At 49.5% G+C, this 121,896-nt stretch overlaps 3 protein-coding genes across 3 annotated transcripts; all 3 read right to left on the bottom strand.

Annotated features, from left to right (window-relative positions):
* Positions 1 to 2,432: 2,432 nt before the first annotated feature.
* Positions 2,433 to 70,739, bottom strand: ARRDC1 (arrestin domain containing 1). Its single transcript, XM_074973330.1, has 8 exons — positions 70,552 to 70,739; positions 43,426 to 43,536; positions 14,725 to 14,775; positions 13,201 to 13,355; positions 11,623 to 11,805; positions 10,788 to 10,964; positions 9,668 to 10,079; positions 2,433 to 4,331 (listed from the first exon to the last, which is right to left on the bottom strand). Exons 1-8 carry the CDS (start codon positions 70,667 to 70,669, stop codon positions 4,267 to 4,269), a joined length of 1,272 nt encoding a protein of 423 aa, XP_074829431.1. The 5' UTR covers positions 70,670 to 70,739; the 3' UTR covers positions 2,433 to 4,266.
* An 8,667-nt stretch (positions 70,740 to 79,406) lies between these two features.
* Positions 79,407 to 79,973, bottom strand: LOC141999769 (histone H2B 5-like). Its single transcript, XM_074973512.1, has 2 exons — positions 79,785 to 79,973; positions 79,407 to 79,595 (listed from the first exon to the last, which is right to left on the bottom strand). Exons 1-2 carry the CDS (start codon positions 79,971 to 79,973, stop codon positions 79,407 to 79,409), a joined length of 378 nt encoding a protein of 125 aa, XP_074829613.1.
* A 19,893-nt stretch (positions 79,974 to 99,866) lies between these two features.
* LOC142000043 (glutamine synthetase) lies at positions 99,867 to 110,818 on the bottom strand. The gene is made up of 7 exons (XM_074974061.1): positions 110,726 to 110,818; positions 109,623 to 109,798; positions 108,547 to 108,708; positions 105,251 to 105,397; positions 103,320 to 103,447; positions 101,143 to 101,342; positions 99,867 to 100,536 (listed from the first exon to the last, which is right to left on the bottom strand). The coding sequence occupies exons 2-7, from the start codon at positions 109,786 to 109,788 to the stop codon at positions 100,215 to 100,217; spliced, it is 1,125 nt and encodes a 374-aa protein (XP_074830162.1). The 5' UTR covers positions 109,789 to 109,798; positions 110,726 to 110,818; the 3' UTR covers positions 99,867 to 100,214.
* Positions 110,819 to 121,896: the final 11,078 nt, after the last annotated feature.

The following is a 121,896-nucleotide window of genomic DNA, read 5'->3' as shown; positions in this document are numbered from 1 at the left end:
GAGAAGCCAAGTGAGACGAAGGCCCAAGCAAGACATGCTGTCTAGGGCAAAGCAGGCCTCTGGCACCTGCACGGGCTGGAAGCCTATGCCAGATGCTCACAGGCTGGAGGCGCGTGCATTATTTAAAAGGGAAAACTAGGAGGACAAGTGCTGGCTGAGTAAGCAGGAGGGCCCACCTGGTGCTCAATTCTGCAGGGGCTCTGGCACCACAGTTCAATCTCACGGCTCAGCTAGAAGCAGGAGGCAGGAAGAGCCCACTGAGCACCAGCAAAGGAGCTTCATAGGCAGAGAACACCTCCCTTTCCCTCTGTGGCCAGAGAGGAAGGCACAGTGGGAAAGCCCTTAACCTCCACCCCTCTGTGTAGGGAAATGGCTATCCTCCCTCAGCCCCAGCCCACTTTTCCTCTCCCAAGGCGCCCCGTCAGACTCTGGTCAGCCCCGTGACATTTCAACACCACTGAGCGCAAAGGGGCTGCATGGAAGTTCCACAGCATGGCATGTAGCTCACCCGCCGCAAACAGCTCTGCCAACTTAGACGCTAGCCTGGTGAGCGAAGCAGCGCCCCCACATCTATGCAGCACGCTGTTTGCTACTATCTTGGGTCACAGCAGCCCTTTAGCTTCGCATATTCCCCCCTCCTCTGACTAAGGAAAGTCCCCTGGGACTCACACTGGGTTCTTCTGTTCAGAAAACACAGTCCTGCTACACAGGGATTTGGGCTCAGAAGCAAAGCCCTGGGTGGAGGCAGCTCATACCACCTTCTTCCAAACCCACAGCTAGGTAGAGACCTGGGGCATGCCCAAAACACAGGTTAATCCAAAACCCATTCAAGCCTATAGGTTTCTTTCCAGGGTCTTTTTGTGGTTTGTACAGCACCTAGCACAAAACCTGCTCCACAGCAGGGACTCCAAGATGCTATCATGATCTAGATAATTGATTCCAATGGGATTTGGATTAGGCTTTAAAGGAGGAACATGAGCAACAGCAAAGTGGGTGCAGGAAAGCGGTAGCAGCTTAGGTGGATGAAATGTGAGGCTCCTGGCAGCTGCCAATATTCACTGAATAAACAGAGCTAGAACTGTGGCATGTTTCAGGAGAAAACTGCTTTTAGGGAGGAGGTAGCATCTCATTGCAGGGAGCAGGTGGGGCCAGGCCCTGGGCAGCAGTCAGATTCAGGTGAGAACATACAAGACTGACAAGAAAGTGGGGTGGGAGAGAGATGAACTTTCCTCTCTTTATAAGTGAGCTTGGTCCTGGGGCATCCCATGAATATTTACAGGGAGCAGCACCAGCCCCTTCAGCATGGAAGCAGACAGGCATGACTGGAGAGCTTGTATCTGGTTCATGAGTCTGAGCCATCCTTCAAAACTGGGAAAGCAGCAGTAAGTGGCTTTTAATTTCCCTCCCGCGCCTTGGTGATATTACTAGTGTCATCAAAACCTTCTTAAAAGGGCCATGCCACTTACGTGCTCACGTCCACAGCCCAGGCATCACTGCCTTGTGTGTGTGGATAATAAAGAATTTCCTGGCTCTAGCTTTTCTTTAAAGTTCTGCTTTTCTCAGAGATGATGCAGGTGGAGGGCTGCAGCATGTCTACAACCAATGGTTCGTGGGTTTGTTTATTTTTAAAATGTACTTTCTAGGAGTGTTGTGCCAAGAAGTGGGCACAAACTGATTAGGCGCCAACCTTTTCTCCCAAGTCTTGGCTATTCCATTTCCATCCTCCTGTTTCCTGGAGATGATTTTCCTCCTCTAATTCCCTAGCTTGCATCAAGCCTGCATACTAAATTGCAGAGAGCTCGGACCACACCAGTGATCAGACAGCACCTGCTGGCCATTTTGATGAACTGTACGTTCTCAGCACAGCAAGGCACATAATAGAGGTAGTGAACTAATCTAGCAGCTACCCCCGGCTGATCCAAGCCAATGGGAGTTGAGGGAACTCAGCACCTGAGGATCAGACTCTACCCCATTATAGGGTAGCTTTAACAGCAGGCAATTCACTAGTGATTATGTGTCTTAATGGCTGAATCGCATTTCCTAGCTACTCCCCCATCCCAAAATCATTAGGCTACTGAATGAATAGATGTGTCTGCAAACATCAGACCCTTGCTGGAAACGCAGAACCACCCCTGTGAAAGAACCTCCCTCTCATAGCAGTTAAAGGGCCATACACATCCCCTGTGATCCCAAATCACAGGTGCAGAGTTCTGGGCCATGTGTACATATAGAAACGATCATTTTGCAAGAATCACTCCATTTTTCTCAGAATAATTTATTAAATACAGCATTAAAATTTTATTTGTTATGAGTTCAGTCATTAAAAACAAGTTTCTATTTCATATATTTATGGACCTGGACAATCATTTTATAACTATGGGTGGAGGGAGAGAGAGAGAGAGCACGCGCGCCAGTGCTGCTAGGGAATGGTTTTCCCCCCCCCATCCTCCCTTCCCCCAAAGCAGTTCCACACAATTAATGACATTTGCACAGAAAAGGGAGAGCTGTCCCCCAGCAGCCAGCCCTGGCTTAGGTAGAGGCAGGTGGAAGCGGGGATGAGAGAAAGGCTTCGGCTCTCAGGTGTGCAGCTTGAGACCCCTTATCTTGGGTTCAGCCTCACAGCTGAAAAGTGTCTGCAGGACCCAGCAATGTCAAATGCAGCTGAAGGTGATCAGCATTTCTGATCATCACACTGGTATGAGGTCAAGATGGGCACCCTCAAAAAACAAAGCAAACAAAAACAAAACACACACCCTGTCAGAGGCCCACTGTTGGAGGAGATGTTGCCCCTAAATGCCCCTAACCTCTGCCCCTGGAGCATGCTCGTTTGGTTTGGTTTTGCACTGCAGCTTGCAAAGCTAGTTTTCCTTACGAGCCAGGGAACCCTACTCTAATGGCAAATCAGCCTTTTCCCCAGGACCGCACAAGCTTGGGGGTGGAGCTGCACATAGCTTTGATGTGGGGAGAAGTAGGAGTAGGTCACAGTCCAAGGGCCTTTCTGGCACTTCCATCCAACGGACAGCAAGGCTCTTTGCGGGGAGAGCATTTCCTGCTTTAGGGTCATTTCAAAGGGTGGGGTTCCCCATGAAGCCCCTTGGGAGAACTCAGAGGTAGTGTTAGATGGAAGTTTGAAGCTTGATTGTCAGTTTCCAGCTGGCTGAGAGTAGTGGAGAGTGGGAACGAAGAAGTTACGCCCTCCAGAGCAGGAGCTATCAGCCACTTGCAGACCGAGTGCCTGGGAGGGTTCTGGCAGCTGATTTGGCTGGCATGGCAGAGCTTATCCCCTTTAAACCAAAGTCCTACGAATTTAAAAGGGATGAAGCCAATAGGGTGCTGCAGGTGTTGCTCAGAAAATCCTATAAGATTTTTATAGACAATTCTATTCCTGCAGGAGACCTCTAAAGACTGGCTTCAAAAAGTGCCATGGAAAGGTATTAAATTGTATATCACTCTCTCCTTCCCCTCCTCATCACCCGGGACTATCCCCAATAGGAATCCTGCTAGGGTTCCTGATCAGTGCCTAGATCAAGGTCATGGCTACAGGAGCCCCCTTGTCTCATCATGTACTGGCAATGTTTTCGCTTGCAACTGTTGGAAGCTAGCCAGTCACTTTGCAGCATGGCAATGCAGAGAGCCTGCCCTATAGGCCCTTTTTACCCCTTTGTGCTATGGCTGTGCCTTCTGGAGATCTATGGTGGCAGACATTGCCCCATTGATTTGGTGTAAAGTAGGGGTGCAGAGCAGGTAGGAAGGGCTTTGAGGAAGTCAGCTACACCAAAGGCCCACATGGAAGGATGACCGAGGCTGCTGAGCCCAGTCCTGATTAGAAAAAGCACTCAAACCCACCACAAAAAATATATCAAATGAATCCACACAAGCCTGCTATCGCAGACAGTAGAGACACAACAATTCAGTAGCATTTTCAATAAGGCATCACAGGTGCTAAATAAAGTGTTGATTACAGTACGGGAACACAGATCATTGTGCAAGGCATCCCGAGGGCAGGCAACGTCTCTGCCCCGGTGCGTCAGGAGAGCGGGTGTGAAGAGGCTGTACAATTCCCCTCCCCACCCCACATACACCACGCCCCACACTGCTTCTCACCGCTCTATTCCTTTAAAATAAAAAAGAAAGACTTAAAAATCTCAGCCCAGGAGTAGCTGGTGGCCCCAAGTATAAGAGATGCTTTGCGCAGTACCGGACTTGGCAGCAGATGGGGAGCCATGGTGACTCGGGGACAGCACTGTCAAGGTTCCAAGCACAGGGCTAGTTGCCATTGCTGAGGCTGGAGTTGGCACTGCTGCAGCTTTGTTCATAGGAAGGGGGTGCCTCTACCGGGGAGAGGGAAAAAAAAAGAAAAAAAAAAAAAAAGAAGTTTAGGAGTCAGTTTGTACAGCTTACTTTGAAGGTTTCCCTCCCACCACTCTGCTCCTCCAGGTAGGGCCAGATACAAATCCCACTGAAGCCAATGGCCAAAAAAACCCCCACCATCTCAGACTTTACGGGACTAGAGCCCATAAAGAGAGACGCACAATTGAGTGAGTGACTTTTTGTGGACAATTTGCCATTCTGCTCCTTTCAGGGCATGAACCAGAGGGCAGAGGAGCTAGGAATGACTTTGTGGACCACAGAACACCAGAGAAGCAACCCCCAGCCCTGCTGTCTGACCTGGAAGTACACGAACTGATCACTTGCGAGGTGGTAAAGGACAGTCTGTAGCTACTGAAAGACACTCATACCCCTATAATGTGTCTGTTCTTGCAAGAAAAAGTACTTTCAATTAGGTGGACGGCCACCAACACAGGCACTTACATAGTCCTTCAGAGCTCTTTAAAATGTTAAGCTTCACAACTCCCTGGTCTGGTAGGGATTAACACTCAGTTTTACAAGTGGGAAAATACTCAGTTTTACAGGTGGTCCCTTTCTGCGTTCAACACGTGTGTACACAAGCATACCATGTGCCTGAGATTGGAGAATTTGAGCAAGAGCGTCCATTAGTCTGTGCTTGCAGTTGTCCTCCTCCTGCTCTGAACCCAGGGGATAAGAGAAGGTGCAGATCAACACCTCCCCAGTTCCTTTATTTCTACCAATCAGATACAATCCACAGCAGAGGGGAGGCAGGGTGGGTAGTGGAATACAGATAAGGACCACATATCTTGAAGAACCTCCAGTCACAGGTAAGTAGCCTCCATTTCTTCTTAAAGTGTACGTTCCTATGTGTATTCCACGCATTGGTGATTGGTAAACTGTATTCAAGTCAGGTAGAGGTAGAGGTGGGTGTGGGGGAGGTGCAAGGATCCAGTTGGTATAGAGGTCTAATACTGCTGCCCCCTCTGCCTTTAGCTGCATCTGCAGACAAGGCCTAATGTTATGAATGGCGCTCCAGGTTAATGTCCACGTGAATGTGAGAGAGAGTCTTTCATGCTGAGAGCTGCAAACCACATTCCCTCCACCAGGAAGGGGATTATTTATGCCAGTTTAACCATTTGGCATTTTGGATTTGCCAATAAAAACATTTAATTGCTGAAGGTCGAGAACAGGTCTCCATCCTCCCTTTTTCTTGGGAACGATGAAATATGGGGAGTAGAAACCTTTCCCTTGGTGGTGAGGTGGCACTTGTTTTATGGCCCCTTGTTGGATGGAGAATCTCCTCATGGAGTGGTCCCTGAAGAGGAACCAGGAAGGGGAGAGGAATTCTACAGAGTAGCTGCAGTGGGTGATTTCTAATATCCACTGGTCTGTTGTGATAACCACCCAATTGTGGGCAAAGAGGACGGGGTGGCCACCCAAGGTCCAGAGGGCAGAAGTAGGGGTAGGAGGTTCTTGATCATCCCGTCAAAAAGTAATCCCTGAGTGGTGGATGTGGCTGGAGGATTTGCAGTTGTGGCACAGGGAGATAAATACCTACGTCTTTGTATCCTCAGACGTTTGCATGGTGGTTTGAAAGGGCGCTGGTGGTGGAATGGTGGAGGAGGCAGTTTCGGCTCATACATTTGTGCTTTCTCTTTGGGGCAGGGTGTAAATGCCTGGGGAGCAGAGGATTGTCCTAGAGACTCAGACTTCACACTAGATAGATTAGACTCGATGGGCAAGTTCTCTAGGACATTCTGAACCTCCCAGAGAAACTTGGGAGGAGTGTAGCCAAGACTCCTGCCTCATGAGTATTCCTGTCTCCAACCCATTAGATGCCATGTTAGCAGCATCCACGGCAACTTGTCTGGTGTTTTCACCACCAATTTGCCATCCTCAATGAAGTCTTGAAATTCTTGAGGAAAACTTTGGACTACAGGGACAAACTCCCAGTAACTGTTGAAATCATTTTGCCAACAGAGCCTGGTAGTTAGCAATATGAAACTGAAGGGTGTTAGAAGATAATACCTTCCTTCCTAGAAGATCAAGCCATTTTGAGCCCTTGTCCACAGGTGCTGCTTTGGGACACTGCAGGCTAGATCTCGGAGGAGTCTTGTATTGCCAGCGAGTTGAGTGCTGTGTGTGTGAAAAACTCCACTCCTTGGCTGGTACAAAAATATCACCTCTTGCCCCTTTTTGGGGTGGCACACAGGAGACTGGAGAATGCCACACTACCCTGTCTGGTTCCAGGATGCCCTCATTTACTGGGAGGCTACTTGGTTGGGAGCAGAAGGCTACAAGATGTAAAAGACTGTGTGCTGAGTATCTTGGATATCCTCAAGTGAAACCTGAAGTTCATTCACCACTCTCTGCAGGAGCTCCTGATATTGCCTGTGGCCATTACGCAGGGATAGGGAAGAAGGGACAAATTACCTCATTTGGTAAAGGCGAGGAAACACCCATTGGTCGCTCCAGATCTGGCTTGAAATTCTTCTCCCTCTTACTACAATGGAGCTGGTTGGTGTAGTGTAGAAGAGGGTCAATGGGACTCATGGATGGATCAAAGGTGTCTAAAGTAGGGATCCCATAGACCCTAACAGGTCCAATATGAAGGGCTGACCAGTTGCGGGGGATCCCAAGGAATCACAGACCATCAGTCCCTCGGATAATTGTATCTGGGTGGAGGATGGACTCCAGATCTTTGAGTCTGTCTGAACTCAACTCCCTACGTGGGGATGATGGTTCATCTGGAGCTTCCAACCCATCGGGAGAGAAAGCTGGCTCCTGTTCAGCCAGCAGAGCCGTCTGCACTGGTGGGTAAAGCTCCTGCCTACAGATGGGAGCGGGGAGCATTTCCATTTCCTCAAGGTTTCCTCCTCCAGAGTCAAAATGTCTCAAGCCCTGAAAGAAGGGGAGGGTGAAGATATCCTACAGCAGTGATCACGAACCAGTCGATCCTAGAGGATCTCTGGTGGTGCAATGGGGCTGCTGCTAAGGCAGGCTCCCTGCCTGCCCCAGCCCCATGCTGGTAACAGAGGCATGTTGGCCCCTTCCGGGAGCCTGCCTTAGCCTCACTGCGCTGCCAACTGGGAGCCGCCCGAGGTAAGTGCTGCCCAGCAGAAGGCTGCACCCCAATCCCCAGACCTGAGCCCGCTCCTGCACCCCAACCCTCTGCCCCAGCCTGGAGCCCCCTCCTGCACTCAAACTCCCTCCCAGAGCTTGCACACCTCACCCGCTCCTGCACCCAAACCCCCTGCCCCAGGCTCAGCCAGAGCCCCCTCACACATTGTGAAGCTCTCAGCCCCAGATCAGAGCCCACCCCCCACCCCAGTGAAAGTGACTGCGGCGGGGGGAAGGGGGAGGGAGAGCAAGCAGGGCGGGGTAGATCCTGAGTTGCCCTTAAATTCAAAAAGTAATCTTAGGTGTAAAATGTTTGGAGAACACTGTCCTAGAGGGAGGTGTCAGTTTTGGTTTGTCTTGAAGTAGGAGGTGTTTCTACAGTTGGGACTAGCAGATCTGGTATGTCTCTAGTCCAGGAATGGGTCGGTACCATCAAAGAGTCTAACTGGGAACTGAGATGGTCTTGGTGTGCCGATCCTTAGGCTTATCAACTGGAGATGTCAGAAATGGCAGATCCCTTCATCTTCATGCCTTACCCTCATAGTCAGAGGGTTTAAGCTGGCTAAAGCCTTGGGATCTGGGCATGAGGATTCACTTGACTTGGACCGAGTCAGGGAGGGAGCAGACCTGGAAAGACATCGGTCCTTGTACTCATGAGAGTGCCCCTTACTCTCATGAGCAGCCCTCGCTGATGACTATTTGGGTTTTGCAACTCTGGAGCTCGTGCTTGGAGGGTTGTTTCTCATTGGTAGAAGTCGATGTACGGCGTGTGTGAGGGAGCAGGGAGTCTCCCTGGCCTGTATCTGACTGAGGTCTCAACCGTCTCCGTAAGGTGTTTTCTCAGATGATGATCTCCCTCCTCACAAGTTTCGGAAGGTGGGGACGGGAAGGAGCGGAGTGACAGGTGCTGCACTTAAATCGATCCTTTTCCTGGCAACAAAGGCAGCACCGTTGTTTGATGCTCACGGGGAAGGAACGGGGATAGAGACAGTTCTCAAGCTAAGCTTACTACTACAAGACAAACTAACACCAAGACCACGTACAGCACATTTACAGGTTCTGAAGACGAAACATGGAGGTATCCATGGACACAGAAGATTCCAACTCGGGCTATGCAGTGGTAGGAAGAAACTTGAGAGGTCTCCGTTTGCACCAACTCTTATTCCCTCAGTTCGGAGCATGAGGAGGGCATCTCCGCAGCCGCGGCCCAACTGACAGACACTACTGGTTAGAAATCTCCAGTCTCAGGTGCATGGCATGCGTGCGTACCCGCGTGTGCAATATACATAGGGACTAGAACTCTAAGTAGTAGTGATGGTTTTGCTTACCTATGCAGCAGTTAGGTTACTAACCCTAGATCTCACCCCCTCCCTCTCCCCGTCCATCAGCATCCTCTCACTCCCCTTGCAATTCATCCATCCCTTGTTTGCTGATGTTTGGCCTCAAAGAAACAGTTTGGGCCAGTTACAGAGCCAAGACAACACCTAGTGCCTCAGTTTTTACTCTGAGTGCTAAGGGTGTTCTTATTGCATTAGGATATTGGTTTGGTCTAAGCCTGTTCTCTCACAGACCCTAGAGGGGCAGTTCTGGGATAGGCAGGGTTCCATGGATTTTCTCCTCATGTATAAAGGAGTTCCCAAATTCTTACATGCTGGACCATCTCTTCACACATGTAGAGCTTCCCCTCTTTGAGCCAGACCAAATGCCCATTCACAAAGGAAAGACTCCTGTTAAAAGTTGCTTTTCCAGTTCTGTTGCCAACAGCATCAGCACGGGCCCAGACATTTACACCATCCTGTTGGACCAATACCATCTTTTGCAAAGATCTTCTCCACTTCCACAGCTAACCCCAAGATAATGTTGGCTGTGGGTAGGTCACTTCCCTCATAGTAGACATGTGACATCACTGTCATGGCTATAAAGGGGGAATCCTTTACGGAGGCTACTGGACACAGAGACCCTGTGGCTTTTCTGACTAACAGACCATGTGGCCTGGTCTCCTCCTACATGGCTCTCCCCATGTCCTGGCCTGGCCCAGCAGCCATGGAAAGAACCCACTACCACACGACAGGGGTTCAACCACTGCTCTGGCAGCAGCGGGGTAAGGGACAAGTCTACACTCCCAACAGCCACTGGATTGATTTCCCCTCACAACCTAGACAGCAGCTCTTTTAGAGCTCCGGGAGGGAGCGCTCACCATTGGGGTAACCCCACGTGCTGTACTCCGGAGGCAAGATGAGAGAGCTGGCGGTGGGAACCGGAACCACTGTCCCCTCAGCATAGTACGGGACCGTCGCTCCTGTTGCCAAGCAAAGCGTGGGGTGGTTTGGGGAGGCAGTCTGGTCTGAGTCCAGCCTTAGGTCCTGGAGGCTCAGTCCTGGAGCGTAGCTGAACGTCTGAAGTTGGGAATGGCTCTTGGTGGGGATTGAAACATTGTCCATTGGGTGATAGCCACTGGCAGCTTCCTCCTCTTCTGGTGGGGCGGACGGGACCACAATGGATGGAATGTGCTGGACCGACCTAGCCGGGGTCAGAGGAACCCTGTTCACAGCGATGTTGCCGATGTAAATAGGAAGAGTGACTGAAACCTCTGGCGACTTCAGGGAAACCTGGGGAGAGGAGAAAACGAGAGGCATCCAAGTCAGTCAATCCAGGTTCTGCCAAAGGCCCAGTTGCTCCAAACACAGGCAGTTCCAGCCGCTGAGCAGAGATTAACAGGACAGCTACAGTTCTAGGCCCAAATGTGCCAGAGGTAGCAAGTTACTGGGAGGTCCCCAGTCTCATGCTGCAGCACCCACATGGTCTTGTTTGGTGTCTTAACCAGGTTTTTGAGAGAGCTCAGGGCCAAATTTCCAAGTACTCAGGACCCAGTGGGTAGAGCTCTGCTGAAAGCTTGGCCAGAAGCATCACTTTTATTCCAATCTCTAGCTGGCTAACCCCAGACTTGCAGAGGTTGGGACTGCTCTGTTAGCATTTTTCAGCAACAAGCCTATGTAAAACCGTGCATCTGTGGGTAGGGATTGTAGTATTGCCCTGCACCAAAACCGGGAAGCAGACTGGAGCTCTGTAACCCAGGGAGCTGCAGACACCCAGGGAGCTGAGCAGCCTGACAGGCAAGTCCTACCACATGGGTGTCTCCTCCAGACCAGGTGGTGTTTACTCCCTGGAGCGCAGTATTGTTTGGAGAGCTTCTTCCCCCAGGCAGAAAGTCCTCTGGCTCCACCCTCCCCAAGGACTCTGGCAGCCCTGGCCCAGCCCATTGGCAGCCCTCACAGATGTTCTGCTGTAAGGAAGGGACAGGGCAGGGCAGGACCTACCTGGATATAGTAGTCGACATGTATGAGGCTGCAGCCTTGCAGCATGGACTGCGGCAGTGCAGGGACAAGGATCTGCTCCTTCCATTCCGCGTGCTTCCAGGCCTTCACCCCCGAGCCCTCCACCTCAGCAATGGTCCTCAAGTCATAAATCCAGCGCTTGGATTTATAAGCGACCTTCTATAGAGAAGAGTGAAGATGGGATTAAGCAGAACAATTTCTACAGGGTCCGTTTCACTGGGCTTCCAGCATTGCTCAGAGCTGCCAAGAACTAGAAACCCTTTAACCGTTGCTGAGTGAGAGTAAGCAGAGGTCTGGCATGACAGACAGCAACATGGAGTTTCTGCCCTGTATCAATTATGTGACAGTTGCCATCTTGGCAGACACACTGGAGATTAAATCAAGGACTCCAGAGCTGAAAGCATGGACTGCTACAGCTTGAGCTGAAGCAGCAAGGCTCTCTAGCTGGTGCTGCAAGAGACTCAGTGGAGTAGGCATGGAGTGGGGCGAGGATCTGCAACCTGCCCTCTGCCCGCTCACTGAGTTACACCTGGATTGCATTCATGGGGGCGTCTCTCCTCCCACCCCATGCCCAAGTTAGTTAATTCTGCATCCCCTCTAAGGGTTTGATTTCCACCTAACCTCCTCCCATCACCACCTACTACGCACCTGGGAAGGGAGATGCACAAGGATTTCAAATTTAGCAGACCCCCATTTATATTATCATTGCGCCTAGGAGGGAAAGCAGGTCTTGAGACACTGCTCTCAGCATCTGTCTGGATGTGGCTCCATCCAAGCCAGCCCAGCATCAGTCCCAGTCCCTGCTGATGTCTCTTACCTGGAGGAGGCTGGCCACCACGGTGCCAGTGTCCCGGCCAGACTTGTTCTCGATGTCGGTGCGCAGCTGGATCGCCTGCCCCACGATATAACCTTTGAGGTCCGAGGTGGCGGTTAAGACGATATTTCCACTCTTCACCAGCTTGTAGTTGAACTTCTTGGTGATGGACGTGGTGTTGGGTTGCTGTGGGAGGACAGCAGAAGGTCAGACGTGGGGGCTCAAGAGGGAGTTTGCAGAAAAAATGGTCAAAGGGAATGAGGGTTTGGGTTCCCCCTGCCAAATCCGAAACACCTGGTCGTCCAACAAGCTTGGTATTCTATGCAGTTTGAATAAGGCTGAGCGCGCCTCCAGGTGGCGGCCACATCTCCCACATGTGGACAAATACAACGCTATGAGCTACTGTACCCCACAGATCATCTTCCAGAGTAGGGCAGACTTCACTGGTCCCCAGAGGGCTGCTGCAAACCACAGGTAAACATGCACAAAGCAGCTGCTTTTCCCATACGTGCTTACAGTGATCTCATCAAGGGCCAATGCCCAATTCCCTTCACAGCAGCAGTCACAGCCACCCCAGAACAAGGGTCTATTCATCAGAAAAGATTCCAGGCTGGCAAAAGCCAGATGATGGTGTCATTAGACCCAAAGGGTCATTACAACAACCCCTAGACTGGGGCTGGTTACACACTCCCCCAGGCCTGCACCCAGTGGGATCACCTAGAAAAAGGCGAGTTCTCATGCAGATCTCTGTAGCCCACGCATGAAGGGGACTGCGCTAGTCAGTGGGGCAGGTAGGGTGGTCTGGTCTGGTCTGCTGTAAGCTATTTATAGTCAGTATGGCGTACTGGAAAGACACAGGAGGAGCAGAATGTGGGGCCACCCGGTTCTTCTAGGATTCCATGCAGCTGCGTGCCCGTGTCTCCTGTCCAGGGTCTGTACAGCAGCCCTGCCGGAGCGTGGCTAGGGCATACAGCCGTGCCGGAGGAGCTGCCGGCGTGGACTCAGTTGCCAGCATGTCTGAAATATATTCTCTGCGGTCAGAGGGAGCTGGTTTGAAGCTCTTCTGCTGGCGATTCCCAAAGCAGGTGCGACTGGACCGGCTATTGTTCCTCTTCTCTTGGCATCCCACACAGCAGCTGTGCTGGGTCCACCCACTGGGAGCACTCCCCCCAGGTAATGTGGGATGGATCATGGGGAGGGGGGGGGGACACCAGGGGGTCCCAGGCTAGGGGAGGTCACATTCCCTCCTGACCCCCCGGCCTTTAACTGGTGCGGCATACCGGTAAGAAATGAATCCTACTTGCACCCCTGGCGCTAGTGGAAACGACAGTGGAACAGGCCCATGGATTTACAGCCCAGACCAACGAGGCCCTGCAGTGCTTCGGGTGGCAACGTGCTAACCCCTATTGCATCTCATTCCATGCAGTGCGTGCCATGAGCGACCCTCTCCTCCGAGCTACTGCCCTGACTTCGCAGGGTGACACTGGATGAGGGAGAGGGACGCTTGGCTTCTCCTTTATTCCAGTGGGAGACGCTCAAGGGTGCAAGAGCTTCTTGCCCTCCCCATTGCGGCTCTCTTACCTCAATGTCAGGGATGTCATTCAGGTTGAGTGGGCAGAGAATGTAGAAGACCTTGTTGCACTTGTGGTCCTTGGCAAATCGGGGTGTATCAATCACAGCTTTGACCTGATGGACCACCTTCCCAAAAGGGCCTTCAAACGACGTGGGGGCTGATGCTAGATTCATAAGGGAGAAGGCAGTCAAAAAGAGAATGCCTCAAGCCATTGAAAGGGGAGCTCGGCCTTACCCACAGAGCCTGAAACACTTTCCTGTGGCTCAAAGCAAGAGGAGAGGCAGAACCTTGCAACTATTTGGGAGTTAGGGTCTCCCAAGTGCATTTGAGCCTGTGCATGAAGAATCAGGGACCAAATTTGGTCCATCAGGACTACTGTAGCTTCCTTTTTACTGAAGGGGCAACCTGGGCCATGCAGCCATGGTGTATGGAGAAGCAGGGAGAGAACTAACTCCTCTTATTTGTGCTATGGTAGTGCCAGGAGCTCCAGTCACAGACCCGGCCTCACTGTGCTAGGTGCTGTACAAAACAGTGAACAGAGACAGTCCCTGCCCCCAGGAGCTGACAATCATCCTCCCACTCTGCTCTGGAGAAGTTTACAATACAGAGTTCCCACCGGTCTTCCCACCAGCGCTGGTGAGGAGGTGGGGTTGCTAATGCAGGCAGACTCCAGCAGCTTCCAGCTAGTTTTACTACTGTGTGGTTTAGTTAATATGGCTGTAGAGGTACCAGAGGTTCCCAGAGCCTCATCTGCACTAGGCAAAGAAGAACTGCCTAGGTCCTTTTCAGGTTAGCCAGCCGTGTGGTCAAGAGGCATGACTACGGTGCAGCTTCCATCATCGCTCTCACCAGCAGGGGTGTAGGGGTCTGAATTTGGCCCGTGGAGACACAAGTTAGGGCTCCCATCAGCACAACAGCTCCCAGTGAGATGTGTTTCCAGTGAGATTCTCTAATGAAGACAACCCTCCAGAGGGATAATTCCTTGAAGGGCCAGATTTATGCAGCAAAAGTTGCTCTTCTAAAAAGCCAGGCTCAATTTAAGACCAACTCCAGCTGTGCATTGAGAGGCAGCCCTGAGGGCCTCTCTTGAATAAAGGTTTGTGCTCTTACTGCCAGCGCTCTCCAATGCTTAATATGCTCTTAGGCCTGGACTAGACCAGGAGAACAGCTCTGGTTTGAAAACATACCAGTGGATACGACCTTAAAATGTGACTTTGCACCTGGCACGGACATGCTTTACTACTGTCAAGAGTCACTAGCTGTTTGTGGTTGACTCTGGGCTCCCACCAGTGTCTCCAGTAGGTACTAAAGTCATGTTTAAAAATCCCATGAGCCAGCCAGCTCTGAATCACCCCCCCTTCTCCTAGCTGAGCCAAGGTCTTAGAGGCTTGACAACAAAGGTCCTTTCCCCACTTGGCCAGCATGCGCTTTTTACCGTATAAGGCAGAGGAGAGACGAGTCTCCCGGAAACACTAGCGTCACTACGTTTTCACAACCCTGAGCCTCCCAAGCAGTCAGTATCTCCACCATACCTGGCACCAGGAACTGGAAGGGAAAGGTGTGCTCGCCAGCTGTCAGAACCCCTGCAAAAAAGACAGAGCAAAAGGCAAATGAGAATCTGGAGGCATCCCGGGCACTGAGCCTGAAACGGGATATCAGTGCATTAGCACCAGGCTTCCCTGAGAAGACAGACTGCCAGCTGAGAGCACGTGTCCAGGACTCATCCCCACAAAGCATTCTTCTCACCACAGCTGAAGCACTCACACTCAGTGCATGGAATAGGCCAAGATCCATTTACCTGTCTAAACACTAGCAACAGGGGAGATATGGGGCAGGGTCCTGGGGGCAGCTGGTGCAGTGGTCAGAGGAGCAAGGTCTATAGCTACTGGTTGGCCACAGGTGACTGGGTGTGGGACCCAGGAAGGAGATGCATGTGAACAAGGCCAGGATGGTGCTGGCTGTCCTGGGCTTGGGGGAAGTTTTGGTGGTATCAAGCCAGTATAATCGTAATCTTCTCCACATGCTGCTCACCCTCACGGAGCCCATTTACCTAGATAAGACCAAACTCCCCCTCCTTCAGGCATGCTGCTTTGCTGTCTCTGGCTCTCATCAGTGATGGGCCAAAGCTGGAACTCCTAAGCCCCATTAGGGTTAAAGGCAGAGTACAGTTTCAGTCTTCTAGACCCTACAGTTTTGGTCCTGGTTTTTAGAGGACATGGCTGAGATCTCACAAATATCAGCTTGAAAAGACTTCAGTGCAGTTGATTGGATTTGTTCCACAACCAAGTGCAAGGATCATACAGTGAACAAGGCCTGTAATGCAATCGTCAGGCCTAGATAGATTGCAGATCCTAGACATGATCCTTGTGCTTTTAGCACAGCAGGCAGTCTCCCCTCCCTCCGTTCTGCCTGGCACTTACACCGCAGGCCCTCACCTAAAGAGCTGGATGGGCTCCTGGTAAGGGTGCCGAGAGCCATTAAATCACCCCATATATAGAATGGAAACCACTTCAAGCCAGGGGGTGTGGCAGCACCCTCAGTTCCAGCACCTCTGGTTTCTGGGTCCCACGTCCATCTTTTGTGATGGGAACAGACTTTATGAGACTGTGACATGAGAGATAATTGCCGGTCTGGTGGTTTGCCTTAGCAGTTATGGGTATTGAAGACACTCGGATTTGATCACGCATTGGGAGAAGGGTTTAGATTTTGTACCAGAGACTTCATTTTATTTGGCATCAAGTTCTCCACTTCAGCACGTGCTGCCCCTTTTCCAAGCCCACTGTTACTTTAACTCCAGTGACCATGCAGCAACTCGCGGTAACGTCTTTGGACCACATTAATGGCATTGTAACCAACTGTAGGAGCACTTCTGAAAGAGCAATCTGGAGAAACAAGCAGCAAAGAGCCAAGATTAGCTTGGCATGGCTAAAGCCAGCCGCCAATCCTGCCTTTTAAAATTTACAAGCCAACTGCAATGCTCTGTGCACAGTTCTCATTTCTAGATTCCAACCTAGTTCATCAGCAATTGATAAATTGCAGTTAAGGGCAGATAAGCAATACTGTTATACTTACTACCTATTTACTCTCCAGCAATAGACAACAATTTTGTAAAACCCTCTTCATTCTTGCTGTTTACAGGTACACGCGATTGGCAGCACAGCAAGAGGAACCTGCTACCAACTCACTGAAGCTGTATGTTCTGCAGGTAACTTATACTAGGAAGCCAGAGCCAAAACCCAGAACTGAGCTAGCTAATTTGTTGATACAAGAAATGGGCTACAAGACAGCTGCCAGTCAGTTTAGCAGTAGAACCCCATTTGTCAGCAGACTAAGTAGATTACTGGACGCAGACGGGGAAAGAGACGTGGACAACAATGGAGTTTCTCTTCCCCCTTTGCGGGAGACATTTTTGCTACATGGAATCCTGTAATGGGTGGGCCACTTCCTGAAGGCCTGTTTGCAGTCGGGATGCCTCTGCTGACACCTGCTTCTGTTCCCACCCTGCCTTTCAGGGCTGCCCCAGAACTGTGACCAACTTCTCTCCGGGTCAGCACCACCCCTGCCTGGAGCCAGTTTAACAACAGAGACTTCTTAACGTCCTCAGGGCCCCAAAAGAAAGTCCACTGCTGCACAAGATTCCAGACTTCACCACCAGAGCTCTTCTTCTGTCCCTGTCTGGTCTCCCAAGCCATCTTCCCAGCTAGAGCTCAGCCCTCCGGCACTGGCCTCTCAGCCCCCAAACCGCCAAGATCAGCTCCCATCTAGGAGCCTCCTTTCTGTCACAGCTCCCTTGGTCTCTCTGCAGGAGCCCTTCACCAGTTTCCTGATCTTACTGCCCTCAGGTGGGGCTCACTCGGTGATCAGGGACAGCTAGGCCCCAGGCTCTCCGGCCCAAGGGCATGCCACCCTGTTACAAGTCCAAACAGAGATTTCATTCACTCTCCAGAGCTGGAGGAGTTTGGATCAAGGTCTGCCTGGTTGCAAGCTTTGCTAGCAATTCTCACAATGTTTTATTCACACAGCCAAGCTGTGGGGGCTGCGCACGCCGGGGGTGGGGGGGGGGGGGGGGAAATCAGCTGCACGACTCAGTACATACAGAAAAATCAACAAGCCTCTCTGACCTTCAATGGAAAGACACACAGACTGTGACAAGCATTAAGATCTTAATTCCTCCCAAACTCCTCGTGACTGAACAATGTATAAGCACCTTGTCCCTTAGAACAGGAAAGCGAATCATCCATTAGACATGCTGTTATAGGACTGGTTTTCAATCCTCTCCCTCCCCTCCCCCCCCCAAAAAAACCAAAAACACCACCCCCACCCACAAAGGTGTAGGCTAAAGTCTAATAACTAGTCTAGTCACTAGGTGGTGTTCTGTAGCAACTCTTCAATTGCAGGCCTACAAGCCTTTGCTGGGAATTACATTAGGATTTCCAGGGTATAAGGGGTTACACTTGTGTTCTTAGGAGGGGTTGGAGGTGTCTGTGTGGAGTAGATTTTTCGTTTCCTTTATTTGCCCAGCACCGAGACACAACGACAGGAAGTGCAGACCAATTCATGATAAAGATCACGCTATAAAGTTGCTGCACTGAAGCTACTTAAAAAACAAACCCAACCCCCCCCCCCCCCCCCCACTGCTCTACCAATGTAATTCCTACATAGGATGGCTGAAGCACAGGCCTGGGTGCAAGAGACCTGATTTCCAATCCCCAGTTCTGCCATCAACTCACACCACGGCCTCAGGCAAATGAGTTCAGCTGTGTGCCTCTGTTTCCCCACATGTAAACAGGGTAATATATTCACCTACCACACTGGAGTTATTTGCAAAGCACTTTGGAGATGCAAAGCTCTGTATCAAGCGTTGATTGCTACAGTCACAACCCCCGACTGCTGTGTCTTGGCTTCTCAGCCCGAGCCGTGCGCGGTTGAAGTGTGGTTGCAGCATCAGACAGTTGGCTTTGCTTTTCTGGAAGCTTTCCAAAGAGGATACACAAGAGACAACATGCGGCCTTCTTCCTTGGAGAGGCACCTGTGCCCAGAAGGGTTTCCAGTGGCTGCACACAAAGACTATTTATGAGAACAATTAAAGTGTGTGGGGGGGAGGGAAGGGCGGGAGAAAGAGGGAGAAATAAAAGTCTGGCATTTTGCGCCCTCCTGTAAGATGGAGGCTGGCTCGCTAGCGCCTGGCCCGGCTGGATGCAGACCAGGCCACCCTCGAGACAGCTGCACTTCCAAGGGCCGGGCTGACTCTCGAAGTCAGTTATGCCCATTGCTGCTGCTGGGCCACCTTTTGTTCTAGTTATTGCCAGTGATCAGTGCAGCAGAGACAAGGAGCTCCGCTGGGTGGATCTCAGCCTTCCTCAGGAAACAGACCAGGGCGGCCTTAAGGTACCAGTGCCATTTGTGATGCTCCATTACCAAGAGTTCACTGAATACGAACTCTACTCTGGACCATCCTGCAGTTCAGTTTGTGCAGTTGCCGGAAATTACTTTTCCGGCCCCTCCTCACAGAGCAGTAATGGGTCATTCTCTGTAGTCTTCGTTATTGCTCGAGGGTGGGTTTGCACCATGCTTGACAAAGTCACGGGCGTAGGCTCAGTGAAGTAAGCGAGACCAGCCTGCCCCAAAGCCCCAGTACCCCCAGAATGCCACCTTGGGCTCTGCCAACCACAGCATCCCATCAAGTGAGCCTTTGGAGACAGAAGCTGCCTAGAGGCTGATGTCTTCATGGCCAGTAGCCAGGCCTTAATTTTAGGGCCTGGCCATTATGCTGGACCAGAAATGGAATGAGAAGCCAGTGGAACCCGACATGCTCTCAAATCTCTGCTTTGTCAGGCAGAGAGAGGCTCCAGTTCAGGTCTGCTCTATGGTGACCCAGGTCAGAGTTGCTCCACCCTGTCCCCGCTCAGTCCTGAGCATGGATGGCCCCCTCCTTCTGCCAAGGGTAGGGCAGCTTTACGCCAGGAGACCCCCTGCACATGAGGAGTTCTCCAGAGGTCTTGGTGGACGGCAGACTGAGCCCAGCTCAACAGGCAGGCTCCTGGGTGTCTATGTACGTGGGGGTGCAAACTGGAGTGTCTGAAGGGTTTCAGCCTACATCCCCAGGCAGAGCAACACAGCCTAGTCTGAAGGCATGGGTAACAGCAGCTAAGCCACCACAGGGGAATGAGCCCAGGCTCCTGGCTGAATGGAGATGGAGCCCACAGTTCTCACCGCTGTTGAGTGCACGTCAAGAACAGTAAGAGGCTGCAGGTCACTGTGATGATTGGAAGGATGCGCCCTCGCTAGAGGCGGGTAGATGTTCCTGGCTCACTGCACCGGCAGCTTTCCTTGGTGCCAGCCAAAGCTCAGGGCTGCAATAGCAGCAGGTGTTACAAGGCAGAACCGGGGGGCGTGTTAGAGCGGGTAGAGCCTCAGCTGGGTCTGGCATTTTCAGGAGCCCTCAACCGAAATGTCAGTTTGGGGAGAAAGCAGGAGGGGTTCATGCTCCAAAGCAAGGAGTTAAAGGTGCATCTTCACTGCAAAAACCCCCGTGTCGGTGAGTCTCCAAGCTGGCTCTGGCTCACGCTATGGGGCTAAGAACAGCAGTGCAGACATTCCCACTTGGGCTAGAGCCTGGGCTCTGAAACCCAGCAAGGGGAGCGGGTCATAGAGCCCAAGCTCCAGCCTGAGCCACATCTACCTTGCTATTAGCCCTGCAGCACAAGCCCAAGTTGGCTGAGCTGGGCTACGACACTTGTTGCCGCAGGGTGTGGGTGGTTTTTTTTTTTTTTTTTTTTGGGCGCGCAGTGTAGACGTACCCAAAGCCACAGATTCGGTAGGCAGCTTCAAGGAGTTGTGAACATTCCAGAGGACGCTGCTTGGCAGATTACGCAGCTTTCACAGCGCAGGGATTCCCTGTCACTGGCTTGCTGCCTCTCACCCCAGCGAGAGCTGGGTGTTTAGTAATCACATTGTTCCTCCCAGCTTCCTTGTTCGCTATCCCTTGGAGGAAGGGACACCTCCCTCCCCCAAAGCACACAAAGCAGGGAGACTCATTCTAGTTAGCTGCCATGTCTGACCCATTCAGGGCACAAGCTCCATCCTGCATTACTGCCACAAATCCCCCACACCCTAAGTGGGTGCAACTCCAGAGACCTCAGTGGAGGAACACCCCCCTACCCCCCAATACCAGGGAGGGAGAAGAGTTGGGAGGCAGGTGTGGGGGAGAGGCAACAGGCTATTGCAGAGAAACGTACAAGGGTAATCTCCACTAACTCCGTATAGCCCGGATGGCTGGAGTCCCACGACTCACCATCCCACGACTCACCATCCCACCTCATGCCAGTGTGGCTTAGCTTCTGTGGTCCCTTCCCTGAAGCCCCCGGGAGATGGGAAGGGGAAGAAGCAGCCTTCTTCACCCTGGTGGAGGATGTGCATTAGATACCCCGCCTGAAGGGGATAAAGCTTTGCTCAGGCACTAGTAGACCGGGCTAATGTGATCCAAACACTGGCCACTCTTCTGGTTTATTCCTGTTGAAGGCAAGTCCACAGTGCAAGATAGATTTGGGCAGATGCACCCTAGTGGGATTCCAAAGAGGAGAGGGAACAGCCCTGTTCCTGGAAGCAAGCGGATTGCTCTCCTCTTGTTGATGCCACACTGGTGACAGGACAGGACGGCTCCATCCACCCTCTCTGCACACAGCACACTTTGCCAGGAGCAGAGTCCAGAGTCAGTGGTGACAAGTTTTGTCCTGTGCGTCACTGCTGCTTCTACATCTCACATCCACCAGCAGCTGTCACTCACTGACTGCCGGGCAGTCAGTCTGGGGGGACCTGCTGGTAGGAGGAAGGCCTAGATGACAAGCACCGCATGGATCATGAGAAGTGGGAGAGAGACAGACACTCCCATTCTCCCCATAGCTCCCCCAATTCCCTAACTGGGGCCTTTGGGCACCACCATAAGAAAATTGTTCTTGATCTTACTTGTATTAATTGTGCTCCCTGAGCAAGATTTAAGAGCCAATTTTAACTAAAAAGGTTTTCCCTTAGATACAAAAAAGGGGAGGTTTCCTCTTTAGTCCGCAGCCTGATGTTAAAAGTCTTGTTACATGGAACCAGCAGGGCCGAGAGATGTGTTTGGAGAGCAACATGAGAAGTGCCCACCTGCGGTCTGGAACAAGAGTGTTTTAAGGGAACCTATGTGTGGATTGCCGCCCCCCGTCAGAGGCTGTGTGAAGCAGGTCTTGAAAGCAAGGCCCACAAATTCAACCCCATTTCTTCCCCCTCCCACCCATTCCATCTTGGATACCCAGAGTCTCCTCTGGAGAGACTGTCTAGTCTGCACGAAGGGGTTGAGAGAGTTACCATCCTCAGCAAGTGATTAACTTAGGATTTCCAGAAGCCTGAACAAAGGGTGTAGTTTGTGCAGACACAAAAGCTTTTCCTGACATTTACATGCAGCTAAAAATACCTCCGAGAAAGTCATTATGCAGCAGAGGCAGCTGGATCAGCAGGGCTCAGTGATGAGGATTCCACCTGCGGCAGCTTTTCCTCCAGGTTGAAGAACTTGTGGCCTTTGAAACGTCTCCCCTACAGACTCCTGAGGGGAAGAATGGCTTGTCTACACTACAAAATTAGTGTGGAAATCAAAAGCCACCACAGTAATTAAATTGGCTGTTGATGTCCACGCTACCCTGCTTCTGGCAGTGATGCATGTCCTCACCAGGAGCATGTGCACCGACTGACAGCCTGAGTGTGGGGCACTGACAGCTGACAGCTCCATTTCACATCAGGGAGCTGGTTATGTCACATTTGGTCTCTGGCTGGGCTGACAGCTGGTGACCACAGGCTCTGGGGCTGACAGCTGGAGACCCAGACCAAATGCAAAAAAGTTTCAGCCATGAAACTGACAAGAATGTCAATTTCATTGCTGGTTGGTTCCCTGCTGTGAAATTGAGCCCACTGGGAGCTCATAGGGGAGAGCCCGGCTGCCACCTCCCAGTGAGAGCTCTCCCCCTCCCCATCCCACACCAGGAGGCAGTGTCGGGGCTCCAGGCTGTCAGCCAACAGGCGATGTAAGTAGCCCAGTGTCTACAGAGACACTGCGTTGCCCTAACTACATCGACCTAAGTGCTACGCCTCTCGCAGAGGTGGAGTTATTAGGTCGGTGTAGTGGGTGACTCACGTCAGCGGGAACACCATTCTAGTGTAGACACTTACAGAGTTAGGTTGAACTTGCGTCGACCTAACTCTGTAGCGTAGACCTGCCATAGACTGGAAGGAGCTTGATCTTTATTACTAAGGTTGTTCTGCTAAACACCAGTTGCGACTGTCTTACTGTGCACAGCAGAGAACAATGTCCCAGGGTCTCACATACAGTTTTCCTTATTGCATTCGCTGCCAACTAAGGATTTGTCTGGGAACAAGGGACTCTCTGCTTTGCACCCCAGCCGTTCTGTTTGATCCTACAGTGGAGGTAACGATGGGACAGGTTTTAGTTTGTTTTAAGCCACGGGTCAGCAACCTTTGAGAAGCGGCGTGCCAAGTCTTCATTAATTTAAGGTTTTGTGCGCCAGTAATAAAATATTACATTTACAGGGCCCCCCCCCGACGGAACCCCAGGCAGGCAGCAGGCTCCATCCAGGCCGGCAGCGGGCTGAGCGGGGCCTGCAGCCGGGTCCCTGGCTGGCAGCAGAGTGCCACTGAAAATCAGCTCACCTGCCACCTTTGGCACGCATGCCACAGGTTGCCAACCCCTGTTTTAAGCCATTGTTACCTCGTGGCAACACTGTCTCAAAGAAGGATTTGGACTTTGCTAGGGTATCCAGTAAGAGATGGTGGGCTGGAAAGGTCGGTTGCTGTCATGGTTAACTCAGATCTGGGAAACAGGAAACCTGGGCTCTATTCCCGGAAACAGGGCAATTTGGTGCAGCCAGGCCCCTGTTCCAGTTCTCCAGCACGAACCACAAGAGGCCATCAGCATCAAGAGCAACAGATGGTCAGACTCCAATGCCCTGTCCCACACGGGCTACTCAGACAAACCTATCACAATCTTTAGCGTATGTATCCTCACCATCCCTGGGAGCTAATACAGTGCTATTATCCCCACTGTACAGATGGGAAACCCATGGCACAAACAGTGAATTTTTCACACCCGAGCAATGCCGATCTAAACTTTAAGGGTAGACCAGGCCTAATGGAACAAGACATTGGTTCAAGTGGCTCTCCCCTCAGGGCACAAGGACCCATGTGGCACCAGCAACCCTCCCGCAAGCCGGGTGAAAACTACAAACTTCCTTGTCTTAACTTTAAGACTTCTTTTTAACCTTAGTGAAGACAGCGCCAGTCTTCACCTCAGCCTCACTCCAATTGCTCTGTCCACTTTACTCCCTTGTCTCTCCTTTGAGAGACCTCCCTCCTACCCAGACCACACCCAACGCATTAAGATTGCAGCACTAGCCTGCTGTTCACAAGCCATCATTCTGCTCCTGTGATCTAGTCCTGTCCAACCCTTTGCCTTTCTTATCTATGTAGGCCTTGTCTACATGGGGAAGTGTTACCAGTTACACAGGTATAGACAGACCAGGGAAACTCCCAGTGTGAACACGTCTCCAGGTAGAAGAGGGCTTTTTTTGGTTTTGTTTAACCCCCTTCCCAAGCAGCGTAAGAAAGCAAATCCCCGATCACCCCAGCCAACCAACCCCAAAAACCACTCTTGTGCCAGAGTAAGACTCCACATCTGAGACACACCAGCATAAGTGTAGGAGTTTAGATTAAAATTCATACCTTTGCTTTACTAATAAAAAGAAATGCATAGCCTATAGACAAGGCCTTAGATTGAGGGCTCTTTGGGCAGGACTGCCTCATGTGTTTGTGATTTGTACTGCAGTATGTGAGACCCGTCACAGACCAGGACCCCACTGTGCCCATGAGCGAGCAAACAGAACAGAGATGATCCCTGCCCCAAAGAGTTTATACTTAGATCGTAAGACAAGAGACCAGGGGAACACAGAAGAAAACAGAAGGAAACAAGGAGACACTGCTGCTCAGTAGGACAGGTGGAGGTCTACTCCTCTGCACAGTGCCTAGTAGAGCAACGGGATCTCAATTCTGGTCTCTATCATAACCACCAACACAAGTCTCTAATGCAGGGATACTCCGAGCTCAGCAGTTCAGGAGTCCAATTAGCAATCAACATTACCCAGAAGATCCACAGTAGTAGCTGGCTATTGTACTATAAACAGTGTGATGGGGCAAATATTTAATTGATATATAAATTTCTTACAGCAAATAAGTTAATAACTTAATGCACATTGATAACATAGTAAACGCATCCTGATTTAATTATTAACCAATCACTTAGTGTTTTATCATCATCATGTGCTGCAAACAGCTGCAGGAGACACATTAAAGAGCCACTTACAGCTCCTGAGCCTCAGTCCGAGTATCACTGCACTAAAAAGGGTCTTCTCATCCCAAAACATCTTTGGGGACACGGGGACCAGTACAGCGCCTGCATTTGTTTCCATCCATTGCCTGTTCCTCTAGTCAGCCCCGCCTGATCACGTCTGAGTATGATGGACACTGCTCATTTTAGTGAAGGCTTCTAGGAGGAGCAAGCCTACCTGCTCTAGGACTGACGCCACCAGATATTATACATACTAGCTTTTGTGAAGGGCTTGGCGATTCGACAAAGAGCACTATACAAGTGAGGTGGATATCATTACCCCACTTACCGATGGGGAACCTACGGCACAGGGAGGTGAAGTGGCCATCTAGTCAGTGGTCGGCCTCTCGGTCTGACTGACCTGGATTATAGCTGCATCATTTTCTTTGGCATCCTATCATCTGTCTTCTGCAGTGGCCCCACCCCTAATCTCTTCAAATGCAGCCAACCCCATACCTTGATTTTGAATCCTATTCTCCTCTTAGCCCTGATCTACACTCCCAGGAGCTGTTACACCAACCTAACGCCTAGTGTAGATGTGGCTAGGTCAATGGAAGAATTCTTCTGTGGACCTAGCTACTGCTGCTCAGGGAAGTGGCTTGCTACAAAAATTGACAGAAATACTCCTTCCGTCACTGCAGCACTGCACCTGCATAGTGCTGTAGTGTGGATGGGCCAGTCTTCATTTCTCTGAAAGTCACTCCACTTTACACTTGCCATCTTTTGAGAAACTCATCTCTACTGCTTCCAGCCTTCTATGGTCTGAAGCAGACATCAGAGTAAGACTGTTAGCACACTGCTTTGATACCTTTTCCACTTTGGTACCAAAACATACCGTTTAGCCATCCACACTTGTGTCTGATTCTGTGCAGGACTTGTGGCTAAGGCACACGGGCTTTGCACCTGATCTGGACAGAACCATTGGTACTGACCAAGCTTCCTACTTGTTCTACGACTTCACCGCAGCTGCCTTTCAAACACTTCCTCTAGCACCCCCTTTCCAAGGCGCAGCCACTTTGTCTTCTTAAGTCCAAGGCAATGACACCAAATCCAAGTTAGTGAGGAGTATTAAATGCCACAGAAACAAGGGCTGAAGGGGTGCTGGAACTATGGAAGGGACCGTTTGAGGAAGTGCTGACCCCTGCTGCTTGTCCAGGTGCAAACATACATTCTGGACATGCCAGATGAACAGGAATGCTTGCATGGCAGAATAGATAAACACCGAGCCACTGTCAGAAGAAAACTGCCTCTAATGTCAATGCACTTACTGGGTAATAATGCAGGATCTAACACAGTTTATTTTAATTCAGCAAGTTAACAGTTAAGCAGTTTTAAGAGCATCTACATTAGAAGTTTGCTTTGATGATAAACTGATTCAGTTTAGCTATGCCGGTGAAAACAAAATCACATGTGCACCCCTCCTGTGAGTAGACCAGCTCTTAATCCACTAGCCTTTGCAAAGCACTAGACCCTTGAATGAACGCGGTTAGGGAAGAATCGCAAAAGGAGACCACCCCAGGTACAAAGCGCACAGGGACTACAAGAGGCGTATGGAAATAGAATTCCAGTAGGATCATGCTCTCTCTTAAATGGATTCCTGCAACAGCCATCTGCCCTCTTCCCCATGGGGCAGGCCTGACTGCCCAATGCAGTTCTCTCAGGGTACATCTATACAGGGATAAAAAGACCTGCGGCACAGCCGTGGATGGCCTGGGGCAGGAAAAAGAAAGTCTGTGTAGATGCTCAGCCCCAGAGCCTGAGTCAGCTGACCGGGGCCAGTCACAGGTTCTCTCTCTGTGTAGACATACTAACAAATAGTGACTTGGGGTTTCTGTCCAATGTGATGAGGCTGGGTGTGCTCAACACCCTTGCTGTACCAGCCACTTGCAGTGGGATGCACAGACTCTAAAGGCTAACGACCCAGGCTGACCCCCATTGTCCACTGGCTGCCAGAGCAATTAAGATCTAATGGCCCGTAAGTACCCCACATTCCCAGAAGAATAAAAACTGTTTGGTCTATAGACATACAGGCACCAGAGAAGAAACGGGGCAGGGAAAGAAACTTTGCATCACCCCTTAAACAGCATGACTCGCAGTACTGATGCGGCTAAGTGGGGCTGATCTAGAGGGGAAACAAGGGGAGGATCAATGACAACCCTACTTACATGGGCCCCCTCCCTTCCAGGGAGGGGGAGGTTACACAGCGTTTTGTCTGGGCAGACAGTTCAGACTGGTTTATAATTACATGAAGCTCCTGTGTTGTTGTGGTTTCCTGGTTACAAACCACTGCTCCTGGACACAGATTAGTCTTGCAGTGCAGGTGGGACAGGACCAAATCATGGTTTAAAGTTTAGGCCAGTGGTTCTCAACCATGGGTCTGTTGCCCCCTGGGGGCTGCAAGCAGGTTTCAAGGGGTCCTGCCAAAATAAACCAGAAAGCAGGGCTACAACTGAAGCATTTAGCTCTGCAGGGGGCCCCCCGTGGTATGGGGCCCCAGGGAACTGCCCTGCTTGCTACCCCCTAAAGTCAGCCCCGTACAGGTGGGCCATGGAGTTTTTATAGCATGTTCAGGGAAGGGGGCACCTCAGAAAGCTAAAGGTTGAGAACCTCTGGTTTAGACTACGATCCCAAGCCATCCTATATACCTGCAAAGCCCCAGGCTTGAGCAATGTCTGAGGACAGGACTTTGTTCCGTCTGCCAGACGGAACCACATTAGAGGCTAGAGCACCACAATGGGGACTCAGGAGTCCTGGATTTGTCTCCCAGCTTTGCCGCTGGCCTGGTGGGTGACCTTGGGCAAGTCACTTCACTTGTGCCTCACTTTCCCCACTCATTTGAGAGCAGATGCAAAGTGCTATTCACAGGTAGATACAGTATTGTTATTCCTAATGTCAGGCATGACTAGAGCATAGCTGTGACTTTTTTCCCCCCTCTCATAGTGTAGATGGGACCCAATATGGTAAGAGGAGCTTTTATTAGTGGGCAAAACGGGCTAACCAAGTTTAACTTGAGAGTCACTGTTAATTAAAAGCAACTCCCCCCTCCCCAAGGTACAGAAAACGTCTCCTTGGTTCTGAATTTCTGCAACCAATGCTGCTTATCTCGGGTCTAGACAAGAACCTGGCCCCACCAGCACACAGCCAGCTTTACTGCAAAAACATTGGGGGATGTGTGGTGAGCGGAGAGAAGTACGTGGCCATGCAGCAGGACTGGCTTCAGTCTCCAGCTCTCCATGCACATTGTCAGAACAACCTCCACTACCTGTCCTCACAGCCACCTCAATGACCTGGTGGCTGCTTTTCACAAAGCTTCTGCTGGGCGTAGAGCAAGAGCACATTCATGCCAGCCTTCAGAATCCTAGAATATCAGGGTTGGAAGGGACCTCAGGGCGCCATCTAGTCCAACCCCCTGCTCAAAGCAGGACCAATCCCCAACTAAATCATCCCAGCCAGGGCTTTGTCAAGCCTGACCTTAAAAACTTCTAGGGAAGGAGATTCCACCACCTCCCTAGGTAACGCATTCCAGTGTTTCACCACCCTCATAGTGAAAAAGTTTTTCCTAATATCCAACCTAAACCTCCCCCACTGCAACTTGAGACCATTACTCCTCATTCTGTCATCTGCTACCACTGAGAAAACAGTCTAGATCCATCCTCTTTGGAACCCCCTTTCAGGTAGTTGAAAGCAGCTATCAAATCTCCCCTCATTCTTCTCTTCTGCAGACTAAACAATCCCAGTTCCCTCAGCCTCTCCTCATAAATCATGTGTTCCAGGCCCCTAATCATTTTTGTTGCCCTCCGCTGGACGTTTTCCAATTTTTCCCACACCCTTCTTGTAGTGTGGGGCCCAAAACTGGACACAGTACTCCAGATGAGGCCTCAACAATGCTAAATAGAGGGGAACGATCCCATCCCTCGATCTGCTGGCAATGCTCCTACTTATACAGCCCAAAATGCCGTTAGCCTTCTTGGCAACAAGGGCACACTGTTGACTCATATCCAGTTTCTCCTCCACTGTAACCCCTAGGTCCTTTTCTGCAGAACTGCTGCCTAGCCACTCGGTCCCTAGTCTGTAGCAGTAAAAGAGATTCTTCTGTCCTAAGTGCAGGACTCTGCACTTGTCCTTGTTGAAACTCAGCAGATTTCTTTTGGCCCAATCCTCTAATTTGTGTAGGTCCCTCTGTATCCTATCCCTACCCTCCAGCGTATCTACCTCTCCTCTCAGTTTAGTATCATCTGCAAACTTGCTGAGGGTGCAATTCATCCCATCATCCAGATCATTAGTGAGCAATCATTCAGCTCAGTGGAAGTGGTGAGAAGTTGGATTTCTTCTGCAGCTGTACCTTTGGTCTCCAAGAAAGCTTTCTGAAACCTCGCCCACAGGCCTGTGCCAGCTCAGAGGGAAGTGGGGCCAGGGATAAGTGGTTTTGGGTGCAGGGCTACAGTGGGGAAGAGAGGACTCCCCCAAGCTCTCTCCTGCCACAGCAGCACTGGGGCTGGGCAGAAGAGGCACCCCTCCCCTGGCTGCAGCAGGTCCAGCCCGGGGGAGGAGAGCCCCTCCCCCAGCCGCAGCAGGTTTCAGCTGGGGCTGGGTCCAGGCCAGGGGAGGGGTGCCCCAGCTGCGGCAGGTCCAGGCCTGAGTTGAGGTGCCCCTTTCCTGGCCGGTCCCCGGAGCAACTGCATGGCGCTTAATAGGCTGCTGCACTGCCACGCAGATTACAAGGAATTTAGCTTAGAAGTCATGTTAGCGTGTGTATTGCACCACCAGAAACACTTCAGCCTTGCCTAGCGTAGGTCATCCTTGTATGTAGACACAGCCCAAATGGAACAGAGCCAGGTCATGACCTTTAAATTCAGGCCTCTCTTTGTTGGAGAGACTGGGGCACCAGCCTTGCCCTCCCCTGCCCCTGCCCCCACCACGCGAGAGGAGGCGGTTGGATACACACAGAGCGGTTAGCATGGCAGTCTCACCAAAACGCATAAAAATGCCGCATTTTTGTTTAAAGCAGCAGCGAGAGAGACTTTCAAGACTATTTGACAAACAACAGGCCTGGCAATATGGTAATTCCTCTCAGGCTACTTATTAGAGAATGATGCATTAAACACGCTCAGCCGAATCCTCCAGAGAGGAAGAAATTACACAGTGCCTTTTGTTGGTCCCCCTGCCGCCCATCACAATAGCACAACCCTCCTGTATGCTGTAATTAGCCCTCCATCTCCAAAGATTTCATTAGAGGAGAGAGGGGCTCCTGCAGACTCCTGGTATTTACAGTGTTGTTAGCACGACTCTGCCCCAGCAAGAATTCTCTTCCAGGGCTAGTGGATTCCACTCAAAGCTTCTTGCTTCTCGGTAGGCATCAGAACTTCAAGCTTTTGGCAGGGCCCCAAAAGATAGTGGGAAGGAGCCAAAGTTCTGCTATGTTGCAAGACACTAGGGTTTTTGTTCTGTGTTTGCAGGGTGCCTGGCACCATGGGGTCCGAACCTAGGACTAGAGCCCCTAGGCACTATGGTAATACAAATAATAAATAATAAATCACAGGGCATCTCAGCAAGAGTAGCCGCTCTCCTCTAGGTTAATATAATCGGGAGAGTCAGCCAGTGGGCTTCCCACCTCGCAGGCTTTCAGATTAAATGTGGTCTTCAGTTCATCCACCTTCCCTTACCAGGAGCAGCAGCAGCTCCTTGTAAATTGCTTGCTGTAAGTTACCACAAGGTCAGGGCTTGCCCCCACCCTTGTGCTACAGCTGCCTGGGGCCAAGCCCAAGGGCCTCAGATTCTTGCTCCCCTGGATCACAGCATATGGGGCGACTTAGTGGCTCAGCGGATCAACGGGAAGGAAGACAGTGTATGAACGGCTGCTCCCTCTACACTTTCTTTCCAGGCCAGAGCTGGAGGGACTGTCTCTAGAGGTGCCACTCTGTTCCCGGTGAAGCTGCTCACTGCAGTGAGTGTATGTATGATGGGAGCACCTATCTGCTCTTATCCAAGCTTATGCTCAAATACATTTGTTAGTCTAAGGTGCCACAAGTCCTCCTTTTCCTAGCTACTCTGGGACTGCAGCCATCAGATAGCATAAAACCACTAGCCTTTGTGCAGTGCTTTGGGATCTGATGGAGAGCGATACTTAATCCCCCCCCCCTTTTTTTTTTTTTTAAATAAAAACAGATTGGGAAACCTGAGGCAGGAGGAGATGAAGTGACTTGCCCAAGGTCATCCAGTAGAATCTGTAGCAGAGCTGGGAATAGGTCTCCTAAGCCCCAGTCTGGTGCTTTAACCACTCATGCTGTTGCTCAGAGGCCTTGGGCACATGTTAGATGGAAGTTATTTCTGAGCCCGGCACAGAGACCCCATGGCATTTCAGTAGCCAGTCAGCCCGCCCTTTAAAACCTATTGAAAACTAACTATACTGAGCTTGGACACACTGCTCTAGCCCCCCATACATTGCTTGGGTGGCATACCCAGGCCACGAGAACAGCAGCACTGAGCATGTGTAGGGGGCTCTATGCTGCTCCCCCTTGCAGCTGCTGGTGGACGGCGCACAGCAGGAGGGAAAGAAGCCGTAGCGCTGCAAGGGACAATTGAGAACGGTGCCAACCAGCAGTTTCGACAGAATCCAGGCAACAAAAGATGATTTAAGTCCACCTGTGCCTTCACACCCTCCCCTCTGGGCTGGGCTGTCTGTGCTCAGTCTCTCAGGAGATGCAGCAGCAAATATGTCCAATGATGCAGGTGCCAGTTATGATTTCTTCAACCCTGCACTGCCATAGAACATCCTCTTGGTCAAGGCATTATATAGACCGAGACCAGGTTTGAGAGGAGAAAACTCTGCTGACTCATGCCATCACCACCTCCCCTGGAAGTGTCCCTGCTCTTGGAGAGGGAATGGTTTTTACACCTGCCACTCAGAACAGGCATGTGCAGGTGCATCTGCTCCTCCCCAGCAAGAGCGAGCCCAGAATCGCACATGGAAGGAAAGTGGGAGCTGCAGTCCTCTTGTAGGCAGCTCTACACAGGCTGCCCAGCTTAATGGGACCAGCTGACATGATGGATTCTACCGACCACTGTTCCCTCTAAGCTGTGCGCGCGCACACAGATCCTAAACCCCACGCACACAGTAAAACACTGTGCACACAAAAATTTGCAGGGAAGCATAACAATTTGCACAGAAGAAATTTTTTGCGTGCACGGCCTGTCAAAAATTAGAGGGAACATTGTGACCAACATGATGGATTCACTTAATGCCTCAGATATTGCTGGTTTATAAATACTAGTGCGCTCCCCACCAGTGCTCAGGGAGTCATACAAGAGCAACGCCACCTATTTAATGCACAAAACAGGAAATAAGCAAGAGTCCAAGTTGAATAGAAACCACAAAAGCCAAACCAAGAGCGTCTGCAAATGCTCCTTTACCTCACTATTGAAAGCAGACATTTAACTAAGCTCCATTAAAGGGCAACACTGTAGTCAGAGGGAGATGACCTAACTCAGTGTGTGCTCAAGCAAAGAGCAGAAGCCAGAGAGATCTTGGAAAGCCTCCTGCCCGATTCCATTTCAAGTCACCTGGGTCACTCACCAGTTTCCAGTGGCTTTTTATGTGAAAAAAAATCAGAGCCCATTAAGTCACATGTTCGTGCAAACAGACGCAGGCTACAGAGCGAAGCATGCGATCCCACACCGAGTGCATGGCTCTTCAAACCACAGCGAGCCACAAGCCTGTTTCTGACTCTGACATAACTACAGAAGGAGCGAGTTCAAACCTACTTTCAGTTCCGGTGAGATTTTAAGTAAATGCCAGTGATTCCCTCTCACGCACCCTGCCCAGAGCAACATCATCTTGCTGTGAAAGACAGAACTAGCTTTTTAAAAATAAAACTAACAAACTTTACACATTGTATTTAACAACAAGGGTCATCTTCCCTGTCACCGTTCAAGAGCGTCTTTCTTTACTGCTTTAACTGCATTTGAGACAAGTATGGTTTAAGGCAGCAGTTCTCAACAGGGGATCCGCAAATCCTTTCAAGCAGGCCAGCCCCACAGCTAAAACCCAAGCACCTCCCGGGGGACTGAAGCCAGGAGCCCACTCCCCAATCCCTAGCACACACTGCCCCCCCATGGGGTTGAAGCTGGGAGTTGATGGGCACAGGGGGTGTAGCTCCCCCAAAAAACTACAGTGAAAGAGCAGGACAGTCCTGGGGCAGCTCCACACCTCCTCCCTTCTCTCCCTGCCCAGGTCGGAGACAGGAAACCAGAGGCCGGGCAGTGCAGGCAGCTGCTGCTCTGGCTGGTGCCATGGAGTAGGCAGCCACGGCTTTCCTTCTCTCTTGCTGCTGCAGGGGGCTGAAGCTACTCCTCAGCTCCCAGCCCCCTTTGCTCACGAGCTGTCTGAGTGGGGGACCTGACTCCAAGTCTGGCAGAGCCCTTTGGGAACAGGGACCACAGGGGAGCCCTCCTGGCACACCCCTTCCCTGAACCCTAAGCTTCCCCCCCCCCGCACCACTACCCAGGCCCTAGCTACCTCTCCCTGCACCTTGAGCACTTTTAAAACTTTTTGAACTGAGCCCCCCCACCTTTTGAGTTATAATTTTTGGTTACGCCCCCCTCCACACAGCCCAGACAGGCTGGGTGGCCTGCTGAGGTGAGTCAGGGGTGGAGGTGGTGCTCTCTCACCAGACCCCACTGTGCAGAAGTGGCCCAAGCCCTGCTGGCCCCTGCCCCCCAAAGAGAAGTCAAACTACACCTATGCCTCCCGCCCAGAGCCCCGAGTGTCCCCCTGGGCCTGGAGTTTTTAATAGCATGTTGTGGGGGGCCTCAGAAAGAAAGTTTGAGCACCCCTGTTTTAAGGTGCACCACACTGTAGAATGGATGCAGTTGCACGAGTGTAAAAGGTTCTGCATTTCAACATATTATTAAACTAAAATAGCATGAAGCTAAGTAAGTTACCCCAAACCAAAATAGTTATGGTCAGTACAAACCGCCCCCACACACGCACTCTCCCCTCCACCCCCAGTGTGTTTAAATGAGGCCTAAAGCTTATGGAAACAAGATTTTCAGCCCCCCACTGCTTTCCAGGAGCGGTGTGTGGGTGGAGGTTGGGGAAACAAAGATGATGGCAGGCTACTTACAATGGCATCTTAGAGACTGCTGGCCAGTTTCAAAGGTTGTTTTTGCAGAGCTGTTGCAGTTTCCCTAACAAGGTGCAGACAGAGGGGCCTTCCAGGCTGACAGCACTAGTGTTCCAAAATATTTGTCCAGTCTAAAATCCACAAGCTTGGGGCTTTTTTGAGGGGGGAGAGGGAGGAGAGAGACTGATTGGCTTCCTCTGCACTTCCCAGGGATTTTATTTACCCTGGGGAGCATCTCCCTGAATTCATGTTTCCCCCGCTCCCGATTACAAGGGGGGTGGGGGGAGGAGCATGAGGCTGAACTGTTAGAGAGAAAACTGTTCCCTCTGAAAGAGGCGAGATCTGTTTGCAACCTGGCCTTGCAGCCCACCTGCTGGGTTTCCCCTGAATTGGAACAAATCTGCTGTCAGGCTTGATAAACTGGATTCTTGCAAGAGTGAGAAGTACGAATGCTGGAGAAGAGCCAGATTTTTTCCATTGCTTTGAATGCAAGCATCTCATCTGCCACCCCACCTCCATGCAGGGGGTGGCAGCCTGACCTCCTGGCCCCACTCAGGAATCTGGAATAAAATCACAACAGACTGAGTGACCAGATTGTTTAGAACAAAGCGGGGGGAGGGGGGAGGGGGGGGGAAAAGGTGTGGAAGAGAGGGAAGACAGGTTAGATGCCTTGATCAGATCACTTTTCAGCCACATTCTTGCTGGTTACTCAACTCCCAGGGGCTGTTCTTCCTGCCCATCCCAGTTCCAGAAACACTCCAAATTAGTACCTATGGGTCTTAGGAGGGAGTCTGGATTGGGCAGGAGGGAGGGAGGACAAATGTGCAGATGGGAGACTTTGGAAAGTCTTGTCTCTTGGCTGCTTTCCACCGCCTGCTGCTTCACCACATTCTCCCCAAGCTGCTCCCCAGTGTGGGGGTTTGGGAGGGCTGGGAGTTAAGATACAACTAGTTAAAGGTCAAGGAGCTTTTACACAGCTCAGCAGCCTGCCCAGATTGTGCCTTTCCCAATGGAAACAATGCAGCTGTTGTCGAGGGATCCCCAAAGATTGGGGGTTATTCCATAGGGAGGGTAGCGCTGAGCAGCAGGGATACAGAAAGAGCGGTGACAGAGACCTCAGATGGAGAGCTGAAGATGGTTTAAAGAGACGATCCAGTGTCCAGGAGCAGTTAGAGCCATAGGACTAGCTTTCCTCTGCTTGGTCGTCTTTCATTGGACCCACAGGGAACTTCATTCAGTTTTGGAGAGGCCTGAACAGTGATTTATGGGAAACCCAAACCTGGGCATCAGCTTTCCCAGCAACCCGGACCCCTAATAGTGTGGGGCAGGGGGAGAGGGAGCAGAAGGGATGCACAGTTTAGGGTGTAGTTGCAACTCTAGTCCTTGGTTCCAGAAATGTATGTAAATATACGCCAAACAAAAAACCCCACCCAGGACACACACACCCCCCCCCATAAGGCATGGCAATAAAGTCAATAGCCACAAGAACTCCAGCTCTCATTGTGCCCTGGTTTTTAGCCTGCATTTTTGCCGAATTCTGTCAAGGGGAGGGGAAGTTGCACATGGGCTGACTTTGCATAGGCAACCCACAGAAAGAGGGGAAACATTCCAGAGCCAAGAAAGCCTTCAGAGGAAGGCTCTCCCCTCTTGCCTGCCAACTGGAAGGCCTCAGTAGTAGTAAGCGTTACTCGCTTGGCTGAAACTCAACTCCAGGCCAACCCACCCTCATTAAACTTTACATTCCCTCCCTCTCCCCCTACAGCAGAGGCTCTCAACCGGTGGTGGCCCCAGGCCACTTGCGGCCCAGTCAGCACATAGCTACGGCCCATGTGACATCCTCAGGGCCATCCAGGTAGTATAGATATTGTGTGGATGCGGCTCACGTAACAGAGTTGCATATGCAGCCCACAGTGGTACATAAGCAGTGGTTCTCAGCTTGATAGGGAAGCTGACGCCCAGGCTTCAGCCTCACATGAAGCCACCACGATGGTCTTCCAGAGCTCCAGCTGAAGTCCTCCCACCAGAAGATGGAAATTCAGGCTCAAGGGTTCTCCTGAGCCAAGAGATGGGAACAAGAACTCCAGGGGCACCTTTGTACATCACAGGGGAGCAGAGAGCACAGGCTGTTTGTCTGCAGTTTCCTTTTAAGTACTAGGCTGTCAACTGACTTCTAAACACACAAGGACAGGACCATCCTAGTCTACTCAGCCGTCCCTTCTAGGGGTTCTTTTTTGCTCATCAGAATAGCTTCTTGTTTGCTTCAGCATCCAGGGAGGTGGGGGGCATTTCCCCCAGACAATGCACAAAACATGAGCATAGGCCAGGAAGAGGAACTTAACCCACTTCCTGATTATGGTATGGGTATGCTTCCTGGCATGTCCCGAGGCACTGTACTCTGAATAACCCAGACAGTATTTCAAAGTCACACACCTTCCTCCGGCACATGCAGAGGCAGGGATACAGAACGGAAAAGCCGCCAAATGAATGGAAAATTGGAGATTCCTTCCTGTTTAGCTGTTTATAATATAGGCATTAAGAAAAGGAGGACTAGTGGCACCTTAGCAACTAACCAATTTATTTGAGCATAAGCTTTCGTGAGCTACAGCTCACTGCATCCGATGAAGTGAGCTGTGGGTCACGAAAGCTTATGCTCAAATAAATTGGTTAGTCGCTAAGGTGCCACTAGTCCTCCTTTTCTTTTTGCGAATACAGACTAACACGGCTGCTACTCTGAAACCTGTCAATATAGGCATGGTCATCAGATAAAGAAGGGGACAGTTTGTCATGCTGGATCTGCCTAGGTATCAAAATAAAAAGCTGTATGGCTCGCACTGTGCACCCATAGGACAGAGGGGTGAGATAACCGGAGACACAGACACGTTACTTAAAGGGGAAGAGAAGACGTCAGCTTGCCCAAGCTTGAGAACTTGGACTGCAGAGCTCACCAAGCGAGTTTGTTGCACTCTCTGAACACAGAGCCAAGATGCAAACGGAAGCACAAACACACAATGCCAATCTAGTTTCATCCTCTACCACCTTGAGGTACCAGCTTTTCCCTTACAGCCTGCTTCTGCTGCAATCTATCCTCCACAGTCCTCCAGGTGGGATGAGTAACAGTGAGTCTGCAGTTCTAGCACATACCATTCATTTAACAGTGAACACCCAGCAAATGCTGCCCTTAGCAAAGATCCTACACAAAGAGCTGTTTGTCCTTCCTCCCCACTCCTACTTCCTTATAGCCAGAAGATGGTTAACCATTTCAAAAGGGCCTGAAACTCATTATTTTGCCTTTGGCAGACAGTTGGGAATGTCGCACTACATAGCAGGCTCGCACAATGAGAAGAAGTTATGCATATTCAAATCTACGGTTTGTTTCCACAGGACTGTACCTCAACTCCAAGCCAATGGCAAAGGGGACAGCAGCTGAGCAGGAGGTAACTAGGTCTAGGAGTTGGAAAGCAGAGCCTGCCTCATCAGAAGGTCTGCTTGGGAAGGCAGGGCAGAACGGGAACAGATGGTCAGTGGAGTAATGCACCAATGGTGCGCATGCAACACCAACAGACCCCGGTCATCGGCAGGTGGGATCAAACCTGGGACCTCTGGAGCAAAATGCATGAGCCTCTCTTGCAGGGGTCCCCAATGCAGTGCCTGCGGGCACAATGGCGCCCGTCGGGGCAGTTGTGTGCGCCCGGAGGACACCGTGCCGCCAAGCACGGCCACCAGACAACCACCCTCTGAAATGCTGCCGAGAAGCCTTGCACTTGCTCGGCAGCATTTTGGTGGTGCCGCTTCTTGGCGGCGGGGTGTCTGGCACCCGCCACAGTCTTCTGGGAATAGGAATACGCTATTCCCACAAAGGGTGGGGACCATTGCTCTGTTGCATGAGCTAAAAGCCACATGGCCCTTTGAGTCTGCTCTACAGCCCTAGCGTGCTCTCTCTAAGTGGTCTCGGTCTAGATGGGACAGAGCACTACACCCATGAGGTTGTGGGTTTTACACACACACACACACACACACACACACACACACACACACGTGAAAAATTCATACCCCTTGAATGCCGTAGCTATGCCGACCTAACTCCTGGTGTAGACCTGGCTGGGTCAATGGAGGAAAAAAAAAACAAACACACCTTCTCCTGTGGATTAAACGACAGGGATGGAAAAACTCCCCGTCTCTGTAGGAAGCACGTACATGACGGCACAGCCAGGGCCTCAATGTCTGACACTTCCTGGGTGACAGCAACTGATGGTGCCGCTGTGGTTTTGAGATGTCAATAATACAGCTGGATGTCATGGAGATGACTAGTTGGTACTCAGCTGTGAATTTCTATTCGAAATAGTACTAAACCTCTTTCCATAACTGTACTACAAATTTGCAAGACAGCCGAATAAGTGACAGGTGTGTGGGGAGAGAGGTGAAGTGACTAATGACTACTTTAGAAGGCAGTTGAATAGCAATAAATAGCTAAACCATCTTTCAGAGTAACAGCCGTGTTAGTCTGTATTCGTAAAAAGAAAAAAGAAAAGGAGTACTTGTGGCACCTTAGAGACTAACCAGTTTATTTGAGCATGAGCTTTCGTGAGCTACAGCTCACTTCATCGGATGCATAGCATATTGTGGAAACTGCAGAAGACATTATATACACACAGAGACCATGAAACAAAACTTCCTCCCACCCCACTGTCCTGCTCATAACAGCTTATCTAAAGTGATCATCAAGGAGGGCCATTTCCAGCACAAATCCAGGTTTTCTCACCCTTCCCCCCCACAGACACACACAGGGGGTGTGTGTGTTTGGGGGGGGGGGGGGTGGTGAGAAAACCTGGATTAGTGCTGGAAATGACCCACCTTGATTATCATGCGCATTATAAAGAGAGGTTTCAAAGAGGGATGGGCTATTACCAGCAGGAGAGTGAGTTTGTATGTGTGTCTGTGGGGGGGGGGGGGGAAAGGAAGGGTGAGAAAACCTGGATTTGTGCTGGAAATGGCCCTCCTTGATGATCACTTTAGATAAGCTGTTACGAGCAGGACAGTGGGGTGGGAGGAAGTTTTGTTTCATGGTCTCTGTGTGTATATAATGTCTTCTGCAGTTTCCACAATATGCTATGCATCCGATGAAGTGAGCTGTAGCTCACGAAAGCTCATGCTCAAATAAACTGGTTAGTCTCTAAGGTGCCACAAGTCCTCCTTTTCTTTTTTCTTTTTACTAAACCATCTTATTACTCAACAGATCTGCTCCCGGTGCATTTTTGAGATGCATCTGCTGACTTTATGACAAAACCATTTGCTTTTGCTTTTTACGCCAGCTAGCCCTGCAGAACCAACAGCTACTGGCGAATAAGCTGCATTCTGTTCATCATGCATCAAACCAACCACCACAGACCACTATTCCTGGCAATGGCAGGCAAGCCTCAAAGTGCCCAGCTTGACCCTCAGATCTCAAGGGGAGTCTACAGGGCTGGCAGTTGACACACAAACATCCACCTTGTGTGATCTGAACAGGTGTGCAACATTTAACTCTGGACCACTAAGATGACAGCTCTACAAGTTCAGTCATTTTTCAGTTTATGAAAGCGTGAACTCAGATCAATAATATTTTTGGAGTTATGAATAATGGTACCTACGCTAAGACTTTTTCCTCTATGAGGTTTGCCTGTAAGAGACGCCATTTTAAAATGGCTGCTTTTTTTCCCCCCCCCTAAAGAAATGATAGACTTTTTGCTGAAATGTTTGTTCCTGTTCCAGTGTGGAAAATAGACCGGCACTTTCAAAATCCTCCAGCACAAAGACTGGCAAGAAAGACAGATGCTGGCAGGTGAGACTAGTGTCCTAGCACAAGTAACATGCTCTGGGCAGGGGCAGGCAAATTTTTTGGCCTGAGGGCCGCATCAGGTTTCTGAAATTGTATGGAGGGCCAGTTAGGGGAGGCTGTGCTTCCTCCAACAGCCAGGCATGGCCCAGCCCCCACCCCCTATCCAGCCCCCCAACTTCTCACCCCCTGACAGTGCCCTGGGGACCCCTGCCCCATCCAAACCCCCCTGTTTCCTGACAGCCCCCCTGGGACTCCTGCCCCATCTGCCCCCCCTTCTCTTGGTCCCCCAACCACCCCCCGCCACCCCATCCAACCCCCACTTCCTGACAGCCCCCCTGGGACTCCTGCCCCATCCAACCACCTCTTCTCCCTGACCACCCCGGACCCCTCACCCCTAACTGTCCCACCCCAGCCCATTCAACCCCCCCCTCCTGACTACCACCCTCCCCCCCCCCGGACCCTCGCCCCATCCACCGACACACTGCTCCCTGTCCCCCGCCCCATCCAACCCCTCCTCCCCTTCCCGACTACCCCCCCCCCCGGATCCCTGCCCCCATTTGCTGCCCTCTGACCGCCCCGACCCCTATCCACGCCCCTGACTACTCCCCGAACTCCCCTGCCCTCTATCCAACCCCCGAGTCCCTGCTCCCTTACTGCACTGCCTGGAGCGCCGGTGGCGCGGCTGCACCAGGATAGGCAGCCGCGCAGCACAGAGCACCGGGTCAGGCCGGGCTCTGCAGCCCCGCTGCCCAGAGCATTGCGCTCGCGGTGGCATGGCTGCGGGGGACAGCCTCCCGGGCCAGGAGCTCAGGGGCTGGGCAGGACAGTCCCGCAGGCTGTAATCTGCCCACCTCTGCTCTAGGGAAATGAGCAAAAGGGATGGGAGGCAGGAGGTCACGAGTGCTACATTCACCTAAAATGACTGCCCAGGCCTCAGTACTAAGTCGTATTTAAAAAGCACTGTACAGCATTATTTATGCCTGAGGAATAGGCAAAGATCACTGACCGATCTTTGTCTATTCCAATGTCCAATAAAAGACATTACTTCACCCACCGTGGGACCAACACGGCCACTACAATGCTGCAAACATAGTGACACACCCATGGTTACACAGCAGAGTCCATATGTGATCTGGTTCTTATACCCAAGTCCCTGTAATGCTGAATCTGCCAATCCATGCCACCAGTTCTAAGCAAGTGACTTGACCTTTCACCTCAGTTTCCAAATCTATAAAAATAGGGAGAATATTCAACTCCTCCATAGGTAGCTGAGCACATCTTCCAATACCTTTGACAGATATTCATGCAACTGGCTGTTTTTTAGCTGCCTTGCTCAGACAGTCCTGTCTACTTTGCAGATTAAACAATGAACAAATTGTAGGAAAGTCACCAAAACTAGGATTTGACTTTACCTTTCTCTAGCACTTTTTGGCTCATCCCAAAGCCCCTTACAAAAATCTAATTCAACACAGACACCCCTGCGAGCTCTGTGTTAAGTGCACAGAAAAGAAGGATGACGTGAAAGACAGGCCATAAGGTCTGTTTTCACAGGTGTTGAGCACTTCCAGCTCCCCATGGTCCTGAACTGGAGTTGTAAGCACTCAACACCTCGAAGATAAATCAGGTCTTAAGTGAATCCGTGTCCACAGCTTGTCTGTGGCCACAGCTTGGGACAGACTCCAGGGAGTTCTGACTCCCAGGTGCCTCCTATCCTCAGTCAATGTTAGCCGAGACATAGTTACCCGACTTTAGAGATTTTAAGGACACTGGCTGGGCTTTTCAACTGAGCCCAAGAAGCAGGGCACCCACCCCTCAGTGAAACTCAGTGGGAACTGGGCAGCTAACCCTTCAGCTGCTTTGGAAATCCAGGCTTAAGTCTCTTTGCTCATTCTGGAGACATTAAAAAATCTGAGCTTTGTCATGACTTCAACAGTCCATTCCCCATCTGTGCCAGGGATTTGCATTCCTTCCTCCACCCCACACGTTAGCAGGGGAGCCCTAATTTAGAGGCTCCAAGGATCCCAAGGGCCACACCGTTTTCCTCTACTTTGAGTGAATCAGGACAGAAGTGCAGGTATGACGGTTCCTCCCTAGACAACGATTCAAAGATTCCACAGAGGGCAAGTTTCACAGGCAATACAGACCCCAACAGGCAGTTCTGCCTTCCCTTGGTATTTGTGGGCTTCAGTCTCCCCCGTCTTTATTCCAACAAAACGGGAGGATGCCTGATGGCAACAGCACTGCTAGGACAGAATGCATTTGCTTATTTTGCCTGAATCCCTCAATTGAACTTCTGGGGTTGGGACACTTCAAAGTCACACAATCCATGCAGCTCACTTTCCCCTATCTGCTGCTACATGGTTAAGCTTTTCCAGAGCAGCAGACAGGCATTCAGATGCAGGATCCTCACAGAAATCATTGGCATGAAAAGAAAAGAAAAAAAAACCACCACGCTCCAATGCTCAGACTTTAACCTGTAACCACTTTAAAGTGACTTAAATGGAGTCTTAAGCCAGCCAAAAGCCCTACAGTCCACGTGCAGAAAGCATCCAGCTCTCAACTCACTTAGGGCTGTTTTACCTGGAGTGCTTTGTAAAGCCCTTTGGGATTTGGCAGCCCAGATATTCACCAGCCTGCTGTATGCACTGTCTGGCTTTGTTCTGGGCCATTTCCAAGGGAGACAGGGGGGCTTTTCCTACTCCCCCCCACCCCATGCTGCATGTGGAAAACAAAAGCTGTGATTCAACCCACTCCTCCAGCCTATTGATCTGTGTGCCAAGCCAACAGGAAAGTAACCCTGATGGTTCCTCTTCACCCCTGGGGTCTGGGCTGGAGAGAAGTTTATCCCCAGAAACACTGCAGGATATAGCCGACCTTTCTCCAGCATGTGCTAAAAGCTCTGCTTGCAAACTGCCGACTTAGCAAAAGCTGTCAGTCCTATTTTACTGCCTCTTGTCCATTTCCTACTAGGAGATGAGGCCTCTGAAGGCCCATTAGTTTGTTTCCTTGCCACACACAACACACTTCAGTATATAAGTTACAACTTGATACGCTGCTGTGGCAGGTGAATGCTGGTACCGATCGGTTTCAATGGAAGCCTAGATACAGCGTGAATTATTTGTGGTGTACTGACCTATTTAGTGGCTGAAAGGCAGCATTCATTCAAACGCAGAGCCCCTGGAGCACACCCAAGTCATTCTGACTTGTGGCAGGAATATATGCCAGGAGCTAAACACACACACACAGGGTGTGCATCTGCTAAGCAAGGGAAGCATTGCAGGGACTTCGTTCTTACAACAATTCTAGCACTGCTACAGGGACTCCCCACACCTCATCCCTATGGTTAGGGCCAGTGCATTCTGTGGTTCCTGAAGCAACCTTCCTATAAGATCCAGCACTGAAGTGGCAGGCAGGGCCTTTGAAGTTTCTAAAGACATTGTGCAAAACAGGTGTAGCTGCAACACCTGTCGACTCTGACTGCACCAGAGAGAAACCACTGTACACTGCATTGGTCCTAACCAGGCATGAGCTAGAGACGTTGGCCCAGATGTTGCAAGCAATGTCCGAAAGCCACTTGAGGCAGGTGCTGTGTTGTACTGGGGTTCCAAGGCCTTTCTGCATAGCGTAGACAAGGCCTAGCCGTCTTGCATATAGCCCAGCTAACGAAGTCACCTGTACTTTGCATGCAGCTGAGCCAGTTTCAATCTCGGGGTATTTCAGGAGATGGAGGCATTAGGTATCTTGTTGGCGCACACATGCGGAACCTACATCATAATAAAAAACCTGTCCAAAAAGGTATCCAAAGGGAAGGACCCTTCCAACTAATCAGACAGTTCTCCATTCACCCATATCCCCTTCCCGATCTTACCTTTATCCGCCAGCGAGAGTGTGCTGTTAAAGTACTGCTCCTCCACAGTCCACGCGGTGTCATTGACCTTGTTGGACACGCCGCAAGATCCAACGCAGCTCACTTTGATAGCTGGGGGAAACAAAACAAAAAAAAAAACCACATCTACATCAATACTGGAGTAGAGTTTTCAGTGGTCTTCCCAGGCTAGCAAAAGAAGCATACAGGTCCCATCTCTGGTCTCATCCTGCTGCCTCCTGTGGGCTTCCTTCTCCACAGAGACATAGCCAATTTACTTACAAGTAGTGCATTGTGCACTAGTTGCTGTTGACAGTGCCTCTTTTAAACACAAACACACACACAGAGGGTGGGGAGTGGAGAAGAGACCGAGGTCAGTGGCTCTCAGTTCAAAGGGTATTTGTCTCCCTTTACTCAAAAGGGATTGCTCAAAATGCAGCATCTCTCTCCAGCAAGCCAGGGCATTTTCTAAGATATTCTCATCACACTTGCTAGGCAAGTTAAAAGCTTCTGGGTAAGATTTTAAGAGCAACTAGGACCTCAAACCTCCTAGAGAAAAAAAAAAGTCAGTGGGACTTAGAGTAAAATTTTCAAAGACCCCTGTCTTCCTTTTTCTCTAGTTCCCCTCCCCTTCAGTTCAACTAATCCTCCTCAAACACTCCCAGACACCAGGTAACTTGTGGTTTCAGCCCCAATTCCTGTGCACAAGCAGAGCAACCACTGATCCAAAGGTGGGTCCTTCTCAGTGCCAGAAGGGCCTGTTAATGCAGCGAAGGGAGGAGAGAGCTGCAAGAACTCCACAATCCTCAAACACCTCAGGGAAAAGGGTTTTGTCTCCTTTCACTTAGAGAGCCAGATGCACCAAGCCCACCAATAGCTCCCTTGGCCCCTGCACAGCAAGGTCAGTTCACACACTAACCTAGCAGTCATATGAACAAAGGAGAACCTATGACACCATCTGGCCTACCTGCTCTCAAAGGGGGGCAGCACCACCACTCGCTCAGCAGGACATAAGACAAAACTGTTTAGGGGACAGGAGCCGAGATGGTCTGTATAGGGACTTCCAGAACTCACTGTCCTGTCGGAGCATCTCACAAACATTAATGGATTTTACCCTCACCACAGGCCTGTGGGAGAAGGGGAAGGGTTCTCTCCGTTGCAGAGATGGGGAATTGAAGCACAGGTAGATGAAGAAGCTTCCTCAAGCTCTGCCGTAGAATCCCTGCGTGATCAAGGAACTGAACCTGGGTCTAATCCCACTCCAACATCCTAGCTGCTAGAGCAGAGGTTCCCAAACTTTACTTCAGCGACCCACCAACCACACAGCCTATTTTGTGATCTACACTGGGTCCAAATTCATGGGGGCTCCCCCAAAGCCACAGGCCAGTGTCCTTCTCCTTGCCCCACTGAGGGGGAACCAACCACCCTCAGCAGCACTCTCTGCCCCTGCACTGTGGGCCTAATCCCAGCCCAGAAGGGAGGCTGAGGTGGGTGGGGTTGAGCAAGTAGCATTGTGAGCCTGGTGCCCAGTTTGAACCACTTGGTGAGGGGGAGGACGACGAGAATCAGGGCCAGCCCCATGGCACAGGAGTTTCCACTGGAGGATGTGTGCAGGACAGGCTTGCTCTCCACCCCCCCACCTCCCTGAGGCCACCTGTCTGCACCTGGCCTATGACCCACCGAAAACCTTCCCCACAACCCACCATCTTGGAAATGCTGCACTAGACCATCCTTCCCACCCTGGTGGTGCTGCCCAGTACCAGTAGGGCTCTGAAAGCACATCAAGCCTTTCCTTTCTATTAGGGAAAGGGAGTAGGGGTGGAAAAGTCTCATGCAGGCAAGTTAACATCCAGCACAGCACCAGACATGATGCCTGGCCAGACTAACCAGTGAAGCCACACAGGAAGTCACTAGCCGAGTTGGGAAGGAGCCCGGGTCCAATTCGTAGTGGCTCCCCATGGTGGAGCTTTTCATGACCTTTTCACCCAAGGCAGAAATCCTTTTTTGCTAGGCTGCGGAAAGGAAACATGGAGCATTCTTGGGGGCAGTAAAAATCATGACTGAACACTCTGCAATTCTGGTTTTTTGAAAAGCACTCTGGAGGGGGAGGGAGTTTTCCTCACTGCTGATCCCTTACAGCTCACTCACACCCCAACAGTGAGACAGCCGGAAGACAGTTCCCTAGCAAGTGAAGTAAGCGGCTGTGTTTACCTTGGCCTCTCTTGAAACAAAGGCTGGTGCTTTGTGCCTTCTGTAAAAGGTTTTGTCAAGTCAAGAGCCCTTGTGAGGAGTTGCAGGAAGGGTTGATCAGAGGCTAGGGCAGATCACTGAACAAGCCTAAGGGCGTGGCTACAGAGCATTAAAGCGGCCCCGGGCGCCCTAGCTCACTTCCTGTCCACACTGGCAAGGCATGTAGAGCACTCCTGGTACTCCACCTCAGCAAGAAGATTAACATTTGCTGCGTCTTGGCTGGAACGTCTGGGCTTCAGTGTGAATGAGGTGTTGCATTACTGCGCTCTGATCAGCCTCCGGAAACATCCCATAATCCCCTTAAGTCAAGTGGCCACTCTTGTCATTGTTTTTTAATCGCTGCAGGAATGCGGAAATGCCCTTTGAAAGTTCCTGTTTCTGACAGCCGGCTGCTTATCTGCTCTGAGACAAAGCACCCATTAGCATGGAATGGTGTGTGCGAGAGAGACAGACAGACACACACCCTGGGGGGGGGGGGGAAGGGTCTGCTGCTGTCTGAACTTACAAGACAGCATGCTGACATGCTCTCAGCCCCCCAAAAACCCACTCTCTCTCCCCCCCACATACACACACGCTCCCTGTCACACTCCACCCCCCCATTTGAAAAGCAGGTTGCAGTCACTAGCACGCTGGGATAGCTGCCCATGATGCACCGCTCCCAATGCTGCTGCAAATGCGGCTCCGCCAGTGCGCTTGAAGCAGTCAGTGTGGACAGACTGCAGCGCTTTCCCTACTGCGCTCTCCGAAGGCGGGTTTAACTCAAAGCGCTCTACATCTGCAAGTGCAGCCATGTCCTAACACCGACAAGTCCTCTCACCACTGGGTTTATTGATCTGCCTATGTAGGGAGTAGACCCTGGGCTTTACAACACAGCTATGGCTGGCCCAATTTGGTGTTTAGTATGCACCAATTGAGCACCACCCCAGTCCTTGATGAAAGTAACCATGCTGGAGGCCTTCTCTACAGGATTCTAGCAGAATAGCTTCACTTGTTCACAGCTACGCTCAGAAGTCCCCAGCTGCACTATGGACATAACCTGATCTTTCCCGGGTTATAGTATAATTAGATCCATGTTTCTAGGCCAAGCTTCTGGGCATCATCTCTGAGATCAGAGACTCTTTACACCAAAACATTTTCACTTTGGGCTTTTGGCAGTTATTCCTTCTGGGCGGCTCTGACAGAAGTCAGAGCAGTTAGTCCTGCAAAGTCATAGCAGAGCTGGAATCAAAGTATGGCTTTATATCCTGAACCATGCAGAGAGACAGACATGTAAAACGAGCCTGTTATACAGCGATGGTCCTCCTACAGCGGGAGCGGTACCTCTCTCTGCTGGGTGGAAGGGTGTGCATGTAGACCCTGATACAAGTTGATGGGACCAGAACTACATCCAGTGTCTTCATACAGTCCTCTCCTGGTTTTCCCCTTGTTCCCTGGCAGAAACTTTAGCTCTTTTTTGGGGTCCTCATCCTCCCCCACTCTGAGGCTTCCACAGAGTTCCTCCTTTGGCAGCCTCTCTGGATGACCCACTGATTGGAAGTAACAGAAGCCACTAAGTAGCTGACTCAGATCTACCCGGCCCTACCTGAAGGGTCTCCCTTCATCCAATCTTGCATCTAAGCCTGCCTCTGACATCTCCTGCCAGGGGGAGTCTTGTCATAGTCACTCATCTTGGCCTAAACTTACTTCCCTTCCACTGTTGTGACCTCACTATCCTCCCTGCCACACAGGCCCATAACCTGGGAGTTCTCCTCAGCTCCTTCTCCTCACACAGCTAAGCAAGCAGTGTCCAGATCTTGCTATAACACATTCCAGGTCCATGCAGCTAGATTTCTCAGCCAGGTTCTTCAACATTCACCTTATTGCTGTAGCCTCCTGCCCAGTGTCCCTCACACCTGTGTCATACCCTCCAGTCTACAGCTCTGGAGATCATCTCCCTGGGCAGTCCTCTGACCACACCATTCACTTGGAATCATTGCCTTCCCCTTCCCCATTGCACTGAGTTCAGTTTTCTCCCCCATTCAGACTCAAGGTGCCAATTTACTCCATAAGGTTCCTTGTGCCTGCAGTGCTGTAGTCATCATAGAATGAAGCAAAGAGCAACCACCAGAAGACCCACTGGTTACCATTTTTTCCTGCATTGACCAGTAGCTAGACAGAATATGTTCTACCCCCCCACCCCCACCCCAATACTGCATGGAGATTGGCATGTGTACGTAACATGACTGGCTTAATCTGGAAGGAGTTCTTTACAGAACACCACAAGGGGCAATTCTTGTTAAGAGTCAATACAATATAGAGTCCAATGCATTATACTTCCCTTCTTAGCTCAGAGGCAAGGCCTTCTGTAAAAGGCTACCAGACTGGTTTGGGGAATGCCTTCACACTACAATACTTCCTAAGCAGGTGGCCAAATGAGAGACTAAGTTCTCCGGCCATCAGTTGTGATTTTGCTCAGTGGTGCAAACACCCAGACAGCCCCCAGCCTCTCAGCCGGTATGTGTCACCTGACAGACCCACATTAGAAATTAATGGGAAGTGTGTTTCCAAAGCTGCCATGCAGCTTTGGAAGAAATCCAACCCTTCAGCCCTAGCAGGAGGGGGTGCCCACAACAGGGAAGGGAATTCAAGGCTCAGCTACAACCAATCACTGTTGACCAGGGCAGATACTAGAAAGAACAACAGAGGGAAGCCCAGGTTTACTGCAGTCAGGACTCCAAAGCACACCAACCAGATGTCGAGTCACTCAGCCTTTGCTCATCATTAGTGGAATTCTTCCACTCTAAACATAGCTGCCACTGTCTCTGGGTTTAGTCCTTCCCACAGGGGGAAGCTCACACCAATTGCTTAGCCAGCCCATCTGTCACAGATGAACTGTTCCGAAACTCAGCCAGCTCCTCTCCCAGCGCAGTTACATTTCCCCCTCCACAATGAAGATAGTAATTTTCCTATCAAATTCTTAATCTTTACAGTCCCAAAGGACACCTCAGGCTCTCAACAGGAAACCTCCATGGGCCACTTCGGATGTTCTGAAGCAATCAGCATCTGTTGCAATGCCCAGTTGCAGAGGATCACTGCCTGGTAGTTAGGGCCTGCCTGCTCTGAGGGCACTCTGCAAAGTTTTTATCTAGGCACAGAGGCATGCATGCGGAACACAGGGGACACAGCCAAGCTTGCAGTGTTTGCTTTAGTCTAGCGCATAGCTGTGGATGCTTGATCTCCCTTATCACAGGCCAGAACCAGGTTGTCTTTGGCACCTGAGGACTCCTTGGCTTTCCGTCAAGGAAATGGGAGCAAGTCTGTGGCCCAGCTAGGCCACTGTACTCAACTGTCTGCCATTCATTCAGTTTTCTGTCGTTCCAGTGGAATCCTGTCACAGTCTCCATTACAGCCACTTTCCTTGAGTGCGCTAGCCCCACACGTGCTACAGGAAGAGCTATTAGACAGCAGGGTTTCCAGATCACACATGGGCACGGGCATTTCAGTGCCAGCTTGCTCAGGTTAGGATTGGCTCACCAAGGCCTAAAATCCCTTGCCTCGAGCTGAGCAGCAGTTACACAGGTGGGAAAACCCTCCTGCCTTTGAAAGAGTAAAAAGGAAAGCTACAGCTGTCCTCTTCCTTTAAAACCAAATTCCCTAATGAGCAGTAGGGGCTGGGGGAGGACAGAAACAGGCTTTGGAAAGGTAACTGTGCACCCCCTATATTGTCAGCTCTCATGATTTTATTGGGACTCTAGCGATTTGGGATGTTTTAACCGGTCTTGTGAAAACCGGGTGCCCACTCTAGAATTTTCCCTTACTCAAAATGGCTACTGTGTCCCATTTCTCTCAGTGGGACTGAAGCCAGCAACATAACCACCATGTCCCTACGTGCCTGCTTGTGGAAGTGATGCTGCCCTTAATAAAGTTTACGGTGGGAGGTGGCAGTGTGGATGAAATTGGACAGCTGCCACTCTATGGCTCGGGCGGGCTGGACACCAGAGACACTGACTGATGGATGGGAGTGGGAAGGAGAGGGGCCTAAAATAGGGGAGGTAGGGCGGGGGGAGAAAGAGTCCTGCTTAGCTCAGGCAGAGAAGAATGTGAGGGGGCAGGAGGTGTTCAGGGAAGCGCTGCTTCTTGCTAAAGGTTAAGCCAGTTTCATGGTTTTTAGGAGATACCCCCATGCATAGCAATGAGCGAACTTTGAACACCTATCAATCATGTGTATCTCTAACTCATCAACCCCGTACCAGCATGATGCATTACTCAGCTCTGTGGTTCTCGTGTTATTTGCTATCCAGCCCTTCTTTTATCAAAAAAATATGCCAGGAGTACTCAAGGCAGAACCAGGAAACCTGTGGCAGTCTCCCTATCTCAGAGGGGAGCGGGAGGGGAAGTGGAGTCTCCATCTGAGCAGCCAGGGAGAGGCATGCATTCAAATTTGACTTTTCAACCTGAAATCACTTGCAGGCAGAGGAGTAGAGGGGAGTTCGAGTCAGACAGACTCAGCGCTATTGGATCGTTTTGGGGGTGAGCTGACTCATGATTTTTAATCTTGAGAGGACGATACTGGATCTGTAGCACCCCAGTAGAAGTTCCACTGGATCACTGCCTGGGGACGGAAAGGAAGGTGGGCAGTCATGTGCTGGGCACAGAAGTTGCTATTTCTCACTGCTATACCACTGGGATTAGCATCCCCCCTTCGGCAGTGCTGTACTGGAGGGGCATTCATGGGTGCAGAGGCTCCAAACGTTTGGCCTGTGTACACTTCCTGGGGAGAGGAAGGATGTGGGTAGTTTCCCCATCATACTATCCAATTTCAGCTACATTTACAACAAGCAAACAGAAGGGGTTGTCAGTAAGTTGGTCACTCTAAAGTGACACCAGCAGCCCCATATTTCTGCACTTCCCTGTTCCACTGGGTGGACTTGATATTCAAATAGTAAGAGCTCCAGGGTTCAACAGAAACGAAAGACATCCAAGCCCCCCCCCCCCCCCCCAATGTACATAGAGCAAAATCCAGAAGTACCCTGCACGTGCAGTGCAGCCAGACCTATGAGATAGGCAGCCGTATCTGCATGCACCCAGTGATGCCCCATGTTATGGGTCTACGGGATGCAAGTAGGAGAATCGAGTGATGGTGAGACGAAGGCAGACAGATCGGCCACATCTAGCTGTGTATTAAAGGTAAACCGAGTCAGCAGAGGAGCCTGAGTACATCGGCCTCCCCTCCAGGTGGTTTAAGAGAGCAGCCAAGTCCTGTTCAGAGCTCAAATTGCTTTTCTCTGTCGATTCAGAGTGTGGCAGCGCCTACCCTCAGGGAAGCTCCATTTCCATCGTAGGTGGGAGAAAAGCAAGGACAGACACACATGCGAATGAGACGCTGCGTGTGGCACTCTCCCCTACAGGAGAGAGCAGGGAAGAGTAGCAAGCAAGATAGAGGGCTACAATTTCTTCTGCTTCCCACAGCTCTAACCAGATGTTGCCAATGTGCACAGAACATCACCTGCTGTCCTGCATGAGGAGTGAGTACAACGCTCAGCAGGACATTCTGCAACAAAATAAAATCCAGAAGGTCGCAACCCCTCCCCTTGCCCCAGCTACTCTGAAACACCTCAAAGAGGCAAGTCTTCCTCCTACACCCACTTCTTTGTGAAGAAGCATCCCCATGACAATGGGGCTAGAAGTCAGGAGACCAGGGCTCTGTTCCCAGCTCCGCCACTACCTTGCTATGTGACCTTGGGCAAGTCACTTCCCTGCCATGCCCTGTTTCTCCACCCACCCTTTGCTTGATTTTAAGCTCTTCAGGGTAGTGAGGAGCTCTCTGGGTGTCTGCACAGCACCTAACAGGGGCCCCAATTTTGACTGGAGACAGGGTGCCATTTAGGGAGAGCAGGAAGGTAGTTCCTCCCTGAGTTTCATACCACGTTTGGGTATGAAGTTTGCAGTAGGAGGGAAGATGCTCTCCCTGTCCCGCAGTCCCCCATGGAGCCATGGCTGGCTGCTCTGCTAGGGACTGGGAGCCTCCCTTCTGATCTGGGTGGGGGTTGATGTCAGGAATGGCCTCCATCATGTACCTGGGTGGAGCACCTCCTGCTCCAGCCCTTGCCCTGCTGAGGTGACTGGCAAAGCCCCTAGCTACCCACTCCCTGTACCCTGAGCTACCCCCTCTTCTGGCACACAGCACTACCCCCTGCCTGCACCCTCCCCAGTTCTCAAACTTTGAGCTGAACCCCTCCCCTTTGTGAGTCTGGTGTCCCCCCCCTCCCCAACCCTGATAGGCTGGGTGCCCTGCTGAGGTGAGTCAGGGGAGGGAGGTGGTACGCTCTCACCAGGCCCCAGCACATGGAGCTGGCCCAAGAAGTCAAACTATGCTGGGGGGGGGGGGCGGGTAGGAGAGAGGAGATAGCAGCAGGGAACAGCAGGTGCTCTGGGAAGCTAGTGATTCAGCTTTGTGACATGGAGATTTATTTGAACACCAGCCAATTTTAACTTTGGGGCCCAGTTCTCATCCTCCCTCCATTAGAGGACAGAGTCAGCCGAGCACCACGTTTTAATTAGATTCTCCATGTACACACACACACTGCAGCTTGAGACCAGGAATTCCTCCCATGTATCTGCAGCTGGATCCCAGAGACGGGCTTTCAGAAGAGTCAGTCGATAGCAGAAGGCACTAAAAATAGCAATAGCCAAGCCAAGGCCTCCCTCCCTAAAGAGAAAGGAGATAATTATCCTGAGCACCCATGCCCCGATCAAGGAATAAAGTGGGAGGAAGCTCCTTCATAACCAACACAATGCTGGCGATAGCAACAGTACATCCGGGTCCCATATGCGCTAAGACTGGGCCTTATGGCAAAGGGGGGTTGTCAGTAAGTAGGTTTTTCACCCCACTCCAGTCCCAGTAGGGTCATAAGAGCAAATTAAGTGCTAGTGTAGATAGCACAGGCTGTTTTCAGCCCTTGAGCACCATTATAGCATGTGTGACCGACTGGCTGGGGAGACATAAGAGGAGAGTTCTCTGCCCAGCTTGGCAGCGTGGGGCAAGTAACATTGCCTCTGGTGACCCTTTCCATCCTTGGCTTGCCTAGTGAGACTGAGCTCTATGGGGGGGCGTGGTGTGATCTCAGTTGGATCCTCTAGACTCTTGTCTAGTACAAGACATTTGTCCCTCTCTCTACACTAGCAGCTGAAGAATTATCTAGCATGGCCAAGGCACAACAGAGACGTGTCTCTCACACACACACACCCCCACCCCTGCACCATCTCCCAAGAGTGAGCGTCAGTGAGCAGAGCTGGCTTCAGAAAAAATAAGAAGCCCACACCAATTTGCCGAAGCGGAGACACAAGATTCTGTATTCCAAGACATGCAGCAGGTTAGAAAATGCCACAAAGGTCTCAGCAAGTTGCTGTAACAAGCAGCATGTGTATCAACCTATCAGCAGGTTGAAGGATTCATCTCAGAGACAGAAGTCAAAGCTCACGTGTGCTCGGAGTTCTTGCTGGCCTTGTTGGGTGTATGGTACGCCCCGGTATTGTACGGAGGGGAAATAGATGGTTGGAATTTAATTGAGGACTCTGGGTGTCCATCTGCCAGCATGAAGACAAGACAAGACTTTGGGAAGCTGGAAAGTTTGTGAAGAACTACAAAATCTCTAGGTAAAAAATTAGTTACTTTTAGTCTCTGCTCAATGTGTAGAAGAAAATTAAAATAGAGTGCATCTCGAAAGGTCAATGGAAACTTCACTAGTAGCAGAACACAAAGGGGACTAACTTTCAAAGGTGAAAAGCACCTTCAGTTCCCACAGATTTAAACAAAAAATCCAACACCTTCATGTTGGAGGAGCAAGGAAATCTATTGGAGAGAGGGCTGGGAAGTCTCAATGGAAGAGCTGGCAACCTTAGCTTCATACTTTTCCCAAATTTGCATAAATTGCTAAAGAGACACTCCCAATTAACCAATAGCTACTAATTAATGTTTAGCTGTCCCCACCCTGCTGGGGCTGTCCTATCAGTTCTTGTATGGTTTTATATTATATATATACACACACACACACAAAAAAAAGTCCTATGTACTGAAACATTAGAGCAAGTCATCTGAGCAAGATGAGAGGAAAGGGTAAGAGGCAGTACTTTGGTTTTGCAAAACCAAGAGTGGTTTGGATCCAGATTCTAATTTAGCCTACCCTTCATTTGCAAGGGGATGGGATCATTCCCCCACTTAAAAGCATGCTCTTGGAACAGGGTTTTTGATTCTACAAAATGGGGCAGACATGCTTAAGACTATGTCAGGGGTCCATGGTGTAACCAGGCCCCTGGCATGGCTATTTGTAATATAGAAGGGGATTTAGATTCCCCTGGTCTGGAATAGATACTTGTCACCCACACTGATTACAGCATTAAAAAGGGTGGGAGAACTTGAGTTGTGGTAACTGAACTTTGATCATTGTGACAAGAGGGAGAGCATGCTTCCCAGGAGCTGGAGTTGTGTCAGATGCAATCATGTGAATCATGGTTGAAATAGTTCTCTAGTCATAGAAGTGTTCAAACACCCTATCACCTGTGGGTGAACACTGTTCACAAAGCGATCTCTCCATATCCAACTGGTCTTCAGCCTCTGAGGAAAGACAAGCCTGGGGGGAGCTTAAATTCAGAACTCTGCTGGACATTAAAAATCATGGACTGAACAGAAACCCTGGATGTATGGCTTATTACAACAATCTGACTCACTAGCCGCCCTTTTCAGCCTAGGACTGCAGAGGTGTTACTGGGCCACTCTACCTTGAGCAGCCCCTTAGAATATGTGCTAATTACTTCTGCTAAACAGCCTGTTCCACCCTGCATTTAGGAGTACATTTCCCAGACCTGAAGAAGAGCCCTGTGGGGCTTGAAAGCCTGTCTCTCCCCCCAGCAAAAGCTGGTTCAATAGAAGATATGACCTCAGCTACCTTTTCTGTCTTCTCAGAGTCAGACAGTTTATAGTCTAATGACAACATTAAGTTGTGGCTCTGACTCAGGCTACTTTCACCCCCCCCCCCCCCCAATTGACCTTGACACTTCTGCTCAGAACCAGCTATGCTCTCTGCGCCTATTACACCACCCTTTGTGGCTCTTCTGAGGAGATGTTGTGACACAATTGATGTTCAGAGCACAACAACAAAGCCAGTCAGGTGCTGGAGAGGTATAAGATTTCCAAGAGCCAGATATGTATAGTCCAGCTAAGGGATGATCAAGCAGGGAATAGCAGTCTTTAATTATATGAAGGATGAACAGGGACATTAGCCACATCGCTAGGGAGAGTTGGACGTGGACAGAACAAGGCACTGGAAAAATATAGTTTAGAGAACTGTGTATTGTAAGGAGAGGGATAGACCAAGACCTAGAGGTTCCTTTTCCGCTTGAAGTTGCGGTGGCCTCTTGGCTGACCATAAGGCTTTCCCTCAAGTATTAACACACACAAAAAAATCCATAGCATGCAGTGGAGCTATTGGGCACACAAGAAGCTGAAGGAGAACAATCCTTGATTAGCCCAAGAAGGAGAACAGACATTGTACATTTCCCTGCCATTTATATTAGGGCAAAAAAATCCTAGGAAGACACTGCACAATTCTAGTGTGGTAACTTTAGAGTTCCTCTTTAACCCAATATCATGGGTATTGATCTTCAGGGGTGGACAAAAGCCTATGTTGTTTTGTACGCTAGGACTGAGGTAGACCCTGTACTGAGACACGGGCCATCACAAGAGGGGCCGTACAAGAATGGCTGGGATCAAAATCAAGCTGAAAAATTAGTCAGTCTAGAACAGCTATTACTCCAGCATGTATTTACGCTTCGGTGACCTTCTTGGGTTAAGGATTCACTTGCTATTTGAAGGTAGATAAAAGTCAGACAGGAATACAATGCTGCCCAGTGTTATCGATGCCTCTCATACCATGGTTGCCAATATGCTCAGGCATGACACAGTGGTCATTAGAGCCAGATTTCCTCACTGACTTCAGCGAGGAGTTCCGCCCCACGAGGCATGGCCCAACAGGATGACATTCAAGGTAGGACAGCAGCTGTGAGACCGAATGTCCTTGTTTTGCAAAAGGGTTGTGTTGGGCAGAGGGGGGGAGGCAGCAGCAGCTAAAAAGTGAAGGGGAGGAGCATCTCTGCAGAATGTTTCCTTCCCTGCTACTCTACGATAACCCCAACCACGATCAAATGTATATCTCTCTCTCTCTCACACACTCACACTACCCCCCCAGAGCAAGAGAAGCAGCTGTAAATGCCACTGTTTTACCTCTGCTTCGGTAGCTGATCATATTTCTGATGGCAGCCATGCACACATGGATCTACAGACAGCTACCACAAACAAACAAGCTACCACAAACACACACCTGCAGTCAGACCAGTTTGCAGGGACCAAAGCTGGGGGAAGCAGGAGAGAGAGACCAATTCTAAAGATAGGAACCCTCCTCTGAGGAGCATCTTGTGCCCCATCTCCCCACGCTTCCCTCTAGGAATCCCACCACCCTGGTGGAAGATTACTCTTATCCAGAGACCTACACACAAGACACACACCAACGGTCCAGTCCCACTTTGAGGGGAAACGTAGGATTTTGTATAGACTTGGTGCTAGACCTCTGCATGGGTGCAACATTCACCGCTGTGAATGTTGCATCATGCCTTGGGAAACAGGGAGGTGCTCAAACCTCCAACCTACGCGGACGGCTTAGAGAATCAGCTGAAAGCTGCTTCTTGGAAGGGGCTAGGCAAGACAATTACTCTTAGAAGCCCACCAGTTAATAAGGAAAAAACTGGACTAGCTAGTGGTTGGCTACAACAAATTGTGATGGCCAAGGGAGTTGTATTCAGCACTAGCTCAACACTACAGCTGACCTGTGTCTGCAGCAGGGTTGTAGAAAGTCCAGATCAACTGCCAAATCCAGCCTGTAGTGTCCCTCCCTCTGTAGAGTTGAGCTGCAGGTCTGTATTGCTTGTGAACTCCAGAGAGTTTGGGTTTGTCCCACAAGGAAGAGAAATAGGAGCAAGTATTCTGGCAGAGTAAATTTGGATAATACATGCAAATATTCAAAATTAGGCACAGCCCTTGGGCTACAGGCCATTTGCTAGTCCAGCCCAAGGGGATGCATCTGGTTTTGTGCAATCTTCCCCCCGGGGTTTTACTTCAAAGGAATCCTAAAGAGCATCCCCCTGGCCAAACGTCACCCTTCCTTGACCTTTCAGCACATTGCTGCAAGAGGCCACATACCCTGAAAAATAAATAAAATAAAAACTCTACCTGACCAGGTTCTTGGTATTACGGACACAGGCTAATTGTCTCCATGCTAAGGAGAAGTTTTGATTTAGGCAAATACAGATCCCCCCCCCCCCCCAAACAAAAGCGCTGTGCAGATAGATCCCCATGGTGAAGAAAGTAGCGTTCACTTGTCCCAGTGACCCCCATGCAATACATGGGTCCATCTTCTCTGGCCTGCAAGCGTTTTCTTCAATCATAGACAAAGTGAGCATGACAAGAGGACCTGTTCCCTTCCCCTCCCCAAATCAGGGATTTCGTCTGCATGCATCCCAGGAGAGGGGAAGAAAAAAAATTAACTGCCGAGTTCAGATTTAATAATTGTATTAAGATAATGTTGAAATAAAAAGGAAACGGTACAGAGTTCAAGCATAGAAGTTTCTGGTTATCAGGGAATAAGGTACAGATTATCAAGGGGTGTGAAATTCGGTTAGGAGCTGGTGGCATAAAGAATACATAATCTGCAATCTCCCTGATTGGGGGTAAAAGTTTAACCGGTCAAAGTACAGACATTGAGATATGGGGGTATGTTGTCCATATAATGGCTATGTTGAGGTGTGGAGTATAATGAGCAGATACGATGATGGGGATGGATCTACCCTCATTTGGTGGGATTTAATGTTCATTGAGTTTATGGTTTCAGTTCATACGGTCCAATGGAAAAAAGTCTCAGTCCCTTTCCCATAGTGGATGCATGATGTTGTACTGGCTCACACTTCCTGGTGCTGTCGGTGGCCAGTGTTGTGTTCGATGTAGATGTCCCTGGACCATCGGATGGTGTCTGAAACCATGAGGCGTCGCATGAGCCGTGCGTAGCGTCGACCGATCCCACAGGTCTGCAGCACACGCTCGTTGCAGGGGTCCCAAGCACCCAGGGCTCTGATGATCAGGGCATCCATCTGCACCTTGTAGCCCTTCGCTCTCAGGGTGTCGGCCAGGGGGGCATATTTTTCCAGTTTATGAGCTCGGGATTCATGGAAGGCCGGGGTCCTGTTCTCGAAGGAGACAGTGATGTCGATGAGGATCATCTTTTTCTGGGCCTCGTCAGTGACTACCACGTCAGGTCACAACGAGCTGTCAGTACCAGGGATGGCGCAGTTCACGGCGACCTCCCCCAGACGCGGTGCGATGGCTTTCACCAGGCGGTTCTGGATGGCGTTGTGGTGCAGCTGCCAGGCTCTGGAGTGGTGCTTGCAGCTGCACAGGACGTGGGGCAGGGTCTCGTTGGAGTAGCCGCACTTTCTGCGATGCTTGTCTCGGTTCCCGTGGCGGACGGCTCCGTTGAGCAGGACGCAGTTGAGCCGGGCGCGGTGGATGAACCGCCAGTTGGTGAAACGGGTGAAACCGCCCCTGGCGAGGAAGTGGTTGCTGGCGTCCCATTTGCTGGTCAGTTCGAAGGCTTTACCCTGGTCTGGTTTACGCTTCAGGGTTTCCATGCACAGCGAGTGGATAGCTGCCTTCAGGGTCCTCTCCAGCATGCCTCTGGCGCTCGTGATGACGATGGTGTCAGACCTGATCTGCGGCACCAGGACTCCCAGCTCCTGGCGCTCCTCGCACCACTCCCAGCGGCAGCCGATGCGCTTCCCCAGGCAACGCGTGGCATTGCGAGCGCAGGACCAGAGTGAAGCGATGTCGCCACCATCCCGTCCGAATTCGCCATCCAGGGAACCGCTCAGGAAGCTGGCGGTGTCTTGGTTGGAGGGGGCTCTGCCGATCCGCTTCTTTGTTGCGTCATGGAGGGCGTTTGCTGCGATGTTCCTTACCACGGTGTCAGGACATGTCAGCAGGCGGAAGGCGTGGGTGATCACCGCGATGTCACACAGGTCACCCATGCGGGGGACATTGGCACTGCCATGCCTGTGGGCGATATAGACCAGCTCGTCGCTGGCTGTCTGGGGAAGGAACAGCCACTTCTTCACCAGCTGCCGGACTTGTAAACAGGAGTCTTGTGTGTTTAAGTCTCAGGCACTTTCCCCTACTTAGGCAACACACTTATTTATAGCACCATGCAGGTTATCAGCACGCTGGCTGCTCCGGGAGAAAGAAAAAAGGAGTCACCTTGAATAGCTGGAACAAAATCCAGCTTGCGAATGTTTACCACCAAGCCTGTTTCTTTACACATGCGGCAAGGTGGGGAGTGGAAAGTGAACCAGTGCATCCCACTTAGATTTGTTTTGGTGGTTTGGAGGGGGAGGGGGAAAGAAGAAGAAACGAGAGAAAAGTACAACCAATGTGTGCTCATCATTTTCAAAAAAAAACCTGCCAGAAGCAACTGTAGTTTCTTAGCAACAGGCATCAAGCGCTGTTGTCCTGGGACAGGAGTCTCGAAACGGACCTCCAGCAGCTTTGCTGTACGAGCTCATTTTTAGCCCCCTTCTGTCACTGCACTGGCACGGGAGCATCTCTTCACAAAGATTCCCTGACACAAAAGGGTTTCTTGAACCCAGAGACTGGGTTAGTTCCCCATTCCAAGACTTGACAGAAGCAGCAGGATTTGGAAGTTACTTTCCCCTGATAACTCTCGTTATCTCCCTTCATCTGACACACATGCACAGTGGGCATGTCCATGTAATTACAAAGCCATGTGATCAGCTGCACTTCTGCCTAATGATCCTGGCTCCTGGAGGCTTATTCCAACACTTCAGATCCTCAAGTAGGTTCATGGGCTTTGGGGATCAATCTGCTGCACAGATGTTTCCTTTACTCTCCTCCCCCACAAAGTTACCCCAGACTGGAGTCTAGGAAGGACAATATTCCTAGACCTGGGCTTGCAAAGGAAATGGGGGGGAAGAGACACAGAAGAGGCAGAGAATCTGTAGGGCCACTTACAGTAGCCCAACGCATTGCCAGCCTTTCCCCAGTGGGTCATTCTCCTCCTTCTCCCAAAATGTGTATGGGGTAGGAGTGCAGAATCCCACCCCTGGAACATAAGTAGGGTTGTCAACTTTTGGTTTGCGGAAAACTGAAACCCTTGCCCCACCCTTCTCCAAGGCCATGTGCCCCTCCCCTCCCCCCGCTCCTTCCATTCTCCCCCCCCATTGCTTGCTCTCCCTCACCTTCACTCACTCATTTTCACCAGGTTGGGGTGCGAGAGGGGGTGAGTCAGCTCAGCCGGAGCACATTTAAATATTAAGCCAGTGTGTACTGATATGGCGCTTATTGCTGTCGTCAGAGAGCCACACAACCCGCCCCCCCCCCCCCCGCCCATGCTCCTGTGAGCATAGGCAATGCTATTACTTCCTGGTTTCAGGGGGAACAGAGGCACAGGGAGACTAGGAGTACGTCTCTACTGCAAAACATCTGCAGCAGTAATCATCTCAGAACCCAGACCAAACAATTCAGGCTCCTGCTACGGGGCGAACGACAGTCCTGTAGATGTTCCTGCTCAGCTCTGGAACCCAGCAGGGCGGGCATGCCTACACTGCTATTTTGTCACCCCACAGCATAAGCTCAAGGCACAGGGTCTGAGACCCAGATTCACTGCCACAGGTTGCCCCTTTTTTTAAAGCCACAGTACAGACATGCCCTACATGACTTTCCCACAGTCACACAGGAAGTATGTGGCAGAGCTGGGTACTGAACCCTGGTCTCTAGAGTCTCGGGCCAGCACCCTAGCCACTGAGCCAGGCTTCCTCTCATTTTGATTTACCAGTGGCTCATTCTGATTTAGCCTAAATCTGATCCTAAACCAACTTTAGCTAGACCAAAATAGGTTGCTAAACCTAAAATTAAAAAGTGTCCACACCACATTTTGCACTGGTTTAGTGGCATTGGTTTGAATTCATACCTTAAGTTATTCTGGTGCACATTTCACATTTAGACAAGCTCTAATGATGCTTTAGGTTCTGGCAAACACTCCCCACAAGGTGCTTTAATGCCTGTCAAGTCTACAGCCTAATAAGCTGCCCCTTCAAACATGTTACCCATGTATTGTTCTTCCCCTGTAAGCACAAAGCAAAACATCCCATCCCTGGCTGGCTGCCAGGGCGAGCCAGCAATTCACTGAATGAGAGAGATCAGCAATAAGCAGTCTGAGAGGCCAAGATACCCAGTGCTCAGACATCCTGGGAGCACAGAGTCCTTTAAATCTGGCCAATACCAACGGCCATGTAAGCCAGCTCAGGAGAGCCGTGGGAAGAAAACAATCAATCCTTTCCCCTCAGCATCAGCCATTGTGCGTACCACAAACATCGGTTCAAAGGAGTGCGACCCCATATGGCACTGAGACTCCTGTGTAAAACTCCTGGGACCAATCACCACAAGGGGCTTTAGTCACTGAACAAGCCTGCTGCCTTTCCAGACTCATTTTAAGAAAGGGCTTCAGTAAGGAAAGGAAATTTACACTTCGTGGGGTTATTTTTATATCCAGCTAAAAAACAGTTTATGTTGGCCCTGATCCCCAATGCTCTGCACTTGTGTAAGTGAGGACACAGGTTGCAAGGCGTAGGACAGTCATCCTCCACTTTTGTTTTTGGACAGCACCATGTAGTGCCTTTCTGGGATTTAAATAGCAACTACTAAGTCCAGGAAATTGTACGTGTACACACACCCCCCTCCATTTATGTTCATTTTTGCATGGCCTCCTTTTCCAACATACCAACTTGTACCTACTCTGCTCAGAAGCTTACATGCACCTGACATGCTGGTTATCAGAGGTGCAGAGCAGAGATGACAGTCCATTAAACACCTCTTAAGAAGAGGTTAGACCTTGTGAGACCTCAGATTCTCATTCATGCCTCCTGTTTCGGCACCTTCATGAAATGAACGGTCTCAGTCCACCTCCTGGAAAAATAGGGCCTGCTCTGGAACTTCGGCCCTGTCTATGCTAGGAGCACTTTACTGGTACACTAGACCAGCAAAGTATTGCTGATGTGAATGCAGCTACACCAGCAAAGCTGCACTTTTACCGGTATGGTTTATTTATCCTATCCACACCCCCACCAGCAAATCCAAGCTCTACTGGTAATAGCGCCTAGCTGAACTGCTTCTACACCAGGGGCTCTGTCGGGGAGGGAATCACACCTCCTCGCACCTCTGATAGACAAAGCTGTGCCAGCAGAAGCCTATAGCACAGAGCCAGCCTTAAAGATGATATGGAGCTGAACTTCCCTCTTCAGGCTCTAGACCCTGCTCGCTAATGGGAACCACCTCAGCACTTGAGTCACTGGGGCAGGGAATGTTGGGAACAAGGACATACGTTGCCAAAATGGGCACAGGTTGTTGGTGAAAGGTTGAGACAATGTATTTGCCACTTTCAGACAGTTTGTAATTGACTTTCGGCTCAAAATAAAACCTTGGGCTTCTCTGATATCCATAACAACAAGCATTTTGTCATGTCCACATTGATTCATACACATAAATTGTGTAGGTGAACAATCTACAGCTAATTTATGCCCCCTCACCCCCAAAGAGAAATCCTTTACTGCACTGGGATACTTACAGTATCCCTCCTCTGCAGCCATCCAGCTTTCTAAAAGACGGATACCTCCACAGGCTTTAATATTATAGTGCTTCAATCAGGCCCTACAATTCAACTCTCATATACACACACACCTGACTCCAGTAGTGGTTGCATGCAGATATCCAAGAGCCGTATTTGGTCCCACACAAGGTTGTATCGATCCAAGAACTAGTGACAAATATTCCCCATACCATTAGAGTAAAACCCATCAATTCTGGTGGGAGGCCTTTACACCGCAAGTTTTAAAGACACACCCAGCAAAAGTCAAATCACATCAGACACTGGAGCGTCATCTATTTTTAGTTGGGCATCAAAGTAAATTCAGGATTTTGTCTGCCTTGAAGAGCATCTCTGATCAGACATCAGTTCATCTGCTTTCAGACCCCAGAAACAAATAGGAAATAAGGGAAGCGCACGCACAATTATACACACACACACACACACACAAATCTGCTGACTGGAGGCAGTTAAATCTTTTGTACATTTCTTCTCTAAGTACTTTTCACTTCCACACAAAAGTTAGAGAAGTCACACGAAAGAGATGATTATCTTTCACAGCAATCCTGTAACAGGGCAAGAGGTCATGGAATGGCCTGACAGACAGATTTGCATTAAAAAAAAAAGATTAAGATTGAAAACAGTGGGGGATTGAGTCTCCTGCATTCTCAGTGAGTGCAGAGCAACTTTTGAGTATCTTGCCCTCCAAGTTTAATAAATAATAATTAAATGAAAGACTTAAATACCAGCGTCTAACACAGAGCCCAGTTGCCACTTTTCTTCCCAGCCATCATCTGATCACTTTTCTGGTCTGTTTCTTCACCCTCAGTGGCCTTCTTTCAGTCACTGATCAGATCCATTCTGCACCGCCCCCTTTACTATAGCCCTCTTCCACATCCTCTACTCTCCTTTTTCTCCCCACCTGCACTCCTACAACTCTCCCAAAAATCACACCAGTTCTCATGGAACCTATGAGAGCCAGCATCACCTTCTACCAAGAAATGGTTGATTCCCCCACAACTGCCTGCAAAATACTTTAGATGTCTCTCTGCCAGAGAAGTTACACTACAATACACCAACTACATTTGGATTCTTCCCCTCCACCCACTTCCAAAATCTTCCCCACCACCATGGAAAAGTAAACATGAACAAACAGACTGAACCCCAGAACAGAATATCCCCTAGATCAGGGGGACCTCAGGATCCCGATATGAACTTAGCCTCCCTCTCCATTAAAGGGTATGAATTTCCAAGTGGTAGCCAACCGTAAGAAGAGTTACTCCTTCAAGCTAGGGAGCCACTAAATCCTCTCTCCTGCTTAGCAACAGACTTTTATGCTGCAAAGACTAAGGTACAGTACTGCCCACTCTTATTTGCTTATTCTCCTGTTTATCCCCTGCAGTGGTCATGCCCCAGTGCCACATTTGGCAGCATATCAGATGCTGGCCACTAGCCCTGAGACACTCAGGTCTACATTACAGTTGCCCAATGATGCACTAAACACCACAGATGGCGCCTGTTCTCATGTTTCCATCAGCAAAGAGGAATTTAACAGCAAAGCTTTGCCCACAGGTGCGGCTGAGGGAGGGAAGGGAGAAAGGAGTGCACTACAGACCAAGACAAAGACATACGGCGCAATCTTGAGAATAATTATTTACACGGCATTTCTGATCCACCAGTGAACTAGCCGGAGGGGGAGAAATCCCTTTTTGCGCCACATCTCAGCAGACAGACTGCCACAGAGCTAGGGTGCTCTCATCCCACACATAGCTGAAGTGGATTTTTAAACTGGGAAGTAGCAAACAGTCAGCCTGGTAGACTGACACAGAATTACATTGTTCATTGCATTGATGTACAGGAATATGCAGTGGTGAGTGTTAAGTCAGCAAAGCAATGCCAGGGGCATTTGAATAGCTAGCTGGGTTTTGAATGCATGGGGAGAGGGGTCTAGGGTGGAGGAGGGGCATCGGCGCTTGGGTACTTCCCCTGAACAGGACACTTGCACACTTCTACACAGTAAACGTGTTTGCTGTGTCCCTGACTTGCATTTTGCAAAAAGGACCCACTGCTTGACGGTCACATCCAGAACGATTTTATAGAGGTGCTATTTGGGGTGACCCACGAGCTTTGTCGTCATCTGTACATATTCCAAATCCACTCTTACTGGCATTACTGACCACTTGCATCAGTGGGGCCCTGTCTTCGACAGCACGCTGCTTCAGGTGCCATCTTTTCAACATCATTTTACCATGTTCAGCAGAGCCAGCCAGGACCTGCTCCCTAGTGTGGATTCAGGTTAGTATCTTTCACTTCCATTTAGCTGGCCCAGGTGGACCTTCAGCTCACCACCGTGGGGATCTTGGCCATAAAAATGAGAGATAGAGATAACCAGCTGTGATTTAGCCACAAGTTTTTCCCCTAGCACGGGTGCAGGTTAAGTTAGCTAAGCCCACCATCCTTTCCTAATCTAGACAAGCCCATAGACAAGCCAGGGGAAGAAAGATGGTCTTGGTGTTATAGCACTGAATGACATGGTTTCAATTCTCAGTTCTTAAAAAAAAAAAAAAAAAAAACCAACTCTCTCTGTGACCTGGATTTCCGTGCCTCAGTTTTGCGATCTATAAAATGGGGCTATAATACCTATAATAAGGATAAGTACCCAGTGGGTGATCAGATAGCCCCATCACTGCTGGTACTTTAGAACCTGGATAAAGAGTTACATGTATACACACACACATTTTCGGCCTGATGTATTTGAGACTTTTATACCTTAACATTTCACTTAGTAGAGCCATTACTCTAGTAATCTGGACAGCTAAATAAAGTGCGTGTGGAACACAGAGGAATTTTCAGAGCTGCTTTTCGAAACACCTTTAGTTTCTTCATTCTTGAGTCTGTCTCTGGTGGTGATGTGGGAGTCAGGGCTGTTCTTTTAACAATATTTTCCAGGAGAAGCTCAGTTTGATAATGGAAAATAGAACTGAAACAATCTGCTTTGCCATTGGAAATCAGAACGTTTCGAAGTTGTTGAAAGGTTAAAAAAAGCACTTCTACAACTGAAGCAAGTGGTCAAATAAATTTAAAAAAATTAAACACACTGTTGTAACGTTTTCCTTACAACTCTGAAGCCATCTTCCCTGTGCTGAAGCAGAGTCTTCCAATTTGACTCAGTCTCCAGTGGTCAAGATGGCAGCTTCCTGTTCTTTAGCAGGTCAGAGTTAGTATTTAAGACTTCATTGTGGGATATTCCTGCCCACATGCTCAGGGTCTAGCTGATCGCCATATTTGGGGTCGGGAAGGAATTTTCCCCCAGGGCAGACTGGCAGAGGTCCTGGGGGTTTTTCGCCTTCTTCTGCAGTGTGGCGCACAGGTCACTTGTTGGAGGATTCTCTGCACCTCGAAGTCTTTAAACCACGAGTTGAGGACTTCAATAGCTCAGACATAGGTTAGGGGTTTGTTACAGGAGTGAGTGGGTGGGTGAGATTCTGTGGCCTGCATTGTGCAGGAGGTCAGACGATGATCATAATGGTCCCTTCTGAGCTTAAAAGTCTATGATTCCTTCAGGGAGACCTCTGACTAAACACAGATATCTCTAGTTATGGAGTTGGCACCGAAAGGTGTGCAGATCAGAGAAATGTGGTTTGATCTTAAAGGTGCAGGGTGTTGGTATTCGAGTCCTTCTTTCAAAGGACATGCTTGAGGCTTCTAATGTGTTGGGCAAGGCAGAATGACCAAGATACTCCTGTGCTGGCCCATTGTGGCATCAGACAGCATCTGAGAGCCAGACTATATGAGTCACAACATGAAGTAGCCTCAGGTTGGTGTATTTTTTTGGGCAAAGATGGTGGGATCTCAGCCTTGACGAGGGCTTCTAGACAACACCACCACAACTAACTGGATTCCCCTCTGGCAGCAGCCCATTGAGAAGTCCCCTTCCTACAGTGGGCATACAGCAACCTCATTGCTGTTAGCCAGAGAGAGCAAACAGAAGAGGCTGTAAACCTGAGGGGGCAAACTACAACCCCCAACTCAGCTGCTTAGACTTGAGACGCTAGTCTCCCACAAGGACAATAAATAAGATATTAGCCAAGTCAATAGGGAGGATGTACAGGAATGAATCAGACAGCCTGCGTTTGGCCGGCAGCTGCCACTGGCCCTTCATGCAGGCTTCACATTTGGACACATTCAGACTCCAGCCAGGGGACGGGATCACACCAAATCCTGGAGTCTAAAAATATGCAGACTCCTGCCCTGGAGAGCAGAGCCCGACGTGCAGATCTGCAAGGGCTCATGCAAGCTGTCAGAGGGAAACTGGGCCACGGACGGCCTCCCTCGGCAGTGCCACAGCCAGAGGGGACATAACGCTGCTCCGTGAGCTGGTGAGTCAACCAGGACACCTCTGCCTAGAGCAGATGCTCATGCCTAAGGCCAGCCCTGCATACAATTAAAAATAAAAACTTCATCAGCTACCACTTCCCAACAAGTTTTACAGAAACCCTGCTCAGGTCCCCATTACAGCCCACGGCTCACTGGCGCACTACCAAACCCACTATGCAAGTACTGAAAGGACAGGGGCTGGTGAAAACATCTTCCTGTCTTTGTTGCTAAAGCTTATTTATGCAAGACTCCAAAATTTCCTAGGCCCAAGTCTGCATAGGTTGCTACAGCAGGGCAGGGGGAACTTTTCCAAAATGAAGAAAAAAGGAATCCTACAACAGATCTCGAGCTGTCGATGGGATTAAAGAAAACCCTAACTGAAGGCAAAGTGAGGAAAAAATGGAAGGGGGGGTGGGGGTGGGGGAAGAGAAGAGAAGAGATACTCTCCAGAAAGTCTGATTGCCTATGGGTGCCCCACATGCAAACAGCAGTCAGTAGCCTGGTGTAACCATAGTTACCTCACAGCTGGCCGATAATGCATCCGGGCTAGTTGGACTAGCTCAACAGAATCCTGGGATACTCAGCTCGCTGCCCTATTATTGGGAGCAGGTTCTCGGGAAGAGCGAGAGAAAAGTCAGTCTATATGCTTGGGGGGGGCCGGAGAGAAGCAGGAGAGAGAAATTAGGCATCTCATGCTGAAAGTAGTAAATAGCATTTCCTAAGGAGAATGGGTATAAACCACCACCAGCAACGAGCCTCTAACTAGTTCTGTACAATAGCTTTCAGAAGCCAGAAAAATAAAGGTCCAATGGGAGAGGTGTTTTAAATCGAGACAGGCATACCATTGCTGTGGAAGCAAGTGTTTGCCAGGCAAGGTCAACAGAACAAGGTCCTGGCCCAGAAGGACTAAATCTAAATACTTGGAAACAGTCCCAAGAATCCAAGACAGAAGCAATGAGAGCAGAAGATGGGGAAGGGAGAGACTCAGCCTTAGGGGAAGCAAGAAATAATAATTTACACTTCTGTAGCACCAGGGCTATCAAAGCACTTTGGAAGCAATAATGAAGACAGGGAAGATGTTAATATCTATTTTACAAAAAAGGAGAAACAGGTACAGACAAAAATTGCTCACCCTAAAAGTCACACAGGAAGCCTGTGGCAGAGCAAAGATAGAACCAAGATCACCTATCCCCAACCACCCCCATGCCATGAATCATCCCTTGCTTACACAGTGAAGCCCTGTTTACGCGAAGGAAATTCTCTAAGGTAACTTTCCATCACTATCAGGTCGGTTCCATGGGCATCTGCAGGTGGAGCTGAACTAGCATTAGCAATGATGGGAAGGGGTTTAAGTCTTTTTAAAAAACACAGTTTTAGAAGGTTTCCCCCCTAGCATAGACTGGGCCTCAGAATTTGGAAGTTTTCAGAGGAAGATTCCAGTCTAAGTCAGGCTTCACAACTGGCAGAATTCCGGCAAACTAACACAATACAGGATTTGCCGAATCTGCTACGAAGAGTTTTTCAATGGCCCGATTTGCAAACATGGTACCACAGTGCTCTCCCTTGACTACAGCCGGAGTGCCTGGCACAGACATCAATACAGCCTAGCGCCTCATAGTCCCCTTACCCTCCCATCCCCACTGTCTGAGAAAGGAGAGGGAGAACTGAGGCTAAGTTACCACCTCAGCTGGCCTGCTTGTCGTTTTCATTAGTCACAGTCCAACTGGACCCAAGAGAAAATGTAGAAATCCCACTTTCAACTGCACTCTGGAGCATGAGCCCTTCACCAAGGAGCTGCTTCTCAGATCACAGCACAACTTGGGGGGAAGCCACGTAGACTGAAGAGTGTGAGAAATGGAAGAGTCAGAGGATCACTTGGACCCAGCTCTGCTGGGCTTTGCCTCCAAGCTACTCAGGTTGTCATCTCTCTTTGCCCTCATGTTTGAGTAAGCATTGGAGTCAGAGCTGTGGCAGCATATTGCTGGCACTTTTGTGAACCAAGTGGTTAGGGGTGCTTTTTTTTTGGGGGGGGGGGGTGAGGGGAAGGAGAATATTCAGCGGGAGAGAATGAACACTCTCTACAAGGTACCTGTACATGATCTCTTTCCCCACTCCCCCAACCTGGTCCTTTACAGTCAATAATTCTATGGAGAAAGAGACACCAAGACCTCTTCAAACAGCTCTCTCCGAGCACCTTCCATATGAGAAACAGGGTCTTAACATAAATCAGAATCAGTTACGTTTAACACGCGGTGTTGAGAATGCAGATTTTAGGGCAAGCATCTATATGGCCCTACCTCCCCAGACACACACTACAGTGATAGCAGAGTTCAACCGTTACACTTGCTTGTGTTTCAGACATCCTCCACTATGGTTTGGCCTCTGTAAACACAGTCATGCCAAGTTAGGACCAAGCACCTAACACATTCTCCAACCTAGCTAAAGACAACTTAGGCATGGCTGTGGACTTAACTCACTTCAGTCCTATTCACACAAGCTGGGACAAACTAGAAACAGGCCAGAACCCAGATATTCAACTTCACCACTTCAGATCTTAAACTGTAAGGAAGAGATCTAGTGGGGGGGGGGGGGGAGAAGAGAGGAGAGAAATGGGTGGAAGGGCAGTTGATCCCACATTAGTTTACTGTGGGAACAAGTGCTGGAGACAGGGTACTGGAGTAGACCACATCTGACAATTCCTACATGCCAAACCCTGACAATTCCCCAAACTTTATGGGGAAGTTCAGACTGCTTGTACCAAGTCCCGTCTCCAGTAAAATCACAGCTGAGCTTTAGGGTTTTACACCGCGGCCCATCACCACAGCACCCGAGTGCCCGCTGCATACAATCAACACTGTTGTCAGAGCCATGCCAGCAGCAAGGGAATTTGAGCAATTGTTAAGAAGGGAGTCTAAGCAACAGCTCCCCAAAACCGGGGGGGGGGGGGGGGGAAACACACAGACACTTACTTTGACCAGATGGATCTCACACCTGAAACTGGTCGATGTTTCACCCATGGTTACCCTGGACAGGGAGACTGTTGCTAGAAGCCTGCTAGCACCCACCATGCGTAAACAGTCCCTTACCAAGGCTATTCTGCCCCCGCATGCACAGACCCTGAGCAGAGAAAGTTTCGTTCCCGCTGCCCATGATCCAAGGAAGAAACTCCCGCATCCCCACCCCCTCCCTGGAGCCGAGGATGGAGGAAGGTGGGGAAATAGGAGTCACACTCCTGCTGAAGCCCCCAGGAGGTAGAAATGAAACACAACAGACAACACAATCGAAGCCCTGCTAGCAAGGGAATGGGCGGGACGGTCCAAAAAGCTGCCCCCCCCTCCCGGCATAACAGAGCTCCGCGAAAATCAGGCTCTTGAAAGTCATAAATAATGACACTCCCAGTAAAAAGGTGGTTGGTTGGTGGGCGGCCGGGTTCAACAAGGTGATACTGAACTCAACCTCTAAAGTGCAAGGGCGAATAGACCAGGAGGAGCCAGCAGGCGCCGCGGCCGGGAATCTCCCAGCCCTGGGGAGCGGGGGCCCTGCACCCGGAAATGCAATGGGCGAGGAGAGTGGAATGGCACTGCGGCGGGGAAGCTCGCAGCCCAAGGAGGGCGCTTTTTTGGGGGGGAGGGAGGAGGGGCCCTGCCGCCCGGGGATGCGGGGGGGGAGGGGCACTGCGGCGGGGAAGCTCGCAGCCCGAGGAGGGCACTATGCGGGGGGGGGGGGCACTGCGGCGGGGAAGCTCGCAGCCCGGCCATGCGGGGCTCACCGCGGTACGGCAGGCTCCCGGAGAGGCGCACGGTGACGGCGCCGGCCAGCGGCTCCCCGGGGCTGTAGACGACGCGGCTCTCGCTCAGGCGGATCTCGAACAGCTGCAGCTTCCCCATGGCCGGGCTGCGTCCGCGGCCGGCTCGCGGGAGGCTCTACCTGCTGCCAGTGACGCGCCGGGCCGGGAATGTCCCTGCCTCTTAAAGGGCCAGCGCCGCGCCCGCCCCCGCCCGGGGCGGGGGATGCCTGGGAGGTGTGTCCCGCACCCGCGCACCCCATCCCCGCACCCTGCAGCTAGAGGAGGAGGAGGAGGGACCCCGGCCTCGCGGTCTGATGCCCTGAGATCTGGATCCGGGCAGGAAGAAAGCCTGTTTCCCAGCACGGGTCTGTTTGCGTCTCTCTCTGCCCGTCTGTCTCATGGAGATAAAACCAATCGCCTGCAGCGGCTGTGGGCAAGGGAACTGTGATCCAAACGCACCATTTCCTACCCTGCATCGTAGGGAAAGGGGATGGGCAGGTGCCCCGAAAGATAAGCGCCATCTGCCCTTTATTTCCTTGCAGTGCAGGCCGTGGCCCTACTAGTGGGGAGGATGAGGAAGAATCCAGCCTTCCTCAGCTGGGAGGGGTGGGACGCACCTTGCACCCCAGGTGCCAGGTTGTGAGACTGCTCTGGCCTCAGAACCATCTACCTCCCTCCCTCCCTGCCCCGTGTCTCCATCCCTGTTGTATGTGCTGAGCAAGTCAATGCAGTCAAAATACCATTTATTTAGCAATTAACTGGTGTGACTTTAGTGCTGGTGAAAGGCTCCTCCTGGAGACTCAGGCCTGGGTGAGGAAAGGCAGATTGTGGACACTGGAAGAATTAATAAGCCCTGTTTATCCACAGAACGGGGATAGTATAGACAGCAGCCCTGCAAGCTTTCCCCCACACTGCTCCTTTCCTCAACTTAGGCTTTTAACAGGTTTCAGAGTAGCAGCCGTTAGTCTGTATCTGTAAAAAGAAAAGGAGGACTTGTGGCACCTTAGAGACTAACCAATTTATTAAAGCATAAGCTTTTGTGAGCTACAGCTCACTTCATCAGATGCATGCAGTGGAAAATATAGTGGGGAGATTTTATATACACAGAGAACATGAAACAATGGCTGTTACCATACACACTGTAACAAGAGTGATCAAGAAAGGTGAGCTATTACCAGCAGGAGAGCCGGGGGGGACCTTTTGTAGTGATAATCAAGGTTTTAATTGCAAATTAATTCCAATTCAGCAGTATCTCGTTGGAGTGTTTTTGAAGTTTTTTTGTTGAAGAATTGCCACTTTTAGGTCTGTAATCGAGTGACCAAAGAGATTGAAGTGTTCTCCAACTGATATTTGAATGTTATAATTCTTGAGGTCTGATTTGTGTCCATTTATTTTTTTACATAGAGACTGTCCAGTTTGACCAATGTACATGGCAGAGGGGCATTGCCGGCACATGATGGCACATATCACAGTGGTAGATGTGCAGGTGAACGAGCCTCTGATAGTGTGGCTGATGTGATTAGGCCCTATGATGGTGTCCCCTGAATAGATATGTGGACACAGCTGGCAACGGGCTTTGTTGCAAGGATAGGTTCCTGGGTTCGTGGTTCTGTTGTGTGGTGTGTGGTTGCTGGTGAGTATTTGCTTCAGGTTGGGGGGCTGTCTGTAAGCAAGGACTGGCCTGTCTCCCAAGATCTGTGAGAGTGTTGGGTCGTCCTTCAGGATAGGTTGTAGATTCTTGATGATGTATTGGAGAGGTTTTAGTTGAGGGCTGAAGGTGATGGCTAGTGGCATTCTGTTATTTTCTTTGTTGGACCTGTCCTGTAGTAGGTAACTTCTGGGTACTCTTCTGGCTCTGCCAAAAAGTGGCAATTCTTCAACAAAAAAACTTCAAAAACAGACTCCAATGAGAGACTGCTGAATTGGAATTAATTTGCAAACTGGATACAATTAACTTAGGCTTGACTAAAGACTGGGAGTGGATGTGTCATTACACAAAGTAAAACTATTTCCCCTTGTTTATTTCCCCTCCTACTGTCCTTGTAAACTGCTGGAAATGGCCCACCTTGATTATCACTACAAAAGGTCCCCCCGGGCTCTCCTGCTGGTAATAGCTCACCTTTCCTGATCACTCTTGTTACAGTGTGTATGGTAACACCCATTGTTTCATGTTCTCTATGTATATAAAATCTCCCCACTATATTTTCCACTGTATGCATATGATGATGTGAGCTGTAGCTCACGAAAGCTTATGCTCTAATAAATTTGTTAGTCTCTAAGGTGCCACAAGTCCTCCTTTTCTTTTTAGACTTTTAAGAGACTCCAGTTGAAATGACCCATTATTCTGTCCTGGGTTTCTCTATGATGAGACTGCCAGTAAAGAGGGGGGCAAGAACTGTTAGTTGTGATGGTAGATCCTGTGATGAGAATGGCTATCCAGTAGAAATTGACTTGAAACCCCAATTAATTTCACCTGGACCCCTTAGCAGCCATTAGCTGGGAAAGGGAACAGCTGTTGGTTACCACCAACCTGGCTGGATTCACACTGGTGATTAAGGCCTGGGCTCTGCAAGCACTTTTCCAAAAGTCTCCTAGCATTGGTACCATCCGGCTAGTAGTAGCAAAAGTGGGAGTGCTCTGTCCCATTAGTGATCCCATCCAAGGCACTTTACCAACGCTAGTAATTAAGCTTCACCACAACTCTTTGAAGTCAATAGGCATAGAATGATAGGGTTATAAGAGAGCAAAGGTCATCTAGTGCCAAGAGACAAGATTTGTTGGGTCTAAACCATCCAAGACAGGTGGATCTCTAGCCTCCTTATGAAAACTTCCAGTGAAGGAGCGTCCACAACCTCCCTAGGCGTCTGTGCCATTGTCCTACTGTTCTTACAGTTAGGGAGTTTTTCCTGAGATGTAATCTAGATCTGCTCTGCTATAGCTTGAACCCATTGCTGCTTGTCCTGCCCTCTGTGGCAAGAGAGAACAACTTTTCTTCATCTTTTTTTATGGCAGCCTTTTGTGAAGACTGCTATTGTGTCCCCCCTTAATCTCCACTTTTCCAAACTAAAGATTACATCCCTTTCATCATCTTTGTCGCTCCCTCTGGATCCTTTCCAGTTTCTCTGCATCCTTTCTATACATTGGTGACCAACCTGGACACAACAGTACTCCAGCTGAGGCCTAACCAGCGCTGGGTAGAGAGGTACAATCACTTCCCATGACTTGCATGCTATGCCTCTGTTAATGTAACCTAAAATTGCATTTGCATTTTTTGCAACAGTATTGCATTGCTGACTCACGTTGAGGTTATGATCCACAACAACTCCCAGATTCTTCTCAGCAGTGCTGTCACCAAGTCAGTTATCCCCCATTCTGTATTTGTGTGCGTTTGTGTTTTCTTCCTTAAGTGTAGCACCTTACATTTGTCTTTATTGAATTTCATTTTGTGGTCTATGGCTTAGTTCTCCAATGTATCACCCTCTGAATTTTAGCTTTATCCTCCAAAGTATTGGCAACTCTCCCAGCTTTGTGTCGTCTGCAAACTTGATCCATACATTCTCTATTCCTACATTCAGGTCATTAATAAAGATGTTAACAACACCGGACCCAGAACACATCCCTCTGGAATCCCACTTGAGACCTCCCTCCAATCTGATATCATTATTATCCCCTCTTTACACAAGGGAAACTGACACAGAAAAGTGAAATGACATGCCCAAGGCCAAAGTGTGAATAAGTAGCAGAGCCAGGAATAGAACATAGGCACCCTATTCGCTGGTCTATCCATTAGGTATGCTCCCTATGCTGTAGTACAACTGCAAGCTGTAAATTTTATCTCTCTTTCTGGATAATGAGTATTTTTCTTATATGGATGGTTATGAAACCTCAGAATTGACTCTTTTGCCAGGAGCTACAAGGATCCATGGTTGCAGTTTGCTTAGCAATTTACATAACATAACTATATGGACACAATGTCTTACACGTGAATGCCAACTCACTCACCATTCCCTACTCCTCACCTCTTGGTTGATTATGTTCTGCCAATGGGGTACGTATTTGTAGACTATTTACATACCTAATTGTCTGCTCATCTGCAGCTACATGTATGCACTGAAAGTACAATTCTTATACAACAGCACATAAAGAAGCATGAGGCATGAAATTCACAACTAGAGCTGGTGAAAAAAAGTATGTTATAATAACATTTTAATTAAATAATTTTTGTTTAATTTGAATTTTTTACAAAAATTTTTGACAAAAATGTCTAAACAAAAATTGTAGTTTAAAAAAAAATGTTCTGAAATGTTTTCATGGGCGGGGAGGTGTAATCCCACTTTCTTTTACTTTTTAAAAATCTCTCCCTTCCCCTCTTTTTTTCTGCTGAAAAAAGATACATTAAAAAAGTATGAGGAAGCAGGATTCTCCCTACAATTTTAAAACAAATGTTTTGTTTGGGTTCATCAAAAGTTCATCAAAGTTCATCAAAAGACTAAAAGTGTTGAGGAATATGAAATGTGTCCTGGAAAAATGTAACTGTTGTCAAAATCCCAGGTTAAAAAACAAATAACTGCATCTGTTCTCCTTTGGGACCAAAGACACCAGTCTCTACCTGGGGAGCAAAGTGTAGCTGTATTTATGAAATAAAATAAGGATATCAATGTACACACACAAAGACCATCAGTAAGTGCAAAACATTATTAGTATATTATAGAGCTATCTGTAAGGGGGAAGGTGTAATGGTTAAAGCATGGGAGTTTTCTTCCGAATCAGATCTAAGTCCCATTTCTTAACCGTCTCTTCCTGTGTGACTTGGGCTGGTTGTGTCACCCCTCTGTTTCTCCATCTACAAACTGCAGATGATAACACTTCCCTAGCCAAGGGAGAGTGTGAGGCTGAATTTGTGAGGCAACCAGTGACTTTAGTGAGAAGTTCTATAGAAATGTCCCTAAATAACTACGTAATGACTGAGAGGCACAGACACACAGGCCAGTTATGTGAACACATCAAGGTGACAGAGTAACAGCCGTGTTAGTCTGTATTCGCAAAAAGAAAAGGAGTACTTGTGGCACCTTAGAGACTAACCAATTTGTTTGAGCATAAGCTTTATCCTCATCAAGGTGAGGCAACACCTCTTTATCTTTAGTGCAATTGCAAATCACAGGACCATTTCCAGACGGTTTGTGGTGCCAGGGGTGTGCTGTGGGAGCAAGGCATGCAGTGTGGACTTCTTACACTGAGGAGCACTGTGCACAATTCCTTGGCCTGTTGTCTTTTCTAGGCAAGGTATTCACACTGGAGAGAAAGCCATGCAGCGTAATGAACGTCCCATAACGTCATAAGCCAGGCACCTGAGCTCCACCCATGGTGGGAGAAAAAAAAAAATACTCATCTAGACAAAACCAAGGGAGCCAAAGCATACAGCTGGGCTGAGTCAGGCCCCTGGATTTATATCAAAAAGAAGATCAAGAGGTGACTTGACTATACTGTCTAAGCACCTTCACGGGTACTAACAGGGCTCTTTAATCAAGCGAAGAAAGGCATAACAAGAACCAATGACAGGAAACTGAAGCCTCATCTGAAAACATGCACCCCTCAAGCCAGCGAAGGTCTGGATCTTTTCTACTTCTTTTGCAGCCTTTTGTAGATGAAGTAGCAAATACCAGGGTCATCCAGGTGAAGTCACACCACGGGTTTATTTATATACTGATATTAAAACATTTCCCTTGCCATTTTCTGTCCTCAGCACACCGTAACATCTTAGCTGATTTGTGACCACCACACTCCATTGTCATTATTTATTTATGATAGCACCACTCCTGGCCTAAGACCCCATCGTGCGAAGCACAGTCCAAAAATATAACCAAATCAAGCAGATGTCTTTATTGAGCTATTTGCTGTGACTCTGAGGTGCCGCTAATCCCTGACCCATCCGTTTATTATTTGTACTCCCTTAGCACCTAGGAACCCCAGCCACCGAGAAGGACCCATTCATAGACTCACAGAGTTTAAAGCCAGAAGGGACCATTAGATCGTCTAGTCTGACCTCCTGTCTAGGACAGGCCTTTACATTTCATACCTTTACTCCTGTGTTGATCCCAATAACTTGTGTTCGACTAACGCACCTTCCAGAAAGGCAGCCAGTCTTGATCAAGAGATGGGGAAGCCACCACTTCCCTTGGGAGTTTGTTCCCAGGGTTAATGACTCCCATCGTTAAAAATCTGTGCTCGTTTCTCATGTGAATTTGTCCGGCTTCAGCTTCCAGCCAATAGTTTTGTTCTGCCTCTCTCTGTTAGACTAAAGAGCCCTTTAATACTCAGTATATTCTCCCTATGAAGGTCCCTATACACTATTATCAATTCAGCTCTCAAGCTATGCTGCTGTAGTGTTTCAGTGAAGATGGTACCTATGCTGATGGTTCTCCCATTGGTTTAGATATTCCACCTCCCCAAATGGCAGAAGCTAGGTTGACGGGAGAAGTCTCCTGTCAGCCTAGTGCTGTCCATATTTTAGATCAGTTTAACTGCATTGCTCAGGAGTGCGGATTTTTAACATCCTTGAGCGATGTAGTTATACGGACCTGATTTCCTAATGTAGACCAGGCCTAAGTATGAGACAAGAGTCAAGGGGTGGATACAGACAGTCGGAAGGGGGATGTCAAGGTTCCTTCCCCACTCTGAACTCTAGGGTACAGATGTGGGGACCTGCATGAAAACCTCCTAAGCTTACTTTTACCAGCGTAAGTTAAAACTTCCCCAAGGTACAAACTATTTTACCTTTTGCCCTTGTACTTTATCGCTGCCACCACCAAATGTCTAACAGGTATATAACAGGGAAAGAGCCCGTTTGGAAATGTCTTTCCCCCCAAAATCCTCCCAAACCTTACACCCCCTTTCCTGGGGTAGGTTTGATAAAAATCCTCACCAATTTGCGTAGGTGAACACAGACCCAAACCCTTGGATCTTAAGAACAATGAAAAAGCAATCAGGTTCTTAAAAGAAGAATTTTAATAGAAGAAAAAGTAAAAGAATCACCTCTGTAAAACCAGGATGATAAATACCTTACAGGGTAATTAGAGTCATAACATAGAGAATCCCTCTAGGCAAAACCTTAAGTTACAAAAAGACACAAAAACAGGAATATCCATTCCATTCAGCACAACTTATTTTACCAGCCATTTAAACAAAACAGAATCTAACGCATATCTAGCTAGATTACTTACTAAGTTCTAAGACTCCATTCCTGTTCTGTCCCCAGCAAAAGCATCACACAGACTGAGAGAGAGAGTTTGTTTCTCCCTCCCTCCAGCTTTTGAAAGTATCTTGTCTCCTCATTGGTCATTTTGGTGAGGTGCCAGCGAGGTTATCCTAGCTTCTTAACCCTTTACAGGTGAAAGGGTTTTTCCTCTGGCCAGGAGGGATCTAAAGGTGTTTACCTTTCCCTTTATATATATGACAGGGGAAAACAAGGAAACCATGAAACAACGTTGGTTAACATGGTAGGCAATGGTTATAAAACACCAGCTGCCTAACAGTTGTCAGGTTTTTTGTAGGCATGGCAAAGGAGAGTTTGAAGAAGGGAATCAGTGCCTATGAAAAACAGAAATTATTCCTTCCATTGGGCATATCATTTAGAGGAAAATTCCAGCCATTCCATGATCATATTAGGTGCCTTATAGGTGCTCAATATTACTGTTTACTAACATTTCAGAATAAAGTCATCTTGGATCAAAGCCAATAGAACGGGCTCTGTCAAAGTTAACCTTGAATATTCCAAGATAAAGGTGAAATTTACTCTGTCCATGGAGATAGCCATGGTCCTTTGAAAAGACTGACCTGAGATGGAAAGAATCTCTCTCCTATTGATTTTGCTGGTGGACACATTCCATTTTGAGTGCAACATCCTGGTACGTTTCAACATGTAGTTAAGAGGGTGTATGTGCGCTCATATGTTTATGCGTGTACATTTGTTCAGGGGTGTGCATGCTCATCCGTTCATGCATGTGTGTGTGCAGATGTCTACATCCATGCATGAGTTCATGGTGTTCCTGTATCTGGGCATGCATGCTCTTATAGGCAGATGGTGATTCATTATTTACCTCCATGGAACCCCTGAACTGCTTCCTCTCATGCAGACCAGCCCTCACCCTAATGGAGAGCCTCCCCACTCCCTGCTAGTCACCTCCTTCCTTTTAATTCAAACTCCAAAGGAGCAAAGAGAACCAGGGAGGAGCAAGCCAAGGACTCAGCTGGGCCAGTCCCATTACTCTGCACTTGCTTACCTCACAGGGGTGCTGTGAGCATGAACAGGTTAATGCCTTGACAGCACCTTGAGATCCTCTGTTGAAAAGAAGCACTAGGGATGTGCAAGGTAGGGTTATGATCATGCTAATCTGGTTAGCTGGATTTCTTCTCTCCTCCCTGATGGGACGTTTCTCTGTGTGACTTTGGCATTGAAATACAGAGAGAGGGACAAAGGTGAGATGGGAAATCTCTCTTCCCTCCCTATGCAGTTCAGAGGCTCAGCCCCAAGCATAGTGGAAGTTACAGTTTATCTGTCTTCATCTACAAGCCCTGCAAGGAGTAGGCCTCCTTCAGTCCAAGCTCTCATTGAAGTCAATGGGCCTTTGCCTGAGTAAAGACTGAATTAAAATGGAGGAGCAGACTCTGATACCATTATTCCCACTGAGTAATTTTGGGGCCTTGTCTTCACTGCAAACAAAGACGTGTTCTCAACTGAAGTTAGCCAACTTCAATCCAAACTCTAGTGAAGCCAAGGCAGCTGCAGCTCCAACACAAGGTTTTTTAAATTGAAGTCTCTTGGGGAGCACACAGACCGGTTACTTGGAGCTGGAGTACTTGGTCACAGCCCTGGTACCTTCAGACACAGCGTGCTCAGCCAACTCCCCAGGCAGCAGCAGGCGCACGGCGGTCGGGATCTCCCGAGAGGTGTTGGTCGAGTGCTTGTTATAATGCGCCAAGCGGGACGCCTCCCCAGCACTGCGCTCAAAGATGTCATTGACAAAGGATTCAGAGCAGCAGCCGTGTTAGTCTGTATTCGCAAAAAGAACAGGAGGACTTGTGGCACCTTAGAGACGAACAAATTTATTTGAGCATAAGCTTTCGTGAGCTACAGCTCACTTCATCGGATGCTTATGCTCAAATAAATTTGTTCGTCTCTAAGGTGCCACAAGTCCTCCTTTTCTATTGACAAAGGAATTCATGATGCCCATGGCCTTAGAAGAGAGACTGGTGTCAGGGTGAACCTGCTTCAGCACCTTGTACATGTAGATGGAGTAACTCCTTCCTGGTCTTGCAGCGCTTCTTTCCCCTTTCTTCTGGGCCTTAGTCACCGCTTTCTTGGAGCCCTTCTTGGGTGCAGGGGCAGATTTCGCCGGCGCAGACATCTCGATCGCTACTCACACAGCACAGAACAGGAACAGCAACGCCCAGGCAAAGACTACAGGTCAGACTGGAGCTCAACTTGACCCACTAACTTGGCTGAACACTGCAACTGCCTTGTCTTGTCTAGGATCCCAGCTGGGATTAGCCAAACTGAGCCGAGAACACACCCCTCATTCCCTGCAGGTGTAATCTTCAGCTCAGGCAGACACACGTGCGCTCGCTGTGGTCAGCCAGCATGCCAAGAATACCAGTTCAACCACGGTGGTGTGAGCAGTGGGATAGGCTAGCTGCCTTGAGCAGGATCCTGTCTGAAATGCTAAGTACACACCTGGGTCGGCTAGCCCCTCCCACCATCTGTGCAACCACAGCTACACTGCCATTTCCAGCGTGCTAGTGTGCTCAAAACCAGCACGGGCACATCCACCCGAGCGGGAAATCACACCTCCAACTCCAGTATAGACGCACCCACTGTGAAGACAAGGCCCCGGTGTGGGAGTCATCCCATCAACCCCAATGGGACCAGTTGTGCAGCAAGGTGCCACTCAGTGTGAGCAAGGACATCAGACTCTGGCTCTGAGCAGAGTGGTCAGGATTTGAACCAATCTGCCCAATTGTGCAGCCTTTATTCACGGTGGGGTGAAATTCACACACTTGCAAAAGGCCAGTACAAGGGATTATGCTCTACTTACGTCCTATTTTGAGGGCTTAAGTGGGGTGTTGGCCCTCAGCACAGGGGTGAACTTCACCCATAGATGATCCCCCTACTCACACAAGTGGTTCATCTGGGACTGCTCCTGTGAGTAAGTGCTCCGCAGGGTGAGACTTGCACAATTGGCCCAAAATTAACAAAAAGAAGCTAATTTAAAAGTCAGTTACGTCTATTCCTCCCCACCCACCAAGACTGAAATACGTATTGAAACTTACAACAAACAGCGCTCAAGGTTGACTGTTTTCTCCATTGGAGAGAAACTCTTTCCATCTCAGTTCAGCCTTTCCCCCCCGAAAGGAGGATGCTCTAGAGGTTCAGGAGCTTGCCTTCAACATGGGAAACCGGGATTTAATTCCCTGAGCTACTACAGACTTCAGGTGTGACCCCGGGCAAGTCACGTGGTCTCACTGTGCTCAGTTCCCCAGCTGTGAAATAGGGAGGAGGTACATCCCTATCACTCGGGTGCTGTGAGGCTAAATATAATGATGAATGCAAGGTGCTCAGGTACTATGGTAAGGATGGCCAGATAAGTACCTAATATAAATAGAGAGACACGGCTGCCTCCCTCAAGTCATCGCCACAGATACCTGCAGTTTGTATTTATATTCTGTCCCCTGCAGTACTGGCTCCTACCTTCTTCTCTTTTCTGCTTTACGCCCTTTCTGAACCCCCTTCGTTTTAGTGTTGGGCCAGGGGGTTCCACTTGTTTTCCCAGCACAATTAATCCCCCTGTTCCCTACCATCACTTTCACCAACTCAGAAGCAACACCTTGGTTCTCAGCAATTTATCTGTCCCTCCCAGAATCCAGACTAAAAATCGATCTCCAGCCCTAACAAGCATGTTCAGGTTGCTCTTCTCACCATTCCCTGGTACACACTCACAACAAGCCAGACTCACCAGTGCCTTGGGCATGACATAAAAGCAACGCCCTGGCAGCTCATGGTCATTAAAAGGTCTACCCTCAGCACGTACTGTAAGAATCTTACACCCAGGACATGCTGGCCCTGATGGGGCCGAGTCTTCCTTGCACAGCTCTGTGACACAAAGCAGCCAAAAACCCAGCTTAGCTGGCTACCTAGGCCTGGGGTGTCCCCTTCTATTTGAAGAATGGCTTAGATGGTGTAGGGCCAGACTATCTCCTGAGCCCCCAAGCACAAGGGTGTGGCCAGGGGAAAGGGGACACAGTTGCACCCTAGTGATAACTGACTGCCAGACCATCTCCTCGGGGCCACAGGCAGCTCTGAGGCCAATCTAAATCTGGACCCAAGATCGGCAAAGCTGCGTGTGGTGCCCAGGAAAGGGTTAATTTCTCAAACAAAGCTGCTTTCAGAAGCTGGAAGGAACCCTGTTCTGCCTTCAGGGCAGGATCAGCCAATGAACATTTCTCCTCCTGATGTAATGCTTCTAGATTAGAGTCTTGCTGGGGGGGTCTGATGAGTTCACAGATCTTCCTCCCCCACTGAGCATTTCAGCTCAGAGCCACAGAGGAGCCTGAGAGGGAAAACCCTGACTGGGCCCTGACTAGCTCATCCACCTGGCCACAGCAGGATGTTATTCCCCACAGGACAGTTATCATTTGATTTGATTTTACGTGAGGTAACATGAGAGATTAAAAGGTCATTGGAGTCTAGTTCAATTGGCCTCATCATGAGGCTGATGAGTAATGCCTGACAAACCTGTACAACTAGCAACCGGAGGTGCAATTAAAAAGTACGCCTTGCTATGACACAGGTGATAAATGCACTCACAGGTCTCATTACGTGGCTTAACTGCTTGCGGAGGTCTCTGGTCTAAAATAAGTAGCCAAGCTAGGCCCCGTCTACACTATAAAGTGCACCAGTGATTTTCCAACCGTCTTGGGACATCATCATCTGACCTGGTCACAATAAAAACGACAGACTTGTGTCCACCGCAGCTTTCTTCATGACTTGACAGGGTGCCTCGCCGCGTTTGTAGCAGTGCATTGTGGGAAAATCGGCTCTCCCACAGTGCTTTAGCAGGGGGCACATTGGCCAAGAAGGGCCACGCACAGAGAGCGATGCAGCCTGTGAGGTTGTACCGCAGAGATCTACACGGCAGCAGGACCAGCCAAACGGGTTACACAGGCTTGTGGTACAATGAGTGGAACTGGAGAAAGAGGGTCAGGTTTCAGGAGGGATCAGGAATGCATGCTGGGCCATGCTCTTACAAGACAAACATGAGCCTTCCAGCATAACACTGGCCTCTACGGATATGTCTACACAGCAAAGAAAAACCCGCAGCTGGCCCATGCCAGCCGACTCGAGCTCGCAGGGCTCAGGCTTGACCCTGTTTCATTGCTGTGTAGACTACAGGCCCGGGCTCGGACTGGAGCCCCAGCTGTGGGACCCTCCCACCCCGCATGAGCTCGGACGTCTACACACCAATGAAACAGTCCCACATTCTGAGCCCTGCAAGCCCAAGTCGGCCGACACGGTTGTTCTTTGCTGTGCAGACATACCCTACGTATGCTCGGTAAAGAAATCTTCCCTGCAACTCTGTCTGCCCGTCGCATCACTTGTCACCAATGAAACCAGGAGAGTCCGTCTCCGCTGAAAATGAATAGCATGCCCAACTGCCTACAGGACACAGCCACGGACCAGGCTTGGCCGTTGGCAGGGATGAAACACTGCAAGGCACCAGGGTTGCTGGCTGGGTATTCACTCTGTGTGTGTGTGTGTGTGTGTGTGTGTGTGTGTGTGTGTGTGTGTGTGTGTGTGTGTGTGTGTGTGTGTGTGTGTGTGTGTGTGTGTGTGTGTGTGTGTGTGTGTGTGTGTGTGTTCACAAACCGTGCTTAGAGACAACTATGTCATTATGGTTTATTTTACCGTGACAAATGACCCACCAGAGCCTCTGGGTTTGGACTTGGATCTGAATCTAAACTTTGCCAAAGGTCAGCCTATTGAGCTGAGAAGTTTTGAACCAAATCAGAGCTTCTGGGGCCACATCCTCAGCTGGTGTAAATGGGCGTTCCTCTACTGAAGTCGGGAGTGACTCCTATGGACACCATCAGAGGATCTGGCCTCTCAGCATTCTGGTTCGAATCCTTTTCTAACAGTGACTCTATCTAGTGTACCTTCTCTACTGAGTCTAATCTGCCCACGACCCCAGCAAGTTCATTGTAGATCAGAACACTTCTGATTGACCTTCTACTGGGGTAACTGAAGGATGCAGCTTACTGTCTGTCAGTGACGGTCTAGATATCTTTGGTCCTGCCCCATTATAGGCTGATGGATTAGATGATCTCTCAAGGTCCCATTTCGGTAATTCTATGGCAGCCATTGTTTGTTATTTTTTTAAAAAAGAATAACAACACATGCATTATCTGTGGGTTGTCTATTATAGTGGCTCTCAACCTTTCCAGAATACTGTACCCCTTTCCGGAGTCCAATTTGTCTTGGCTACCCCCAAGTTTCACCTCACTAAAAAACTACTTGTTTACAAAATCAGACCAAAAAATACGAAAGTGTCACAGCCCCACTGTTACTGACAAATTGCCGACTTTCTCATTTTGACCATAGAATTATAAAATAAATCAGTTGGAATATAAATACTGTACTTACATTTCAGTATATAGTATATAAAACAGTATAAACAAGTCACTGTCTGTATGAAATGTTACTCGGGACTGACTTCGCTAGTGCTTTTCATGTAGCCAGGTGTAAAACTAGGCAAAGATCTAGATGAGTTGATGTACCCCTGGAAGAGCTCAGAGTACCCTTAGGAGTACACGTACCCCTGATTGAGAACCACTGATCTATGACCTTTTGCTCCAAGTCACTTTGCCTCATTAATGGAGTTAATGGAAACTGTAATCGCTGCCTCTGTTGTAAGTCAGGCCAGCACCATCTCTAAGCACGGCCTTAATGCACCATCCAGTTCTCCAGCCGAAAAGGTTCCTCCAGTGCTTCCCAGGGGCCCACGTGTATTTCCTCCCTCATCCATGATGGCAGAAGCCTCTGATTCATTAATGCATAGACCGCTTGCAGTTTTATAAACTATGCAGATTACAAACTTGTGGCAGTTAAAGGTTGTGGAATTGGGGATCATGGCAAGAAACTGCAGCCTGGTTTAGGTCCCAGGTTGCAGAATGAATGAGAACCCCCTCCTTTAACAGCCCTTCCAGTGGATCTGTTCCTTGTTCAGCTGGATTCTAGTTGGGCTCAGTATTAAAGTGACTGGGCTGGACTTTTGTCAGTGATGGGGCTGGATATTTTTAAGCAATCAGACCGTCCAATGTCAAGTAGGTTCTGCCTTGAGTTGCTCTGTGTTCTGCTCCTGCCAGTTCCATCCCCGTGTGTCCAGCGATGACTTCGCCATTTCCATGGTCCTGCCCCTTCTTGCTGTCCCCATAGGCTAGGCTAGTAAACTTCATGGAAGTTTTTCATCACTGTTACTGTCAAAGGTGGAAGCTCCAGGGCAGCCCAGATGAAAGCGTCTTTACAGCCTTCGCAGAAGACAATGTGCAACGTGACCTATTCCTCACTCTAGTTGGTCGGCAAGGTGGTAAAAAGGCCTGCAGCTGAGATATGCCATAATTATTTATTGTTTGTATTACACTAGCACTTAGAGGCCACAACTCAGTTCAGGCCCCTAATGTGCCAGGTGCTGGACAAACCCATTGGCTTTGTCTAGACTAAGATTTAAAGGTGTGATGTTAGATCGTATTAGCTAGCTTAATCTAATGCCTTTTAAAACACTAATCAAGACAAGGCAAGTTGTACGGCAGCCATAGATGCCGGAACTAGTGCTGCCACTCCCCCATGGCTTGAAATTGTTTCCGTTACAGACAGGGTCTACGGCAGGGGTCTCAAACTCAGATCACCACGAGGGCCACATGAGGGTACGCTGGCCTGAGGGCTGGATCACTGACACCTTTTCATACAAAGATACAGAAGCCTCCCCCCACCCCGGCCCCCCCACTCCACCCCTTCTATGAGGCCCCGCCCCTTCACTGCCCCCATTCCAACCCCTTCCCCAAAGTCCCCGCCCCCTCCCTGCCCCTATTCCAACCCCTTCCTCCAATCCCCGCCCCGGCCCCGCCTCTTCGCTGCCTCCTCCCCTGAGCGCGCTGCGTCCCCGCTCCTCCCCGCTCCCTCCCTCCCAGAAAGTCCTGGCGGCGGGAAGCGCTGGGAGGTAGGCGGAGGAGTGGGGACGCGGTGTGCTGGGGGGGGCGGAGGCGGGGGAGCTGGGGGTGGGGGTGAGGGGAGCTATGGCAGGCTGCAGGAAATAACTTGTGGCCTGCCGGCTGCGTGTTTGAGACCCCTAGTCTACAGTTTGGTTCAATGGCTCTCAGCACCCCCAGGATACAAATTGTTCCAGCGCCTCTGACTGTAGCTGGTTGAATTTAATTAAAAGGGGGGGGGTTGCACAATACACCCTCTAATCTCTAAGGCAACACATAATAATATAGCAGTTGATCCCCTACTGGGAGACCAGAGCCGGAAAGAGGACTCACTGTTAATTCCCTCCGTCTCTTAGATGCAAGAGCAAGGAATGGGGAAATAGCCACTTTAGCACTAGTTTTTCCACAGCACAGAATTCCTTATTTAACGCTTGCCAATGAAGTGAGCAAGCATCATTCTTCCCATGTCACTGATGGGAAAAGTAAGGCACGGAGCACTTAAGAGTCTGTACCGTAGTGAGTCAGTGCCATCGTGATTAGCACTCAGGAGGGTCCAGTGTCCAGGTCCAGGCTCAATCTACCAGACCATGCCACTTCTGACTGCAGTGACAAGTGCCGGACGTGGTCCTGGTGACTCAGCAGGTGATGTTCGTCCCCATGAGTCAGGACAGATAATGCCTGGTACAGGGCTTTGAAGATGTCAAGTATTATGTAAGCATTAAGTACTGGCAGTAGCCAACCATTGGCCCAGTGCATATAATGTTAAGACATTGTGCTACTGGAAGCACTGGCTTTGGCCTGAGATTTAAACCAAAGTTCCTGAACACTTATGGGCATTGGACATCATGTGAGATTTTCTCACGAGAGCCGAGGTACTAGTCTCACCCTGCTAGCCAAATTCCAGGCAGGGTGACTACCTTTTGCATACCTGAAATTCCCCCTGCATCTTCACGGGAGGTGATGTTCCTTCATTCCTCTCCAAAAGAATTGCTCAATGCTGTTGTACACTGCTGTGTTCCACCCCAGGCATGGCTGCATTTTAGTGGCAAGAAAAATGCTGCTGATCTAGCACATCTGTGATGAAGTGGGACTGTTCTTAATGTTTCCTCTGAATACTGTAGGGGTGCCTCAGTTTCCCCTGTGCATTTCTTAAGTCTCTAGGTGGTGGGATAAGGGGGTGTAATTGTTGCAGAGCATAGGGCCACTGTACATAAATGGCCGACACTCTGTCTCCTGGCAACTGATGGCCTGGGCCCTTCCCCCCTGCAAGGTGAGAGCTAAAGGGTTGGAGACCAAAGGGATCAGGTGACCTCCTGGCCCGGGGAAAGGGACAAAGCCCAGAGGAGGAGGGGCTGGAGGATGAGTCAGTTTGGGGTTGGCTGGGGACGAGGAATGAAGTGCAGACGTGGTTGTCTGGCTCACTGCCCCCCAAAATGGACCCGGCTGAGGGGTCCTGTTCTCTGTACCTATAAGCTCTGTGTTAGACCGTGTTCCTGTGATCTCATAAACCTCTGTTTTACTGGCTGGCTGAGAGTCACGTCTGACTACGAAGTTGGGGTGCAGGACCCTCTGGCTTCCCCAAGACCCCCGCCTGGGTGGACTCACTGTGGGAAGCGCACGGAGGGGCAGAGGTTGCTGAATGTTCCGAGGTCAGACCCAGGAAGATGGAAGCTGTCTGAGCTGTTTGCCCTGGAAACAGTCTGCTCACAGAGAGGAGACTTCCCCAGAGTCCTGCCTGGCTTTGTAGGGAGCAGTTCCAGAGCATTGACCAGGGACTCCGTGACAACGTCTATCTTGTAAGCTGTTTTGAGAGTCTTTGGGATCAAAGGTGTTCTATCAAATAAAATATTCTTATCACAGACCTTTAAAAGCAGCACTAAGCTTATGAAGAGAGAGATCTGATTGTCAGTGGGCCTAGTTTGGAGCAGTTGCAATGCTCATTAACTCCAGCTGAAAGAAAGAGTCAGCCAAGCTGTATAGCCAGGAATATGGACAAAGAAGCTATTATTGACATTTTAGTTCAGGTCTTGACCCATTAAACCCTCTCCTGGCCAGAGGCTTTGACTAATGCTATTGTTAAATCTAGTGTCCTCTTTAAAACCTGCTTTTATAACCAACTGAATTAAAGGGAATGGAATTCATAGTTATGAAAAGCACCTGAAATCTGAGGAAGTCGGAGACGTCTGTCCTGTACAGCACACACACATCCCCAGCCACCCACCCCATATCATCTGATCATGTCCAGGTATGTTGCAAGGCTACATGGAAAAAAAGCTTGACTACCGCCCCCTGGTGGTCACACACAATACTACAACCTGCCTGTGTTTATGTCGCACTATCCAAAGACACCATTTCCAGGCCTGATGGGAGCGGTTTGTCTGACTTTCTGCACCTCACAGCACGCAGGTGGCAGGGCTGAGTTACTGCCAAGTGTTTTGCAAATCTCACTCCTGCCAGGCAGCCTCTGGGGTGCCCTTTGCTATAATAATTCACCTCTTGAAGCAGTTACTTCGACTGAGTGGGATCAATGTGCATAGAGAATGACAAACTCCCTGCCCCGAGGGGCTTACAGTTTAAATGCTGGGTCATGTGTGCAGTGTTCTGCTGTCACCAATACACAGCGCAGGCTTCCCTCCAGCTAGGAAGCCCTTTCTGTTGCAAAACTAAATATCCCAGGGGATAAATGGATTAAGTCACAGGGGGAAAGAAGTCTAAGATCTTGAATTTATAAAACCTGTAAAAGTTAAGTTTGCAAACCAGACTCCACAGATTTTCCCCCTCCCCATCTGTCCAAAATAAGGAGCCAGGTGTGACCAAGTGGACAGAATATTACACTTAGAGTTGGGAGACCTGGCTTCTGTCCCTAGTTCTGCTAGTGGCTTACTCAGGCCTAGCCTACAGTAGGAAAGGTTTGTGGGTGTATGTGGGGGTCATAGTGGATCATGAACTCCCAATGTGATGCTGTGGCCAAAAGGATTCAGTGACCATTGGCTGTATAAACAGAGGAATCTTGAGTGGGACTGGAGAGGTTATTTTGTACTGGGCACTGGTGTGACGGCTGCTGGAATCCTGTGGCCAGTTCTGGTGTCCACACTTGAAGGATGTTGGTAAACTGGAAAAGGTTCAGAGAAGAGCCATGAGAATGATTAAAGGATTAGAAAAGCCTTATAGTGATAGACGGAGCACCTGGAGTCTATTTAGAACAACAAAGAGCAGGTGGGCACAGTTTCAGCATAATGGAACCGGCATCCCCCATGGTCCACTCCAGCAGTGCCCAGTTAGGTCTCATGTCTCCAGCCATCACTTGTCTCTGGGTAATGAGCCTTCTCCCACGCTCTTCCCACCTTGGGTTTTAAGGCTGCACCACTCTCCGCCTAACACTGCAATATCCCCAGCAAGCCAGTCTGCCTTACGACCAGCATCGTGCACTGCTTTCTCTGCAAGGTCTGTGGGCACTGTATTGCCTGCAGTTACCTGTTATCACACAGCACTTCCCAGGGCAAGCACATTTATTCATAGGGCAAAAGCATTCCAGAGAAAACATATAAAAACAACAAACAGATTAAAACACACAACATACCGGCAGGTTTCAGACTAGCAGCCGTGTTAGTCTGTATCTGCAAAAAGAACAGGAGTACTTGTGGCACCTTAGAGACTAACAAATTTATTTGAGCATAAGCTTTCGTGGGCTACAATTCATCGGATGCATGCAGTGGAAAATACAGTAGGACGATTTTCTATACAGAGAGAACATGAAACAATGGGTGTTACCATACACACTACAACGAAAGTGATCAGTTAAGGTGAGCTATTACCAGCAGAAGAGAAAAACCTTTTATAGTCACTCTTAGGCTTATGGGGCCCTTGTAAGCCAAAGTCTTTCCGACCCTTTCACAAGAGTGGGGTGCCCCTTGGACAGAAGGTCCTGTCTGTTTGCTTGCTCATAAAAAGGCTGCATCTAAGTGCCTCAGGGCCTTCTTTCTATCCTAAGCCCTTTCTTTGTCTGCTGGTTTCTGAAAGCCTAGTTTAACCAGTATATGCAGCCCACCCCCCAGAGCACAACACCTCCCTGGAGGTGCTACAACCTCCATGGTTTATCTTAATCACCCCTGTAGTCATTTGGCTCTCAGCGTGGCTGTTGCCCCTAAGTTTCATGCCCCAGGTCTTCTCCAGAACCCAGGCAAGTTCCCTGCCAGAGCTGAGCTCACCCCCAGGGTCCTTTCTAAGTCTAATTACCTCCAGGCCCTGGCATTGCCCCTCAGGTGCAGCTACAGGGCACTGACAGAAAGCAGACAACCAGATTCATGCCTAAGGCTGCAATGTCTCCCTACCCTAAACAAGGAGGGAGGAAAGGCCAGTCACTGCCTTGGGCTGGGCTCTCTGGCAGCTTCTCTTCTTAGGCAAACTCCCCCCCAGTCTCTGGTCAGCTTCACCTTTTTAAGCTCCCCTTCTCCAAGCAGGGCATGTGCTACAGCTGCACCTAATTAGCAAGTGCAGGGGCTCGTTAGGCTCGCTGCCAGCAGGGTGGGGTGTGTCCCGTCCCAACTGCCCACTGTTTCTGGTTCCTGGAGGAGCTGCGGTGACCCATGCAGACAATCCCAGGCCCACAGTGACACATCAACCATTCGTTGACTTAATACAATAGGTTCCCCCAAAAGTACCGCCTGGGGTTGCAATATCTGGCACAAAGGTTCGAGGGCGATTGGCTTATCGTCTATAAGTAACGACACGGGGAACAGAAATTTGATCCTGGGGGGCTGGTCAATCTAGCCGACAAAGGGGTAGCACGATCCAATGGCTGGAAGTTGAAGCTAGACAAATTTAGACTAGCAATAAGGTGCCAATTTTTAACAGGGAGGGTAACTGGCCATTGGAACAACACACCAAGGGGCGTGGTGGATCTCCAGCGCTGGACACTTGTAAAACAAGCCGGGAAGTTTTTCTAAAAGCTCTGCCCTTGTTCAAACAGGAATTAACTCCGGGAAGTCCTACGGCCTGTGCCATGCAGGGGTTCAGATTAGATAATCGCAACAGTCCCTGCCAGTCGTCTCATCTTGCCCTTTTTTGCCCTTTTGTTTAAACATCGTCTTTGGGGGATGCAAGCGGGGGTTTGAAAGAAGAGTCGGCAGCCTCTTGATGCAGTGACTCGCACCTAGGTCTGGTAGCCTGCGTTTGGGGCAGGAGACACGAGAACAGCCTGGCCTGCCACCTGGTCCCTGACCGCTCTTCCAGAGACACCAGGAGCTAAGCGCCGAACCTCAGTCGCTGCACGTTTTGCGGAGGCAGGGTCCTGCCTCCTCAGCTGCACCCTGGATCTGCTGGGCCCTGAGGAGGCGCTATTTGCAGTTCCTTGATTCTGGAGCCAGCTGGGCCACTGGCAGCGTACAGAGCAGTCCTGTTGGCTGGTTCTTGTCCCCAAGGGGCTGTCGGCCAGCCGAGGATGCCAAAGTGAAACAACACTCTGGTTGTCTCCTCCCACCTGGGAATGCCCCAGCATGCTCCCTATGCCAGGGGCTGCAGGGGGCGGTGCAAAGTGATGGGAGTGAGGCTTGGGATTGACATTTTCTAGCAGGCTGTTACTGATGCTCTCTCCAGGCGAACTAGAGCAATTACAGCCAACTGGGCAGGGGTAGGGTCTCAGCCATTCAGGCTGCCCCGTATGAAAGGCTGCATCTGGATTCCATAGGATTTGCCTTACCAGATCAACCCACTATCCGAACAGTATCCTCTGGGTGTGCCCCACTGCTCAGAGGATGGTGAAAGAGCCCAGCATGCAGCTGGCCAGTTGAGCAAAGGATGCTGTGTGGAGGAGGGAAGGGGATTCCTTCCTGACCCCCGGTGGTGGGGAGCCACATATGCCCTGCAGCATGGTGTCTGATCACTCACCTCTTTTACCTGCATATGCAAATGTAAATTATCCAGCTACAGTACCTGACTCTCTTGGTAGGGAGGTGTAAATTACATCTTCTGCTAGGCTGGCCATCACCTGTTCCCCTGGAGATGCTGTTCAGGGGACACACTGAATGATCAGCTCTCCTATGGCCCTGGCCAGGTCCCAACCAGTGCTACAAACATAACAGGCAGCCTGGTCCCATGCACACCGCAGCTCATATCCTCTGAGGATCAGTACAGAGAGGGCCCTGTAACATACTCACAAGTGGGTTACAACTACTTCCCACGCCTGTAACTCCCTCCACCCCCCACTGGGGGCCTCCATCTGTGAAGTCCAGGGTGAATCCTGTCACAGAAATGGACCTATGGCTAGAGATAAGCACAAACCTAAACCTCAGATCCAGGTACCCCAGAATGTTCAGGGAGTTCTGATCTGAATTTTAAATCTTCACAGTTTGAAACCATCAGTCTACTGCATCCTGTGGCAGGGAGTTCCACATGCCCTGGGAATAGTTTCTTGATGTTTGCTCTGACTTAGCCAGCTCTTCATTTCAGCAAGGACCCCCTGGTTCTCGTACTGCAGGCAGGAAGTGAGGAGGAGGGCTGGGTGCAGCAGGGGCTTGGGTTTTCCACAGACTACCGTTCTCTGGCAAGCGTTACTGCGAGAACCACACCAGGCAGGAAGCTGCCACCCAGAAAGGAGCGGACACACATGACAGAAAGAAGGGGGTTGAGGGAAATTGTAGCCCCTGATGGGAGTGACTTTGAATCTGGGCCAAATATAGAAAGGGAGGTGCCTGAGGTTACATACTAGGTAAGCATGTGTTGTTCCTGTCTGCGCCTGTTGGGGACAGCAAAACATCCAGAGAAGCGTGTCCGTAACCTGTATGTCGCCCAGGGACAATTACCTACACAGCCCGGTAAGGTCTGGGTTCGACCAGCTGGAATCCTGCTAACAAGCAGCCTGACTAGGCGCCTTCAAAGTAAACAGTTTCTCTTTTCCTTCTCCACCCACGCGTGGAAGGCGAGCAGTCAGACCTGCAGCAGAGGGAGATGGGAGCTTTGCATTTGAGAGGTGCTTCTTGCAGGGTCAAACTCAAGCTAGGGGGACCTGAGCTGGCTTGAGAGGAGCCCACCTAACTCTGGCAGCTGAATCCCAACCGTGCTGCCCCTGTTGCAGGAGAGGCAAGCGCCCTGCTCAGGCTGCAAGCACCAGGCTCATGAGACAATAGCCAGGAAAGGAGATCTGTTTTGCAAGCCAGGACTGCACCCTTATTGTCTGGAAACTGGTGGGAAGATCTTGGCCCAGGCAGCAGCCCGAGTTGCTGGAGCCCGTGAATAAGACGGATGGGTGCAGGCTGGGTGGGTGGCCTGCTCAGACTGTGCTGAAGAGCAGCTGTCGCTGTTAAAACAGAGATTCTCCCCTCCGCACCTCACATTCAACCGAGTCACTGCTGGGGACACAAGACCCCACAGGTGTCTGCAGGGAAAGGCTAGCGGACAGAACACTGGCTCAGAACTAGCCATGAACGGGAACGGCAGTGTTGGGACCCAGTTCCAGATGGCAGAGTGCACAAGTGTGTGGCTCTGTGGTTTTTGCCTGGGTCCCACCTCGGCTCAGTGCAGCTGGTGGAACAGGGAACTCCTGAATGAGCAGAACATTCTGAACGCGCTCCAAACCCATTGCTCGCACTCGCTTCCCAGCGTTTCACACGCAGCCAGCCGGGGTTCCCCGCACCTAGCATCAGAGGCAACTAGGGCCAGAAGCCTGAAGGGAATCTTCAGCTTCTTTGCGTAACTGCATGCAGGGCTAGTCACTGGTCAGATGGTGCCATTGGCTCCCATAAGCTGGCACTGGGCACCCAAGTTAGTGACCGTTTCTCAAACTGGGGTCCTCTAGACTCTAGAGGACTTGGGAGCCAGGAACTCCAGAGTTTTAACCTCAGGTCTCCCACAGACTAGCTGAACGAGCCACTTCTCTCTGGGTGCCTCTGTTTTACCATCTGTAAAATGGAGGTAATGATGCTTGCCTGGTGCATGGATTAGTTTGTTAAGACTGCAGCATTCACAGCATACACACAGAGAAGTTAGATAACATTCCTCTCTGGCAGGTTGCAATGTAACACTACTTTATTTCTTAGCATTCAGAACAATAACACAAGAACTCCAAAAAATCAGAGAGAGAGAGACAACAGGCTGCTCCCTAAGGCAACAAGACACAGCTCCCTCCACCTTGTTTTATACTGTCTCTATCCAGACTGGTCTGGCTATCTGCTGACTCAGATGACCCAGATCACACGGCTTCCCTCCAGGCGCCCTAGCCTGCAAGCAGGACCAGGAAACCCATTATACTTAAAGTGGTAGCTTGTCCTTTTTAACCACTTTCCAATACACCCCAAAGAGCCATATTAAGTATTAGCAATCTGCACTCCTACTCCTTGCTGGGGGCCTTTGGGTGCTACTGCAATATCACAGAATCATAGAATATCAGGGTTGGAAGGGACCTCAGGAGGTCATCTAGTCCGACCCCCTGCTCAAAGCAGGACCAATCCCCAACTAAATCATCCCAGCTAGGGATTTATCAAGGCTGATCTTAAAAACCTCCAAGGATGGAGATTCCACCACTCCCTAGGTAACCCATTCCAGTGCTTCACCACCCTCCTAGTGAAAAAGTTTTTCCTAATATCCAACCTAAACCTCCCCCACTGTAACTTGAGACCATTACTCCTTATTCTGTCATCTGCTACCATTGAGAACAGTCTAGATCCATCCTCTTTGGAACCCCCTTTCAGGCAGTTGAAAGCAACTATCAAATCCCCCCTCATTCTGCTCTTCTGCAGACTAAATAATCCCAGGCCCCTCAGCCTCTCCTCATACGTCATGTGCTTCAGCCCCCTAATCATTTTTGTTGCCCTCTGCTGGACTCTTTCCAATTTTTTCACGTCCTTCTTGTAGTGTGGGGCCCAAAACTGGACACAGTACTCCAGATGAGGCCTCACCAATGCCGAATAGAGGGGAACGATCACGTCCCTCGATCTGCTGGCAATGCTCCTACTTATACAGCCCAAAATGCCGTTAAATAATAGGAGATAAATATTGACCTGCAACTCCAATTCCAACAGATTCCAGTGTGGGCTGCATTCCTACCCTTCTTCTGGGCTGGCCTTAAAGCTTTCTATTGACAAGTAGCTTTTGGTTTTACTGACCTGGCATGCAGTGATCAACAAAGGTGAATTAACTCTGACCTCCCACAAAAGCCCCCTGGCCTCAGAGCTGCCGTGTTTGTCTCTCATCTCCACAGAGGTGTGGCCAGCCCAGAGGCTTGAAGCCATTTCTCCAAGTTCCTCTGTCTCCTGCCAAAGTCAGGGAGAAGTTTACACATGTCCAAAGGACACGTGGCTGCAGGCCGGAGTGTTGCGGTGTGTGGGAAGGTTACTTGAACCAATTACAACCTGGATGAACCTACCTGGGCAGTAACACACCCAGAAGAAGGCAGTGGGTGGCGATTTAGCGTCCAGGCATATGTGAGCTGGGAAGTTCCCTGTATATAGCTAGCCCCATGAGGGAGCAGGTGGATTTAATACTTAGCTCTTCATCCATGGATCTCACTGCCTGTTACAAATGAGGGTCACGATCATCATCCCTGTTTTACGGATGGGGCTATGGAGGCACAGAGATGGGACTTACCCAGACTCACACAACAGCTCAGTGGTGGCGATGGTACAAGGATGCGAGGGACCTGGGCTGTCTCTGCGAGGCCCCACCGGGCCCAATCCAGTCCTCAGCAGGGGGTTCGGCCTTCTGTGTGTCACCAGAATGAAAGCCTCCAGCTCTTGAAGCACAGAGAAGACACAGACATGAATCAAAATAGGAGCCCGCCGTGTCTGGCTGACGTGGTACAGCCATTGCCAGGGTTGGAAGATGTGGGATGAACTGCTGCAGCGGACTGGTCTTCCCACAGCACAAACAGGAAATGACAAACATCCTGGCTGCATCAGTTCAGCATGTCTCGACCTCTATGTAAATTATGTACATTACCCAGAAGCCCCTGGGCCGGAGGTCTCAGGAATCCCGGAATGCCCTGGGCATAGTCGCTGCTGTATGGCACGCACACGCACCAACCCAGGTTTGCCGTGTGGCTGTGCGTCAAGCCTTGCAAAGGACATTTCATGCCATTGCTGGCCTGGCAATGGCTCCCTCAAGTGTCTGTCGTGCCTGGCCGTGTGGGTGGACAATTGCACCATCAGTTCTGGCCATTTTTTTGACCAAAAATACGTGCTCAGAACATAATGTCTTGGGGAAGACTTTCAAAGGCCGCAAATAACAGGTACGGGCCAGGTCCTCAGAAGTATTTTGGTGCCTAACTGCCATTGAAATCAATGAGAGATAGGTACCTAACTACTTTTGAGGATCTGTGCCTCGGCTGTGCCTAAGCTACCAGTAGCTCTCCATCGGAGTAGGGTGGTCTAGTGGATCAAGGACCTGTATGGGCTTCAGAAAACTTGGGTTCAGTTCCTATCTCCGCCACAAACGCCCTGTAGGAAAGTCACTGAATTGTCTCTGTGCCTCAGTTTCCCAGTTATACAAGGGGGATAATGCTTTCCTAGCTCACAGGGGTATTGTGGCAATCAAAATCCACTAGGGCCTGCGTTGATGCTACAATGAGTGGAGGGAGCTAGCAAACCAGCTTGATGTCCCTTTGAAAAATAAGTCTGTGTGTGTTTAGGGCCCCCTCCCCAAAAGCTTAGCACAGGGAACATAACATAATGTTGGGTGAACCGTCTTTCCCAAGTGCTCTCTCTGCAAGCTGGTGGTGGCCAGAGAAGTAATTATAAAGAACCTCTCTGTTCCACACTTACATTTCTTTATTCATTTTCCCAAAAGTAAATACCATTCCTTACATTGTTGAGAACGATCCCTTCCCCAGTAGCACGGCATTTCACGCTAAGAAGTGTGCTCATATTTGCCCTTTCTCATTAGGAAGTTACAAAAAATTAGTAGTGGGAAATTCTGGCAGTGTCGCTTTCACCACACCCTCACTGGAAGCGTCTGTTGCCAGGCAGATCAGGGATGTCAGTGCATTTATTCTAGATTTACTCCAGGCAGCATTCGGCCCTTGGACGCTTCTGTTATGTTCAGAGCCAATAGGAAATTCTTGCACAGCCCCACAGGGTTTGTATTTCCGATGGTAGCCTGAGTGTGCCAGGTTTCCTAGTAGAGTCCAATTCAGAGGTCTGGCCTGGTGTCACGCCCTCCGTTCCAAGGGAGCGTCTCCTGATTTACGAGAGCAGAATCAGGCTCTTAAGTACTGGCCCTACCCCAGTACCAGACACAGAGTCACCAAAGGATATTCAAGGACAAAGCAGTCCGTTGTGACTGGGCGCAGTATTTTAGAAATCCCCCCAGCTGCCCTGCAGGATCCTTTTGAAGCCACCCAGCACTATCTCCCTTTGTTTCTGTGAGGTGGCTTGCAATGGTCTGTCATTTGGACAGGTGGGGTTGCTGTTCTCTAGTTAGCCTATCACTTTGATGGGCAGAAGCCCTGGGTTTTGTGCCATGCCCTTACCACGTGCTACCTCCTTGGCCCAAGCAAGGCGGAGAGGCTCTTTGGAGACATGGGGAGGTCCCCTCTCTGCTAAAAGTGCATCTTACTCAAGGCCAGGACCTCTTTGTGTTGTAACTGGGTTCTCTACCAATTATAGTGTAGCAAAGCCTTCGAGGAGCCCTGCATGCGTTCTGCACGCTCGGGCTTTCCTTCACAAGTGGCCTGGCTAGAAAGGTCGTATCTTTAAGCAGAAAAGCTTCAGTTCTGCAGAAGAAAAAGGGTGCTCGGTGGTGGGAGCGTCAAGCTGCATCATTCCAGGCGTGCAGCTTTTTATTGCCTGTCTACGACGAGCCACTCAGCCCAGCCCCCAGAGAAGTACGTGTCCTACATTTGCATTCAGCACCTGCATCCGATCTGCATTTCCCGTGCCCTGACCTGCCCAGGAGGCAGCAAGCTGGGGCAAGGTTGGTGGCTGCCTTGGGCACCCTATAGCCATTGGCTTACCCTTCAGCCAGGGGGGCCCTCTGGGCACTCACCCCTAGTCCAACGCTACCACGCCAACTAGCTGAGTGAGTGACGGGCAGCCGATTGCGCTGTGGTGAAATGATCCTGCTCAGGCTTTTAAACTGCCCTTTGTCAATAAACTCTGTACGAATCAAGACGCAGGCAGCCTGGTAAACATTGCTTTGAGCCAAACCCCAGGGCTTGGCCCTGATTTCCTGAATGGAGTGTAGGGCAGAACTTACCTTGAAGGTGATGGGTTAATAGGACTTTCTCCCCTGTAACATTTAAGCCAGGGGTGTCAGTGGCACATGACAAATCTGAGTGATGGGTCCACACCTCCTTTTCCTCACCCACAGAAATGCCTAAATCCCACCAGTGAGTAGCAGAGGTGGATGCACAAGAAGCCCCAGAGAGACCCCTTCCCATGGCTCCTTTGTATGCTTCAGGCCCCGTTAAACTAAGTCTGACTCTCGCTGTAAATGGAGCCCTACACCATTAACTAGGATACTTAGGAATGAGGCCACGGGGATGGCTGCTGAGTCAGCCCAGCCGCACCCTGCTGTGTAAACACCTGCCAGCTGCTCACCCCATCCCAGCCATGTTTGCTCAGGCTGCATGTGCTCTGTTTGTCTTTCAGAGAATCACGTCTAAGGTGGATGGGCTTTCAGCTTCCCAGGAGCAGACTGAGTCAGGGCAAGGCAGCCAGCCACCGTCCAGCCTGTTTTAGGGCTGGAAGCAGGATGCACAGACCCTGTGCAGCCACCTGTAGGAAATGCAATAATGATCCACAGACTGGAAGGGGGCAGTTATGGAGCCCGTGGCAACAGAATCCCGTGCAGTAGGGAGAAAACAGCAACTCTTCTTGCTTCCTTCCAAGGAGGTAGCCTGGTGTACTACTGTACCAGAGACCCAGACCGGATTCCCACAGCCCAAGCACTTGCTCCATGGGGCAATAGGCTAGTAGGGGGCTCTACTCAGGACAGCTCTGACTGATCAAAACCATGCTAAACACCTAGGGGACATACGGCATGCAGCCAGAGTAGGGACATCAGTATCACTTGCTAGGCGTATCCATGTATACTGTTGTCTGGGCACCCTGAGTGAGCCATGTGTTGCGGCATATTCACAAGCAACATGGACATTATGCTGACCAGTGGACGGCCTTAAGGACTTTTGCAGCCACAGGGGACCACAAAAGGTGGTTAAAAGCATAGTTAAAAATGGGGCAGCAGGGGAGGAAAAAATCCACAGGGCTCTGCTAGATTTGGGGGGTGGGGAGCTACGGGGTTGGGACAGGGGATGGACCAACATTGGGATTGGTCTTGTTCCCCCAGGAGAGCAAACAGGAAGCAACATCTTCTCTTGGATCAGGATGCAATCGCATTCACTCAGGTTAGGCACCTCCTGTCTCGAGTTAGTTTCCAGCAGCTGCAGGCATTGTGATGGCAGTCACCAGGGTCTGAGATACAGCAAGCATCCCACTAGACTTCATTGCTCTTGTCAGGCCACATTGTGTAGTGATCCCACCTGGTGTCCGCTTCATGGTAAGCAGGGTCAGGCCTTGTCTGGCAGCCTTCAGGAAACAGAGGTGCTGCACGAAGCAGAGTTACTGAAGGTTTGTAGGACACCCCAGCATGGGGCTCTATGGGTGCCTTTCAGCCAAGAAATACAATCAAAGGTCCTGACCACCTCTGGTCATTAAAGATCCCACAACACCTATCTTCAAGGTTGCTTCATTATCATCTTGGCCAAATTCCACAGCAGGCTGGATACTGCACATACTGCGACCTAAACTCCCCGTCAGTCAGCAATCAGTTTTGCTTGGAACAGGAATCTTCTCCCCCCCGCCCAAAGTTTCCTAACTAGAACTATTCCTTAGGGCCAACACCACTGTACACTATTGAAAAGCTGCCACGTCTCACCCCACAGGTGGCTGCCTATCTGTGGTAGAGTAAGTGATCCCAGAGTTAAATCTGTGGAGAAACGATAGAAAAAGGCAAAACAAAAAACCCCGCACCAAAAAATGTATTTATAGCAGAGACTGGCTGACATGTCAGCCAATAAGACTATTTATTGTTACCTTACAATACAAATACGGCGGGGCGGAGGGGGAAGAAGAGGGTTGTGGGGAGCGAACAGATTCAACAGCAGCAGCTTTTATATTGGAGTCTATGTACATCACAGTATAAAGTCAATTAAAAAAAAGAAATCAAATCCAAGTTTTAAAAACGCCCATGTGTGATCTAAAACCAGTAACCAGGAGTTTGGCTGAGAACTATATAGATTCTCCCTCCCCCAATACATCTAGAAATATTTTTCTAAGCCACCATTTCACAAGACCAGAAGCAAAGTTCTAAAGAGTCTGGACTTTACAGCTGACCAGGTCACATGTTCATAAAACCCACATGAGAAACTAGATTATAATCAAACCCCCACCCTCTTCAAGACCTCATTTGTCTGCATAGTCTGTCGTTTGCATCCCTGTCTCGTTGAGACACGTCGTCCTCACAATGGCCTCTGTGACAGCATACGGGTCGCAGTTGGCTGCAGGCCGGCGGTCCTCAAAGTAACCATAGCCATCCTGGCCGACTTGGCGGGGGATACGGATGCTGGCTCCTCGGTTGGCCACGCCGGCAGAGAACTCAAAGATGCTCGAAGTCTCATGGTGGCCGGTCAGTCGTCTGGAGTTGTCCCTGCCTCCTCTGGGGTCATACACACAGATGTGGTAGTCATGTCGCTTGCTTAGCTTCTCAATGGCAGCTTCAATACATCTAACCAACAAGGAGAGGAACAGTTTAAAAAACACAGATATGCAGCACGTTGCCCAGTGGAAGCCTGGGCCATGGCGGGGGCTCCCAGGCACTACCGCAATACCAGTAATACAGAGATCATGTCAACATGAAGTGCTCTTTGAGTGCAGGGGGTGAGCATGACTGAGAATCCTGCCAAATGCAGTTACTCAAGCAAGAGACACGTGCAGGGCTCCAGGGACAGGCGGCACCTCGGTCTCACCTGTCCTCTGTCTGGGGCACACCACAGTGGTCTTCAGTCACACGAAAATATTGTGCGTCTCAGAAGCCACTGGGCCCAACATGGGGAATCTGGATGAAATTCAATGGCCTGTGTTCTACAGCTCACACTAGATCGGGGTGCCCAACTTACGCCCACCAGAGCGTTTCATCAGGCCTGTGACTTGCTTCAACACACTATACTAATGGACGATGCATTAGCATTTTGTCGTTGTGTGCAAATTTTATGCGGTTGTGGGGAGGGATTTCACCCATTATCTAGAAGCCATGTCAGTAAGCCCCTTAGAAAGGTGCTACCAACCATAATGACCCCAGACAGACTCCAGCCTAACAACGGCATTAACTCACTTGAGACCGCCCTCCTTCCTCATGTCTTCTGTGCTGTAATTGGTGTGGCACCCAGCTCCGTTCCAGTTGCCAGTCATTGGTTTGGGGTCCAACGTGGCCACGACCCCAAAGTCTTCACAGACACGGTGCAAGATGAACCTTGCCATCCACAGGTGATCTCCCATCTCGATGCCCTCACAAGGCCCGACCTGGAATTCCCACTAGAAGGGGAAAGATGAGCATTAACGCTAAGGTTTGGGTATCTCCCTTAGCCACTTGCTTTCGACTCAACAGTGGATCATGGCGGACCCCTGCCAAGTGTTCTGGCACGCACGCCAGTGAGCTATTTATCAAGGGTTTAATCATCCGGCTCCTGCCAATGTGCAGCCAGAGGCTGCTCCACCCGGGATGACTAAGCAGAGGCTTGCGTTATCCGATTCCTTTCGGAGGCAACTTTATAGCATCTGTAGGTATTACCCAGCCTAGCAAGGATCAAGTGCAGAACATGGAAGGAAGTGGAGCAAGGAGCTTAGGAGGGCTCACTTCACTGTGGGTTAGAATCAATTCAGGGCTTGTTAAGGTGTTGGGCAGACAACACTGCAGTAAAATCCTCCACTTATGCCGAGAGCAGGTGCAGCCAGGGTAAGATCTACCCCCACACACTGCCTTGCCAATGACCCTCAGCCCTATTCCACAGACAGCAGGGACAGGGGGAAAAAAACAAACCAAACCAAAAACTCCGAACGACTCATACTGAGTGCGCCAAGACTCAGGTCCTGTCTACATGGGAAAGTCGCACCGGTTTGACCTGAGGTGCAATTTTAAAATGAGTGCAACCCTCTCATGTGGAATTAGGAATTAATTTGAGCTAATCTGAAACAGGAGTGTCCATTCAGGGTTGGCGTTAGTTTAAAAGTCACACCTTCAGTGAAGCTGGTGCAGCTTTCTCTTGGAGACCAAGCCTCAGCTGAACGAGGTCACTTGACTCAGTGGCAAGTGACCGTGCTGGTGTAGAGGAAATTGAGCCTGCACAGTGACTTTGGAAACCCCTGCTTCCACCTTTCAGCACTGGAGACTAGGTTCTCCAGAAGAACACACTTCCCCTGTGTCATAAATATAAAGAGAAGGGTAAACACCTTTAAATCCCTCCTAGCCAGAGGAAAAACCCTTTCACCTGTAAAGAGTTAAGAAGCTAGGATAACCTCGCTGGCACCTCATCAAAATGACCAATGAGGAGACAAGATACTTTCAAAGCGGGGGGAGGAAAACAAAGGGTTCTCTCTGTCTATGTGATGCTTTTGCCGGGAACAGAACAGGAATGGAGTCTTAGAACTTAGTAAGTAATCTAGCTAGATATGCGTTAGATTCTGTTTTGTTTAAATGGCTGATAAAATAGCTGTGCTGAATGGAATGGATATTCCTGTTTGTGTCTTTTTGTAACTTAAGGTTTTGCCTAGAGGGATTCTCTATGTTTTGAATCTGATTACCCTGTAAAATCAGGATGGTAAATACCTTACAGAGGTGATTCTTTTACTTTCTCTTCTATTAAAATTCTTCTTTTAAGAACCTGATTGCTTGTTCATTGATCCAAGGGTTTGGGTCTGTGTTCACCTATGCAAATTGGAGAGGATTTTTATGAAGCCTTCCCCAGGAAAGGGGGTGTAGGGCTTGGGGAGGATTTGGTGGGGCGAGGGGGGAGAGACGTTTCCAAGCGGGCTCTTTCCCGGTTATATATCTGTTAGATGCTTGGTGGCAATAAAGTCCAAGGGAAAAAGGAAAATAGTTTGTACCTTGGGGAAGTTTTAACCTAAGCTGGTAAAAATAAATTTAGGAGGTTTTCATGCAGGTCCACACATCTGTACCCTAGAGTTCAGAGTGGGGAAGGAACCTTGACACCCTGGGTGGAGAAGGAGCTCATTTCTCCCTTCCACGTAGTTTTGCTGAAGACCATGAATACTCAGTGCAGACAGCTCTCTTCGGTACTGGGCAAGAGGTCAGGTGCTGCAGCAGCTGTGAGTAAGTGGGGGAGAGGGAAGCTGTAGACTGCAAGAACCAGATCCCCAGGGAGAGCACTGCAGAGCTAATGCTCGGGGCACTGGCAGGCAGTGCAAGGTAAGTATTCCAATTCCCCCTCAGCTTCCTGCCTCAACGAACGCTCTCTTGACAGGGGCAATGAGAAATGCTCCTTCTGTACATACCTGGGAGGGCATGACCTCAGCGTTGGTGCCACATATCTTCACCCCGGCATAGATGCATGCCTTGTAGTGGGACTCGACAATATCTCGCCCGTACACCTTGTCTGCTCCAACCCCACAGTAATAAGGCCCTAGAAGGAAGACACCATGTCACCAACCAAGTCAAGCTCAAGGGAGGAGCAGTGACTCTTCATTTCCCATCCCACAGGCTTATCTTCCAGCGAGCATTTAGAACTCAGATGTTCTCAGGGCTCTGCTTCCTGCACAAGAGCCCTAATAACCACAGAGATGCAATGGCTTCTCCAGCTCGGCTCCACACTGAGCTGAAGGGACTTCATCTAGGAGCAAGAGCAGTTCAATCCCCCGGCACATCCAGTTGTTGGCCTCTGCTGAGATTTGCCAGCAACGTGACCAATTGAAAGGGCTGTTCTGTTGTGTGGACACCTGCCCATCCTATGGGAAAGGTATTGAGACCAAAAGCTGCTCCACGTGAGAGCTGTTTGGTGGACATGACCAGTGAGGGGATTGATTGGAACAGCAGCTAGGAAGTGCAATGCTCCATAATCCATTCCCAACACTCTGGGCCATTTAGTCTCTGGCTGTTCCCCAGTATTCCCACAGTAAACTTGGAAGGAGCGTCAATTTTCCCATAAACCTCATTTAACTTCTAGCTATTGTATTCCTTAGTACTTAAAGTTCCAGCAGAGAGACTGCACAAGCTAACTGGTCCCAATTAAATGGAGCATTTCCCATTGTGGGGGTGGCAGGAAGAAAGGAAGTGAAGAACTGCTCCATTACAATGAACTCCACTTCTAACGCTAAGGCTGGCTTTTTGAGATTGTTTTGACAGCTAATGTTGCCTGTGTTTATTGCAACAAACTTGGAACCTGAACGAGTGTTAACCTGCTGCAGTTTGCTACAGGTTTTCCTCCTTCAAAGGAGGCAGTTAGCTCTGCAGTACAAACTCAGAGGGAAAAAGGAGATGTTGAGAAAAAAATCCCAGTTAGGGGATCTTAAAGAAAAGAAGAAGAAAACCCTCTAGTGTCACTACCCCCACTCAATCCAGTCTAGGCAGCCGAACCAGTTTGTGTGCAGGGGGTGGGGGAATTTGCTGGAGCGCCCAACCTTCACACGACCAGTCTTTATATTAATAACCACCTGCAGATTTTTTTCCCCAACCAAGTTCTCAAACCCTCGACAAACAAGTTCTAGAATGGAAAAGTTTGTGTAATCTCAGGCAGTGTCAGGCGAGTGGTACCACTGCAGGGCACGTTATCTGCAGGGCATGCAATGCACAGGCGTGCCACTGGTACTTAGCTGAACTTGGCACAGTGCTGCCTGTAATTTAAGTTTCAGGAAAAAGCTGCACCCATTTGCCTGAGAGCAGTAATTGGCAGGGTGATTTGTCCAAGAAGCCCATGGCTGGATCAACACCTTCAGAAGGAGTTCTGGCTGTTTGAAGTGAGAACAGCAGCTGAACTAAGCCAGCCAAAGTAATCCACCCACCAGTACCACTTGGGATGTGTGGATGCAAGAGCTTTTTTGCTGGGCTTCACTCACTCAGCAAGTTAAAACAGTCTTGGATGCAGATCCTATCATGAAAACTGCACTGGGGATGGCAGGGCATGTGTGTGGGGGGAAAAAAAAAAAAAAAAAAAAGAGACCTGCACCCACACAGAATACAAAGCTCTGCCCACACGGTTCTCATTGCAGGATTGGAGCCCTAGTCATGAACTGCACAGGGTTCAGCACTGATCCTGTGAGGCCCTGAGTGCCTTTGACTGCCATAGATGTCAATGGGAACTGCATCTTGTGAAGTCAGTCCTTTCATCGTAGAAGAGGTGCAGGAGTTGGGTACCACTGTGTTAGCTACCAGAAATCTGGGAATACTAGCGGGAGGAGGGCATTCAGGGGAAGGAGAGTCTAGCTCTTACCTTGTGGACCTGGGAACCCATTATCAGGCCAGCCATACGGGTGTCCATTGATCCCCAGCAATGTGTACTCTTGCTCCATTCCAAACCAAGGATGGCTGTCCTTAACCAAGTCCATGACTTTTTTACATATGTTCCTCAAGTTAGTTTCTGGAGAGAAGAGAAATTCCTTAATTAGACCTGGAACACGTAACCTGGGGATTGGACCCCTCCAGCATTTCATTCAGCCCATCACTTGAGGGTCTCTCTTACTGGGAAAGACACCAGTTGGCACTTTTCCTTGCATAGCCCTCTACGAGCTATAGAGGGTTCTCCTCCAGCCAGCCTCTCTCTGTTGGGAATCTGCAACCAATATTGTCATTATGAATTCATGACACTGTATTGGTTTGCACGGCAACAGACTTGTCTCAAAGATAGGACTAGGACAGCCCTGGCTGTGGAAAAGCTGAGCTGAGAGCTCGATAAATCCAGACCAACACAAGATGTGGTCAACAGCAGGGAAGGGAATAAGGAAAGTAACTTGTTACACAGGGTCATCTCCCTCCATCCCTGAATAAAATGTTCTCTGCTCACCCACCATTTGCTTTAGCATTGGAGGAAGACAACAGTGCTTGATTTCAAAGGGTGTGTAATTTTATATACAAAGTGCAAATTTAACCCTCAGCCCATTAAAATAGATACAAAAATCCACAAACATCTAAGTAGCCCTATGCCCTGATGTCTCCCATCACCACAGTATCTGGCCATCTGCCAAGTATGTATGGATTTAGACTGCCACCCCCAGTGGTAGGCAAGTAGTCTTCCCATTTTGCAGATGGACAGTCCCTTACTCAGAAGAAGGCCATCTTCCTACCCTACACACGTGTCCCCAGCCAAGCTTTCCTGAGCTCTCTTCCCACCTCACTGCCCCCTATGTTTTGGGCAAGCATTCAAGTTGGCTGACAGCTTGCAAAAGCTGACTGAGTGCCAGGGCTAGTCTATCTGGCTTTCTCCCCCCTGGGAGTGGCATAGAAACCCATCAGAACAGTCCCGAAGATACTGTTGGCCCAAGAGAGACCTGAAACGGAAGAATCCAGGTAAACGGGAGAAGAAGGAAATGAAACAACAGGTTTTCCCTGTCACTGAAAATGGCACCCTGCAGGCAATAAGTTGCACTTTTACCAACAGTGCTCATTGAAGAGACCCAAGTGCTGCTGCGACACAAACCCCAGGGATGTGTAAATAATGACAGAGCACCAGCAACCGTTTCTTTTAAAGGTCACACTTAGAACGTTTATATGGTGGAGAGAAAAACGAAGAGACCCTCTAACCATGTAAGCTGGGCACCTTCAGAGAAAAGTCAGTTCGGGGACTGGCACTCACTGGGTACTAGGTAAGTGCCAACTGTTATGAGCAACGCTGGCTGCCATATTCCCCATTGAATCTTTTTAGCTCTACCAGGATCATGAACATGGTACAATAGATGCATTTAAACAAGCTTCAGAAACTGAGCTATTGTCTCCTGAAGCTCTTCCTGGGGGAGAATCTGGCTCCACTTCAGCCCCAAAACGAGCCACTGCTTTAAAGATACAACTGAGCCCCAGGCTAGCTGCTAGGAATCAGCCATTTCCTTTATCTGTAGATGATGGTTGGCTAATTTAATTAAACAAAATATTGTAACCACAGGAAATCTGTAGTGGATGACAGGACCTTTCTAGGTACTTTTGCCAGAAAAGCACCACCTCCATTCGTCAAGCCAAATGCCCCTTAATTCAAGTTATACAGAATGTCTCATATGCTTAAGTTATTGGTGACTGACAAATCTATTCAACCATATTACTTTAAACACAGTAACATGGATAACCTCCCTGTTTGACAGAATACAGCCAAGTGCATGGATTTAAATACTTCGATTACTTTAAGCCATAAATTCAGTCATCTGAGATCACAACAGTTGCCCCTCAGAGCTGTCTTACTGCTTGATAGGTGTCCCTAGCCTCTGTTTGCCAGAAGCTGGGAATGGATCACTTGATGATTACCTTATGTATGTTACAAGAACTAACTTAAAGAGCCCACCAACACGAATTTATAAGTAGAGACCCAGGCCTGAGCTTTCCATCTACATCAAGCCTGCACACTGTTATTAGACCGGTGTCTCAAAAAGTACGGCAATTCTTAAAGAAAGCCTTTGTCAGAATAGAAGCATAGCAGTAATTGACAACACAATAATTATTTTTAGAAGTCCAGAAGTCAGGATTTACACTATGGTACTTCACACAAAAGTGAAATGCCAGAGTTTTAGTGTTTTTATAACCAACCAACCCACCCTATCTTGGACCACCACATCCCTTAGACTTCCATCCCAGAGAAAGCTTTGCATACAGACACGTGGTCCCCACATGTAGGGGATCACCTGACCTGCCTTTGCCTCACAGGAGCCAGGAGACTCCTCATTCATAACTACACCTCGTTCACGCTCAACAATGATCCGAGATCACTTTAGACAAGGCCAGGAATCAATCAGTTTCTCCACAATCATCCTGAACACGCAGGCCTGATTCCTCCTGTGCGCCTGACAGGACACTGTAGGCCAGGCTCAAGGATACAGATATATCCTAGGAGAGAAGATCAAACTGGTGGAAGTCAGAGAAGCAACATACAAGATGCAGATTTCCTTTCTCAAAGCAACTAGTGGAGCATTCCAGTGGCAAGGGGAAAGGAAGCGAGAGTGTGGCACGGCACTAAGGCTCCCAGGTACCTTAACCGAGCTTTGCGTACGGGCATATAGGTTTTTATTTAAAATACACTTTAAATCTACAATCATTTCTATGTTTTTAAACCCTAACTGCCAAGTTTCGGTCTTAATGTTCAAGATGCTACGTTCTAGTAATCTGGTTGCAGTAAGTACAATCTCCCTGAATACAGGTTAAAATTACTTGGTGCTGGCCTGGTCTGTGAGGCGGGTGGTGACCTCTGCCGACAGATGTAAGCAGAACATTACCTACTTTTTGACTACTTAATACAATTCTCCTGTCCTCCCAACACCGGATTCCTGCAGATAACCAGCACCAGATCCGGGGTTTTTGCACGCCTAGGTTAATCGCAAAAAACCACTTACAACTTATAGCTCAGTCACTGAGTAGCACATGATCATTCACAACTTCCCACTGACTTCAAGTGGCATTGTGGGTGCTCAGCATTTCTGAGAACAAGGCCCTAATATTTTGATGCCCATAACACTTAGCTGGCGTGTCTGTTTGGTAACACACGGGCTCTGGGAACAACCAGTTTAGGGCAGTGCAGACAGACAGGAACCTCACCTGCATTTTTTCTGTTGTATTTCAGGACCTCACACAACACTAGCTTGTTCGGGTCCAGACAGAAGGGGTCTCGGAACATCCTGACTGGTATCAAGAACATATCGCTGTTGGAGCCTTCTGCTTGGTCTGTACTGGATCCATCGAAATTCCATTCTGGGACATCTGGGAGTGAGAGGAAAAGGAAAAATCCCTAAGATTAAAAATCCCTCAATTTGATCATGTTAAAAGTTCAAGAATTTTAAGAAGGAGGATATACTCCACAACATGCCACTGAAAACTGCTTCAAAAGGAAATCCAGGAAGCTTTTGACTCTCCTGTATCTACATAAAGCCCAGTCCCGCAGCTACTACTCCCATCACTGACCATAAAGGGGACAAAAATCCAGCAACAGCCATAGGTGCTGGAACTAGGGGTGCAGCAGCAGCCCCTCATTTGAAGCAGTTTCCATCATTTATAGGGTTTAGTTTTGTATAATGGCTTTCAGCAAGCACCCCCACTTTAACTCCCCTTAACCACACTGATGGTTCAAACAAGATGATAGATTTAGACTTCAAACAGTTCACTGCATTTTTAGTGACCAGCATGCCAGACAGGGTTAACATCTCCATTCCAGCCTCAGAGGCGCCTCCCAAACTAGAGGTTTGGCTTCCAGGGCCTTTGGCTCTGTGTCCACAGCACCTAGCCAAATCCCATTACAAACCACTTTTGATGGAATCCTGTTTAAACATGCTTCTTGGAAACGAGCCCTGCTCTTAAGAGGTAAGAATGCTGCCCCCTCACCATCCTAGCATTGATGGCAGAGAGCTTATGGATAGCAAACACGATCATCCTGGAGAAGGCCAGCTATTTACCATTCCACCTTATATAACCGTATGATAACATCCACAACCCTGTTAATTCACCTTGCATAATCCGCAGGGGGAAAGTTCTGTGCATTATGCCACCAAATAAATCAAACAAACATACAGCAGCTCCTCACATAATGTTACTAGTGTTACAGGCCTTGCATCTAAAACTCTTGGCTTCTATATTTTGCTCCCTTTACAGACACAAACAGCTAACAGGCCCAGCTTTACCTTCTATGCACTTTGGTTCCTGGTCCATGGTTCGAGTTTTACAGCGGAGGCCTTCTCCACTGCCGTCAATCCATACATAAGTCACCAGGACCCTGCCCCCTTGGGGAAGCCTCATGTACTGGTCCCTGACCACCTTGTTCAGCTTGGAACTGTGAGACACAGACATGTTGACGGATCTGGAGAATGGAGGAGAACAAAAAAAGAAGAGTCCCAGTTACAGATACCCTTCCAGAACAAAGTGTCCTGTCGCCACAGGGAGAGCAGGAAAAACCTCTCAGGGGCCGGGGCGGACACCCCCATAGCTCACTCCTTCCCAGTGGGCAGGCAGCTTATTGCTCATCCCAGTGGTAACGGGAGTCTGGGCAGATGCGCAGTTCTAGGATCTTGCGCCACTTCCTTTTCCCGGCAGAGAGGGTGCTTTGGCGCCATTTCCATTTTTTTTTTTTTAAATAAAACCCGTATTTAAATGTTGTAAGTGGGGAAGGCCTGAACGTGAAACCCGGAGCTTGTTCCACCAGCCCATTCAAAAAAAAAAAAAAAAAAAGGGCCACCGCTCCCCCCACAAATACAGCTCCTCCCCGCGGACTCGGGGCGCGACCCAGCCCTGTGCAACGGGGCAGCCCTGCCCCAAAGGGCGGCCTCCGCTAACACCGCCGGCTTCCGGCGCCGCGGGGCGGGCACAGGGCCGCTCGGATCCGGGAGAAGCAACCGAGAGCGACGCGAGTTCGCGGAGCGAGAGCCGGCGGCAGCCCCGCGCGGCGCCCAGGTCGCTCCAGCGGGGCGCCCGCGGCTGCCCCGGGCTGCGTGAAGCTGGCGCGGGGGGCGCCCCCACCGGGGTGGGGAGCGGGCCGGGGCTCCCGCCTCGCCCAGGCTTGCGCCGCTGCGGCTCAGCCCGGGGGCCGCCGGAGCTCCCCGCCCCGCAGCGCCCCCCACCCACAAGGGGAGAACCGGGGCCGGCCGGCGGGAGCGGGGACGTTTCCTCCCCCCCGCGGGATCCCCGGGCAGGGCGCCGCGTCCTCGCCGGGGAGCGCCCCAGTCGGGCTCCGCGGAGCCGCCGGCCCCGGGCGCACGTGGACCAGCAGCCGCCCTCGCCCCGCACTTACCGGCGCCGGCCGCGCAGGAGCCCGATGCCGCCGCTCCCCGCCCGCAGCCCGGCTGCCGCCGCCGCCGCCTCTTATAGGCGCCCCGGCGGGGCCGGGGCCAGCGTGGGGCGGCCGCTCCCCAGCTGATGCAATAGCCGGCCGAGGGCTGGCCCCACGGGGTGGCGGGGGGAGGCGCCTTGCGCTGGAGTCTGCCCCCCCAACCCCACCCGCCAGGTTTGCGATTAGTCCCCGCCCCGGCCCCCGGAAGCTTGGAACAAGTCTGGGTCGTCGATCGTGTTGTTTCCTGTTTTGTTATTGTAGGGTCGCCCGGCCTGAAAGGCGGCTGGGCCGATGGTTTTTGGGCTTGCCCGTGGAGCCAGGCTCGTAGCTGCCAGGGGAGGAGAGGGGCACAGCGGGGCAGGGGATGGATTTTCCAGAAAGGTTTAGGGGGAAGGGGGAGTGGAGGGGAAGGGGGTGTTTGGGGCAGCAGTTGCGACCTGTGCATGAAGTGTTGCCCCACACTCCTTTCTAAAACTCTTTTAAGCGCCCCAGTTCCTGGAGTCAAGTGATAGAGGAAGAGCAGCTTGCTTTTTAAAAATATGTTTTATTCCTCTGGGGTGCAGAGGGAAAAAATAAGACAACCAGACAGCAAATAAAAACACAAAATAATGGGGAAAAAAAAATTCATTATTTTTAAGCCAAGCTCATGATTTTCAGGGACCTTACTCACGAATTATGGATGTGGGACCTTGGCAGGACTCTGGGAGGTACGTCCTTTCTGCACGATCTCCACTCTGAATGTGCTTTTCAGGATCAGTTCTAGCATGGGCTGGGTCTCGGGTTGGTGGGAGCACGGATGGACCTTAGAACTAGCGAAGGGTAGAAGCAGCTGGAGAAATGATCGAATGGGTCTGCTTGAAAAGAAGCTTGCCCTTTTAAAGCTTTTTCATTTAAAAACAAAAAATACAGATGAGACTGATGTAACCTGAAGCATTTAGCAGATTCCCAGTCCCGTCACAGTGGTGTAAATCAATAGGTTACACCGCTGGATGAAACGGCAGTGTTGGCCAGAGCTCTGCCCACCTATGGCACCAAAACAAAATGCCCTGCATAGTAACTTGCGTGTGGCTTTCTGTAATAGGAGCAGCCCACTTGGGTGCATGCTTCGATCCGTACTGAAATGGCTAAGAATACTGACATTTAGCATCAATTAATCAAAAACAAACAAACAAACAAAAAACCTGTGGAAGCAAGTCTCAGGGCCCAGATCTGCAGACTTGAGATTGGTGCTAAAAATAGCCATGTAGATGTTCTGTTTGGGTTCAGAGACCCATCCCCCTCACTGGTTTTCAGAGCCCGAATGGGAACATCCAGCTGATTTTTAATGCCCCAGTGCAGGGATGGCCAACCTGAGCCTGAGAAGGAGCCAGAATTTACTAATGTACATTGCCAAAGAACCACAGTAATATGTTAGCAGCCCCCCAATCAGCTCCCCCGCCCCAGGGCTTCCCGCCCACCGGCAGCCCCACTGATCAGCACCTCCCCATCAGCTGTTTTGTGGCGTGCAGGAGGCTTTGTGGGGGAGGGGGAGGAGCGAGGGCACAGCCAGCTCAGGGGAGGGGGCAGAAGGGGTGGAGTGGGGGCAAGGCCTGTGGCAGAGCTAGGGGTTGAGCAGGGAGCACCCCTGGCCCATTGGAAAGTTGGCACCTGTAGTTCCAGCCCCAGAGTCGGTGCCTAGACAAGGAGCCGCATATTAACCTCTGAAGAGCCGCATGTGGCTCCGGAGCTGCAGGTTAGCCACCCCTGCCCTAGTGCAAACCCAAGTCAATAGATCTAGGCTCTGAGACTTGTTGCCATGGTTTTTTTTTTTTTTTTTTTTGGTGCACTGTGGACAGCCCTAATGAGGCCCCTGCGTCATGACTGATACAATTGGGGAAGTTCACATCTTCTCTGGGCCACTGTTTCAGGCTGGTGGCAGACAGCCTTCAGACCGTTACCCGAAGGTATATCTTTAGAATCAAAGGCACCAGGGACAATTTTTCTTAAAACGCACAACAAAAACTTAGAGTCGACTGGAGTAAAAGAGTGACAGCTGTTAGGGAAAAGTACTGGCTAGCAGAGCACTGCAAACTTGCCATATTCACCCTCAAGCATATGAGCACCATTTATAAGTTAAAACTGGACACTTAGTTCAGGCCCCATGCATAGAATAAAATAGGGGGGTTTCAAAACCAAGGGCTTGTTTACACACACAAGTTAAGCATTGGTTTAATTTAAGTGCATTCACAAACCAATTTAGTTGAACAGGTGTGTAGCAGGAAGGTCTGGTTCATGGCCTTACAGGTTCTGCAGGTCTAGTCCTCCCAGAGAGGCCCCAGCTGTGGCCTCAATTACTGCCCATGCTCCGACTGATCTCCCAGAGTTCATCACTACAAAGGCGCAGTGGGGGGGAGGGCAAAGTAGGGGGACCCAGGCCTACTCACTTCACCTTATCCTGAACCAGGAGTGTCTCCAGCTCAGTTATTGAGCAACCCCCAATTACCCATCTGGAGCTCCTCAGTTTGGGGTACATACAGCTCATTCCTCCTCTAGCCTATGGTATCAGTGTCCTTTTTAAGCTGTTCCTCCACTGGGAACATGCCCTGAACCTGTTGAGGGGTGAGGCCTCCCCATCCTCATTCAACATGGGTCCTGCAGACTCCATCACAAGGTGCAACTCCTGTGTAAATGATTATTTCGGTGCAAGAGTGGCTTCCTGCAGTTTAGCTTCAGTCAATTCCTCTAAATCGATTGAAGTGAAACAGAATCCTCTTTTCACTCAAAAGAAGTGTGTCCACACAGGGATTTGCACCCGTTTAAATAAGTTGGTTTAAAAAAAATCACATTGCAAATTAAGCGTGTGCAGATTTGTGTGCAGACCAGTCCCCAGTGCAGAGGACCAGCTCTTGGAATTTTATCATGGGGCTTATGATATTTGGTGGGGTTTTGTTTTCTAAAAAAGGCCCAGCTACTGGACTCATGGGATTAGAGCCTGGTCTGCACTTAAAATGTAGGTTGACATAGCTATGGGGTTCAGGGGTGCAAAAAATCCATACCCCTGAGTATTGTTGCTATGCTGACCTAGCCCCTAGTGTAGAGGCAGCTAAATGCTTCTATTGACCTAGCTACAGTCCCTTGGGGAGGTGGAGTTCCTATAGGGATGGAAAAATCCTTTCCATCACTAGTCTGCGTCTACACTACGGGGTTACAGCTATGCCACTGTAGAACCCATAGTATAGACATGGCCTGCATGGGACTCCCATCTTTAATTTAAAAATATAAATTCTAACCCTCATAGTTTCAGAGAAAAGCTTGATAACATAAAAGCTCAATCCCCCCTCCCAACAAACAACAAAAAAACCAAACAAAACAACAAACAACCAAAACCCCAGCTGGCAAAGAAGGACCACCTCATCATTTTTTAAGTCTCATGATTTTTGGGGCCTGAGTCAAAGACATTTGAATGAGCTCACTTTAGTGAAACACCTCTAAGCCATTACTTTTCCTTGACAATTAAAAGCTCTAGCCACTAAACACAAATTATCCCTTATTGCTATTGATGGGGAGGCAAATAGTAGAGAACTATAAAGCAACAATTCTGTTGTTTTTCCTCGGAAGGTGCTTTGATTGCCTATGATGATAAATGTTTAGAAACAAGTTGGGTGAGGTAATATCTTTCGTGGGCCAATTTTAGATGAGAGGGACACAGAAGCGTTTGCTATTGCACAAGAACCAGGAAGTGTAGACAATGACCACAACAAAAGCAAACCTGATAAGTGATTTTTGGACAGCAAGACTGTACTCAAATGTGAGCCAAAAATCAATCCTGCTGTAAGCAAGGGCAACTTCGTTGGAGTCATGCCCACTTACAAGGCTCAGATAACGAGAGAGCATATAGGAGTGAGGATTTGCAGAGGCCCTGAACGAAAGGCTGACTTATACTGCATCAGCAGTAGTACTGCTGTGGTAACCTTTGCACTGAGTTCTCCAATCTGAACTCAGTTTCAGAACCTTATATATCTATATTAACAAGGCTACAGTCTATATGCAAATAGGCAAACTCCAGTGGATTGTCTGTCAAACAAAAACCAAACTAGCCAATAAATATTGTTAGAGAGATTTCAACATTCCTGTGGTAGAGAATGTCCCAGGGACTCCCATCCTCTCTCTCTGTTCCAGATTAAATGTCCTGTTGGTATGAACTTTGGATGAGTCAGTCCTATTTGCATCAGTCGCCTTAGCTTGTTTATAGCACTCCCTGATAGGGAAACTTCCTTGTTTGATTCCTGTGGTGCTTGTTATGTTGGAGATGGAGCAAAGCAGAAGCCAGAATACCAGAGTGAATGAAACAGACCCTGTGGCTGGCTACCCTCCAACACAGATCTCAGTGGGGAAGAACTTACGTTCTTAGGACTATCTAAAGGGGAGGAGAAATGGGGGCATGCAGCCTCAAACACTAAGACTCTGGGTTATCTGAGACAATGAAAATTGACAAGAAGTTTTAAAGATGAGAAGTTAGAGAGTCCCCCAGTTTGCTGCCATTCCACATAGTCAACAGTGTTAATACTAGAAGTAGGGGTGGAGGGTTGGGGGAAGTTTCTCTGCCTGCCGCCAATGAGGTTCTTCCCCCTTCTATGAATACTGCTCAGTCACCTTTGGCCTAGAGGGTTTATTCAGGCTCAATCTTTCTTAAGAGGATTTTTTTTGGTCTTTGGAATGCACCAAATTCCACCCAACATGGTATCTATAACCTCTGTATCTTATTCCACCTACTCATTCCCTTCTGCTTTGTCATCACTTCATTGTGGCCAAAATCCTGAAAGGAGCTCTGTCATTAATATAAAGGGAAGGGTAACCACCTTTCTGTATACGGTGCTATAAAATCCCTCCTGGCCAGAGGCAACATCCTGTTATCTGTAAAGGGTTAAGAAGCTCAGGTAACCTGGCTGGCACCTGACCCAAAGGACCAATAAGGGGACAAGATACTTTCATATGGGGCGGGGGGGGGGAGGAGGCTTTTGTTGTGCTCTTTGTTTAGGTAGTTGTTCTCTCTTGGGGCAGAGAGGCCAGACAGAAATCCCTCTTCTCCAACCCATCCTAATCCAAGTCTCCTATATTGCAACCAGTAGAGGTAAGCCAGGCAAGGCGGATTAGTTTATCTTTTGTTTTATGTGAATTTTCCCTGTGTTAAGAGGGAGGTTTATTCCTGTTTTCTGTAACTTTAAGGTTTTGCCCAGAGGGGGATGCTCTGTGTTTTGAATCTGAATACCTTGTAAAGTATTTTCCATCCTGATTTTACAGAGATGATTTTTAACCTTTTCTATTTTTTTTTAAACAAAATCCTTCCTTTAAGAACCCGACTGATTTTTCTATTGTTCCAAGATCCAGGGGTTTGAGTCTTTGATGATTTTGTAACAAATTGGTTAGGATATTATTCTCAAGCCTCCCTAGGAAAGGGGGTGTGTAGGGCTTGGGGGGATATTTTGGGGGAAGACGTCTCCAAGTGGGCTTTTTCCCTGTTCTTTGTTTAAAAACGCTTGGTGGTAGCAGCATACTGTTCAAGGACAAGGCAAAGTTTGTACCTTGGGGAAGTTTTTAACCTAAGCTGGTAAGAATAAGCTTAGGGGGTCTTTCATGCGGGTCCCCACATCTGTACCCTAGAGTTCAGAGTGGGGAAGGAACCCTGACAAGCTCTTTGCAGGTGCAGGAGTCTATCCACAAAGAACTGCTTGCAAGACTGGGGCCTTAGACTGTAAGCTATTTGGGGCAGTATCTTTTGGTGTCTGGAGGCCATCTTGTGCACAGTGGGTGCTAAATGAAGCTTAGTAGTAGCAATAAATAGTGTGGTTGCGGTGTTATAACAATGTTGCTTTACGAAAAAGAATCCCCGAGAATAAAGCCAGCCTATAAATGTGTTATCCCCAACTCTTACAAATTACAGTTTAAACCCCCACCTTTTACCAAAGCAATTTGGGATCCTCTAGCATTTAATTCTATAAATGTTGCATTGGGTTTTTTGTACCCCCTTTTGCAAGACACACTTTAAAAGAAAAAGACACTACTGAGATATGTTTAGTTATTGTTTAAAATGTTCCAATTCACTTTTAGAACAAAAATAATCCACCTGTATTCTGAAACCCTCAAATTTCACATAATACATTAAGAATCGTCCTCTGTATTCTAATCACTGCTATTCAGATCTCAAACACTGGGAAAGCCTATTTGAAGCCTGGGGTGGTGGGCAGAGCCCACCACAGCAACAAGATGAGGGAGAGGCCACAGAGCCCTGAAAACAACTGATTCCATGGGACAGCACCTGATCAACCAGGAATGGGAGTGGGGGGGTGTCAAAGATTCAAAGGAAGGGCAGCAGGGGAGGACAATGAACAGAGAATTCCAGACAGTGCCCACAGTTTCACCATGAACACCTGGATATGTGATAGAACCAAGAAATGGAAATAGGCCCCATGCTCAACAAGCTAATATCCCTGGAGTCCGAAGTCTAACTATGGCTCCGAGAAAGTGCAAGTCGGAGGTTTCCTCCCTCTGCCAATCTCTCTTGCCACTGAACTGAAGGGAATTATGTTTGTAATAACTTCTGGGTAGGTGAAAATATGCCGATAGGCAAAAGGCAGATGTGGTCATGAAAGAAGAATCAGACCAGACAAACCGAACAATAATCTGTGTTGCCAACTCTTGTGATTATGTGGCGATTTATGGGATTGGCAGTGCTGCAGCACCCTGGGACACAGCTGCAAGTCTGGGAGGCAGAGGGAGGGCAGTTAAATTCCCAGCTATACCAAGAAATAGTCCACCTCTAAGAATACAAACACTCTGTGTCCAGGATCTGTTTGCACTGCAGTAGCACCTAGTAGCCAATCGGAAATCAGAGCCCCCTCGTGGTAGGCACTGTCTCCCTCCTGCCCCCCAATTCTCCCACAAAAGGCAGTCGTTGTTCCAAAATGCTTACAAACTAAAAGTGATAATCTATAGTGTACCATTAAAGCACCAAAAGTCTGCTAGTTGCTATACTAGACAGAAAAACAAAACAAAAAACAATAACAGGGTTCCTGTCCTAAAGTGGTTAAAAATCTAGATACTGGACTATTTCTGTGCACACTGTGGGACTAAGTCTCATCTCTCACTGGTCTAACTCTACTGTCTTGTGTAGAGTTACTCCTGATTTACACTGGTGTCAGTGAACTCAGGATCAGGCCTAGATCCCGTAGATTGTAATATGATATTTTGTCCCACAAGCGCTTTCCATTTAAGGATCTCAACATTCTTTATGAACAATGTATTTAGCTTCAACACACCCTCGGCAGGCAGGTACAGTAAATATTATGCACCAGGAGGAAAGTTAACTAAAAGATTAAGTGACTTGCCCAAGGTCAGACACAAGAGTTGTGTGGTGGAGCCAAGAACAGAACGTAGATGTCCTTATATCAGCAAAAAGTCACTTAGATAAAATCTTCAAAGAACTTTTCAGAAGACAGTGTCATTCTATTAGAAGCCCAACTTTACATGCAGATTCTTTCAAGATAAAGGAAGCTGGAAGTAGAGAAACAAAATTCTGTGTTCTTGCTACCAACTAATAGCAAAGACAAACTAGAACCCCATTGTCAGTGCTGCTCTGTGGCTAGAAACAAGCTCTGTACATGGCATTCCAAGAAGTAGTGCAGGTCTTTTCAGAGGTTTCATCATGTGGTTTTGCTATTATTAGAGAGAATACAGTGGGGAGTGGTGGTGGTGGTGGTGTATATCAACAGGGAAGTTAGACCTTCCCTCTCCCTCTGTTTTTCTTGGTGATAGCAGTGAAGTTCTGACAGCACCGGTCTTTAGAGAAAGCTTTGAAGCCTCTTACTTCTGTGTCTCACCTCCTACAATTCATTTCTCCCTTGCTGTAGTCCAGTGGTTCCCAGACTGGGCTTCATGAGTCCATGGTGGTCTGTGGACAGGCTGTTGGTCACATAGGAATGGCTCCTCCTCCTCGGTTCCAGCTGCTAACTTCCAATCACAAGGAACAAAAGCTCCACTGAATGGTCTTATATTTCTCCTTTCCCATGTCAGCAGTTGCTGGAGTTGCCACAGAGAAGGTATAAGATAGTGAATGGGAGCACTGGGGTTCACCAGACCAGTCTCTTTGCTACATTGTGGTCCTCACTAGGGGAGTGCTGGAGAACTCTGCTGCTGTAACTCCGTTCAGTAAGTTTGGCTGTGAGCTAAATTGCTTTTCATTGTTTCAGTCGTTATCTCTCTGACTTTGAGACTATCTTTCTGACTATTTTCTACCTTTAAAAGGAGATGCATTGATAATATCTCCAGTGTATTTCTTAAAGCAAATACTCCAGGACTAAAAAATATTCATTAAAACACGGAGTTCAAGCAGAGCAAGTGTATTTCCTTTCAGCACCAACATTCGGAAATCACCAGCTGTAGCAACATTAACATCCAAACCATCCTCAGTTCCCATGATCTACCAAATGTTATAGTGCCCAAATGAATGAACTCCTCCACAATCGACTTATCACACAGCATCCACCCTGCTTCCCTTCACGTATACTCTATTCCTCACAAGTCAGGCAGAAAACACACAACTTTCCCTCTGACCTACAACACTTTAAGGCCATCTGTTGGTAACAGGTTCATTTCGATGAGGTCAGAGTTAAGGATGTGCGTTTGAGCGCACCTGGCTTAAGTAAAGGTGTGCATTGTGGGAGGTTGTGTGCTGGAAGTGAAAGGGAGTTTGTGAAACAACAAGGAACAGGAGGGAAATTATATACCAAAAATTAAATCTCAGATTTAATTATAAAACTGAGCAAAGAGGATGTATGGAGAGAAAGGATGGTCCAGTGGACTTGGATTTGATTCCCTGATCCACCACAGGCTTTCCTCAGATCCTTAAAGGTATATAGGCACCAAGCCGCACTAAAGTGCCTAAATGTCTTTGAGGATCTGGGCTGTAGTCCCTGGCCCAAATCCACAAAGTGCCAGAGGCATTGCAGTGCTGAGTATCACGGCGCCTGGAAAACTTCAGGAACAGCACTGCAATCCACAAAGCCAAGCCAGGGGCCCAGGCTCCCTATACAACGCATGGGGGGAGGCAGGCCCCTTAGAATGCAATCCACAAAAGCCATCACACCAGGTGGGGAGTGGTTTACGCTGGCCAATGGGTGATGCGCACAAGAGGGTGTGTGCTGAGCCTGCCCCTGTCATGGAGATAGGCGCCTAAGGCCAGCTGCAGGGAGGCACCTAACTGGCACCCGCTGCCAGGAGTCAAGTGGCTCAGGTGCCTAAGGAGCTCCTGGGGAGAATGAGTTCGGCTCTTGCCTCACTCCACACAAGGCAGCCTGAGGAAGAGCAGGTCTTGTCCACGGTATGTCTCAGGCGTGTGCGCTAGTGATTGAGCTAGGGCCCGGATGGGCAAACTACGGCTCGCGTCTGGCCCATCAGACCTTTTAATCTGGCCCTCGAGCTCCTGCTGGGGAGTGGGGTCAGGGGCTTAATAATGGAAGAGTGGTTGGAGCAGGGGGACTGGACCCAGGGACTCCCACCTTCCAGCTAAGTGCCCTAACCACTGGGCTCCCGAGTCATTCTCTTTCTCTCTCGCAATGACTTAAGTATTTACCCTCAGTGGAACAGCTTCAACAGGAGAGAGGGAGGGAACCCCATGGCAGAATATCCCCTAGCTCAATGGGTTGAACATTCTCCAGAGGAGGGACCCAGGTTCAAATCTTTTCTCCTGCCCTGACAGAAAACATAGGTGCGAAAGGTTTCAGAGTAGCAGCCGTGTTAGTCTGTATTCGCAAAAAGAAAAGGAGCACTTGTGGCACCTTAGAGACTAAAATTTATTTGAGCATAAGCTTTCGTGAGCTACCGCTCATTTCATCGGATGCATTCAGTGGAAAATACAGTGGGGAGATTTATCTACACAGAGAACATGAAACAATGGGTGTTACCATACACACTGTATCAAGAGTGATCACTTAAGGTGAGCTATTACCAGCAGGAGAGCAGGGGGAAAAGAAACCTTTTGTAGTGATAATCAAGGTGGGCCATTTCCAGCAGTTGACAAGAACGTCTGAGGAACAGTGGGAGGTGGGGAATAAACATGGGGAAATAGTTTTACTTTGTGTAATGACCCATCCACTCCCAGTCTTTAGTCAAGCCTAAGTTAATTGTATCCAGTTTGCAAATTAATTCCAATTCATCAGTCTCTCACTGGAATCTGTTTTTGAAGTTTTTTTGTTGAAGAATTGCCACTTTTAGGTCTGTAATCGAGTGACCAGAGATGGCACATGATGGCATATATCACATTGGTAGATAGCCCCCCAACCTGAAGCAGTCTGTAAGCAAGGACTGGCCTGTCTCCCAAGATCTGTGAGAGTGATGGGTCGTCCTTCAGGATAGGTTGTAGATCCTTGATGATGCGCTGGAGAGATTTTAGTTGGGGGCTGAAGGGGATGGCTAGTGGCGTTGTTATTTTCTTTGTTGGGCCTGTCCTGTAGTAGGTGACTTCTGGGTACTCTTCTGGCTCTGTCAATCTGTTTCTTCACTTCAGCAGGTGGGTATTGTAGTTGTAAGAATGATCTACAACCTATCCTGAAGGACGACCCATCGCTCTCACAGATCTTGGGAGGCAGGCCAGTCCTTGCTTACAGACAGCCCCCCAACCTGAAGCAAATACTCACCAGCAACCACACAATAGAACCACTAACCCAGGAACCTATCCTTGCAACAAAGTCTGTTGCCAACTGTGTCCACATATCTATTCAGGGGACACCATCATAGGGCCTAATCCCATCAGCCACACTATCAGAGGCTCATTCACCTGCACATCCACCAGTGTGATATATGCCATCATGTGCCAGCAATGCCCCTCTGCCATGTACATTGGCCAAACCGGACAGTCTCTACGTAAAAGAATAAATGGACACAAATCAGACGTCAAGAATTATAACATTCAAAAACCAGTCGGAGAACACTTCAATCTCTCTGGTCACTCAATTACAGATCTAAAAGTGGCAATTCTTCAACAAAAAAAACTTCAAAAACAGACTCCAAGGAGAGACTGCTGAATTGGAATTAATTTGCAAACTGGATACAATTAACTTAGGCTTGACTAAAGACTGGGAGTGGATGGGTCATTACAC

The sequence above is a fragment of the Natator depressus genome, chromosome 16 (genome assembly GCF_965152275.1).
Source record: "Natator depressus isolate rNatDep1 chromosome 16, rNatDep2.hap1, whole genome shotgun sequence".
Taxonomy (NCBI): domain Eukaryota; kingdom Metazoa; phylum Chordata; order Testudines; family Cheloniidae; genus Natator; species Natator depressus.
Note: the sequence above shows the minus strand (reverse complement) of the source record. Positions and strands in the feature narration are given on the sequence as shown.

What these genes read in the sequence shown, in the direction of transcription:
- ARRDC1 (XM_074973330.1), bottom strand. Translation starts at nt 70,669, where the DNA reads ATGGGGAAGCTGCAGCTGTTCGAGATCCGCCTGAGCGAGAGCCGCGTC. An exon ending in ACTCTCGCTGGCGGATAAAG is followed by an intron (nt 14,776 to 43,425) that starts GTAAGATCGGGA and finishes TCTTTTTTGCAG; the next exon opens with GGGTTCTGACAGCTGGCGAG. An exon ending in ATGTCGACTACTATATCCAG is followed by an intron (nt 10,080 to 10,787) that starts GTAGGTCCTGCC and finishes TCCTCTCCCCAG; the next exon opens with GTTTCCCTGAAGTCGCCAGA.
- LOC141999769 (XM_074973512.1), bottom strand. Translation starts at nt 79,973, where the DNA reads ATGTCTGCGCCGGCGAAATCTGCCCCTGCACCCAAGAAGGGCTCCAAG. An exon ending in AGGCCATGGGCATCATGAAT is followed by an intron (nt 79,596 to 79,784) that starts TCCTTTGTCAAT and finishes TGCTGCTCTGAA; the next exon opens with TCCTTTGTCAATGACATCTT.
- LOC142000043 (XM_074974061.1), bottom strand. Translation starts at nt 109,788, where the DNA reads ATGTCTGTGTCTCACAGTTCCAAGCTGAACAAGGTGGTCAGGGACCAG. An exon ending in TGGGTTCCCAGGTCCACAAG is followed by an intron (nt 103,448 to 105,250) that starts GTAAGAGCTAGA and finishes TCTTCCTTCTAG; the next exon opens with GGCCTTATTACTGTGGGGTT. An exon ending in CTGAGGTCATGCCCTCCCAG is followed by an intron (nt 101,343 to 103,319) that starts GTATGTACAGAA and finishes TTCCCCTTCTAG; the next exon opens with TGGGAATTCCAGGTCGGGCC.